Genomic DNA, 144179 nt, shown 5'->3' on the forward strand with positions numbered 1-144179 from the left:
TTCCAACCCTTAGTCGACATGACATGAGAGTGAGTAGAACACGAGTGGAGTTTTTTATTTTTTACTCAAATCTCTGCCCTTTTATTGAGTTTATTAGGCAAAAACAATAAGATTCTGTTAAAATACTGCCACGTGTGGAGGTTCTCGACCCCTCAGCCTTCACTGACACGTTTGTTTTGGGTCCAAAAGGTTCTGATGATATCAAAACAGGAGAAGAAAAGCTAAAGAATGCAGCTACTCTGGTCACATTAAAAAAAAAAAAAAAATCCCAGATAAAATAATGGCAGCTGCATCTTTCTTCTAAAGGCGTGGCTTCATCTCATTGGAAGGAGAAGCTCGTGTTCCTTCAGACCATCACTGCTGGACCTTGAGCCGCTTCAACCCCGTGACCACGAGCGAGCGCCAAAAGGATCAACTGTGCTCCCGAATAATAATCCACCACACAGTTCCCACAGACCGGATCCCATCGGACATGTTAGCCGAGGCACAGCAGGTTCAATCACCCACTTAACTCGGAAACACCCGAGTAGAAACAGTGCTCCCCCTACAGGCTGGAGACGGAGCGTCACGATTCAACTCAATCAAACGAGTGACGATCGTTAAATATTTATTAATCCAAACACAATAGAAGAGGCAGTGGCAAGAGCATCAAGTGTCAGTTTCTTAAATAGATATTAGAACAAATGTCAAGGAATGTCACGTCTGTCTGGAAGAAAAAGTGCTACTTATTTGTTTTTAAGTCCAACCTTCTTTAGTGACTCTTCAGTAAATCTTTCGCCAGCGACTGGATCACGTCGCGCTTCTGGTACAAATACATCTGCGTCTCCCACAGCATGTCCACCAGGACCGAGTCGCTCACCTCGTCCAGCAGCACTTCCTGGGACAGCTGAGGACTCAACCTGCAACGGAGTCAAGGGTTGAAGCAGCGCAGAGGAAGTGTCGAGATTATGGGCTTTCAGAAAACAAATCTCCCTTTTTCTGTGTGTAATATGTTTAATTTAAATTTGATGTATTCAAGCAGTAACATTCACTTTTGTTATCATGGTCTGAGGGATCATGAACTTTGGCTTTGAGGTATTTTTTCCCATTTTTAGAGACGTTAATTATTGGGCATTTTTTTCAACTTTTTCCAATGAATAAAGGTTGTTTTTTTTTTTCTCGTTTAGTTAATGACATTTCGAAATACATTTGTGTTCACAAGGGTCGTAGGATCTTGAACTTTGGTTTTGAGGCATATTTTTCTCCAGATCTAGTCAAGGGGGGGGGGGTGAACGGGGGGCGGAAGACCCCCGTCATAATTTGACCATTTTTTATTAGGAAAAAGTTGAAAAATGCCAAAGATGAATGTCTCAAAAAATGGAAAAAATGCCTCAAAATAATTGAATGATCCCGCAGCCATATTAACACAAATAAATGTTGCCCAAGTTTTGAAAAATTAATTTTCTGACGTGTCAAACTAGAAAAAAAACTGAAAAAGTTGAAAAAAATGCGCAAAAATCAACGTCTCAAGCAAAAGTAAAGTTTGTGATCCCGGAGACGATACGAAAGCAAATAAATCTTGTCCAAGTTTCAAAATGTGATTTACTGAAGTCTTAAAAAACTTAAAAATTGAAATTAATAAATAAATCAACCTTTTACATCAGAAAGAGTTTAAAATGCCAAAAATAAATGTCTCTAAAATGTCCAATAAGCATCGTAAAGAATAAGTAAGTAAGTAAGTAATTTTTATTTTTCTTTGTATAGCGCTTTTCCAGACCAGGTTCACAAAGCACTTAAACAATCAAAACAATACTCAATAAAGTATATATTTTAAAGATCAAGATAAAACTGATAACACAACAGGAGTTCCAGAAAATCAAGGAAAAGCCTGAACAAATAAAAACGTCTTAAGATGTTTCTTAAAGGAGTCAGTAGATCCATCAAGCGCAAAGCGAATGTCTTGAATGCCATGATCTCATTGGCCATGGGAACACAAATAAATGTTGCCCAAGTTTAAAAAATGTTATCTTTTGATGTGTCAAACTTAAAAAAAATGTTTTCCTCATTGGAAAAAGTTCAAAAAGCCCCCCATAAATCAACGTCTCTAAATGATAATTTTCACGTTAATTTGTCTTTGTCATAATTCGACTGATTTTTAAATTTCCAGGGGGGTCTCCCTTAATTAGTATGGAATGGAAATTAAATTGCATAGTAAAATGGAGATGTTGTATTTTCATGGGGGTCTTCTTGCCCTGATCAAGTTGCTCTTCCCTTGAAACTTCCATTGAGCTCAATAGTCAACGTGTGCATTTTCAAGACTTCCTAAAGAACCATCTTCCCCAGTGTTTCACATACAAAAAACTTTAGATCACGCTTTTGCTTCCTCAGGATTTAACTCTAGTCTCATCCTGGGCGGTCCCGGTCTCACCTGTGGTAGATGGTGTCGATCATCTCGCACCAGGCACTGGCTCTGTCCACCGCACAGCCGTCGGAATCCGTGCACTGCGGAGTCACAGTTCAAAACACGGAGGTCTTTCCTGAGGCGACGTGCGGCTCACTCACGCAGTCCACCAGCATCTTGCCCAGCTCTTTGGCTCCCAGGATGGACTTGGCGAGGTCCAGAGGGTTGGACGGTCGGAAGACGTCGACGGAACTCACCGACACCTGAGGAGGTTTACCTGGAGAAGGACATTCGACATGACTTTCCCGCCGTTAATACCGGCAGGACCTGATTGTATTACCTGTACCGAGGGACACCACGATCCCCAGCCTCTTTATCTCCGAGCCTTGACCCTGGAAAAGAGCAAAAATACCACATTCTGATGCGAGTTTGTCTTTCTTTAAGAAGCCGTGAGACGTCGAGCTTCAGACCTGCCTTGTTGTTCTTGTTCGTTCAGAGGATGTTTTGGATTTATTGACTGAACACGCTTCGGATTTATCTCTCAGATCGTTTCCGCTCTTTAGCTCGGTGCTCGTTTGCTACTGTCTGGTGGCGCTGTTGCATTTTATAATGAATATGAAATGTTAGAAATTAATTAGATTAATGAATCTAGAAAATGTATTTTTGAATCATTAGAATGAGAATAAAATAAAAAATATATATTATCTTAAATAGTTAAAAACTTTATGTGTAAAACAACCCCAAAAGAAAACACATTATTGAATTAAATTATTTAATAAAAAGGAATTAAAACTTTAAATATATAAATTATTATAATTAATTGTTCAATTAAAAACGAATTCAGCCTTATAATATATGAATTATTGAGTTCAGTTTTTCAATAAAAAACAAATTAAACCGTTAAATTATTTATTTGTATAAACAAATTAAACATTTAAAATTGGTAAAATAATAGAATTCAGTTATTCAATAAAACAAAATAAATTAAATATTAGAACGATTTAAATACATTTTTAAATTTTAAACAAATTAAACCTTTCAATATTAGAATTATTGAAATAAGTTGTTAAATTATTAACAAATTAAACCTTTCAATATTAAAATTCAATTATTTAAAAAAAACAACCATTCATTGGTTATAAAAAGGCGGAATGTTAAATTCAACTATTCCACCTTCTGACGGCACTGACCTTCATATTCAGGCACATGATTTAAAAATGAATCTCCACAGCTTTAAAATCTTAATCGTCTCTCTTACCTCAGACCTGAGAGCCTTGTTGTACTGGTGGATCTCTGACATGGCGTCTAGGGTTGGATTGTTGGCCAGCAGCCCTCCATCCAGGAAGCGGCCCATCGGTCTGAAGTAGGTTGGTGCCGCCCCACTGGACCTGGCAGCTCGCCACACCAGCTGCTCTGAAGAACAGCAGAGAAGGTTCTTCAAAGCAGCCATTAAACTGACCAATAATGAACAAATAACGTACCGTATTTTCCGCACTATAAGGCACACTTAAAAAGCCTTTAATTTTCTCAAAAAACGACGGTGCGCCTTTATAATCCGGAGCGCCTTATTTATGAACATTACCTGGTGGGTGACTTGTTTACAAACACTTTCATGACTCTGCACCGACTGAGCTGACACGCCGTGGGCCGGATTACGTCATTGCGTCATCACGGGGTGGGATTTACATCATGGCGGATGGCTGTAGAGTGATATTACTGCCACCGGTTTACGCGAGTGTGTCGTAGTTGTTGTACACTCAAAATCAATCTGCTGCGCGCTCAACCAGTCATACACGCGCGCTCTAGCCGTCATACACGTGCTCAACTTCACTGCTGCTCACTCAACATTTGTCTGCTCACAACACCAGTCTCACGCGCTGCTGCTTGAAGCCTTTTAAACATCATTTGAAAATCGTTACCATGGGAGTGAACGGGGTTGTCAGAACGCTTAATAAATTTTAACTTTATCTTAGCACAGCTTTATCTAGTGGATGAATAACGCAACCCCAGTCAAACGTTTGACTGTATCTTTTATTCTATGCGCTTTATAATCCAGTGCAAACTATTTATGAAAACACTTCTAAAATATGCCATTAATTGAAGGTGCGCCTTATAATCCGGTGCGCCTAATAGTACAGAAAATACGGTAAATAATCATTATGTTCAAAATGGAATAAAAAACAAGTTTCCTAATGAGCATCACTCAAATACTAAAACATGTTTTCCCTGCAGACACACACCTTCGTCTGTCACCTTTCTACGTTTTTTTGGCGGCTCCTCTGTGTATCCCACTACCAACAACTCCTCATCCTCCCATCCTGCAACAACACGGCTTGCAAACATCCAATTCACTCTTGTTCGACTAAACATCTGTGGTCTTCTTTGTAGCTTACCGCCTGATGATAATAAATAAATGTGTTTCTATATACAAGTGTATACCTTGTGGGACTGTGAGAGGCTTGAAGGTGGCCGTGGTGGCGTACGGAGGGTCTTTCTGGGTGGAAGGGGGGTCGTAGTTCCTGAAGATGTGCAGCTCCCCGGGGTGTCTGTCGGCCAGAACGCTGGTCACCATCACCCTGGGAATGGGAATCAAATCCAAAGGTTGAATTACAACAATGTTTTACACAAAAATATATCACTTATGTAGTACATAGTACTTTGTACTTATGTAGTGTTTCACTAATGTTTATTGTTGTTGATCGATGCATTATTTATTCATGTTTATAGGATAATAATTTTACTATAAGTTTTATTTCAGTCTTTTGTATTGTTGTTGTTATTAAATTATGATCTCCAATATGCGCACTCTTAGTCTTAATGTAATGCGTGTGTGCGTTTAATTTTTTTGTGAACTGCAGTAACTTTACAACGTGGGCAGAATAAAAGTACATTTGATCTTATCTTTATACACGATCTTATTGCTTCACTCTTCCTGCACTCTTATACTTACGACAACAGGTATAAAGAAAAAAAGCAGCAGGATTGATGACATGCAGTGACAAACCTCAATGCTTGACTAATCACAGCAGAGTGGGCGTGGTTATGGTAAACAAGATTTCATCTCCAAGCAGTGTTTTCAGTGGGCGGGGCTTAAGATGTTTTTTCTAATTTCACACACACACTGATGATACAATAGAGTACAACATCACGACAACACACACTAATATCAACACAGTAGTTTAACTTTAAAGTAGGCAGTAGAATAATTGTGCCACAAACAACCTTCAGTGGACTCGTATCTAAATTGTTGGCTCAAAAGAGAATAATCGACCTTTAAAAGTGTATTTTACTAGTGAGTATTTGAATCTAAGAGTTGTTGTGATAAGCAGAGTGATGTCATGACACCTGGGATGTTGGACGTCAGTCATCTTTGTGTTCTCTCCAAATTCCTTCTTCAGAAAGTCCTCCAGCGGCGCAGACTCGTACGGCCGCGAGCCTTTAAACACCTCTTCCTTCATCCGGAAGTACAGGCAGCGCAGATACTCCATGGACTTCCCTGCATTTTGATCAAGACCAGTGCTCAGAAGCTAATGGCTACAGTTAAAACTTGGAGAAGTCCTCTAACCATGGATGATGGCCAGAGCAAGTATCCCGCCTGTGCTGGTCCCCGCAACCCAATCGAAGAGCTCTTGGGTGGGTCGGCCGGCTTCCTTCTCCAGAGCGATCAACATCTGGATCAGCACCAGACCTTTGATTCCACCACCGTCCAGACACAGAAGCCTGTCGATCCTGCAACAACAAAAACATTAGATAAACTTTATTGATCTTCTGGAAATTGTTAATAACTTAATAACTTGTTTCGATTGTCGAAATGTGTGTCGGTGATAGTGTTTCAACAACTGGTTGCTATCAGCGTTAAAAAGTAGTAGAAGAAGAAGCTGTCGAGTCATTTCCTGTAAGTGTGTAGCAGCAGTGTTTGATTTGAGACAGTAATACTCGTCAATAATATGCGCACTGGGCAAGTATGTACACTGTCTTAAAGTGCACTTTAAAGCAATGCACCTGAAAAAGTGCACGATTTGAGACACAGCCCATAACTTTTATATCCATCACAGGTGATAGAAATGATACTTACGTCGCTGGAATCGTCTTTACAAGACCTTTTAGATGACAGGTTTCATATAAATCAATTAATACTTAACAGATTTTACACACATACCTATTGCGTGCACAGCTTCATTTCCTTCTCTGATGACCTGATCAATTTCCTTTTGCTTAAAAGCGGCGCCACATGCATCTATCCGTGTGTTTTCCATGATGATGGTGTGTGTAGTGTATGATTTGCAAAATTACCAGAACTAGTATCTTCTTCAGTCTTTTACATTGACTCCTACAGAGCGCCCCCCGGTGGCCGTTAGCCAGGAGAACTCTATCAATAAGCTACAGTTATAAAGGCCACAGGGGTCAAAGCTTGGGGTTTAGAGTCCGATAGTTACAGTATTTGAGACATTATTTGATGAAATAGTGTTGGTAGCAACAGGCTCTGTTCCTGAGCACACAAAGTAGGTGCGAGCAAGAAACCGAGCAGGTACTGCAGCTCCACAGAGTCGAGTTTTCTAATGAATCATTGGATCCAGATTAAAGCGATTCTATGCGATTTGATGACGAGCGCCACCAGTGGACTAAAGTGGTAGTGTTTAGCCTGACAGGGGGACCACATTTCCCATGAGCACTCGCTAAACGTCGCAAAAGTTGCCATGTCCCGGTTTCTAGCAGTTGATGAATGTTCCGTTTCCAGACTTCCATCGATGAATGAAGGATGATACCGATGAGGTAATGAAGTGGATAATGAAATACGATATGACAACTTTGTAAATAACATAACTTTAACTACGGTATCGTACCGTAATTTTTGCTAATTGAAACCACTTATTAGTTGTGTTTCATTGTGTCATTACTGTTGTTGTGTTGTTTTGTGGTAAAACTATGCTACTGTATGTCTCAAATCGCATTCTACTCTTAGTATACTAGTAGTTAGTATGCATCAGTTTAGTGTACGTACTAACTAGTACGCAAATTCTCCACAGATAGTATGTCTCAAATCAAACACTGCTGCTACACACTAACCGGAAATCACAGAACAGCTTCTTCTTCTATTTAACGATGTTTCAACCAGATGTTTGAACGCCATCGCCACCTGCTGGCAGCACGTTTTGCAAGTTTGGAAAAATAAATCGAAATATTTGCGAGATATTTAAGCTGGTACCAGCACCGAAGACGTGTCATCCTTCTACTGCTGCTGAAAATGCACTTTTAAGTATATATATATATGAATATATATGCATTTGTATATGACGTAACTTCCGTTTAAAACGTCACTAAGATGGAGCTGTTTAGTGTGGTTAGTGTCCATCGAACCATGCTCAGTTTTGTTGGCGTGTTAGTACGCCAATTTAGTGTGCATGGCGCACTTAATTTCGCTTTCCCTAAAAATACTAACTTTGAGTACGCTAGTATGCGATTTGAGACACAGCACTAGTGTTTTCTCGAGACATTTACGTCGTTATCTGCTCTGAAGACACGTCGTCAGTGACGTAACTTCCGTTTAGCGTCGCCTACGTCACTAAGATGGCGGCCGTTGAGGGTGGAAAGTGTCCATCGATCAACACTGGCCAATTGAGTGCTCATTGCGCACTACATTTTTGCACAATGTTCATCGGGACGCACTTGTGCACTCAGGAGTGTAAGTGCAGAAGTGCGTGCATCGGGAAACACCCCGACATTTTCATGCAACGATGAAACCGACGTCTTTCAGTCGAACCTTCTGCCTTTTGGGGTTCCGTCGACGGCACAGGCTCCCCCGCTCATAGCGGTGAGCGCTGCTCCCACGTACATCACTTCCTGAAACCCTGCGAGTCGATCAGAGCCGATCAGCAACAAAACAGAAACTTGAAAGATTCATCAGATTTACCTGATCCTCCATTTAAAAATGTTTTTTTTAGTACGTGTTAAAAACAAACGTGCAGGGAGGTTTACCTATGTTGGGTGGTTTGCTCTTGTCAATGAAGGGGGGAGGGCTACTCGTAGTCGGGGGGTGGCAGCGCTGGACTCCCACACTACACAGCATGTCCAGGAGGATCTTTCTATTAGATCCTTTCATTCCACGAGCAACACATGTCGTTAGGATGAGTAGCATGCACAAACGGTAGAAGAGAAAGGAGAGAGAGAGAGAGAGAACAGGATATGGTTAGCAACGAACATGCACTGATCTAAAACAAAAACATAACGTTGTTTAGCAACTTAACAGGTTATATCATCATCATATAATCACAATTTTTAAATCTTGACAATGGCAATGAGTGAGAAGACAAACACTGTATGAGTAAGTACACACCGTGCTTCAAACTCCAGTAAAAACTCTACAAAATACAAATCCATGTACATGAGTTTTCCCACTCGGTGCTACCTTTGCTGGTGCGAGCGGCGATCAGTCCTGGTGTTTCTCCTAAATCGTTGTGGACCTCCACGTCTGCCCCGAAAACGATGAGAGCTTTGATCAACTCCATGTGGTCCATCTGTGAACCAGAGAACGATTGAGGCGATCAAAGTTAGTCGGTAAACTAGCAAAGTGTTTAAAAGGTCTAATGTGATGATTTAAGTGTGTCTTAAATAGATCTTAGACTCATCTATTGTATCATCAATCTGTGTCTGTTTGTACAAAACTCTCTTTTCGTTGAAATACATACATTATAAAATGTGCTTAAGCTCCGCCCACTGAAACCACTATGTTTTTCTGAAGATTGAATCTTGTTTACCATAATCACACACACTCTCTATTAAGATTTGTCATCCAGCTCATTAATCCAGGAAGTCTCCACCTCCAAGAGACTCGTTGTATAAACAAAGCAGGACATGATTTCAGCTGGCTGGAGGAGGAGTGAAGCCATTATTACGTCATAATGGACTCCTCTCTCGTAACCTTTTGTTCGCCCAGATTTTGGGGAAACTTTATAAAGTAATAAGTTCAAAACATGGTCATGATGAGAAACTTACCGCATCTTGGAGGAAGATTCAACTTGTTAGTGAGTCAGGAGAGTTGGGAAGAAAACAGGTCTTTTTGTTGATTAAAAAGGGTATTAGAAAACTATTGAATGACTTCAACTAAGCATTATATGCATTAATAACACACTAGACCAGAATGTTGAAACATTATTCTTATACTACAAATTTAAACAAAATGAAAATGTACAGTATTTTTTACCATCATTTTCTTTAAAAGGACATACACATTTAACCCTTGTGAAAGTTAAAACCTTTTTAAATTCGTGTAAAGACTAGGTTTAAAAAAACCCCCAACTAAACATAAGAGCAGTTTTCAAGTTATGTTTACTATATAATTATTTTCCAAATTGATTCGATATTTCCTGGGATTTGATTTGTAGTTTAGGCTTTAAGTAGTAGTAATAGAAGTAACTTTTTTCCCTCATAAGCCCAACGTGATTCGACACCTTCATGGCGAGATGCAGCGCCGTGTTCCCGTCTTGGCCCTTCAGGTTAGCGTTGGCCCCGTGCGTCAGCAGCACCATGGCGGCCTCGAAGCGCCCCCTCTTGGTCAGGATGTGAAGCGCACTCTCGCCGGTTTTACTGAGGTAGTTGATGGCGCAGTCATGCTCCAGCAGGAGGCGACACATCTGGCACACACACAATCCATGGTCAGCTTTTACTTAACAATATAAATGACTTACTTACTTACTCCTGTTGTGTTATCAGTTTTATCTTGACCTTAAAAGTATATACTTTATTGAATATTGTTTTGATTGTTTAAGCGCTTTGTGACCCTGGTCTGGAAAAGCGCTATATAAATAAAAATGACTTGCTTACTAAAAAAAATGTAGACTTGAGCTTTTATAATGAAGATCTTTTGTTTTCTATCAAACAGGCGAATGGTCTAAAAAAATGCACAATATCATTGCAAAACAACAGCATGAATTAATCATGTGACCAAACGAGCCTCTTAAAGTGAGACGCACCTCGGCCGTTTTGGACCAGTGCAGCGGCGTCCCTCCGTAAATCGGGTCTTCAGCCTGGAGCTGGTTCGGACTCATCTTCAGGATCTCCTCGACACACCTGACAGCACAAGAGTAGACTTTAAATATATATACATTCACCTCCTCAAATAATGTAATAAACCCTTTGTTTCGCATTTAATTTTCAAGCGGAAATCCGACCCGGGCGGTCCCTCACCCCTTCTCATTGTATTTCATGGCCGTGTGGATCGGGTAGCCGTTGCCGCCGACGACGTCGCACCTGGCCCCGCCTCCCACCAGCGCCCGGACCGCCTCCACCCGTCCCAGGCGGCACGACACGTGCAGCGGCGTCTCGCCGTGGTTGTTGCGCTCGTTGACGCCCGTGCACGTGCGGGAGCAGAGGATCTTGAAGGGAAGAACCGAGATGGCGTCGGAAAAAAAAACAAGATGGCCGATGTTCGGGCTCACCTGGACGACCGCCGCCGTGTCCTGCTTGGCGGCCGAGTGTATGGGCGTCTCGCCGCCGTGGTCTTTGACGTCGGTACGAGCCTGGCTTTCCTCGAGCAGCTGCTGAACGCACGCCGTGTCGCCGCGCTCGCACGCCAGGTGGAGCGGCGTCTGACCCGCGGCGTCCTGAGTGTTGATGAGGCTGGAGAGAGAACATCAGTGACTTACTTGATGGACTTTACTGGGGGAAACTAGTCCAGTCCTAGTTAGTTACCGTTTCCTTCAACTGAGAACAATCTCTAAATTTAGGAAAATGTTGTCACAACATGATCTGGAGCTTGTAATCCACGCATTTGTTTCTTCTCGCCTGGATTATTGTAACAGTTTGTTTTCATGTCTTAACAAGAAGGATCTGTCTCGTCTGCAGTTGATATAAAACTCTGCAGCAAGAATTCTGAGCCGCTCCAGTAGAAGAACTCACATTCCTCCGATCCTTAAAACTCTTCACTGGATTCCAGTTTCTTTCAGGATCAACTTTAAAATTCTGGTTCTTACTTTCAGATCTATTCATGGTCAGACCTTCCATCAGTAGATTCTGATCCAGACTTACACCCCAGCTCGGGCTCTGAGGTCTGTGGATCAGAATCTACTGATGGTTCCTGAACACGCTTCCGGACCAGAGGAGAGAAATCCTTCCAGACTGTTGCTCCTAAGCTTTGGAACCATCTCTACGTTTGATGATCTACTGACTCCTTCAAGAAACATCTTAAGACACTTTTATTTGTTCAGGCTTTTCCTTGATTTTCTGGAACTCCTGTTGTGTTATCAGTTTTATCTTGATCTTTAAAGTATATACTTTATTGAATATTGTTTTGATTGTTTAAGCGCTTTGTGACCCTGGTCTAGAAAAGCACTATACAAATAAAAATTACTTATTTACTTACTTAAAAGTACTTTATCCAACTTTACATGTTCTTTAGTTCTTTTAAGGCACCAACCAAAATGGGTCGATAGTACAGTATCAAAGGATTCATTTTTATTTTAGTGACAAATTAAATTAAAAATGCCTCCTTTTTAAAAAAAATAAACATATACATGTATAAAACACACAGTATTTCTCACCTCTGTACATAGTTGTGCTTGAGACAGTCCCTCAGGCCCGTATCCACGGCGATGTGAGCGGCGGTCCAGTCCGGGTGGTTCCGGATGCAGTCCGTGACGAGCTGCACCGAGTCCGCTTTGAGAGGCAGCGTTTCGTAGAACGGTTGAAGGTTGACGGAATACTGTCGGAACCAGTTCAAAGCTTCTTCCTCCGAGCCCACTTGGAACAGCCTGTGGACGTCAGGACAGCAAAAGCACGTCATCACTACCGGGTTCTCGCCTCGGGGTTCACACATCCGAAGCGTACCTTAAAACCATGGCGGGGGTTTCGGGGATCATCAGAATACAATCCCATGATTGACCTTGACTACTTTTGTACAGGACGACACGGCCCTTCCTTTGCAGCTCCACCCGGACTTGACCCGAATAGTCGGACAGCGGCACATCTTTGACCTTGTACGGGTTGACGAAGAGGGTCGTCACAGAGGACACGGTGTCCAACAGCCGGCCAAAGAACTGCATCGTCACCTGAGACACAAATAATGACTGTCACCAGCAGTCTTTGTACACTTAAATACTGATCTTTTCATGATACTGTATCAATATTCAACAGCACTGTATCAATTGATATCGATGTACCATCACGTCCTCTGCAGCTAAATAAAAAATGTAATCCTGTTGGACGACTGAGGACGAGAGGATACAGCCGACTCCAGCAGCTTTTAAAAGTGATGTTTGGACATATTTTGGTTTCGAAACAAACTAAATCGGTTATGACTTAGTCAAGAGTCATGTTGTCTGTTAATTGTGCAACACCAGAGTCAAGTACTCAACAATACTATAACTATATTCTAGTTACTACAGTATCAATCTATCTACAAATAAGGAAATACATATATCAAATTGTTATTATGTTTATTATAGATTTAGCTTCACAATTAAAATTATATATATATATAAAATAATTTGTAATATATATTCAACATTGAGATGAAAATCAAACAATTTCATTTATGTTTAAGATTTTAGTTTCAAATGCAATAAATGATTTGCTTAATAATAAAAATATTGCAATAAAAAATATGAGTGTAAGAATCTCAAAAGCATTTTCACGTACTTTAAATTATAAATATACAACATAAATCGACGACAAACGTGACAGTTTGTACAGTAAGTCACGTGTATGAAGCAAACTGAAAGCATAAATTCCTTTTTTAAAGAAATAAATACAGGAAAAATATCAGTAATAACAACAATAACTACTAAAACGTAATATGACTTTGTCACAATAATATTTTAAAATCAACAATAAATGGTGTTTTTAAGAGGCTTGACTATATACAGTTTATTTACTATTGTAACTGTGGGAGCGACCGTTATACAAGTCTTTCCGACACACTGTCTACAGTTGAAAAATAAAATAATAATAATAAAAACGATTTCATTGAAAAATACATGTCAATAATAATACGGTTGAGTTTGGAAGATCATTGGAACATCTTCCTCCTGCCGTCGAGCTGCTCACGAGTTTAACGCGTAGAAGAAGCAACTACGTCACTAGCTCGTCTAACATCGATCATGACTTACATGTGAGAAGTTAAACATGCAGAGGAAAAGTAGCTTTAAAAATAAAATGATCTCCTAAGATGGTGTTAGCGGAGAATGTCGAGCTACTTTACCTGAGTCACTGCGACTTATGACTCCTGACGGCTACATCAACAAGCTAATGCTACAACCCTGACGGACGTATCGCGTGTGGTACGCTCGTCCAATCAGAGCTCAGGGAGGATTAAATGGGCGGGACAACACTTGGATTTCGATAAACATTATTACTTTAGTATATATGAATTTATTTATTTTTTAAAACACGATTGAATGCTAATTTTGAGTGTAGACTTTTTATTATTTTTTTATTAATGGAATTTCTACATTTTCAATTGTTCAATAACTCTTTTTATCCGTCTGCTGTTCTAATTATAAACGGTGTTTAATTCAATGTAATGCATTTGATTATTATTTTGTATTATTTATATGCCATGTTCTTGTAATGTCTCTTACTTTAATTTTTTGTATTATATTTTTATTTTCCTTATTTATTTGTATGCCTTTTTATGTAAGTAAGTAAGTAAGTAAGTCATTTATATTTATTAGAGTGCTTTTCTAGACCACGGTCACAAAGCGCTTAAACAATCAAAACAATACTGGAAAAATATATACTAAAAAAAGATCAAGATGACACCGAGAAAGACCCAGTAGTCCCAGAAAATAAGGTATCTCATTTTATCTTAACTGAGTGTTGTTGTTTTTTTTTTTAAATTAATCTCTTTTAATTTCAATCATATCATTTCCTTTTTATATTCTGTAATGCTACCACATTAAACCCTATGTGGTGTGTTTTCAACGCCGGAAATAAATACTTTCTGATTTTTATTATTTTTGTTTAATTTGAATATACTTAACAATGTATTTATTTATAGTATAAAAAAGGCGCACATTTAGATAACTCTTAATTTGTATTTCAATTGTTTTCTTATTTATTTATTTTTCCTGGGCAGGAATATTTACAATTATTATTTATTTTTTTAAAGATATTTGTTTATTGATTTTTTACATAAAACAACCAGTACAGCTCAACAGTGTAAATGGAATGATATACAGAGAAAATAAAAAAGATATGAAAGAAGAAAATGTCCATCAGAAGAAGGGAAATAACATTTTTGCCGCTGTAAAAATAAAAGTATATATATATATATATATATATATACAGGTATATATATATATATATATATATATATATATATATATATATATATATATATATATATATATACATCCACACACACCCAAACATATACAGTATATTCATATAAAAAAATGAAAAGATGTAAAGAGACATACTTGTATAATTAACAGAAAAGATAAAAAAGAACTAAAACACAAAAAAAACACAAAATAAAAACAAAACAGCAAAAGAAAGAAAAACACAAACAAAACATGCCTGGTCCGCACATACACACACCCCACACCCCACATAAGGTAAGGTTAGGTAAGCTAAGGTAAAACTTTATTGATCCCTCAGGAGGTCTCCTTCGGGAAATTGTTTTTTTCCAATAACTATACCTTCTTTCATTTTTTTTTTCTCTGTGTATCATTCCATTTACACTGTTGAGCTGTACTGGTTGTTTTGTGTAAAAAAAATCATAACAAATATCTTGAATTTTTTTTAATAATAATTGTAAAAAATAAATGAAGAAAACATCCTGTAGATAATAACATTGTCAATCTAAACAAGCATTTAAAAATAAACAAGAAATAAAAGGAAAGATGTTCATGAGGTGACAGTCAAGTGCATTGTCCCAGAAAAGGTCCCCACATCCTTTTGAACTTGGTGCTGGACCCTCTTAAAGTGTGACGTTTTTTTTTACAATTATTTTATTATTATTATAATTATTCTAATGGAATTAAGGTTCGAATTACATAAAAAACTGCTGTAAATAAATAATAAATAAATATATTTTTTTGCATTCAAGTAGTAGCGCCGACGATGACGTAGGCAAATAGTGTCGTTGCCGTTGCCACGGCGACCACGTGGGCCGACCTCGACCACGTGACACTTAGCAAAAAGCCGCGCTCTGGCCGCTGTCGTCGTGTCCGTGGCTCCGTGCGTGTGCGCAGTGAAGGCGGATAAAAAAAAAAGAAAAGAACCGAGTTCGTTCGCCATCGCACCGGCGGTCAGAGATGGAGCTCTCGGCGGTGGGGGATCGCGTGTTCGCCGCGGAAGCCATCCTGAAGCGCCGCGTCCGCAAGGTGAGCCCCGGGGAGGCGTGTTTTCTTGACACATGTTGGCCGCGGTTCAGTAGCTTCGTAGCGGGGGAAAAAACAGGGGGGAGGCCCCGGAGCTAGCGAGGAGCTAACTCCCTCACGGAGGCTCGTATATCAAGCGGTAAAAACAGCCTCACAAAGAAGGGGCTCCTGCACAACAACAAGGCCAGCAAGTCGAAAAAAACAAAAAAAAAATGGAGGATTTTTTCCTCTCTCTTAAGCTAATGTTGCTAAAGCTCGTCCACAGTTGACGCAAAAGTTTCCAATGCAATACGAAGCCACGGATAACTAGCAGCAGAATGTGAAAAAATAAACGTAACTATTTAACTTTAAATGTAACTTTTAAATGTATATCTATATCCTCCAGACTCCTCGTCCTGCCACATGTTTGTTAAACAGAACCATACTTTGAAATGAGCGCCAGATGTTGACGAGTAATATTTTAATATAATAATAATGTCATATAATAAAGTGTTGATAAAGTGAAGGGTATATATGCGAGGAAATGTTATTTTAAGTTTAACAATAGTTCATCTCTCTTGGGGAATAACATTCCAAGTTTTTTATTTTTTTTAAATAGGTTTTATTCGGCGATATACATACATTTTCTTCCACAAGGTTTAAAGTCAATAAAGTTAATTTATTTTATTTTAATTTACATTGTTTAAGTGTGGAAAATAAACTAAAGCTCCATAAATGTATATTTATATAGTGCTTTTCTAGACCAGGGTCACAAAGCGCTTAAACAATACATAAAAAAAACACTCAAAATGTATATTAAAAAGATCAAGATAACACTGAGAAAAACACAGGTGTCTAAGGGAAAAGCCTGCACGAATAAGAAAGTCTTAAGATGTTTCTTGAGTCAGTCAGTAGACTCCATCAATAAGGAAATCCTGTGAGATCTTAGCAATGACTGGGGACGAGAGGATACGGTAGCTTTTAACCCTCGTGTTATCAAGGGGTCAAGGTGACCCGAAGGCCCGATAACTAATGGGATTGTGGTATCCCTTGTGTTGCTAAAGCTCGTCCACAGTTGACACAAAAGTTTCTAACGCAATACGAAGCCACGGATAACTTAGTCAGGTGTAGCCACAGAATGTGAAAAATAAACATTTAACTTTTAAAATATATCTATATCCTCCAGACTCCTCGTCCTGCCACATGTTTGTTAAACAGAACCACACTTTGAAATGAGCGCCAGATGTTGACGAGTAATATTTTCTATACTTGTACATATATAAGTGTTAATATAACAGCTGAAGTGAAGGGTACAGTATATATGCGAGGAAATGTTATTTTAAGTTTAACAATAGTTCATCTCTCTTGGGAATAGCAAGTTTTTTTTAATAGATTTGATTCGGCGATACATACATTTTTTTCTTCCAAAAGGTTTAAAGTCAATAAAGTTCATTTATTTAATTTTAATTTACAGTTAACATGCAACATATTCATGGCGTTTGTTTTGTTTAAATGTGGCAAATAAACTTCGGCTATATGGCAACATGTATTTTGTATCACAGCACCAGAGTCAAGTATGCGACAGTACTACAAATATATACTTGTTACTACACTATCACAACACTAGAGTCAAGTACTCGACAATACTACAAATATATACTTGTAACTACACTATCACAACACTAGAGTCAAGTACTCGACAATACTACAAATATATACTTGTAACTACACTATCACAACACCGGAGTCAAGTACTCGACAATACTACACATATATACTTGTTACTACACTATCACAGCACCAGAGTCAAGTACGTGACAATGCTACAAATATATACTTGTTACTACACTATCACAACGCTAGAGTCAAGTACTCGACAATACTACAAATATATACTTGTAACTACACTATCACAACACCGGAGTCAAGTACTCGACAATACTACACATATATACTTGTAACTACACTATCACAACACCGGACTCAAGTACTCGACAATACTACACATATATACTTATTACTACACTATCACAACACCGGAGTCAAGTACTCGACAATACTACACATATATACTTGTTACTACACTATCACAACACCAGAGTTAAGTACTCGACAATACTACACATATATACTTGTTACTACACTATCACAACACCAGAGTCAAGTACTTGACAATACTACAACTATATCATTGTTACTACACTATCACTACACCAGAGTCAAGTACTTGACAATACTACAACTATATCTTTGTTACTACAGTATCACAACACCAGAGTCAAGTACTCGACAATACTACAAATTTATCCTTGTTACTACAGTATTACATGTATCGTATTGCCAGATTCTTCAAACAAACCCCTACCTTTTACTGATGTCTGAATACATTGTAACGACTATGGCTTAGGTTACAAATATTGGACATATGCAGTGATGAGTTTTATGTTTTTGAATTATATCAATACCAGAGTCAAGCATTGCTTACTGCGGTCTTTAACAGAGATGGATAGACGGACTATGATGGATCCGTGAATGCAGTATTGCTAATAAATGTTTTTAAATTTTCTAATGCTGCAGGGAAGACTTGAATATCTGGTGAAATGGAAAGGATGGGCCATGAAGTAAGTGTTGCTCACATTTAATCCTCTCGATTGTAACTCAATTCTTATAACAATGTTAAAACGTTCTCCAGGCACAGCACTTGGGAGCCGGAGGAGAATATTCTGGACGACCGGTTGATCCTCGGCTTTGAACAGAAGTGAGTGAACGATATGGAAGTGAAACATCGTCTATGGCTTCGTGCTTCATGAAATGTATGAGGAAATAAATGCTGAAAAATGTAGAAATATGTATATTTGTTCAGCATATTAATGAGGTTAAAATTTACATTAAAAATATCTCTTAAAACAAGTAAAACTGTGTCGACATTAAAAAAAAACAAAAAACTTTCATGTGTTTGCCCTGATTTCCAAAATGGCCTCTTAGAAGCTTATTGTCAGTCTGAAGGATGTTTGCTCTATTTTTAGAGAGCGAGAACGAGAACTGCACGGGCCAAAGAAGCGAGGACCGAAACCTAAAAGCTTGAAGGTAAAGTATTTTTTGTACTCAAGACAAGAAAATCAATTCCATACGGTCCATGGTCCAAATACATTTTTAACAAAGCGCGACGAAGAAACAAGAAAAACACTGTAGAATCTTTTCCTGTTCATTCGCACAAGTGAAGCCCCTTTTTTCTGTGGTTTCTGCTATAGAGCGGAAAAGGTCAAACCAGCCTAACCTTGTGCTTTGAGTTGTGGTGGGTTCTTGCACGGGACACCATCGTGAAAGGATCATAAAACTGAAAGTTTTTCGCTTTATTTTTAATGAAGAATGTTTCAAAGAACAGGAGTATTTGTAAATGTCCTTGAAAGTAAGAATGTTAACAGAATTTTCTATTCAGTTGCTGTCAACACAATATTCAATTGTTGTGGACCACAAACACTGCTTATTATCGCACCTTAACTTAGTCTTTCAACACCCAAAACCAGCATAATTACTCAAAATTATTGACTGTTGATAATTTTCTAAATTAATGCGCATAATTATCCCTAGCGCTTTATATATGGATTAATTCAGGTTGAAACGCCGGCCATTCTTCCAAGTAAGTAAAGTTATTTGTAAGATCAGGGTCACAAAACACTTGAACAATTAAAAGCATTTCACATTTAAACAAAAAAAAATACAAATGTAAAAACTCTAAAAGGGCAAGAAACTTAAGACAAACTCAGGAGTCCCAGGAAGTTAAGAAAAAGCACAAATAAAAATGTCTTAAGATGTTTCTTGAAGGAGTCAGTAGATCATCAAACACAGATGTTTCTTGAAGGAGTCAATAGATCATCAAACACAGATGTTTCTTGAAGGAGTCAGTAGATCATCAAACACAGATGTTTCTTGAAGGAGTCAGTAGATCATCAAACACAGATGTTTCTTGAAGGAGTCAGTAGATCATCAAACACAGATGTTTCTTGAAGGAGTCAGTAGATCATCAAACACAGATGTTTCTTGAAGGAGTCAGTAGATCATCAAACACAGATGTTTCTTGAAGGAGTCAGTAGATCATCAAACACAGATGTTTCTTGAAGGAGTCATTAGATCATCAAACACAGATGTTTCTTGAAGGAGTCAGTAGATCATCAAACACAGATGTTTCTTGAAGGAGTCAGTAGATCATCAAACACAGATGTTTCTTGAAGGAGTCAGTAGATCATCAAACACAGATGTTTCTTGAAGGAGTCATTAGATCATCAAACACAGATGTTTCTTGAAGGAGTCAGTAGATCATCAAACACAGATGTTTCTTGAAGGAGTCAGTAGATCATCAAACACAGATGTTTCTTGAAGGAGTCAGTAGATCATCAAACACAGATGTTTCTTGAAGGAGTCATTAGATCATCAAACACAGATGTTTCTTGAAGGAGTCAGTAGATCATCAAACACAGATGTTTCTTGAAGGAGTCAGTAGATCATCAAACACAGATGTTTCTTGAAGGAGTCAGTAGATCATCAAACACAGATGTTTCTTGAAGGAGTCAGTAGATCATCAAACACAGATGTTTCTTGAAGGAGTCAGTAGATCATCAAACACAGATGTTTCTTGAAGGAGTCAGTAGATCATCAAACACAGATGTTTCTTGAAGGAGTCAGTAGATCATCAAACACAGATGTTTCTTGAAGGAGTCATTAGATCATCAAACACAGATGTTTCTTGAAGGAGTCAGTAGATCATCAAACACAGATGTTTCTTGAAGGAGTCAGTAGATCATCAAACACAGATGTTTCTTGAAGGAGTCAGTAGATCATCAAACACAGATGTTTCTTGAAGGAGTCAGTAGATCATCAAACACAGATGTTTCTTGAAGGAGTCATTAGATCATCAAACACAGATGTTTCTTGAAGGAGTCAGTAGATCATCAAACACAGATGTTTCTTGAAGGAGTCAGTAGATCATCAAACACAGATGTTTCTAGAAGGAGTCAGTAGATCATCAAACACAGAGATGGTTCCAAAGCTTAGGAGCAACAGTCTGTAAGGATTTCTCTCCTATGGTCCTTCAGGGTTCAATAACGTTTAGTTATTCCTCAAAACAATGTCTCTAATATCCAATTATTTCATTATGCACATCAGAATAAGATTTTAAAAAATAATCTTGTAAAAATGACAATTCCTTGTCACTCGAGCGGAACCAGACTCATTGTTGACGGCCTCCCGCTTTGACCGGCTGGGAGGAAGGATGGGGGGGTAGACGGATGTAAAAGGAGTGGAGTGAGGGAGGATATAGTGAGGAAAAAAAAGAGGAGAGTGTAGGAGGGTCCATGGGGGTGCTGGAGAGAACTCGGGATCTGATGACGTGGTGAAGATCCTGGATCAGCAGCAGCTCTGGAGGTGGAGTCCTGGGGCTCCGGCAGAGAAATAAAAAGGCGTTTAAACTGCACAGGTGATGAATGTAATGCAGAAAAGAAGGATATACAGAGCTCGGTGTCTAAAACTCCTCCAGCATTCTCAGCCTATAGCAGCTAAAGATAAACCGCTTAGTTGGTTATAGCAGCTAACATAAACAGTTAAGTTAGTTATAGGCTTTATCGAAAAGTAAGGTTTGAAGATTGTTTTTAAACATAGACAGGGTGTCTGCCCTCCAGACTGAAGCCGGTAGTTGGTTCCACAGCAGAGGGGCTTGAAAACTGAAGGCCCTGGCTCCAAATCTACATTTAGAGATTTGTGGTATAACTAATAGATCAGAGTTTAAGGATCGTAAGGTCCTAGAGGGTTGGTAAGTTTGGATGAAATCTTTAATGTATGTTGGTGCTAGACCATGTAAGGCTTTATAGGTTAGGAGAAGGATTTTAAATTGTATTCCAAATTTACAGAACGCCAATGTAGGGAAGACAGCACAGGTGTGTTCGCACCTCTTAGTCTTAGTCAGGACACGAGCTGCAGAGTTCTGAATGAGCTGAAGAGTTCTGAGAGACTTTATGGAAAAATCCTGACAGAAGAGAGTTCCAATATTCCAGCCTGGAGGTAACAAAAGCATGGATGAGCTTCTCAGCAGCATCTAAAGGAAGGAAGTGCCTGATTTTTAAATGTTACGAAGGTGGAATTAAGCAGTCCGTGAGATTTATTTTCGGTGTGAACTAAAAGAAACTAAAACGCCTCTGAAATTGAAAAGTGAGAAAGAATGCAGGAGACGGACTTTGACCCATGTATTGTTCAAGGTAGAAATCTCCACGATCTTGTATACAATCATCAAAGACCATTAAAGTCAAATAAAGCTTTTAACATTTGTTTTATCTAGTTTCTATTCAATGTTTTTCTTTAATTTGTTATTGACTTGCGATGGTCTTGGGGTCCGTTGGGACGTCCACCAAACCATTTTTAAAAAAAAAACCCGAATTGTCATTCAAAAATATCCATTCCCAATTATTTCCAGACCTCGGAGACCAGCAGCCGAGCGTCCTCGTCGCGCCAGCCTTCGTCTCGCTCCTCCTCGTCGTCCACGGCCAACAGATCCGCTCCTTCCTCCTCCTCCTCCTCCTCCGCCTCCTCCTCCAACCCGACGCCGTCGTCGTCGTCCGCCGCCGCTCCTTCGCCGAAGCTCAACTCCCTCGCCGCCACTCACAAGCTGAAGAAGGACATCCACAGATGCCACCGGATGTCCCGACGGCCGCTGTCCCGGCCGGATCCGTCCGGGTCCGGCTTCCCCGGCGGGTTTCCTTTCCGCCCGCGGGTCTCCCCCTTTTCCGAGACCGTCCGCATTCTCAACCGCCGGGTCAAACCTCGCGAGGCCAAGAGAGGTCGGATAATCCTCAACTTGAAGGTCATCGACAAGCCGGGTCGCGGCGGATCTTCCGCGGGTCGAAGCGCTTCTGGAGGACGACAGAACATCCCGTCTCGCAATCGGATCATCGGAAAGAAGGGTGAGATTCCCTATAGACCTTTCCAGGCCGGACTGCCGATGTACGGGAAGCCATTTGGGCTGCAATGCGTCGGACCTCTGCCTTTTCAACCTCTGCCGTACTCCGGCCCGAGGAACGCCGCCGCCGCCGCCCCCCCGTCGTCCACAGCGGAACAGAAGCAGCCCACCACGGAAGCCTTGCTATCCGCCGACGGGGCCGCCAAGCCGTCTGCGAAGGCGGCACGCGGTCCTCCGGCCGCACCTTGCGATCCTCCACGGGCGCCCGCCGAGGGCGAGCCGGGCTGGCGTCCCGAGATGAGGTCGAGTTGCAAGGACGTGGTGGTGACCGACGTCACCACCAACCTGGTCACCGTCACCATCAAAGAGTTCCCGGCCACGTCCACCGCCAACCCCGACAACCCGGGCGCCGCTGGCCCCGACCCCCCCAAGTCCTAGACGCGTGTCCCCAGGTCGTCGTCGTGATGAAGGGGAGAAGATGCCACTGCAGCCCTTCCTGAAGCTCCATTTAGCCAAATGTAACCTGTGATGTTGCCATTTAATAGTTGAAGAAGCTATATTTTTTTAGGTGTTTAAAATTGGCTCTTTATTTATTTTTTGGCTTAGAATTTTTGATGTTTACTGATTAGATAACAGAAGATATGACGATAAAGTGCAAGTTAGGAACTATTGAAATGTAATTATTCCGCTTTTTTTTTCTCTCGGAAGGAACCCTGGTCCGTTTAAAACCCAGGGTCGCCTCAATCCACCCGATTTGGATCCGATTCTATTCGCAAAAAACAACTTTTTTTAACCTTTAACTCGACATGAATCGCACTTTAGCACCTATTGAGTGTCGATACTGGGTCACTCCACGCAAACGGTAATTAGGATTAAACTAATGTGATATTAATTTAGTCGTGCAAACCGGTTCTGTAGAAAGACCCTAGTATTCATGAGCTCGATCATTTCCCTCGTTCAAGCTTAATATCCGTAACGTTTATGAATATATTTCTCCTGAAATGCGCCCAGTTTTCTTCGAAAATATGAAATATTGTTTTTTGCCTTCACGTCCTCTACGACTCTAAACTGGCAGCTATTTAGCTCAACGGCAACTGTTGATGGATTCAAAAAGAGAGATGCTCGGAAGCCATTGTTCGCTGGATTCTTGTTTGATGGCTGATGGTTTTGTTTGACAGCAACATTTTGGTTTGACATCAAGGGGTTCATGAGAACTGGTCCATGAATCTATTGCCACGTCTACATTGAAGCTTTTTTTTATCTCCAGAAGCCAGAACTTTTTCTTTTTTTTCTTTTGGCGCTCGATCTGGAGCAGTGCTTCAAATGGCAGCTATTCCTCGTGGTGGGTTTTGGAATTTGAAGTATTCATGTTCATCTGGTGGTCTTGGTCTCATGCATTGACACCCCCCCCCCCCCCCCACCCCAGGGGTCCGGAATCACCATAAGCCGTTTTACTAGCGTTGGTCTGATGAAGCTTCATGAAACGGTGTCATGTTGTTCAGAGGTCAGTAGGTGGCGCCGTCAGTTTAAAAATGATGTTTCATTAGAAAAGTTGTTCAAAGGTAGGAAAATACTGCAACTACCGCCATCTAGTGGAAAATAAAGACACTGCTTCACGAAGCTTCATCAGACAATCACTACAGTTTACAAAGTCATCTTATTGGAAGATCTATTCGTGGAAGGAGCCACAACTATTACTATCACAGAATTTATGATAGAGATAACCTAATGATTATTGATCAGAAATATGGTGTTCATTGTCATAATCCAGTATAACCTAAAAAAATAATATTTTTTATAAATCAAAACTCGTTTTAAATGACAATGATTAGTATCTAATTGTTTGTGTCGTCGCTCCTCCATTGACTCGATTAAACGCCAGGAGTTCCTTAATTGGGAAATTAAAAATGTGATGCTAGACAGAATAAAAAAAGTAAAATATATTTTGTTTTTATTGGGTATAAATATATGGTGAATGTGGAAATGCATTCAGACGGACACAAACTTTAAGGAATGCATTAACTGTACCTTAAGTATTTTCAGAATGTTCTCATTGGTTGTTTTTTTTACACAAAAAGTAGGAAATGCAACCGGAGTTGTAAAGAAACTGTCTTGTGGCGGGGCGGGGCGTAGATGGCGAGGTGGTCCAACACTTTTTTTTGGAAATCCAAAAATAACTTGTGGACGAACTTTCTCATTTTTTTTCCGTGTATATTTATTTCCCAATAGCCATTTAAACAAGTGTATTTATATCCAATTAAACGTATCTCTTTTACTTTTTCTCCTGTTTATGTCGCTCCTTTTTTTAAATTTTTATTTTATTACCCATTTTTGGCACTTCCATATCTTGATCTATGGTTGATGAAATGATCAATTCTGTTTGATTTCGATGTCAACCAAATTACTATCGGTTTCTGTCGGACGTCTACCTCGCGTTTTGTTCTTGTCTGACATGATTTCTGACGTTGTGACGATGGTACAAAAACACGTTCTTCTCAGCAAAAACAAACATTCAGAGAGTTGCCTCGCGATACAACGTGCCTTCTCTCAGCCGATGCTTTCAAGTTGCTGCTTCTTTTTTCTGTTTTCTTACCCCTGCCAAGGAGGTCACGGTCCCTAAGAGTAGACCAGACAGACTTGGATTCAGGAAGGTTTAATCGTTTTACTAGTTTCTAATACTGACTCATGTTAATATCAGTTCATGTGATGTGAGCTCCTTGGCAGAGGTATGCCCTGTCCAAGTGCTTGGAAGAGCAATGAATAAGATAAGCCTGGATAGATTTAATACTTTCTGCTTTTATCTGGAAAATTTCAGCCCTTTACGCCATTTTGTGTCCTTCACTTTGTTGCCTTTAGCGTTTTTTTTAGTTGTTTTTTTTACGATGCCCAACTTTAACTTTGCTGCGTCGTTAAAGCAGATGATCATCACTATCCGTCCGTCCATCCATCCATCCATCCATCCTCCGCGGGTCATGGCGGCTAACAGGCGATTGAAGTTATTTTATGAACAAATCGCTGCTACTGACTTTTAAAATGCTGCGATTAAGTTCTTTTTTTAATTACAGTTTGCTATCAAGACGACCTGTTTTTGTAGGACAGTGGTTCTCAACTGGTCTGGTGAGCCTATGCCTGTGCGTTTATGAAAAACTAACTCGTTTTTTTGGTTAAGCTTTTAAAAACCGTGTCCCTCAGCAGAGTCGTGTTAACAATTTACGGACAAAATTACCATCATTTATTCTGTTCTCATTTGTCCCATTGGTTTAATCATTTGTATGTCGTATACAACATCTACACTTTTTAAGTGGAATTTTTGATGACGATCCAACATTTTCAACAGTAATCGATCAATATTCGACTTGAGTCGCATGTAATTGGAATTAAATCAAACAATTTTCAACTGAAATAGAAAAATATTCGATGGAAATCAAGCAATAGTCGACTTGAATCGCAATAATTTTCAATTATTTTTAACTGCAGTCAAACAATCTTCAAACTATAATCAATATTCAACTTTAATTAAACAATTTCCAACTATAATCAAAAATATATTTTTTCGAAAGAATCACAGATTTTCAAAATTAAATCAAACATTTTTAAACTGAAGTAGAAAAATATTCAACAGAAATCCAGCAATATTCCACTTAAATCACACAATTTTGAACTAATCAATTTATTTTTGAACGATAATCAATCAATATTCAACTTCAATCACCCATTATTTGGATGAAATCCAACAATTTTCAACTATAATCAAACACTGATCAACTGAAATGTTTTGCTATTTTTTTTTTTCTTCCTCATTTTCAGTGTTTTCTTAATAAAGTCCATCATGTCAAGGTCAAGATGACAATGTTACATTATGTCTGTTAAGAAAACACCAGTTGAGAACCTCTGCTGTAGGACATGCTTCCACGTCAACACATCTTTCTATGACATGCTTCTTGTCGTCTTGTCATGAGTGAAATGTTTCTACGATGAAGTTAACATAACCGACTCTCAACAACAACATGGCGGCTTCTTTTCCTCTTGGACAAAAGTTTTTATATGCAATTTGAGTCTCATAATTGATAAAAGTGATGTTTTGTTTTTTTCTTTCTACTGTTATGCAGAATATTGTGATGAGGTTTTGACTCCAGCACAGACCATAACTGTCACATTGTGTCGCAGCTGTAACCAGGAATATACCCATGTGTTGTGTGGAACCATCGGAAGCATGTGTTGCTATTATGTTGTGTATATAGAACATACATGTTCATGTTTCATTAAAAGCTCTTCCAGTAAATGAGCAACACGTGCATCACTCGTCTCTTTATTCCATCTGTCAGCAGGATAGTCTTGAATGTTTTATTCAATCAGAAGCAGGATTTATTATTAGTTATTATTCTCTAGAACATATGAAATCCATTAATCAATTTATAACTTCTCATTACGAGCATTTTTCTCCAGCGGTTTAAAGATTTCTGCTCCAGAATGTTCGAGCCGTTTCATTATTCACGCAGCTGCTGTTACACGAACGTCCGCTGGGGTGCGCTGTAGATCCTCTGCGGCAGCGTGTGTTTGTGTGTTTACCAGAGTGAAGGAAGCTTCCGCATTTTCATGTTTTGTTTGGTGTGACTCGGTCTCTACACGTGACTCTTATAGTGTCTGGTGATGTTTGTGTCTTTGTGGCTCACCCTGTGTGCTTGTTTGACATTGTGTTTTTTTTTTCATTTGTTGTTCCTTCTCTTTTTGTTTGTGTGTTCATGGGTGTTTCTTCTATTTTTGTGTATTTCTGTTTTGTGTGCTTTAGTTTTAACATTAGTGATCCATCTGTTTGTGTGTGTATTTCTCTTTTGTGTGATTTAGTGTGACCACGAGTGTTCCTTCTATTTTAGTACGTATTTCTCTTCTGTGTGCTTTAGTTTGTCTCTTTGTAGGTCACCTTGTGTGCTTGTTTGACATTGTGTTGTTTTTTCCTTTGTTGTTCCTTCTCTTTTTGTGTGCTTTAGTGTGTTTATGGGTGTTTCTTCTATTTTTGTGTATTTCTGTTTTGTGTGCTTTAGTTTTAACATTAGTGTTCCATCTGTTTTAGTGTGTATTTCTGTTTTTTGTGCATTAGTGTGTCCGTTATTGTTCGTTCTATTTTTGTTTTGTATGCTTTAGTGTGTTCATTAGGGATCCTTTTATTTTAGTGTGTATTTCTCTTTTGTGTGCTTTGGTGTTTCCACTAGTGTTCCATCTGTTTTAGTGTGTATTTCTCTTCTGTGAGCTTTAGTGTGTTCATGAGTACTCCTTCTGTTTTAGTGTCTGTTTCCCTTTTGTTTGCTTTAGTGTGTTTAATAGTGTTCCATCTGTTTTAATGTGTATTTCTCTTTTGTGTGATTTAGTGTGTTCATTATTGTTCCATCTGTTTTAATGTGTATTTCTCTTGTGTGTGATTTAGTGTGACCACAAGTGTTCCTTCTATTTTAGTACATATTTCCCTTATGTGTGCTTTAGTGTGTCTCTTTGTAGGTCACCTTGTGTGCTTGTTTGACAATGTGTTGTGTGTTTTTTTTCTTTTGTTGTTTGTTTCCAAGTGGTTTTGTGTGTTTTTGTATGTAAATGTGTATTTGTGTTTTTAATTTGTTACCCATGTAACGATGTAGGTTGTGAGACAGCAGCAGCTACAGGTCTTAATTTGCATCTTTGTATGTGTGTGTTATTGTGTCGGGTGATTTCATTTTTTGTGTATATGTTGTTTGTTTAAAATTTTGTGTGCCTTAATTTGCTTATGTGTGTCTTTTTTCATTAGTATGTGTTATTATTTGTGTGAGTGTTAAAGACAAAAGTGTGTGTTCTTTTGTTTAATGGTGCGAATTTGTGTGGTAAATAATTTGTTGCGTGTGTGTGTTACTATAGTTTTAGTGTTTCCTATTTGGTGTGTGTGCTTGGCTTTTCCATGTGTCGTTTTTGTCGAGTAGCATGTGTATGTTTAAAGTATAGTTTGTGTTTTGGTGTTTGATAGTGTGCGCATAAATGCATATTTTTGAGGTTTAAATGTTGATTTATTCTTGTGTTTAATTATATTCAGTAAATTTAATAAACACGTGTGTATTATGTGTGTTAATCTGGGAGGGGGGGGGGTAAGTGTGTGTATGTGTGTGTGTTCTCCTTGTGTGTGAAGCTCTCCATCAGCGCCATCATCCCAGGATCCTGGCTGGCAGGACACCAGTAAGCCCCGTGGCCAGATGGAGTCGGAATAACCGGCTTCAAGTGGGTGACGGCATCTGTGCGGATTATAATCCACAATCTGGGCTGAACTGGTTTGTTTACTGTGACTGGACTCGTGGCGCCGACACTCACCTGTAGGAAGTGAGTCAGTCTGAGGGACGAACACGCGTCTCTGAACCAGAGCCAGAGAGTCTTGAGACGGATTCGTTCCCAGTCTGGGTCTCTGTGGGCTCCTGAATCTTTCATGGATGTTCCTGATTCATCTGACGCTCTCCATGTAGATAAACCGAGTCCTTCATGATTCTGGATCAGACGTCGACTTATGAAGACATCTTTCTGAAAACTAACTTTTTATATTTGGTTCATTTTATCTAAATTATTACTTGTTTAACCCTTGTGTTATCTCAGGGTCAAGGTGACGCGAAGGCCTGGAACAAATGTGTGTGTGGTATCCCTTCTTGGTCAAAGTCAACAACCTCCACCACTGCATAGTAATACCACGAACACATTTGTTGTCGGGCCTTCGGGTCACCTTGACCCTGAGATAACACAAGGGATACCACGAACACATTTGTTTTCGGGCCTTCGGGTCACCTTGACCCTGAGATAACACAAGGGATTCCACGAACACATTTGCTTTCAGGCCTTCGGGTCACCTTGACCCTGAGATAACACAAGGGATACCACAAACACATTTGTTTTCTGGCCTTTGGTTCACCTTGACCCTGAGATAACACAAGGGATACCACAAACACATTTGTTTTCGGGCCTTTGGTTCACCTTGACCCTGAGATAACACGAGGGTTAACTCTGTGTCCGTTATTGTTCGTTCTATTTTTGTTTTGTATGCTTTAGTGTGTTCATTAGGGATCCTTTTATTTTAGTGTGTATTTCTATTTTGTGTGCTTTAGTGTTTCCACTAGTGTTCCTTCTGTTTTATTGTAAGTAAGTAATATTTATTTATTTATATAGGGCTTTTCCAGACCAGGGTCACAAAGCGCTTAGACAATCAAAACAATACTCAAAAAAGTACATACTTATATATATACTAGAAAATGAAGGAAAAGCCTGAACAAATAGAAACGTCTTAAGATGTTTCTTGAAGGAGTCAGTAGATCATCAAACACAGATGTTTCTTGAAGGAGTCAGTAGATCATCAAACACAGATGTTTCTTGAAGGAGTCAGTAGATCATCAAACACAGATGTTTCTTGAAGGAGTCAGTAGATCATCAAACACAGAGATGTTTCTAGAAGGAGTCAGTAGATCATCAAACACAGATGTTTCTTGAAGGAGTCAGTAGATCATCAAACACAGATGTTTCTTGAAGGAGTCAGTAGATCATCAAACACAGATGTTTCTTGAAGGAGTCAGTAGATCATCAAACACAGATGTTTCTTGAAGGAGTCAGTAGATCATCAAACACAGATGTTTCTTGAAGGAGTCAGTAGATCATCAAACACAGATGTTTCTTGAAGGAGTCAGTAGATCATCAAACACAGATGTTTCTTGAAGGAGTCAGTAGATCATCAAACACAGATGTTTCTTGAAGGAGTCAGTAGATCATCAAACACAGATGTTTCTTGAAGGAGTCAGTAGATCATCAAACACAGATGTTTCTTGAAGGAGTCAGTAGATCATCAAACACAGAGATGGTTCCAAAGCTTAGGAGCAACAGCCTGAAAAGATTTCTCTCCTCTGGTCCTGAAGCGTGTTCAGGAACCATCAGTAGATTCTGATCCACAGACCTCAGAGCCCGAGCTGGGGTGTAAGGCTGGATCAGAATCTACTGATGGAAGGTCTGACCATGAATAGCTCTGAAAGTAAGAACCAGAATTTTAAAGTTGATCCTGAAAGAAACTGGAAGCCAGTGAAGAGTTTTAAGGACCGGAGAAATGTGAGTTCTTCTACTAGAGCGGCTCAGAATTCTTGCTGCAGAGTTTTGTATCAACTGCAGACGAGACAGATCCTTCTTGTTTAGACATGAAAACAAGCTGTTACAATAGTCCAGACTTCTGTGTGCTTTAGTGTGTTGAACAGTGTGCCTTGTGTTTTAGTGTTTATTTATCTTTGTGTGGTTTATTTTGTTCAATAGTGTTCCTAATGTTTAAGTGTGTATTTCTCTTTTATGTGCTTTTTTTTGTGTCCATGGGTTTTCCTTCTGTGTTAGTGTGTATTTCTGTGTCGTGTTATTTAGTGTGTTCCCTTGAGTTTCTTCTGACTTGGTTCTTGTTCTGTGTTGTGTGCTTTAGTGTGTGTGTGTGTGTGTGCTGTGTTCCCCCTGTTTTAGTGTGTATTACGATGTTGTGTGTCTTTTTGAGTTCCCTCTATTTAAGTGTTTATGGTGTGTTTTGTTTGTTATGTTTAATCACTTGTCTTTTTGTTTGAGTGTGTATTTCTCTTTTGTGTGCTTTAGTGTGTCCATGGGTTTTTCTTCTGTGTTAGTGTGTATTTGTCTTTTGTGTGCTTTAGTGTGTCCATGGGGTTTCCTTCTGTGTTAGTGTGTATTTCTCTTTTGTGTGCTTTAGTGTGTCCATGGGTTTTCCTTCTGTGATAGTGTGTATTTCTGTGTCGTGTTCTTTAGTGTGTTTACTTGAGTTTCTTCTGTCTTGGTTATTTCTCTGGATTGTGTGCTTACTTGAAAGCGTTTCCTTACTTTGTAATGTGTATCCCTGTGTTGTGTGCTTTAGTGTGTGTGTGTGTGTGTGTGTGTGTGCTGTGTTCCCCCCGTTTCAGTGTGTATTACGATGTTGTGTGCCTTTTTGATTTCCCTCTGTTTAAGTGTTTATTGTGTATTTTGTTTGTTATGTTTAATCACTTGTCTTTTTGTTTGAGCGTATTTTCCGTGATTTAATAAAAACAACTCTGTGTACAAGTGTGTATTCCTTTTGTGTGTTTTTTGTTTCCTTGTCTTTTCTCCTTCAAGTGTGTATTATTCTCCCGTGACTCACTGTCAGTCTCTGTGCGTCTGCCGCACACATCTCTCCACTGACGCAGCATCGCTCCTCCTCCTCCCGCCGTCTCCATGGCAACGCTCGGAGGAGACCCGCTTAACAACGCGCAGCATCACCGTCTCCGCTCAGATCCACGCACGGAACCAAGTGTTCCTCTGACTCCCCAGACCTGTGATATACCTCTCAGACCAGCATGAAGTTCATGGTGGTCCTCGTCGGCGCGGGGTCTCTGGCCTTCCTCGGGGTGGTCATCTGCATCTTCGCCAGCGTGTACCCCCGCAGACGCGGGGACCCCGGCGCCGACAACAGCACTCTGCTGCCGGACTCGCTGCTCCAGCCGGTCTCGGTGGCTCACGCCGGGCCGCTCGGAGCCCTGCACGGCTCCGAGTCCTCCTACGACGGAGGAGACCGCCTGGGCCTGGAGCTCCCCGCGCTCAACGAGCTCGACCTCGGCCAGGAGACGGGCGCGGGTTCGGCCAAACAGTTCAGCTTCAGCCGCTTGATCTGCACCCCGGTACCGGCGGGGGAGTGTGGACCGAAGCGCCGGGAGCGGGAGCGGCAGCAGGCGGACGAGCCGCTCCACGGACCCGGGGACCAGGAGGAGGAGGAGGAGGAGCTCCGGCAGATGGTGGAGCAGCAGAACGACCAGATCCTCATGGACCAGAGGACCATCCGCGAGCTGACGGGGAAGCTGAGCGAGTGCGAGTCCGGCCTGGAGGACGAGAAGAACGGCCCCGAGAGGAGCATCGGCGTCTGGAGCGGGAACCGACGCGTGATGGCCGGAGACGACGTGAGCTCCTCGGCCGCCGCGCAGCTGCAGACCGCCCGCGCCGTGGAGGAGCTCGCCAAGGCCATCATGGACCTGAAGGACCGCATCGAGAAGCTGGAGGTAAAGCCTCGACCTGTGATGACAAAATAAAACACGTTTGACAATAGTTACACTATTTTATACTTACTTTACGATATTTTTAATTATTGTCTTCGTTAAATTGTCTGAGTTGTGTATTTATTAATATAGTAATTATTATTATTATTAATATATATAATATAATAATATAAATGACCAAAATTCGAAAATAAGAATAAAATAAACCATACGTTTTCTGCGTCATTTAACCAAACCAGTGCCAAAAATGTGATATAGTTTCTCATAGACAACTAAAATATAAATTGATCATTTCATTAAAATAAAATATTTATATTAAGTACAACAAAAGTACAAAGAGTTTCTTGAAACGAACTCAAAGGGTAAGTTTTATTTCGTAGACATACATCTTTATCTTACAAACCTTTAATATATATATATATATATATATATATATATATATATATTAGTAATTTAAGTTAATCTTAAACTGAACGAACTAAAGTCCATAACTATAAATAATAATAATAATACAATAATAATAATAATAATATAAACTTTGTCACTATCTAAAGGATTAATATTTAAAAAAATGATTTAATCAAAGTAGGGAAAGATGTTTTGTACATTTTACGTTAAATACTTCAATGTCCTTTTTTTTAATGGAGAAAAAAACTGGATCAGAAATCAATAATAAATCAATGATCTCCAGTATTTGTGAACATGTTCTTTTAAAATGCATTCGAAACCGAATTCGATCTGAATACATCCTTAACTTAACTTAACAAGATCATGTTATGAGGGAAAAAAAGGTCATATTTTTGTGTAGACGTGACCAAAAGTTAACGTTATCAAGTCGACACGACTGCGAAAGTTAAATAAACGACAGAATTGAAGGATTTAAAATCAAATATTGTTATGAAAGAAGGACTGAAAATTGTAATCTTGACATTTATTCTTCTAAAAGATTCCAAAAATTCATATGAGAAAATTCCAGGATTCAATATCCCAGCTGTTCGGGGTGCATGAGAGCGGTTTCGACGTCGGCTTCAGTGGGAAAAAAAAGAATACAAATATTTCATTGAATTACAGTTTGAACGTTGAATCCGATTCTTCATTGAATCCAAGGTCGAATCTTAAAGTTGTCGTGATGCGTTTCAGTGATTCATCCGTTCATCCATCCATCCATCTTCTCTTTCATTGTGGGTTTTTTGTCCAGATTACCGTTTGTTGACACACACACACACACACACACACACACACACACACACACACACACACACACACACACACACACACACACACACACACACACACACACCTCCGGGGAAATCTTTCCCTCGTCTGCTCTTACACTGTCACCCGCCCTCCGACCAACATCCGACAGCAGGATGGATGCATGAATAAAAGATGAAGCTGGCGAGGGAGGGGGGGGGGGGGTCGAGCTCTGAGTATGTGCTGAGGTTGAGGTTACACACACACACAATAACACACACGGACACACAAAAACACACCTTCATTGTGAGAATTTATATTCTGTCCTGCCTCAGCAATGTTGTGATATTAAATATCTCTCCGATCTTCTGCCGCTCACTCTTTTTATAGCCGAGTGTCTGACGGGAATATTGACGTCCGGCTCCTCGACTCACTCGCCTCCTCATCTCTTGTGTCTCTGATCCAATCCATTGACCATCACTTCATATCTTCACTTATTACTCTTTGATTCATCCTTCCTTTTATTGCACCATCGATCCGTCCGTCGGTTCTTCCATTCACTGTGTTATCTTTCCATTTATCCACCATGTTGATCCACCATCTATTTCTGTCTGTTTACACATCCATCCATCCATCCATCCATCCATCCATCCATCCATCCATCCATCCATCCATCCTATTCCATCTATTTTCATCTGTTTACTCATCCATCCATCCATCCATCCATCCATCCATCCATCCATCCATCCATCTATTTTCATCTGTTTACTCATCTATCCATCCATCCATCCATCCATCCATCCATCCATCTATTTCTGACTGTTTACTCATCCATCCATCCATCCATCCATCCATCCATCCATCCATCCATCCATCCATCCATCCATCCATCCATCCATCCATCAGTTCAACTGTGAATCCATCCATCCATCCATCCATCCATCCATCCATCCATCCATCCATCCATCCATCCATCCATCCATCCATCCATCCATCCATCCATCCATCCATCCATCCATCCATCCAACAATCAATCCTGTGTCACTCCATTTAGTCATCCATCCATCCAACTACCAACCCTGTGTCACTTCATTTAGTCATCCATCCATCCATCCATCCATCCATCCATCCATCCATCCATCCAACTACCAACCCTGTGTCAATCCATTTAATCATCCATCCATCCATCTAACCACCAACCCTGTGTCAGTATGTTTATCCATCCATCCATCTATCTATCCATCCATCCAACAATCAACTCTGTATCAGTCTGTTCATCCACTGATCCATCCATCCATCCATCCATTCATCCATCCATCCAACAACCAACTCTGTGTCATTTAATCGTTCGTCCGTTTTGTTCGTTTATGCATCCAACTAACAATTGGCGTCGGTCTATTTAACCATCCATCCATGTTACGGCTGCACACATAGTTCCAGCTCACAAATATAGTTTCTATCCATCCATAAAAACATTGTCTCATTATGACCATGAATCTGATGAATGAGATTTATTAAGGCTTGTTTAATCCTGAGAGAGCATTTATGGGGCGAAACTCAACCATGAGCAGAAGAAAAAGTAAATTGATCCGAACAATAAGACGGGATAACATTTGTGTCACAACATGTAGGTAATTGTGTTGTTGTGTGAATGGCTGCTCCATGATAACGCTCCAACTTTTATCAAAGGATATCAGTCCCACGGCTAATATCTCTGCCTGTATACAATTTCAGAGATAATCGAATGAACATAAATGATGAGAATTCGCAACAAAGTGAAGACCCTCAGGTTGTTCATTAGTTTCTGCACATAATGATTCTCATCATAATTGATCACAACAAGAAGACCACCGACCTGTGGGAGCGTCGAACCCGAGAGTCCTTCAAATTCTCTGCCGGATCTACATTATTTAAAGAGGTCGATAAAAACACGTTCGCCCTCGCGAGCCTCGGCCTCGTGGTTGTTTACCAGCCCGGCAGCTACGAAAACAGTTGGAAGTGAACAGTTTCTCCGCGGACATTCACGGAGAAATATTAAACGTTTGTCATCCATCCGATGCCTTTGTGATGCTGGGAGTAAAAGCTTTAGCTCGAGGACAGGATGAGGAGCTAATACAAAAAAAACAAATAACCTTAATAAAAGATTATTAAACAGCGTATTGCTGTTGTTAGAACGATGGTGAACAAAGATATTTCCCAGAGGAGAAACATTCACGAAGAGGATTGTCACTTCAAAAACAAACAATATATCTTTCAACAATTATAAATCAATTATATTATTAAGCAACTCCAAATACAGCAATGGTTATAACTATAGAAAAGTTAAATTATATTTATCTATCTATCTATCTATCCATCCATCCATCCATCCATCCATCCATCCATCCATCCATCCATCCATCCATCCATCCATCCATCCATCCATCCATCCATCCATCCATCCATCCATCCATCCATCCATCCATCCATCCATCCATCCATCCATCCATATGGTATATATAATTGTGTGTATATAAATCTATATATATGTGTGTGTGTCCATCCATCCATCCATCCATCCATCCATCCATCCATCCATCCATCCATCCATCCATCCATCCATCCATCCATCCATCCATCCATCCATCCATCCATCCATCCATCCATCCATCCATCCATCCATCCATCCATCCACATGGTATATGTAATTGTGTGTATATAAATCTATATATATGTGTGTGTGTCCATCCATCCATCCATCCATCCATCCATCCATCCATCCATCCATCCATCCATCCATCCATCCATCCATCCATCCATGCATCCATCCATCCATCCATCCATCCATCCATCCATCCATCCATCCATCCATCCATCCATCCATCCATCCATCCATCCATCCATCCATCCATCCATCCATCCATCCATCCATCCATCCATCCATCCATCCATCCATCCATCCATCCATCCATCCATCCATCCATATGGTATATATAATTGTGTGTATATAAATCTATATATATGTGTGTGTGTCCATCCATCCATCCATCCATCCATCCATCCATCCATCCATCCATCCATCCATCCATCCATCCATCCATCCATCCATCCATCCATCCATCCATCCATCCATCCATCCATCCATCCATCCATCCATCCATCCATCCATCCATCCATCCATCCATCCATCCATCCATCCATATGGTATATGTAATTGTGTGTATATAAATCTATATATATGTGTGTGTGTCCATCCATCCATCCATCCATCCATCCATCCATCCATCCATCCATCCATCCATCCATCCATCCATCCATCCATCCATCCATCCATCCATCCATCCATCCATCCATCCATCCATATGGTATATGTAATTGTGTGTATATAAATCTATATATATGTGTGTGTGTCTAGCATTAAAATGTTATAATGTATCTTAATGAAAATAATAATAAATAATAATAAAAGGAAAATAAAAATGTACGTAATCACTCTATAATAATAATATAGTATAATTAACAAGTGATATTGTACATTGTTTTGGGTGCTTTTTATGAATTTTCAGCAAACAATAATGGTGTTTTTCAGGCTTCACATGTTTGTCACGTTTAATAGAGAGAAAATTGATTAAACTTCACCTTAAAAAAATATATGTTTTTCAACAATTCATATCCTTCCTCAGGCGGAGATCGGGCCGGCGGCCTTGAACCTGACCGACACTTCCAGCACGACAACAACCACCAGCAGCAGCAGCAGCAGCAGCAGCGGGAGCACCAGCCACACAGCACGACCTCCCACCCCACCCGCCGCCAACCCCCCACCTCCACCTGCCGTGGGCAACCCCGGGGGTCGTCGTCCGGCCTCGCCCTCCGCGCCCAAGCCCCCGTCCAAGGGCGCCCCAGGACGTGGCAAGAGCACCTGGAGGGTGGAGGACTTGGAGGGCGAGCTGGAGAGGAAGATCAAGATGCTGGAGAAGGAGCGTCAGGCCATGAGGAAAGAGACGCAAGGTCAGCATCAGAAGATCAACCAGGGGCTGGACAACGCAGACCACCGCGTCGGCGAGCTGGAACAAAGTAAGATTTTCGTGAGAAACTTGTCGTGTGAGGTGGTGCAACTTTAATGTACTGCTGAACCAAAAGAGCCTTAAATGTGTTTTAAATAATTTATTTTCAGCTTTATTTAGAAAAATCTCTAAACCTAGGAAAATGTTGCCACAACACGAAGCTTGTAATCCATGTGTTTGTGTCTTCTCGTTTATATTATTGTAACAGTTTATTTTCGTGTCTTAACAAGAAGGAGCTGTCTAGCCTGCAGTTGATACAAAACTCAGCAACCATTCTGACCTGCTCTAGTAGAAGAACTCACATTTCTCCGATCCTTTAAACTCTTTATTGGCTGCCAGTTTCTTTCAGGATCAACTTTAAAATTCTGGTTCTTACTTTCAGATCTATTCAGGGTCAGACCTTCCATCAGTGATCTGATCCAGACTTACACCCCAGCTCGGGCTCTGAGGTCTGTGGATCAGAATCTACTGATGGTTCCTGAACAAGCTTCCTAAGCTTTGGAACGATCTCTGTGTTTGGTGATCTACTGACTCTACATTAACATGTGAAATATAAGGACCATATTGTATATTAAAAGACTTATTTTCATCATGATCATGAAGTCGTGAATCAGATTATAAGGCAACTGATGTCATTTTTCTGGAATATTTGGGATTGGGTGACCTTGGACAACTGTCGTTGGTTGTTCCAAAAACTGTCTCAAAATATCAGAAATCCTGTATTTCCAGTGTTGTTAACACAACACGAAAGTGTTTTTGTTGTGATGACAGTATCGATAAAAACGATTGACGAGATTAATAAAATAAAAGAGTACAATAAAAGTGTCATATCAAATTAAATAATGAATGAATAAAATGAATGAAAGACAAAAAATCAATTGACACCCATTTTTCTACCAATGCTAATTGAGTAACAGCTTTTCATGTCCGCTATGATTAGAAGCTCAAAGGAGCTTTAAAAAAACTTTTCTTTCTTTTCAAGATTTTACCTCATTATATCACAAAAGATAGCTGCAGTCTCTGCAAAACATTCTCCGATCATGTGATGTTCAAAGCTCTTTGGAAAACTTCTCTCAGAACATGTAAAATTCATACTTATGTAAATGGAAAACACTGGTGCGAACGGACTCGTGGAATTGTCACGTTGGAGACTAAAGAAATAAAGCATGAGTTGGCGAACGCGGGTGGTAAACAAATACGTCTGCAGACTGGGATGAGAGCAGACACAAAAAAGACTCAATTAAACTTTGATGAGGGCTGTGCTGGAAGTGGGTCGAGCTGCCCTCAGTGGCTTAGTTCAGAAATAAAATGATTTGGGATATTAACCATCAGCGGATGAGGAAAAATAGTTTCGTTAACAGTTTTAAAACTGAACCATTAATATTCAATGATTAGTTAGGGAGGGAGAGATGCCATTCTTAGTGAGACTTTTATTATGGTATTAAATATCTTCTATGTTTCTTTTTTTTTTAGATAATTACAGCAATCAACAACCATTTTATAGCCCCCCCATAACCCCTGTAAGGTTGCTTTTGATCGAGAGTAGGCGATACTTTGTTTCATCAGATTTTATTTAGTGTTATAAGTCAGTGGAAACTAAAATTTAACATGCAAAACATCCATCATGCAATTTCCCACCAGGATCTCCAGGATCAATGACATACCTACCTGCCTGCCTGCCGACCCACCTACCCACCTACCTACCTACCTACCTACCTACCTACCTACCTACCTACCTACCTACCTACCTACCTACCTACCTATCTACCTACATTCCTACCTACCTACCTACCTACCTTCCTACCTTCCTACCTTCCTACCTTCCTACCTTCCTACCTTCCTACCTTCCTATCAACCAACCTACCTACCTACCTACCTACCTACCTACCTACCTACCTACCTACCTACCTACCTACCTACCTACCTACCTACCTACCTACCTACCTACCTACCTACCTACCTACCTACCTACCTACCTACCTACCTACCCACCCCCCTACCTACCTACCTACCTACCTACCTACCTACCTACCTACCTACCTACCTACCTACCTACCTACCTACCTACCTACCTACCTACCTACCTACCCACCCACCTACCTACCTACCTACCTACCTACCATCTCACCCACCCACCCACCTACCTACCTACCTACCTACCTACCTACCTACCTACCTACCTACCTACCTACCTACCTACCTACCTACCTACCTACCTACCTACCTACCTACCTACCTACCTACCTACCTACCTACCCACCCTCTTACAAGCCTGGTCAAATTACAGCTTGGCGCTGCCTAGGTTGATAGGGTCTTCAGTTTGGTAGCCTTGTCATCATTGTTGGGAGCAGTGCATTGCTTTTGGCTCCATCAGTACGATACATCCAGGTTCTCGCGGGACACAAAATCAACACATTACTGCCAAGAATCACTGACTTTGTGAGATTTTAATGAATTTGTCGAGCTAACTTTACACCAACAGTTGGGTATCTTTGGGTTTCGAGTCTTGCCATTGATTACAGTTTGAGACTCAATGAGAAAGTCGTGAGTTTGAGTTGTAAAGATGTTTATCGAGATTTACTTTCAGCGAGAATATAGTTAACTAGGTTGGTATTGCACCAGTGCATCTGCACCATGTCGCTTCAGAATCAGCAGCCATTCCTGCTCCACTGCAACAGCCTTCATTAGCGCAATGACTGGATTCTTCTCACGCTGTGCAAGCCGGGGTGTTAGCGCACAGCAACTAATTGTCTTTCTGTCTCCAATAAAGCTCTGACAGAGCCATCCTTTCCCGATGGCTTCGTCCTTTCCTTCCCCATGAGGACCAACTACATGTACGGCCTGGTCCGGAAAGAGATCACCGAAATGTACGCATTCACCGCTTGCTTATGGCTGAAAGCAAAAGAAGGTGGGATAGGAACCCCTTTCTCCTATTCGGTGCCGGGCCAGCCCAACGAGCTTGTGCTGCTACAGGGAGTCCACAATCCTGTAGAACTGCTTATCAACGACAAGGTAGATATTTCAAGTTATAAGCTGCGTAAATGTGAGATAACTTTTTTTTTTTTCTAACTTCAGGTGGCACAGCTTCCATTACTGCTACCCCAAAACGAGTGGCAGCACATCTGTGTCAGCTGGACCCTGAGAGATGGGGTGTGGAAGGCCTATCAAGGAGGGAAGATGAAGGGGAGAGGCGAAGGACTGGCTGCCTGGCATCCCATCAAACCTGGAGGAGTCCTTATTCTGGGCCAGGAGCAGGTGAGATGGATGTTACCAGCAAGAGCTGCCAAGTCAGCACGGCAGAGATGAATAGATGAATAACACATAGTGAGGTGACAAATGAAGGGTCGTGAAGAGGCCATTTAACCCGATGGGGATTGATGATGTAGCGACTGAATGGATGCCACAAAATGATGACAAATGATCATTGTATTTTATGGAGATATCTGTGCACACAGATTTATTTATCTAAGGTAAAGAGGAGAATTCAGAATTTGCATTTGCAGTCCAATTGACAAACTATCTCCACCATATTTTAGTTGAATCCAGTCATCTCTGGAATTATTTCCATGCATCTTCTACCTCCTATCCATTGTTGGTGTCGGCGTGAGCCGGGCAAAGAGGTCCAGACCCTGGAACTTCTTCCGATTCTTAAGGGGTCTCAAACCCATCCTCAAAGGGCCCAGATGGTGCAGGTTTTTTCGCATTATGCAACCATCGCATAGCCTTCTTCTCCGCCTTCACTTTGGGTCGCAAATGACATCATACTTAATTTAAGATAAAATAAATGTTAATAATACGACAGATCAGATGTCTTGAGTGTTCTATGCTAATGGATACAGTTTGAAAGCAATTTCATAAATGAGAAAATCCCATTATCCCTGTCTCAAAAGTACTTTATATCGTAATTCAGCAATTTGTTTGTTAAAAAAACATGCAGAAGACTTGTGATACCGTCATAGCAACAGGTTTTCATCAAAAATCTATTTAGTAGTTGACGATGGGGATGAATAAGAGACAAAAAATGCTCTATTAGACGCACCCCTCAAACTTAGCTGAGGCTCATCCAAGCACTGCTTAACATTAAAATAAAAGGATGCTAAGTGTTTCTCCTCTCTTTATATGTACAGCAGTAGTTGTCATAGAAACAGAAAGCAGAGTTTGTTTCACCACGATGACCCCCTGAAATTTTCTAAACAACAAACGAGAATGTTCCATATACCATTCTCAATATCAATCTATCCTACCTGCCTACCTGCCTACCTGGCCGCCTACCTGCCTACCAACCTGCCTACCTACCTACCTACCTACCTACCTACCTACCTACCTACCTACCTACCTACCTACCTACCTACCTACCTACCTACCTACCTACCTACCTACCTACCTACCTACCTACCTACCTACCTACCTACCTACCTACCTACCTACCTGCCTACCTACATGCCTACCTGCCTGGCTACCTGCCTACCTACCTGCCTACCTGCCCGCCTGCCTACCTACCTACCGGCCCACCTACCTATCTGCCCACCTACCTACCTAACTACCTACCTACCTACCTGCCTACCTGCCTACCTGCCTTCATGCCTACCAACCTGGCTACCGACCTGGCTACCTACCTACCTACCTACCTACCCACCTACCTACCTACCTACCTACCTACCTACCTACCTACCTACCTACCTACCTACCTACCTACCTACCTACCTACCTACCTACCTACCTACCTACCTACCTACCTACCTACCTACCTACCTACCTACCTACCTGGCTACCTACCTACCTACCTACCTACCTACCTACCTACCTACCTACCTACCTACCTACCTACCTACCTACCTACCTACCTACCTACCTACCTACCTACCTACCTACCTACCTACCCACCTACCTGGCTACCTACCTACCTACCTACCTACCTACCTACCTACCTACCTACCTACCTACCTACCTACCTACCTACCTACCTACCTACCTACCTGCCTACCTGCCTACCTGCCTACCTGCCTTCATGCCTACCTACCTACCTACCTACCTACCTACCTTCATACCTATCTACCTACCCTTCCATCTATACATCCATCCATCCAACCATCCATCCGTCTATTTAAAATAAATATGCTATCCATCTGTCTGCCTTCCCAGGATACACTTGGTGGACGTTTTGATGCGTCTCAAGCACTGGTCGGCGAGCTCTCTCAGTTCAACCTGTGGGACCGGGTGCTGAAGCCTGCAGAGGTGGCCTCCCTCGCTGACTGCAGCTCTGCAGTCCTTGGCAACATTGCACCCTGGACCGACTTGGACGTTGACGTCTACGGCGGAGCCACCAAGGAGTCGTTGGATCCGTGTCATGCCGCTCAGAGAGCCAACCCCCCGAGCCCCAAACAGTGAGGGAGGACGGAGGTCGTGCAGGTTTAGTCGGAGAGTTGCAAAGCTCACTTTGATTCCAGATCAGAACCGGAGAGATTGCAGCGCTTTTTGTTTGTCGATAAGAAGCTCGGCAGCGAGAACACGATACCGGTATTGTAATCGAGGCCATTGAGGTTTTTCAGATTAACAGTGAATTTGTTTTGTTCATTTGTGTTGGTGTGTTTACTGCTGAAGTGCAATACAGTACGTTTGGTTGCAAAAGAGAGATTGCTGCTTAACAAGGGGAGAAATCATCGTGTGATGGATGGATTCTATTAAAGTTACTTGATTAGTTCCGGGAAGATGGTGTCGGTTTAAAGGCCAAGTGACCACATGTGGTATTTCTGAGCTTGCTGTCGGATTAACTTGTATAGTGAGCCATGATTTAAACCTACTGATGCCATTAATCATTCCAGTAATGTTCTGATATTTATCAATGTCGTGATCTCGGTAACACTTTAAGTCTCGGATCCAGTTTAAAAATAGTGTTCGACTCACTTTTAAACACCGCTGTCTTTATTTCTCACGTTTTTGTTTTCAAAAACTGAAGGAAGTCCATTAATATCACAGTTACAATAACATTTGTTTGGAAGTGTTACCAGATCTTAGTGACTCGTTGTAAAACAGCTGACAGGACTTATGTAAACGTTGAAAAAAATACCCCCCGCAAAATACGTTGTAGCCGTGCACTTGTTTTGTTACGATGTTACGATGTCACATGATTTGAACAGTGGTGTTATCAATGTGATGCTTGAAAATCTCTGTGCCGGTCGCTGTCTCACACCAACATATTACTTCACGTTAACACCACTGTACCAAGTTCATAGGTCAACTGTGAGGCTGAAGGATGATGGTTGTACCGTGACTGTTGTGCATGTATTAACTGGATCCCTCTCTGATCTGTGCAGTCGTGTAGGAATGTTCAAAATGTTCATGTTTGATGCCGTGTGTACGATAATGTGACGCAAATGAATTTATGTTTATGCCATAAAAAAAGAAAAAAAAGTTGGCACTTATATGTAGATTGTGGGGAAATCAACCGGGACCATCTTTGTGCCAATTGAGTGAAACGTAATGTTTGAGTCCTAACCTTTTACAAGGAAGGACAAGCATAGCTGACATTTTTTGGTTATAAATAATCGATGCCATAGCTGTGAATTAAACAAGAACTCACTGAACTTCAGAAAGCGTGTTTATCTTTGATGAAGGCAACGACAACCACGAGCACATTTACAGACAGAATAAAAAAACCTCATGAGCTCATTGATGTACAGAAGGGCTTCGAAATACGTTTTCTTAAAAGGAGGTTTGGGACTTAGATGAGTTTTGACCCAAAATATCTGTACGGATCTGAATGTCTGACATTTGGAAAGGAGGGTTTCGCTACAAGAAGCAGTGAGCGTCAAGATTTCAATGTCAAATTGAAAAAAGTCACAAGATATTATAAGTCGTGGTTTCTTCTCCTCGCACGACAGTTTCTCAAGTCTTTACTTTGTTCCAGTTCAAAAAAACATGTGGTTTGTCCAAATAAAATGCACCAAAGATTATGTCCTTTTTTCGCTTAACCTCGCAATGAATCCTTTAAAGTCATCCAAAATTAATTAATCTGTATCAACATTTGCTGAATCTTTATTATCAATATTCACATCTTGACAATAATGTTAATAATATACCTGAACATCAAATCCATAAACTGTCTATTATACAAACAAACACAAAATGCAGCACTAGCCATGCTGAGCAGTAAAGCTAATAAAAGCTCAAAATAATTGGAAAAACTGAATAAAGCTGAAGTCACAAGAATGTTTTGAAGAGTTTTTAGTGTTTTTAAGAATCAGCCCATTTCCAATGGTGACGTAAACTCGACTCAAGTGGCAACAGCTGGTAAATAATGATGTATTTACTCGATCATTCTGGTCTAGGACGTTAAAAGGAGGTTTTAATTACCTATATAATCTACGTTTTGTAAATATATACATATACTAAATAGTGCCACTTTTATGAACACAGAATGTATTTATCGGAGTGATCTCTCCGACATATATGACACTTCAGCCTGAGAAGATTCTAAAGATCAGATACATAGTTTACGACACATGGATTTATGCGCCATACACTGTTTTTAATGGCAAAATATAGTTTAACATGTTCATGGAATTGTAAAATAAGACGTTTTGATCGATTTATTAACGTGACAGGACTTCACGAAAGCAGGATATGTTTTTTATATAAATATATATATATATACAGTATATATATAAATATAAATGTGAATTTTATTCAAATATTCTTCATATTCATGAGAGCATTGTACATGAATACTTTCCATCGGAACAACAAAGCAAATGAAGATGGATCACTTATGTGTAACCAGCACCAACACTGTGCATTTCAAGGCATGAGCCCAACACTACTGTAAGTAAGTTAGTAATACTGTGCAGCTGAAAGTTTGCTGTATTACTTTAAAATATGTCGGTAAAGTGCCTGTCTAGACTGAAACGCCTCCGAGTCGCATTCAAAAGTGTTTTTTTTTTTTAATATCGGCTTCTCACTTTTGTCCTTCTTTCCACGCTTTGGGTTTTCAAAAGCTTTGGCAGTGTGATGCTTGTTGTTAAATAAATGGAGAAATGAATATAATAAAAAACAGATCTGAAAAATCAACACTGTGTTTGTTACGTGTTCATTCAGCCAATGAGGTTAAACTGGTTAAACTCGAAATGATCATGGTATTCATGTTAATATGATCATGTTATTCATGTTAAAATGATCATGTTATTCATGTTAAAATGATCATGTTATTCATGTTAATATGATCATGTTATTCATGTAAAAATGATCATGTTATTCATGTTAAAATGATCATGTTATTCATGTTAAAATTATCATCTTATTCATGTAAAAATGATCATCTTATTCATGTAAAAATGATCATGTTATTCATGTTAAAATGATCATGTTATTCATGTTAAAATGATCATGCTATTCATGTTAATATGATCATGTTATTCATGTTAAAATGATCATGTTATTCATGTTAAAATGATCATGTTATTCATGTTAAAATGATCATATTATTCATGTAAAAATGATCATGTTATTCATGTTAAAATGATCATCTTATTCATGTTAAAATGATCATGTTATTCATGTTAATATGATCATGTTATTCATGTAAAAATGATCATGTTATTCATGTTAAAATGATCATGTTATATTAGTTATACTTATACTTATATTTATACTTATAGTTTTACTTATACTTATACTTCTCTTGTACTTATACTCCTCCACTTTTTGACTCTTCACTCCTCCACTCCTTCACTCTTTCACTCTTTCACTCTTCCAGTCTTCCACTACTCAATAGTTAATCTTATAGTTATACTTATAATTATAGTAAAACTTATACTTATAGTTATAATTATAGTCAAACTTATACTTATAGTTATAGTTGTAGTTAAACTTATAGTTATACTTATAATTATAGTCAAACTTATATTAATAGTTATAATTATAGTTAAACTTATACTTTTTGTTCAACTTATACTTATAGTTATACTAATAATTATACTCTCCTTCACTCCTCCACTCCTTCACTCCTCCAATACTTTACTCATTAAATCCTCTACTCCTTCACTCCTCCAATACTTTACTCATTAAATCCTCTACTCCTTCACTCCTCCAATACTTTACTCATTAAATCCTCTACTCCTTCACTCCTCCAATACTCTACTCATTAAATCCTGTACTCCTTCACTCCTCCAATACTTTACTCATTAAATCCTCTACTCCTTCACTCCTCCAATACTCTACTCATTAAATCCTGTACTCCTTCACTCCTCCAATACTCTACTCATTAAATCCTCTACTCCTTCACTCCTCCAAAACTCTACTCATTAAATCCTGTACTCCTTCACTCCTCCAATACTTTACTCATTAAATCCTCTACTCCTTCACTCCTCCAATACTTTACTCATTAAATCCTCTACTCCTTCACTCCTCCAATACTTTACTCATTAAATCCTCTACTCCTTCACTCCTCCAAAACTCTACTCATTAAATCCTGTACTCCTTCACTCCTCCAAAACTCTACTCATTAAATCCTGTACTCCTTCACTCCTCCAATACTCTACTCATTAAATCCTGTACTCCTTCACTCCTCCAATACTCTACTCATTAAATCCTCTACTCCTTCACTCCTCCAAAACTCTACTCATTAAATCCTGTACTCCTTCACTCCTCCAATACTCTACTCATTAAATCCTCTACTCCTTCACTCCTCCAATACTTTACTCATTAAATCCTCTACTCCTTCACTCCTCCAATACTCTACTCATTAAATCCTCTACTCCTTCACTCCTCCAATACTTTACTCATTAAATCCTCTACTCCTTCACTCCTCCAAAACTCTACTCATTAAATCCTGTACTCCTTCACTCCTCCAAAACTCTACTCATTAAATCCTGTACTCCTTCACTCCTCCAATACTCTACTCATTAAATCCTGTACTCCTTCACTCCTCCAATACTCTACTCATTAAATCCTCTACTCCTTCACTCCTCCAATACTCTACTCATTAAATCCTGTACTCCTTCACTCCTCCAATACTCTACTCATTAAATCCTCTACTCCTTCACTCCTCCAAAACTCTACTCATTAAATCCTGTACTCCTTCACTCCTCCAAAACTCTACTCATTAAATCCTCTACTCCTTCACTCCTCCAATACTTTACTCATTAAATCCTCTACTCCTTCACTCCTCCAATACTCTACTCATTAAATCATCTACTCCTTCACTCCTCCAATACTCTACTCATTAAATCCTCTACTCCATCACTCCTCTACTACTCTACTCATTAAATACTCTACTCCTTCACTCCTCTACTACTCTACTCCTTCACTCCTCCACTACTCTACTCTTTCACTACTCTACTTATTAATACTCTACCCTTTCACTCCTCCACTTCTTCAATCCTCTACTCCTTCACTCGTAGTAGAACTACACGTACGAGTACTACTACAAATACTAGAACTACTACGAATACTACAAATACTAATACTACTACGAGTACCACCAATACAATTACTACTACGATTAATACTAGTACTACTATGAGTACTAGTACTACGAGTACTAGTACTACTACGAGTACTTATACACGTACTAGTACTACTACGAGTACTACACGTACTAGTGCTACTATGAGTACTACATGTACTAGTACTACTATGAGAAGTACAAATACTAGTACTACTACGAGTACTACGATTACTAGTACTACTACGACGGGTACTAGTACTACTATGAGTACTAGTACTATGAGTACTCGTACTACGAGTACTACTACGAGTACTATTACGAGTACTAGTACTGCGAGTACTCATACTACTACGAGTACTTATAGTACTACAAGTACTAGTACCAAGAGTAATTCATAATAATAATAATCATTTAATTGTGTAAATTGTAAAAGTGTGTTATCATAACAAAGTTATCTGAAGACACTTTACAGTCGAAGTAATACTATAGTGGAGTAGAAACGGATCAATAATAAAGTACAGTGTGGCTGGAGCAGGAAAAAGTTCCTTTTAGAAGAACCTGGAGCAGAAGTAAACAGTTGATGAATGAAAACAAGAGCGTCCAGGTTTACTTGTTGAACAAAGACCAAGATGACACCATTGATCAGGTGAAAGCAATCGTGGATAAACGAACTCATGACTTCCTCAACCAGACCCTGCGATGGATCACAGATTCACTGATGCACTGAGACAACAGTGTTTTTAGAACCTATGAAGAATTCAAAGACAAAATCAAAAATACAGGAACCATTGCTCAATACTGTTAAGTTGAATCTCAGTGTGTGAAAGAACTGCATTTCCCAGAGTGCACCAGCAGCAGCTGCTTCAGTCATTGTCACTAATGAGCAGCACCTGTGAACTGTGAGGTAATGGAGGCTCTCAGTCAGTCAGTCAGAGAGAGAAGACGCTCCAAGTTCACAACAATGGCTTCAGTCCAAAGACGCCAATGGTCGGTGAAATGTTTTCTTTACTTTGATTTAGTGCTTGTTAATTCATTTAAAATATTTGATGAAGTTGTTTAAATGAATTTAAATGAATTTAAAATATTTGAATGTTTAATTATTTGAATGAATTCAAAATGTTTCAATGTTTAAGTTAATTTAAAATGAATTTAGAATGTTTAAATTAAATGGATAATTAAAATGTTGTGTTTATCCGCCTTTAAAGGTTTACAACCTAATTACTAACAATCCGAAAGAAAATAAAAGTGATTGAGTGAAACGTTTGAGTTGTCATTTGGAACCTGAACAAGAGTTGGACTTGACAAGCTATAGGAAAAAATAAAACCTCGCTCTTGGTGACTGAGGTCTTGGGTTCAAAACCCAGAGGTGATATGAAACTTTAGTTTCTCTCATTGTGTAGATATAGTTTATGTTTAGTCTGTGGAAAACTTCTCTTTTATCTCTTCCATTCTTTCTTTTATTCCTCTTCTTCTACCCCATTCATTTCAATGGGGAAACTCTTCAACTCATGTCCAACTCCTTCCAGTTTGACCTACCACTTATACTTTTACGACGAATTCTACTACTTCTTCCAATATTAATTCTACTACTAATACTACTTATACTTTTACTACTAATTCTACTACTACTTTTACTTTACTTCTCCCTTTTACTACTAATTCTACTTCTTCTACTTTAACTATAAATTCCTCTTACACTTCCACGACTAATACTACTACTACTTCTACTACTAATAATACTACTACTACTTCTACTACTAATACTACTACTGCACAGCTACAGCTACGGCCAGCATTCACACTGCATTTTCTTCTGGAAATGGTTCATGTTAAAATGCCATTTTCTTACTTTTTATGAATTTGATATTTTTTCCTTTTTTGTGAATTTGTTTACCAGAGACTTCTACCAAAAGCTAAGCGGACGAGAACAAAGACATAGCTTTACATCGACTTAAAACTAATGCAGTTTTCTCATGATGAATCAAAATTTCCAAAGTTAATTTCAAATCTCCTTTTTTCATATTTCTTTCCTCTTCTACATCACAGTGATGAAGATAGATCGAATAAATATCTAAATCTTTAGTCACAAACTCTTATATTTATTTCTGCCATTTGTTCAGGATATATCAGGGAAAGCTAGGAATGTCCAGATTGAAAACACACTCTTGTGCACGACTAATCTTCAGAGAACTCGCCTCGATGACTGTCAAGATCCATGAAATTGTTTCTTTCTGGAACGATACGTTTCGCCTTCCTGTGCCTCTGCATGCTCATGAGTCACGGATCGATTCGAGAAAACAAGTCCGTCTGTCGACGTGAGTCAAACCGTCAGACTGTTGGTTCCGTGAATCATCTGCTCCTTCCTTCCGTCAGTGTGTGTTGTGTCGAGTCTGCAGCACCTTGTTATGGGGGTCACGCGGGGTGTTCCGCCCTCCTGTGGTGTTTCCTTATCGATCCGTCCTAATTGGAGGCCCCCCGCCGCGCCCCCCAGGAACTCTCTCACAGTGGGTAAACACTAAACATAAACACAGATGTAAATATTTGATTTATTGTATAATTGCAGAAACAATTAGACTAAGGAAAGCCTTCATTATTTTTATATTTCGATTCTATTGTATATAAACTCTCAGTCTTTAGTGGCAAAACTAAAATGTAGCCGTGGTTTAAGAGACAACGGGATTAACTTCTGACAGTTTAAATTGCCATGAAAAAAAAAAAAAAAAAACATGTTTGTGTTACTATATTGTCGAGTACTTGACTCGGGTGTCGCAGAATTTCCAGACCAGACATGACTCTTGACGAAGTCGTCACTGCTTTCATTTGTTATTTCGAAACCAAAATATGCCCAAACGTCGGCTTTAAAAGCTGCTGGAGTCGACTGTATCCTCTCGTCCTCAGTCATCGCCTCCCTTTAGCTGCGGAGAACATAATGACTGCTGCCATCTAGCGGCTATAAGTTTAATTGCGACACAAAATTAAACAAACTACGTGAACATGTGCATGTTACTGTAATAAAAAAAATGTACCGTATTTTCCGGACTATAAGTCGCAGTTTTTTTCATAGTTTGTCCGGGGGTGCGACTTATACTCTGGAGCGACTTATGTGTGAAATTATGAACACATTACCGGTATATCATTTCACATGTTATTTTCACACTAAACCGCAAGAGGGCGCTCTAGGCCTGTGTTGATCATTTCGGCGTAGAAGAGGAAGCGCCGCATCTTCTACCTCAGGAGTTAGTTAGTTGTTTAAAAGTGACACGAGGATGAAGTTTTCAGTTGAGTTATTTTGAGTTACACGGATGGTTTGGTAAACTTCTTAGTTATTTATGCTATAGTTCTCTGAATAACTCTTAATATGTTATGTTAACATACCAGGTTCTCAGTCGTGTCATGTAACGTAACCTACAACTATTCAGCCTGTTGTTGCCTCTATTCTATTTTTTATTTTAAAATGCCTTTCAAGATCACATGTCTGTTCTTGGTGTTGGATTTTATCAAATAAATTTTAAATTCTTATACTCCAGTGCGACTTATATATGTTTTTTCCTTCTTTATTATGCATTTTATGGCTGGTGCGACTTGTACTCCGGAGCCACTTGTAGTCCGGAAATACTCTATTTTAATTATACTTTATTGAAGTGTAAACCTTAAAAAAACTGCGGTTAAAAAAACGAGTTCATGTCATGATCAATCTAATGGTGTGTTCTTGGAACTCTTCCTCTAGAACTCTGTGAGTTCGGAGTGAGATACAATAAAAGATGGATTTATTAATTGTCCCTATTTTTAGCCAACTGCTTTCATTACATCGACACATACTACTGCACTGATCAAGTACATTTATATCCAACTATCTTTCCAACCCAACTAAACCCAGAAAGAATAATTTACCTCGTGTGTCGTGATTCCTTCTCTTCTCTCGCATGTGTATCTCCATTTATGAACAATTTATTCTGCCGCTAGAACAGCATCCGTAGACTCGGACAACCTGAACCCTCGGAACTCACTTGACATATCGTTATGGAAATATATGAATAAATACATAAATGTTTATCTTCTCTTCTCAGTTCTAGATGAAGCGTTCGTCCACATGGCAACATCGTTGTTTCTCTCGCTGTATTAAGACAATCGGTTTTCCAGCAGAGAGAAATAATGACGACGCTGGTTCACATTTATCGGTTTTCACTCCGTAGAAGGATGAAACAAACAAAATTCTTTGACAACAAGACTATTTTCACTCCCATCACCTGCTACCATTCATTCCCTGATTAAAAGGTTTCTTTCTATCCCCGAAAAGGTCTGATAATCCCTCCTAATCCCGTGTTGACCTGTTGTTCTAAATTTACCCTGATATTCTGCAGACATGTGAAACAATTATTGGAAAAATATATATATAAGCACAGGATAAGAATCTTTAGGAGAATGAGGATCCACTTTGCAATTTGTCGACATTTGTGGGTCTAACCCAGACCTGGGCAAAGTGCGGCCCTTTGACTGTATTTATGCGGCCCCTCGTAATGTCAAAGTATGATCATGTATAAATGGTTCTAATGCATTAACAAATGTATTTTGTATTTATTATTCATTTACATTTTCACATAACTCTTCCCTCTTTTTTGTGTGTAATTGTTTGTGTATATATTAATCCTCCTCATTTTTTTTTAAAGTTAATTGAAGAAATGTTTTGAAAAAAACTGATCTATACAAGAATAAAATTGCATCTTATTTATCTTAATAAATGATTGCTTAATGACGCGTGTCCTTTTTTTTTTTTTTTAAGGTTTTTTTTCGTCTTTCTTTTTGCTTGACGGCCCCTAACAACATTCACAGAATTGAATGTGGCCCTTGAAGAATTTAAATTGCCCACCCCTGGTCTAAACCCTTCCTCTTGGGGGTCCCGACAAAACGCTTCCAGCTTCATGTCGGTCAAATTCACTAAGAAAAGGCGATTTAAAAAAAAAAAGATGTTGAATGATTCGACAAAGCCAGGTCAGAATGATGTTTTTTTCTAGCCTAGATAGAAGCCTGAGCCTGTAAAGTCAGTCCAGGCATGAATCATGAATCACAAGTGCGAATCTCCCAAAGCTGTGATGTCTATCATACAGGTTTGCAAAGTTTAAAATGGATCAAAGCTGTCAGAGTAAAAGCCATAAAAAACATTAAAGCTCGTCACTGCATTAAAGAGCGTCCAGCAGTCCTTGATCACAACAGACGGGGGCGATATGCACCTCCACCAGTGAATGCTGCTCCCGTGCAAACCGTAGAAGAAGAACCACAAGCAGAGGAAACATCCTTCCACATCTCAAGTTTTCGCTGGACGAACGCGACGTAAGTCACTCCATTAAATGTAATAATGTGTCGCAGGTGAGCCAAGAGGTTCAAGCATCGCGGTCTCTTCGTCATTCGTCATTTGAGTCGATCAATCCGGGCGGAGAATGTTAGCTGGATGCTACCAAACAAGCTAGGCTAATTAGCTTTCTAGTTGAAACGGCTTCGTTTTATTGACAGCACAGCCTTGGCTCGGTTCGCTATAGAATCTCTGGACATGAACCAGTGACGGTTTTAGTTGTATTTCAATCTCAGAGACGTCTGTGCGAGTGTTTCTCTGCAAATGGACGATGCTGTCCGGCTAGACTTGTGTTTGAGTTGTTGGTTACAGATGTTGCTTAGCGACACTGGAGCGTCGGGTGTTAAACAGAAAAGAGGAAAACAGTATTTTTTACATCGATCAGAACCTCTATCTTACATCTCGTTGACAGTTTACATTATCGTAGGATACAGTTTAGGAACTTGTTGTTTTCCCCCAAAACAAGTCAACACTGTTTGATGAAGAAGGTAAGTATTTGAAATAATGTATTTTGGTACAAAAGTCTTTGGCACTGTAAGTCATTTACCTCAGTCCATTTTTTTCTGATCCTCACTTATCACATGTTTTGACTAACTTGCTTAGATTTTTCATTATAATTATTATTATTAATCTTCTTTTCCCAGTCATCTATCAATACCTTCAAACCATCTGGCCGTCCTAACTTTTTCTCTAAAAATTGTCCGCATTAGCCGTCAGTCTTTTCTACGCTCTCCTTCACCTCCCGTCATATCTATCCATTTGCACTGGATGATTGACCCAAATACTTTCAAAATTCTACTCACCTTGTCCTCAATTTTTCGCTCTACATCCCAATTTTCTTCTTCTTTCCAGTGCATGTCACTTTTTTACACCCACCTACTACACCCTCTCGGTACGATCACTTGTCTTACAATTCCCCACACATCCAGATTGAAATGTATAATCCCTTAGATTTCAGGCTTATTTGAGTCTCTTTGTTGTAGAATCTAACTGAAAACTTTTCAATGTCGACTTTGCAGACGTTGGGATGGCTGGAACTGGCGAGGGAAAGAAAGATGATGCCGAATACAAGCGACTCAACAACTTTCCTCTAATCAGGGTAAGAAAAAATGAGTTGCGTTTAATATTATGAAAATACAAAATTTAAGACCTAATTAAATCTTCAGCGTGTAATTTGACAGTTTTAAATGTGCTTGCATTTGTTGGGTTGAAAGGGTTGATCTCTTTGTTCCACTTGAGTTGGTTTTTCGAAAATATATATATATATATATATATATATATATATATATTCATATATTCTTTTTTTTCCAAGATGTTATTAATATTCACACACAATGAAAGGTAAATAGAACTTTCAGTTATCGTTTAAAATAAATAAACAATAAAGTCTTCTACTTTCTCTGCAGCGCTTCCTTTAAGCAAATGATGCATTCAATGACAGTGGAATTGCTATGGTGTGTTTAAAAGCAAAAATGTTCTTTAATTGAATTGTCAATTTGCTTAATTTTGTAAAGAAAAATGTGGTGTATTTTAGTGATAAGTGAAGTTTACTTTGTGGGTCATCTCCCCATAGTTGCATTATTTATTTTAACGCTTGATTTTTTTTTTTTTACTTGAAACGCTTTTATACAATGTTTTTCAGTTCAATTTGTTATTTAATAAAATGCAAAATAAATGTTTAAAAAATAAAATGGGATAGGGCAACTAACATGAAAAACCAACTCTACTGACTAATTTTTCAAATGTTGAAGTCTTCCTCTCCAAACTTATTATTTTATAAAGTCCTCCCCCAACTAAAATCTCGATGATTGATCAATTGCAGCAGACTGGGTAAGGTTATGGTAAACAAGATTTAATCTCCAGAAAAACGATGTTTTCAGTGGGCGGGGTTTAAGATTATTTTCCAATGTAAATTTTTCAATGAAAAGAGAGTTTTGTACAGAAACATACTGATGAGTACAATGGAGTCCAACATCCATTTAAGACGGACTTAAATCAAAACATTACGTTCCCTTAGAAAAAAAAATATCCGATACAGTATCATGAAAAAAATTGCCATGTCGCCGTATTAATATTTTCAACATCTTGAATATATGCACAAAGTTTTATCGTTCTCTCAAGTCCCCTATAAATGTTGATACTATTTTATTTAATAGACGCATCCATAGTCTCTTAATAATTGAACGTCAACCCGCCGTGTTGAAGTCGTCCTCTTCAACATGCAGTAGTTCATTCATCATGACGTTGTTCCGTTTTGAAGTTATTACTTAATAAAGTTCTCGTCTGAAATCTCGCCAAACGATACTACAGTTTAAAGGAAACATTCTGACATCACTCTGGTGCAGGTGTCCTCCCCTAGAAGTCGTAAATCAGTTAAGAACCTACATGTTAATAAACAAAATAAATATTTATGTAAACATGGTGAGAGTTACTTCTGCCTTTAGGTGTTTTTATAATGTGTACATTAAGCAGTGAATCTTATTTTTACTATTCGTTTTTAATGTACAAAACGGGAGTTTCAGGGGTGAGTTTGAAATTTACGCGAGTCCTTGAATGCAACTCGTGTTTTTATGACCAATCATAGCAGAGTGGGCGTGGTTACTTGGTCGAGACTTCTGCTGTGTCTCAAATCGCATACTAGCGTACCCAAAGTTAGTATTTTTAGTCCGTTAGTGCGTCTCAATTCTTGTTATGCGAAATTTAGTGCGCCATGCCCTTCTTAGTGACGTTTTAAACGGAAGTTACGTCATTTATAAATGCATATATATGTATATACTTTCAGGTGCATTTTCCGCAGCAGTAGGAGGATAAACACGTCTTCGCTGCTGATACCAGCTTAAATATCTCGCGAATATTTCGATTCTCATATTTTTTCTTTATTTCTTTTTCCAAACTTGCAAAACGTGCTGCCAGCAGGTGGCGATAGCGTTCAAACAGCTGCTTGAAACATCGTTAAATAGTAGTAGAAGAAGAAGCGGTCATGTGATTTCCGGTTAGTGTGTAGCAGCAGAGTTTGATTTGAGACATACTATCTGTGGAGAATTTGCGTACTAGTTAGTACGTACACTAAACTGATGCATACTAACTTCTAGTATACTAAGAGTAGTATGCGATTTGAGACATACTATCTGTGGAGAATTTGCGTACTAGTTAGTACGTACACTAAACTGATGCATACTAACTTCTAGTATACTAAGAGTAGTATGCGATTTGAGACATACTATCTGTGGAGAATTTGCGTACTAGTTAGTACGTACACTAAACTGATGCATACTAACTTCTAGTATACTAAGAGTAGTATGCGATTTGAGACATACTATCTGTGGAGAATTTGCGTACTAGTTAGTACGTACACTAAACTGATGCATACTAACTTCTAGTATACTAAGAGTAGTATGCGATTTGAGACACAGCATTCTTCTCAGCCAAAATGGCTTGTTTTAAGTGGGCGGGGCTTAAGCGTATTTTCTAATGTAAATATCTTTATTAAATGAGAGTTTTATGCAGAAAGAAACATACTGATGAGTATAATAGAGTATAACAAAGGTCCTAGAACAATTTAAGACACACTTAAATCAGCACATTAGGTGCCCTTGACTGCTGGAACTAATGGATTGAAATTGGTGTTACTCGTCCATGTTCTTGACATGTGAATAAGCTGGTGCTTTATTTAAAAGTTGCTCGTTGTGTCCTCAGCACACAGACATGCCAGAGGAGATGAGGGTGGAGACGATGGAGCTGTGTGTCACAGCCTGTGAGAAATTTGCCTCCAACAACGAGGTGTGTGTTGCCCATTGATCCGGAGACCCGCAGTCAGAGTAAACTCAACATCTAAACCATGTGTTTCCTCAGAGCGCAGCGAAGATGATCAAAGAGTCCATGGACAAGAAGTTCGGCAGCTCGTGGCACGTCGTGATCGGCGAGGCTTTCGGCTTCGAGGTCACGCACGAGGTGAAGAACCTGCTCTACATGTTCTTCGGCGGGACGCTGGCCGTGTGCGTGTGGAAGTGCTCATAGCGCCGGCCCTCCTCGCTCCTGCTCCCAACGCCTCCTCCTCCAGTCCGACGAGGTCACTGGTCTGAGGGGATCGACACCAGCCAGGCGCTGCTCGCTCCAGTTTTGTTGCAACAGGTTTCGACGTGGACCCTTGGCCGCTCACTGTCGCAGTTAACGAACCATCATTTGAGGATTTTTGTCCAGTTTGAGAAGAAAAGGACTTTCTGAGGGGACCCTAGTTACTGGTCACAACAGCCTCTTGCCTTATCTGTCACTTCTTTTATCCCCTTGTGGTGAAATCCGGGTGCGTGTGATCACGGGCTTCACACCTGAGCAGGGTCAGCAAAAAACCCTTCTGGGTTCTCCTCAGGGTGTATGTCAACGGTTTGAATGTGCTGGACACATTTTTTTTTTTTATAAGGTGCCATAGGGTTTTACACCCAAAAAAATCACAGTCTTGGCCAAATGGACCGACTTAAAAATGGAAGTTGTAGGATTTAAGATTACTTTTTAGAATCGCCTTCCTTAAAAAAAAAACGCACCACCAAGAGCTTTTATCTGTAGTCTTCAGACATTCCTGTTGTATATCGTGCACTCTTTTACCGACGCTCGCCGTCGACCGCTTGAGATCAGGACGGTCTTCTAACCAACACCCATTTAGATGTACTCTCTAATGTCATCTGGTAACGTTTATACTATTATTGAGGCATTATAACCGTAAACGGAGATGTGGGAAAACGTCAAAGACGCACTAAAGATTTTACTTGAAGTTGATAAATGTGCTAGAATGAAAAATGTATTTGCATAGTTTCCTGATTGGTTTTTAACACTTGAAATGTTTACTCCAGTTTTCTTTCAGTTTCCCTTCACTTCTCCTTACGAGCCACACTCCTGGGAGATTTTTTTTTAAGGTTTGCAAATGTCATCACCGTCGTTCATTCGATCCGAAGGAAAACGCCAAACGACTACTTCAGGATGATCCGGAATCTTTTGGCCAAGACTGTACTTTGCCGTCGTTGGGCATCAGTACATCATGACGACGAACCTAGAACCTCGAATCCCATCTGCTTCAAAATTAATTTGTTATGGCGATGACACTTGTATACGTTGACGCTCAGACGCAAGTCACTTGAGTTTCATGTTTCGAATATTGTGCAGATTTAAGAAAGAACAGCGAGACGATGGATCACAAAAGGACTTATTCAACCTTGAATACAAAAAAGATGCAAAAGTGAAACATCAACCAACGCCACGTTTCTCCTTTCTCCCCCCCGCTTTCATTTTCTGGAGAATTATTTGAATAATTCAAGGACTGAACTTCCTTTTCAGGTCTTCTCTTCTGCCAACAGAATCCTCTCCGATCCGAGCAACACTGAACTGAATCTACCTTAACTCTGTGTAGAGATGTTTGTACTAATCCCAAATGATCACATGGGATATTTGATTGTCTTGCTGTGGACGATGTCCACAGATCTGGATCTTCGTGTGACCTGATTGTACAATAAATTATGATTTAAGAGCCAAGGTGTTTTAGAAAATGTCTTGAGCCCTCGTTCAGCTTAGTGATCCTATGAAGCAAGATTATAATTGGACACATTAAGTCTTAATTCCTTCCTCTGGTCGACGAACTGGTCTGAAATTAAAAATATATTCAGTTGTTATTAACCTCCTGATGATATTAAACGTGGTCTAGTTCTGTTGTTGAATACAGCAAGAGGCTCCTAGAAGTCCCACATGAGACCGACATCCTTCTTAATGGATCGTCACAAGCTGGTTTAACGGTCCTTTGAGATCAATACTCGCTATTTACCTTCTGTTCTCTTGCATTGGAACTGATGGTCTTCCTTAATTCTGACTGACCTCCTCAATTCGGCTTCTTTTTATTCTCTACATGCCAGGCCTATCACTTCCGGTTGGTTTTAAAGACCACACGCGTACTTCCGGTTCCCTTAATAATTAAATGTTAAGTTCATTTTTGTCCTGATGCTGCCGTAGGTCATTTTGGTTAAAGACCTTTATTTTGAAGACGGAGAATGTTCGATCTGACAAATGAGAGGCTTTTCCATGAGACCTGACTATGTCCTAGAATGTACACTGTACCTGCCACATTTAACCAAAATCTACTGTTGCAACTTTTATAGTTTGAAGACCAGTATCTAAAGTCTTTAAAGCATGTTTTCAAGATAAAGAAAAAAGTTCATCTCACCCTCACCCCTGTTTGCTCTGAAGACACGGTGACCTTATTGGAGTTCACAATCAAACAACAATGAAGGTTCTTTGTCAACCGACTGATCCGATCTCGGTCGCATCGACCTCGCGGTGCGAGAGACGATCGATGATGTTTGTCTTTTTCTGCCCGACGTGTGCGTTTATTCAAGCAAGACCTGAACCTGTTTCCTGTCGAGGCTTAAATTGTTGTGGTCAGTTTGGAACATAAAAAGAAGTAAGAAGTCCTCAGGAAACAATTAAAAGAAACACTATTTGTGAAATAAATAATGATCTATTAATACTATTTAATAAAAAAGTCAGTATATTAATTGGATATATGCCCCAGTATTTTGTTACCTTTCAAGCCAGACCTTCTGGGAGAGCATAACATGTAGGTATGTGTAAAATATAATAACAAAACAACATAAAGTCTTGAGTTTTATTCAGCTACTCTAACAAATAAAGGGTGGTCCTATATTTTTGTTATGCACTGTATATTGAAAAAAATGTGGCATTGGTCATAGGGCCACATTTGGAGCCGTATCAGGCTGTTGTAAAATTATATGTTGTTATGGGAGGAAGTTTGTTTACCAAAAGGAATAGATGGCAAAGTTCAGAGATGAATTTAAACACGGCGGCTTGAGAAGGAAATGGAATATTTTCACAACGTTCTTCGTCTCATATTGAAGGCGAGTCGAAAGAAAATGATATCAGTTCACATCCTTGAGCACGTCTTATCTGGGTCTCAAAAAAATCACTTCAGATTAAATCCTATAAAATGAATCATTTACCGGTCGATGCGTTCTGACTTTTCATATCACACTCTCCCGTGAACTCACACAGGACAAACCCCCCCCCCCCCCTGTGGTCCGGAAAGCCTTTCAGTGTTGCAACTGTGCAAAGGAACAGAGCTTCTCGTGCGCCTCGCTAGCTCTTAGCATGAATATTTAACACGGCGGAGACGCACACGGAGGGAAGACGGACGGACGGGGGTGAATAATGAATGAGCCGCATCACACGCATGCACCGTGTTTACCCACATAAGAGCCTTTCGAGACCCCTCGGCCGTTTAAGACTCGCTGCAGAATGTTTAAAGGGCGGCGGTAGTGAGGCGGTGGGACGGAGACCGACTCGGGGGGGGGTCGTTCTCTGCTGCTGATACCCACCTTCGACACGCGCTGACCTTTGACCTTTTGCCTGGGATCCAAGCGGATTCTCGCTTCGTGCCGAAAGCGTGTCTTTGAACGTTCTATTCTCTCCTAACAGGGGCAGATATTATGACGCACACTGGAATGCTTCGAGCATTATTCAACTACAGCATCTTCTACTTTGCGTGTCGACTCGGCGTCTCTCTTAAAGTGCCACGTTGTGAACTATTGCCTTTGACGTACTAATGAGTCTATATTTTTAAGCTTAAGTTTGTAGAGGGAGCTATTAGACCATCGGTGTGAATCTTCCGCACCGACACTTGCGATGTGTTTCAATGAGGAAAGACTTCAGGCAGCGGCTGAGACGACTGGAGCTTCTGCTAAAAAAGAAATTTTAAATATAAACTTGTTTTTCTGAACGATTCCTCTTGGCGAGGTTTCAATCCAAGAGGGACGTAACCGATAAAACGGTCAAAACTGGAGTCCGTTTCCGGCGCTCCAACACGACGTCACCTTCTTGGTCTTAATACTTTGCTTTATGGGGACAAATGGTCAATGCAGAGTGTCACGGGTTGTTTATTCGCCGCTTCCCAAACAAACAATTTCCCAAAGGAGACCTCCTGAGGGATCAATAAAGTTTTTACCTTTCAAGTCAAACAAAATACAAGCTTTTACGATCGATCGGACACGCTCTCCGCCGGCAGCTCTTCAGGTCGAAAGCTCCGGGAAAGACGGTCTCGTACTGTAGAAACATCGCTATATTTAAGGCAAATTTCCGGGCCGAGAGGTCGTCCCCCTACTGCCCTATTGGTTCCTTCAAACTGTGTCACGATCTCCTGTGGAGAGTTCTTCCTACTTTGTTTCCTTTTCTAATCATTCAAATGTTCTTGGGTGGAAGTTCCTGTCTCTAAGCCCCCCCCCCCCCCGCACAGATTTGTCCCTGCTTCGTTCTTTTGATCCACGACCCCAGGTGTGAATAGGGCAGACAAACAGACATTTAAATAACCGTTGTCATGACTCTACGTCTGTTCCAAGCTTGCCTTGAGACAGTTTAAATCAGTCTGAGTGAAATGTTGATGTGAATGTGTATTCAAACGTTTAAGCTCTTAGTTGAAGCTAGTAATTTATACTTTATATTTTGATTATCTTTTAGCATTAATTTAAGTATGCCGTATATGTATAGTGTATAATAATTTTTAATCTAACACAGGTATTTGGATAGTAGATGGTTTTTAGGTGTATTTTTGGACGAAGACAACTGAGCTCCAGATGAACAAACATTTGTGTCTATAACTCTAAAAAAGTACCAGATTACTCTGAGAATAATCTCTTCGTTGACATGAGGGGGAGTAGAAAGTTGAAGTTTAAAAAATTGGAGTTTGAAATCTGACATTTTTTTTGTCCAAGACCGATTCATAATTCATGGATTAGGTTAGTGGTGCAGGATGAGTGGGACTCGGCAGCAGATGTTTCCAATCCACTCGCCGTCGGATAAGCTGAGGAGAATCGGAAGATATATTCTTCCCACGCACGACAGAAAGGAATCACGCCTCTCTCTGTGATGGTGACCTTTGACCCCACGCATCCATTTTATTTATTTATTTATTTGTCTGCCCTCCAACTCCCGCCTCGGAGCAGCTGACATCAATCTCTGCTCTCCCTCCTGGGTTCGTCTCCGCCTGAATGACAATCTCTAAACTCAGCGGCTGATGAACCGCGGGTCACGCGGCCACATATTTCATTTCAGAATTGGATTCGGGACATTTGGGAACATTCTGCCGCGGACAAGGTGGTTTGTGAACCCAGGCGGAGGTCGACATTAGGAGGTCGCACAATTTGTTCTTCCTCCGGCTCGGCCACCATCCGTCAGTGAGTTACCTGGACAGAGTTTTGGAAGAAGAACCGAAAAAAAGTAACCACGTTGTTGATTAAGATGCTGCAAAGAATCAAAGTCAGAGATTAAATCAGACAAAAGCAATTGAAGAATAGCGATAAAGTGCTTTTTGAATTATAACATATCATTTCTTTGTATCGAAGCCATTCATTTAGAAAAGCAAGTAAGTAACTAATAGTTATTTGTAAAGTGCCTTTCTAGACCAGGGTCACAAAGCGCTTGAACAATCAAAACCAATACACAGTTAAAATACGTACAAATTTGAAAGCTTTTAATGGCCAAGACATATAGAGACAAACACAGAAAATTAGGAAAAAAAAAATGTCTTAAGATTTTTCTTGAATTAGTCAGTAGATCATCAAACACAGAGGAAGATCGTTCCAAAGCATAGGAGCCACGTTGTTCATGGAACCATCAGTAGATTCTGATCCACAGACCTCAGAGCCCGAGCTGGGGTGTAAGGCTGGATCAAGTCTGATCATGAATAGATCTGAAAGTAAGAACCAGAATTTTAAAGTTGATCCTGAAAGAAACTGGCAGCCAGTGAAGAGTTTTAAGGATCGGAGAAATGTGAGTTCTTCTACTAGAGCAGCTCAGAATTCTCGCTGCAGAGTTTTGTATCAACTGCTAGCGAGACAACTCCTTGTTCATGAAAATAAATGTTAAAATAGTCTAAACGAGAAGACACAAATGCATAGATTATAAGATCCAGATCATGTTGTGACAACATTTTGTTTAGAGATTTTTCTCAGTTGAAGGAAACAGTTTCTGGTCAGTTTTCTGCAGTGTTGAACTAGAGACTTTGTCGAAGTCTTTGTCAAATATAACACCCAGGTTTCTCAGGCTCAGTTTGACAGACTGACCTAAGTCACCCAAGTACTGACTCAACCCTGGAACCTTATCATCAGGATTTCTAGCAAGCAATAGACTAATATCTCCTCTCTTGGATCACTCAAGTGGAAACACGATTAATGACCTTGTGAAGAGTTAATATAAATCTTTTTCTACGACTAAAAAAATACGGCAATTTTCTTTAGCTTGTACAAATGTTGGACCTGCACCTCTAAGCGTTGGCTAACAAGATAAAAAACGTATTCTTCTAGACTCATGTCCCGGCAGGTTTGGAAACGATGTTTACCAAGCCTGACGTTGGCATCACAGACTTAATTAAAACAGGCTTCAAAAGGTCGACTACTTTGTGGACTTTTCGGCGGCTGAAAAATGAGGCGACCTTCACATATTAAACTTGAACATGGAATTAATTATAAATGCGGCCATTTGTACTTCAAAACCTGGACTAAGGGTCGACCGGAGACCTTAGATTTGTCTGTAAATAGGGAACCCCTCTAAATGCACCACTTCTTTTGTGAAGAAAAACATTGAAAAACTAAGGAAGAGCACGACCAGCATGATGTGATTTTAACGTAATTTCGTTCCCATCCACACTTCCTTGAAGCAGGCAGGTGTGGAGGATGTGATGTAATCATTATGTAAGATTTTTCTCTTTGAAAAAAAAATCTATATATAACGTAGAAAAATCCAGAAAACAAGTGCAGAGAAGCATGAGTTTCATCTCTCCACCTTGACACAAGAGCAACACAAAGTATGAAACAATTACATTTGTTTAAGGGCCTTCGGGTCACCTTGACCCTTGACTTTTTTTTTAATTATTTGATTAAAAAAATGATAATGTTTATCTTGAGTTAATGATTTTATATTGAATATTGCAATTACTCAACTTCAAAGGACTTGTGACACATCCCTGATCGATATGTTGGAGCTGAATTCTGTGCGTTTAGTGAGAAAACTCTACTAACAAGCAACAACACATCACTGTACTTTTCTTCCAGCGCTAACCTTCTCCTTCTGTTTCCTAGCAACCTTGTTACATCCTGTCTGGAGGAGCAGAGCGGGGAGGAGGACCCGGTGATTGACAACGTGGTCGTGCTATTAGTCAATGCTCCGTGAAAAGTGGGGGAGAAAATATATTTAGAGAAAGTGGTGGGTTTAACTATTTTGAAGCTCCAGGAGTGCACAAGTACAGCTGCGACGGGACCGCGGTTTTTTTTTTTCAAGTTTCAACAACTTTTGTGTCGTTCAGAGATGAAAACAGTCAAGGACGATGTCGTTCACTATTCATCTCTGAAATTGTCCCTCGCTCCAGTATTCCTCAAACCGACGACATATTTCTTAAAAAACAGTAGCTTTAGCACCTCGGTTCTAAATTACGATTAAACTCATATTTGTGTTCTGGATTTTTTCTCATCAGGGGTTTCCTGCACATGCAAGCGCTCAGCATGTTTTTTATAAAACTCATCGAAATGTCCAAGATTCATTTAAGATTCTGCTTCACTTTCCTGCTTCTTTGTCAAAGATGTCAGAAGGCGTGACATGTGGATAATAAATCACATTTGTCCTCCTGAATCAAGCACATGCTGCACATCTAAATGAAACAGGAGATGAAGAAAAACCTTGGTATCCCGATGTGAATCGAGTCAGCAACCCTCAGCAGGCGCTCACAAGGACTCAAATCAATGTGGACTCTCTCATTAAGTCGTGGTTACACCTCCCACCTGACTCTGAGGAAGGAAACCCAAGTGTTACAACTCCATAATAACGAAGGCGTTCTTCTATATCAGGCTTAAACATCTCCAACCAGCCAGGCTTTCTCATGATGTACGACCAGCAAAATCACATTTGCCATCTCAGGCACTGAGCACACCTTGACCACCCCATGACTGAAAAGATGCACTCCAGCTGATACATATATTTAAATATTTATTTCCCTAAACACTAAGAAGGTTTCCCGTACAAAAAAAACACATTTGGTTGTAAATATTACTTCAGAATGTTGCAGCTAGAAGTTATCTATAGCTATGCTAGTAAGTACATTTTAACTTTGTGTCAATTTCATTTGACATTGCAAAAAAAAACAACGTAACTTTAAACCTTTACATGGTAATTTCAAGTTTTTGCGTTTATTTTGTTGTATTGTTGTAACAATCAAAACCAATACACAGTTAAAATACGTACAAATTTGAAAACTTTTAATGGCCAAGACACATAGAGACAAACACAGAAAATTAGGAAAAAAAAAATGTCTTAAGATTTTTCTTGAATTAGTCAGTAGATCATCAAACACAGAGGAAGATCGTTCCAAAGCATAGGAGCCACGTTGTTCATGGAACCATCAGTAGATTCTGATCCACAGACCTCAGAGCCCGAGCTGGGGTGTAAGGCTGGATCAAGTCTGATCATGAATAGATCTGAAAGTAAGAACCGTAATTATAAAATGGATCATGAAAGAAACTGGCAGCCAGTGAAGAGTTTTTGAGGATCGGAGAAATGTGAGTTCTTCTACTAGAGTTGCTCAGAATTCTCGCTGCAGAGTTTTTGTATCAATATTATTTATATTTCCTTTTCCTGTCTTTCAGATCTGAGTCTCCCCCTGACAGGTTAATGACATCGGCCTGATCCAATCCACAATCAACGCCCCTGCAGCTGCTACTGAAGCTCCCTGGTTCCAGTCCGTGGTGTCAGATCTCCTTTATTGTAACTTCTTCTCTATTTTTCTCCCTGGTGGTCTTGAGATTTCCCACTTTTTATTAAATGTGTGCGATTCTGATCCTCGGGCATGTTTTCGTGTTTCTCTTCCATAGTTTTTCTTATCATAATCTTTTGTTCTATATTTGTTGTACTCTGTTTTTTGTCCTTTTCATATTTCTCCCTCTATAATGCCTTTAGTTCTTCCCTCTGTTCCGTGTTCTGTGTTGTGTCCAAGTATTAATACATTATTTTCAAGTTGCGTCGTATAGAACAAATGTACAGTCTCTGAAACAAATTTACAAAATCTCCTGAAACAAATTGAAAATGATTTCTTGTCAGGAAGTTGTTATTTTGTTTAAAAGTTTGTTGGTTTGTTTTGCACATCTGAGCCTCCAGGTTTCTGATCTGGTTACCTGCTTGATTTATACCTGCACTGCTGTTTAAATGGTGTTATGGGCTCTAAGCCACAACAACAAAAAAAGAAACAATGTCTTTGCAACAGCCTCACAATGTTGAACTGTGAACAGAAGAACAGAAAAACGTATTTTTAATACATGCCTTATGGCATAGTTTTAATCAAGGAAAAATTGGTATAAGAACATATTATAGTTCATTTTTGGACTTTTCAGACATCGACACATCTTCGAGGTTCTTGGTAATTGTTTTGAAGCTGATATACTTAATAATATTTTCCGAGAAGTAAAGACATTATTTAAAACATAGCTGTTAATGGTGACGTCTAATGAAGAAGCTCGAAATAATGATGAACTGATAAAGCTTCGTGAAACAGTGTCATGTTGTTTAGAGGTCAGTAGGTGGCGCCATCAGTTTGAAAATGATGTTTCATTAGAACAGTTGTTCAAGACAAAGTAAAATAGTGCAGAGACCGCCATCTAGTGGACTCCGACAATAATGACACTGCTTCATGAAGCTTCATAAACACATCACTACCATCTAGTGGACTCTGAAGATAATGACACTGTTTCATGAAGCTTCATCAACACATCACTACCATCTAGTGGCCTCTGACAATAATGACACTGTTTCATGAAGCTTCATCAACACATCACTACCATCTAGTGGACTCTGAAGATAGTGACACTGTTTCATGAAGCTTCATAAACACATCACTACCATCTAGTGCACTCCGACAATAATGACACTGTTTCATGAAGCTTCATCAACACATCACTACCATCTAGTGGACTCTGAAGATAATGACACTGTTTCATGAAGCTTCATCAACACATCACTACCATCTAGTGGCCTCTGACAATAATGACACTGTTTCATGAAGCTTCATCAACACATCACTACCATCTAGTGGCCTCTGACAATAATGACACTGTTTCATGAAGCTTCATCAACACATCACTACCATCTAGTGGCCTCTGACAATAATGACACTGTTTCATGAAGCTTCATCAACACATCTCTACCATCTAGTGGCCTCTGACAATAATGACACTGTTTCATGAAGCTTCATCAACACATCACTACCATCTAGTGGCCCTTTGACAATAATGACACTGTTTCATGAAGCTTCATCAACACATCACTACCATCTAGTGGCCTCTGACAATAATGACACTGTTTCATGAAGCTTCATCAACACATCACTACCATCTAGTGGACTCTGAAGATAATGACACTGTTTCATGAAGCTTCATCAACACATCACTACCATCTAGTGGCCTCTGACAATAATGACACCGTTTCATGAAGCTTCATCAACACATCACTACCATCTAGTGGCCTCTGACAATAATGACACTGTTTCATGAAGCTTCATCAACACATCACTACCATCTAGTGGCCTCTGACAATAATGACACTGTTTCATGAAGCTTCATCAACACACCACTACCATCTAGTGGCCTCTGACAATAATGACACTGCTTCATGAAGCTTCATCAACACATCACTACCATCTAGTGGCCTCTGACAATAATGACACTGTTTCATGAAGCTTCATCAACACATCACTACCATCTAGTGGCCTCTGACAATAATGACACTGTTTCATGAAGCTTCATCAACACATCACTACCATCTAGTGGACTCTGAAGATAATGACACTGTTTCATGAAGCTTCATCAACACATCACTACCATCTAGTGGCCTCTGACAATAATGACACTGTTTCATGAAGCTTCATCAACACATCACTACCATCTAGTGGCCTCTGACAATAATGACACTGTTTCATGAAGCTTCATCAACACATCACTACCATCTAGTGGCCCTTTGACAATAATGACACTGTTTCATGAAGCTTCATCAACACATCACTACCATCTAGTGGCCTCTGACAATAATGACACTGTTTCATGAAGCTTCATCAACACATCACTACCATCTAGTGGCCTCTGACAATAATGACACTGTTTCATGAAGCTTCATCAACACATCACTACCATCTAGTGGCCTCTGACAATAATGACACTGCTTCATGAAGCTTCATAAACACATCAGTATCTTAAAAAAAGGCTATTATTAAGCTCGTCCACATCAGACTCGTTTGAGGTTCTCTGAATGTGTTGCCGTGACATTCTGCTGAGGGTTAATCAGTAACAAATCAAATGGAAGCCTCGCCAACATTAAAAACAAGAGTGACACATTGATTGGTTACACAATGTTTTTGGAGCAGAATCTATAACCAGGACCAGAGTTGAGTCACGTTTCTCATTCAGTGTCGGATTAAGCCGCAGTTGTTTTTGTGTTTTGCTTTCTTGGATTCTTCCCCGGATTGGTTTTTGCAGAAACTGCTTCTGTGTCCTTGACAATTTTCTCACCCGCGTCTTGTTGACAATGCGGGGAAACTGCAGGAAAATCTTTCTTGTGTCGGCCTTGACCACCGTTCTCCTGCACCTCCTGCTGGTCCTGCTGGCCTTCCATCCCGACTTCCTACCATGCGATCCGCACCCACAGCCTCACAACCCCGACCCGGCGACTCCCAGATCCGCTGAGCCTCCGCCGCAGGAAGGCGTCGCGCAAGAAGGCGTCGCGCAGGAAGGCGTCGCGCAAGAAGGCGTCGCGCAGGAAGGCGTCGCGCAAGAAGGCGTCGCGCAGGAAGGCGTCGCGCAAGAAGGCGTCGCGCAGGAAGGCGTCGCGCAGCAGGCGTGTCGGGGTAAAAACCTGTCGGCCTGTGCGACGCCGGAGCTCCTGCGGTCCGGCCTGTCGAAGCTCCAAGCCCTTTTCCACCATCGGCTCTACAACCTGCCGGGGTCGCCCGTCTCCGAAGACTACTGGCTGCTGAGGGTCAAACCGAAGCCCAAAGCAAGCGATTGGAGCTCACAGATGTGGTTGGTGGTCTTTAACTTCTGTAGCTCTTTTATTGTCAAATAAACTACCCCCCCCCCAAAAAAAAACGTTCTGCGATGTCTGCAGGGTCAGCGCGAGTCAAGAGCGGTACGACGGCGAGCACTGGAACAGCAGCAGCAGCTCTCACCCTCCCTGGTTACGCTTCCACCTCAGCATCTCACGATGGCAACTCTACTCTCACCTTGACCCGAACATGGAGCTCCTGATGCAGCAGCTCGCCACTCATCCGATCCTAAGTGCAGGTCTGACACTTTGGAACAAACAACATAACAAAAAAACAACAATATATATATACATATACACAGTATATATACATACAGTATATTTGTAATACTTTAGAATCAGGCTTTTCCTCGATTTTCTTGAACTCCTGTTGTGTTATCAGTTTTATTTTGATCTTTAAAGTATATACTTTATTGAATATTGTTTTGATTGTTTAAGCGCCTTGTGGCCCTGGTCTAGAAAAACGCTATATAAATAAATATTACTTACTTACTTACTTACTTACATATTGACAATAATAAGCTCCTTGTTTTTATGTGTATCAACAGCAAATAGGCTACTTTATTAACCATTATAAAGTACTTTTACTCACACCTTGTTAATTGTGTTTACATTATACTACTACTTAATAGTATCAAGGTGTCCTTCTGAACGACACCCCAATTACTGATCGTCAACAGGAAATAAAGTAAAGTAAGTAAATCATTTTTATTTGTATAGCGCTTTTCCAGACCAGGGTCACAAAGCGCTTAAACAATCAAAACAATATTCAATTAAGTATATATTTTAAAGATCAAGATAAAACTGATAACACAACAGGAGTTCCAGAAAATCAAGGAAAAGCCTGAACAAATAAAAACTACACAATAAAATAATAAAAGAGGTGATAAAGATGATCTTTGGTGAAATAAAACTCTCTATTGTAAGAAAAAAAGAAAAAAGTAAAAAATATACTAGTGTTAATATTATACTAGATACTCAAAAAGAATTATTGGTAAATGAGAATATGTTCCCTATTTTCAAGTAACATCCTGTTAATGCGTTTGAAACTTTTTTATTTACAATTTTGTGACTGTTATAATGTCAAAAATCTACTGGGGAAAAACATTATTATTAATAGTGAATTACTTCTTTCATTGTACTTCGCTACTAAGGGTAGAAAATAGTCACAAGAAGAACAAAGTGTGAGTTTATACTTTATAATGGTTAATATGTGGTGAATTTGTTGTTAATACATATAGCAATGACTGGCTTATTAATAGTTAATATGTGTTCCCCGTTGTCACCGTTATATTATAGTAGTAGTTATTAGATCTGCAGTGATAATGGTTAAGAATGGGGAACACATGTTAACCATCAATAACCTACTTCTTTATACCTGTATTAACAGATAATTAACCATTAGAAAGTACTAACTCACCCATATTATCGTGATATTAGCGAGTCTACGCTGAACACCAACCTAATTACTAACGAGTAACAGGTAATAAAGAGGTAATTAAAGATTCATTTTGATCATTTTTTAAACTGATGGCGCCACCTACTGACCTCTGAACAACATGACACTGTTTCATGAAGCTTCATCAGACCATCACTAGTAAATACCATAAGAGAAGAAATTCACTATTAATAATACTGTCTCTTATAAAGTAAATATATATATATATATATATAAATATTCCCTATTCTCTACTGGGAGAGAAAAAATGTATCTAAAAGTATTAACAGCATCCTCGTCGTTATCGTACAGATTCACAATTTTAAAAAAAACGGATGCTATTCATTTTGCTATACTTACTTTTGGTACTTACAGCAAACAATCGGTAAATAGAGAGAAGCTAGTTTTATTTTAATTAGGAATCAAACAGACTTTTCAAGGTTATTTGTGAATACACTCATTGAACGAAACATCATATAATGGCTTTCTTTCTTTCAATTTCTTGGCGATGTTAATGTCTGGTAAACTAAAGGTACATTTGTTTTGATAAATGTAATAATAATAAGAAAAACATATAATAATAGTTTCAATAAGAGCTGATATCATGATGTTTTCTTGATAATAACATTAAAAGCCATGACATTATACTGACAAAAACTGTGCTATTAGGCATTCCATGTGTTCTTTTCTGTCTGTTGGATACACACAGCAGTGTTCAGTGTATAAATGTTGATATAAATAATCTCTATCATAAATCTTAAATTGAATCAACATATTTTAAATGTCATTCTCATTTTCCCTCTTATACCGGCACTGAGGTGAGTAGACACTTATAATAATAGTGAGAAAACTGAACAAATATAAGCGATACTAGTTTGTTTGAGCATCCATGGAAACAAGGGAATGTTCAGAAGTTCACAGGATTTTTAGTTCGACCTTTGATTCCGTTCCAGAGCTCCGAGGTCTCTGAGCTTCCCCTCATGGTGGGCAGGAGAACATCATGATCGTTTTAACAAGGCACATATCTGTGGATGTTCACACGTAGTTAAAGGGAAACATCAAGAGAATAAAAGATGAGTTTTATCAACCCTTCATCTGCCTAGTTGGTTCGGACTCAGACCTGAATTTGCGGATCTGCTCGTCCTTATGCAAGAGGTCGCGTGAGATCAATCAAAGTTCTTTAGAAAAGCGTCTTAATAATGGTCTAATAAGGCACTTTGATCATGGATAAAATCAAATTCTCATCTAATTCTTCTTCAACAGCAACGATTTCCACGACATAAACCAAAAGAATTGAAGGTATAGATCATTAGCCAGTATTTGAAGTCATATGAAAGTGGTTGGATGAAAAAACCTTGCTGTGAAAACGGTCCTCAAAGGCAGTGAAGTCTCAACAAGCTTCACCTGCTTTGATCGCAGCGGTCGGTTTTTGTGACGCGATCTCTGTCGCCATGGTAACACGTTTGCACCCTGTGTTTCAGTGCAGAAGTCGGGCGGGACTCAACTGAAGCTGGTGATGTCGTTTCCCAACTATGGACAAGCCCTGTTCAAACCTATGAAGTGAGTCCTGGGGGGGAGAGAACGCCAACTCAATCTACCCCATGAGAATCACATTTAAAAATAAGTCAGCGCTATAAATAAACTATAAATTCCATATAAATGTTTAAAGACTGAAATATCAAACCAGCTTGTCTTTGATTATATATTCACCTGCTTGAATTTTACAACACACACACTTCTGGGCTTAAGTTCATTAGGAAAATCATAACTTCTATCATTCATTCGGGGCTCGAGCCACTTTTTTTCAGGATGCCTTCTGGGAGGAGACCTCGGGCGGACCCGGGACTTCTTGACCTGATAACCCGAGCGTAGATAAGCGGTAGAAGATGAAGATGAACTCCTGTTTAAAAAATATTGATATAAGATGATAGTGGCTGTCATCACGCACTTCTGCACTTATACTTAATATTTTGAGTGCACCCAATGAGCAAAGTGTGTTAAAAATGTATCTCGCAATGAGCACTCGATTGGTGCACTCAAATGACCGGAAATTTGAGCGTGGATCGATGGAGCTTTTTCCACCCTTAACGGCCACCATTATGGTGGCGTAGATGATGCTAAAGAAGCTGATACCGGCGTAAATGTCTCGAGGAAACACTAATTTGAACACAAAACAACACAACAACAGTAATAACAAAATGAAACACAAGTTAGTAACTTATTTCGATTGGCAAAAAGATAAGTGTCAGGGATAGTGTTTCAACAACTGGTTACAATCAGTGTTAAAAAGTAGTAAAAGAAGAAGCTGTCGAGTCATTTCCTGTTAGTGTATAGCGACAGTTTTGGACCTGAGACAGTACTACCTGAGCAGTACATGTACACTGTCTTAAAGTGCACTTTAAACCAGTGCACTTGGAGAAGTGCGCGATTTGAGACACAGCCAGTGTGGGTTTTTTTTTTACGGAGGAGGAAATGTACTGAGATTTATCGCGGTTTCTCTATCCATCCAGTCAACAACGCCATTTGTCGTGGCACAGCTAGCATAGCACACGTTTTCCAAGTCATTTATCCAGGCGATGAAAACATCCTTAAACAACAGTAATAACAAAATGAAACACAAGTTAGTAACTTATTTCGATTGGCAAAAATTTAAGTGTGGGTGATGGTGTTTCAACAAACTGGTTACAATCAGTGTTAAAAAGTAGTAAAAGAAGAAGCTGTCGAGTCATTTCCTGTTAGTGTATAGCGACAGTTTTGGACCTGAGACAGTACTACCTGAGCAGTACATGTACACTGTCTTAAAGTGCACTTTAAACCAGTGCACTTGGAGAAGTGCGCGATTTGAGACACAGCCAGTGTGGGTTTTTTTTTTTTTACGGAGGAGGAAATGTACTGAGATTTATCGCGGTTTCTCTATCCATCCAGTCAACAACGCCATTTGTCGTGGCACAGCTAGCATAGCACACGTTTTCCAAATGATTTATCCAGGCGATGAAAACATCCTTAAACAACCACCCAAGCCGAACCTAGCTGGTGTTAACACGTCGTAATTGGTTTGTTTTTAATTCTAAATTCGGCCTTTGGAAGTGGTATGTCTCGCCTCCGTGCTTTTCTATTTTCACTACGTTCTCGTAGTTAATTTCCTTTGTCATGTCCGCATCAAACTGATTTCCTTTTTTTCTACGTCTTCCTCCCTCAGACAGGAGCGAGACGACGAGACAAACTACAACCTCTATTACTTCTCCGATTTCGAGAGACACAATGCGGAAATTGCAGCTTTCCACTTGGACAGGTATTATTATTTATTTCTTTATCCGCCGGCGTCGCCCCCTCTCTCGCTCTCTCTCTCCCACCTGAAAAAGAAAAACCATTGCGTAAAAAAAACAAAACACCGGTTACATAACATCCTGGACTCTCTCATCAGGGTGCTGGGTTTCCGGAGGGTCCCGCCCGTGGTGGGGCGGCAGGTGGACGTGCTCAAAGAGATCAAAGATGTCACCACTGACCAGAAGTTGGTGTCGACCTTCTTCAAATCCCCCGGTACACGTGCATCTCGGCCGACAAGTGTCGCTCAAACATGCTGATCTTCCTCTCGCCTGCAGTGGGGAACGTTTGTTTCTACGGCCGCTGCTCCTACTACTGCTCCACGGAGCACGCCGTGTGCGGTCGGCCCAGAGCCCTGGAAGCCTCTCTGGCCGTCATGCTGCCGGATCTGTCCCTGGCTGTGCGGAGGAGCTGGAGATCCCCCTGGAGACGCTCGTACAGCAGAAGCAAGCTGGCAGTGTGAGTCTCCACCGCCTGCCGTGTTGCAGTCAACAGATCCCGAGAAAAAACTCTGTGTTCGGTGTTTCCTTTTTCTCTGTGCTGCTGATATTCTGCTGCATATTCAAATGCGTTTGTGTGTATTGCTAGGTGTCTATCTTTGGGTTTCCAATTTCCTGTGTATTCACATGTCAATAATTGGGTTTTTCTTATAGGGCAACTAATGCGAATACCAGACTCTCCTAAATTAAAACCAAGATATTTCCAAATATTAGTTTTAAAAGCTGCTGGAGTCAACTGTATCCTCTCGTCCTCGGTCATCGCCGGGATGTCGCAGGATTTAATCAGAGAATATTATTAAATTATCTTATTTTAAACACACTTTATGTAACTGTAAACCCTTAAATTACTATGCTTAAAAGTAAAATAGGATTGGCCAACATACTTGAAAACCTGACTCACATGTTGTAAATGTAGAAGTCTTCCTCATCCAAGTCCCTCATCATGACCATGTTTGAATTTATTACTTTATAAAGTAAGTAAGTAAGTAATTTTTATTTGTATAGCGCTTTTCCAGACCAGGGTCACAAAGCGCTTAAACAATCAAAACAATATTAAATAAAATATATATTTTAAAAGTCAAGATAAAACTGATAACATAACAGGAGTTCCAGAAAATCAAGGAAAAGCCTGAACAAATAGAAACGTCTTAAGATGTTTCTTAAAGGAGTCAGTAGACTCCATCTGAAATCTGGGCAAACAAGAGGTTACGAGAGCACAGTCCATTATGACTTAATAATGGCTTCACTCCTCCTCCAGCCTGCTGTAATCACGCCTCACTTTGTTTATACAACGGGTCCCTTGGAGGCGGAGACTTCCGGGATTGATGACACACGGTGACAAACCTTGATGCAGAGTGGGTGTGGTTATGGTAAACAAGATTTCATCTCCAGAAAAAGACAGTGTTTACAGTGGGCGGGGCTTAAGATCATTTTCTAATGTCAATATTTCAATGAAAAGAGAGACACTGATGATACAATAGAGTCACACATCTTTTTTAAGACACACTTAAATCAAAACATTTTCTTTTTCCTTCTTCTTGATATTTAATGAACAGAATAACACTTTTTTTTTTAAAAAAGCGACTCGACGCTGGAATCTGTTTTGCCGCAAAGCCTTGAGACACATTTTTCCATCCAAATTGAAAATCTCTTCAATTATAAAACACCTTCCAACTGCTTTCCTTGAGAATGTTTACACAACTTTATGACAAAGGATTCATCCAACATGTATGAAGATGTGCTCTTTTCCATTTCGCTCTATCACGAGCGTTCCTGTTGCTTGTTCTTAAACTCAAACAAAAACGACTCCTTTAAAATGCAACAAAGCGACGACTCTCCAGAGTTTCTTTGGAAGGCAGAGGAAGCCCACACACTCAGCGACTGCCCACTGGCAGAGATCCACTGGTATTCAGCTGTGTTTCTCAAACTTATGTTGAGTTTATTCCGGCCATTTCCGCTGCATAATTGCAAGTTCATTTGTTTTCTCTCACCATGTTGCGTCGCAGATGGGAGAAGGAAGACGACTATTGCTCCAAGGTTCGGCAGACGGCGCCGTACAATAAAGGCACGAGGCTGGTGGACTTCATAGACCTGGTCGTCCTCGACTTCCTGATGAGTATGTTTTATTGTTTACTTCAGGAGACACGATCAGGTGTACTCTGTGTATACTGCAATGATACTATAAATACTCAGACAGCTTGCAAACCAGGGCCGGGTCTAGACAGGCATGTAATGGGGGGGCAGCCACAAATCTTGAGGGGGCATTGTGCTGTTACTTACTTACTTACATGTAAGTTTGAGGGGGCACAACATTTATTTGAGGGGGCCAGGCCCCCTCTTGCCCCTGCCTAGACCCGGCCCTGTTGCAAACACATTCAATCTAAATGTAAACACTTCCAAGTTCAAAACAAATAAACATTACTCACTCAAAACCACTTCATCAAAAAATTAAAGTAAATTGTATCTACATTTTAAACTTAACTACACAAGAGATCACAAGCTTGAATACTTCCATAAATATATCAAATATATAAATATTTCTCGTATCAGATTTATAATATCCATAAATTGATTTTTATGTATTTATTTAACTGTTAACCTAAATATTCAGATAAATATTTTCTGTAGCGTGGGAAAAAAATGTTCCTTTTAAAAACGTGTTATTATCTTATAATATGTATTCACATGTCATATTCATATTCACAATAATTGGGTTTCTTATAGGGCAACTAATGCGAAAACCAGACTCTCCTAAATTAAAACTAAGATATTTCCAAATATTAGTTTTAAAAACTACTGGAGTCGACTGTATCCTCTCGTCCTCGGTCGTCGCCGGGATGTCGCAGGATTTAATCGGAGAATATTATTAAATTATCTTATTTTAAACACACTTTATCTAACTGTAAACCCTAAAATAACTATGCTTAAAAATAAAATAGGATTTGCCAACAAACTTGAAAACCTGACTCACATGTTGTAAATGTAGAAATCTTCCTCATCCAAGTCCCTCATCATGACCATGTTTTGAATTTATTTATCTACATTTTAAACGTAACTACACAAGAGATCACAAGCTTGAATACTGCCATAAATATATAAAATATATAAATATTTCTCGTATCAGATTTATAATATCCATAAATTGTTGTGATTTTTATGTATTTATTTAACTGTTAACTTAAATATTCAGATAAAAAAAAGTATTCGTTTTAAAAACGTGTTATTATCGTCATTAATATTCATGCTTTAACTTCTTCTCGACATCATTTATAATCGATCAATATTCTATTGGTGACCTTCACCTCTGCGTGATTTCTTGTTGCCGTGGCAACAAGCCTTCCCGTCGGCTACATGGACAACTTCCAGGTAAAACAAACTCTGGTAAGTTCACTTTTTTAACTCCAGTTACTGCTTTATGGATTATTTACAAACGAAAACGATTTTTATAAAGCTGTACTTAGTTGTCCAGGTCGTCAAATCTTTTGAATCTGTTCTCAAAAGTGTTTACTTTGAGTAAAACACTCTGATTTAGCGAGTTAGCAAGTGGAGCTAAACGTTAGCTTAGCTGTTTGTAACTTTTTCTTAAAAAATAACAACGTTTATGTGAAGCTTTAATACAAAAAGACTGTGATGTTGTCAATGTTATGTTACATTCTGCTATGACACGTTTGTGTTGGGATATATACTTGTCATCGTGTTATAAATCAAATAAATAATACATTTAATATGTTGTGCTAATAACATAATATACGAGTATATTTACTTATTATTAAGCTTGTATAATCTCATCAGATGTGCCTGAAATAAAGCTGAAGACCAATCCAGGTTCCTGAGACGAGAAAGAAACTATCTTTCTTTGGTGAGTAAACAAAACGAAAAAGAACAAAAAGAAATGTAAAAAAAATGGTGTTATTTAAGTGCAGCGAAATATTGTAGTATTTTAAATAAGAACTATTTCTTTAATCATATTTGGACAAACTCCAATATTTAAATGATTATTATGGACAAACTTCCACCACTGTTTTTGTTTTGCTTTATTTGAGACTGTCTAATAATAGTAAGTAAGTAAGTAAGTAAGTAATATTTATTTATATAGCGCTTTTCGAGACCAGGGTCACAAAGCAATAATAATAATAACTGTATATAATTTCATCTGCTTTATTAGTATTATTGTCGCTCTAATTTGAGGATATTGAGACTGATGTACCATAAATCAGAAGTAAATGTGGTGAAAAAGAGAACATTTTACCTTAAATAAATGTATAAGTATAAAAAATAGTTATTCATTTCTGCCTTTTTACCCATTGATGTTTTCTGATTCATTTAAGATAAGATCGTGCAGCTCACTTTCATCCATAAAGTGATTTAAAACCATTCAAATAGGTAGTTGACATTAAATATCAATCACAAAAAAGTTTATGACACTTGCATATAGAAATACAACTGCAAGAGATAAAATGGTTATACAGTAAAAACAAACTAATAAAACATGTCAAACATTTAATGTCTGTACTGAACTTGAGAAGTGAAAGGTGCTTCTTTTTTTATTTTCTATTAACAGTTTCAAAAACAGATTAAGTATATCTATTTATATAAAAATACAAGTAAGTAAGTAAGTAAGTAAGTAATATTTATTTATATAGCGCTTTTCGAGACCAGGGTCACAAAGCGCTTTAACAATCAAAACAATACTCAAAACAGTACATACTTCAAAGATCAAGATAATACTGAGAACAACACAGGAGTTCGAGAAATTCAAGGAAAAGCCTGAACAAATAACAACAATAACAAATAACAAGGAAATCAATTGTCCATAAAGACACAAACAGTTTTTGATAATCTGGTAGAAAACTCTGTTGGTGTAAACTGAAGATTAGCTAAGTGTCTCCCCCAAGAGGGAAGAAACAGTCATTGCTTATAAACGTTGTCCACCATTTACTCAATTTACTCTGATTGACTTTTCAAATTGATTTAATAAGCTTCATTTTTCTGATCCATCAAAGGGATCCGTGTCTTATAAAAGCCTTAAAAGACAGTGCAAGCTTTAATCTTTTTAAAGCTCTTATATTTTCCATCAATTAATGGACATGATTGAATGTATTGAGGTGAACTCATGCTATACTGTTATTAACCCTTCGTTCAGTCATTAAACTCTTTTCATACACATAGATACTGAAACTACATGAAATGACGATTCAATAGATATTAAACAACAAGAAGCCACTTTCTTCTCAAAACAAAAATATCTGATGTTATTATTCTCTGCTTATTATTTGTTTTACAGAGGATGGATGTTAAGAGTTAAGAGATCAGCAACATGTTTGGGAAAAATCCAAAAGCTCACACTAGATCATCTCAGTCTAGTGTAAAAGCCAATTCAAAGGCGAGTCATCCAGAGAGGAAGAAGAAACCGCCCGACTCCTCCCGGGGTCAAGACAAGTTTCCTCCAATAGTCACGGAAAAGGCTTTCACCGTGTCACCGAAGTCCCTGTTCAGTCCGGCCGGCATCCTTCAAGGCACCGTGAGTGACGACGCCGGATCGGCCGAGAGGCTTCCCCGGCTTACGGATGGGGCTGGAAATGACACGCCTGCTACGGAAACCAAGTTGAGAAAACTGAGAAAGATTAGCCTCGACATTCCTCCCCGTCCTCCTGATGGCATAACGTCGCAGAGGTGAGCCTGTAGATGCTTATTCAGCGGTTAAATCTCTGATCCAAGAGACTGTCTCGGTCAATGATCTGCTCAGAAAAAAGAAGGTTGTGAGGCGGGTTGTTTGTTCGACTACATTGTGATGAGCTCAAAGCAATAGATCTCTCCTGGGAAGTACTAATTCCCATATTAGTTTCCTATAATATACTTGTGTTATTGCAGCCTGGACAGGGACGTTTCGAGTAGGACCAAAAGACCAGCAGCGTTGAAGGACGACTGGACAAACGTAGCAAATAAATATCCTTTCAATGGCAGAGATGTGGTTGAGATGTATGCAAAGAAGAACAAAGAGGCGCTGAATCTTTATTACCTGAAACAAATGGAAGGAGACTACTACAGGTATTTGTTTTTTAACCATTTACTCTACGTGTTATCTCTGTGAAAAGAAACGCGAGCAGTTTAAGTTATATGTAAATGTATTGCAAGACATACAATGGCAAAAGTATACTTGTCGTGGTTTAGTGTTTTATTCTGAGCATCACACGTTCAAATCCTCATCCAGTGGTTTGCTTTTTTGTTGTGAGCCACATCACAATTCCTGGTTTTTTTACCCCACTATATATTATTTGTTTCAATCTCGTCTCGTCCTTCACAACAGTTTCGTTAAAAGTATTTACACCACGACTTTTTACGGCACGGCATTTTTTTTCAAGATTTCTTCACTCCTGTGTGTTTTTCAGGCCTTATGAGCTAAGAGTGGTTAACTCCTGCGAGGCCGGCTCGGAGCATTTTCTCTTCTCCCCTAAAACTGTCATCCGTGTGTCGGGGAGAAGTTACGGCGACGTCATGACTTTAGAGCAATGGCACAGAGAGTCGTCCATATGGAACTCTTTGCAGGATCTCAAGTTATTTCGACAGTTTAGGGTCCAGAAAGCTTTTAATAGGTACGTAGAGATTCGTTGTTTCAATTGGTCAAAATTCTCTTATAAACCCTGTGGTTACAGATGGCGTAGAAATGTGCGCAAGATCGTTTTTGAGCGCAAGTGTGAACTTCTGGATGGGATGCTGCTCGTAGCGATTCCCCAGTACAGGATAGGGCTTCAGCTCTTGTCCGGGTAAGTCAAATGACCCACTTTAATATCTATCTATATATACAGCCAATGTTTCTAAGTCTAAAATATATATAGGTTAGGTTAGGTAGAACTTTATTGATCCCTCAGGAGGTCTCCTTCCAATTAGCCACAGCAATACAGCACTTTTTCATAAAAAATAAATACAAATAAATAAGAACAAGAACAAAGAGAAATACAGAGAAAGAACAAGATGATAAAATCTAAGTCTAAAGTCTAAAATCAATTTAAGTCTAAGATCCTCCTGAGGGATCAATAAAGTTCTACCTATCTACCTAACACTCTAAGTCTAAAGATAAAGAACATAGATCAAAGAAAAATAACAAAGACAAAGGATACAAAGATTAACATAGAACAGAACATCATGATACTTTTGATACTTTTACTCCACTCCTGTCCCCGAACTCAGAATTCTACAATTTAATAGCCAGAGGAAGAAATGATTCCCTGAGTCTATTAGTGTTGCATCATGGGAGGAGCATTCGTGCTGCATCTGTTTCTCTGTTCACTGATGACAGTGTTCAGAGGATGATGACATCATCCATGATGGACAGTAGTTTGTTGAGTGATCTCCTCTCTGCTCTCTCTTTAGATGATAGAAAAACACGTCTATCTTTAGCCCTTCTGTGACCAATCATTGAATATGTCTCTGTATTGACCTGGGATGCCATGGTATTCTCTTCGAGGTGCTTAAGGAGATTTCTGGAGAGGGAGGGGGCTAGGAACAATATTAATGGGTTAAGAAATAGTTTATTTTGCTTAGTAATCAATCACATGCTAGCTTAGTTGGGTCAAGCACCACCCATGTGGTTTTCGGTTCAAAGAAAAAACAAGATGTATGGCATCCATGCAAAGAGGCTCTGAGGTCTGTGGATCAAAATCTACTGATGGTTCCACGCACACGGCTCAGGACCAGAAAATCTTTTCAGGCTGTTGCTCCTAAGCTTTGGAACCATCTTCTCTCTCTTTGCGCTTGATGGATCTACTGACTCCTTTAAGAAACATCTTAAGACGTTTCTATTTGTTCAGGCTTTTCCTTGAATTTCTCGAACTCCTGTGTTGTTCTCAGTATTATCTTGATCTTTAAAGTATGTACTTTTTTGAGTATTGTTTTGATTGTTTAAGCGCTTTGTGACCCTGGTCTCGAAAAGCGCTATATAAATAAATATTACTTACTTACTTACTTACTTACACTCGGGCAGATGAAGCACTGTTAAAAAGTACCACATACACCAAATGCACCGCACAAAACAAGACTTGCAGCAGAGAGCAAAGATTGAAGTTCACAGAGACAGCTGGGTTCCTTCTACTGCAAAATACCCTGTCCAGAAGTGGGTAGTCCCATGAGTGTACCAGATGAATGTTGAAAAATAAGAAATAAGAGTATCATGTAAGAAAATAAGATCAAATTGATACAATGATAAAATAGTTAACCTCAAAGTGATAGTTTGTTTTTAAATTGAAATCCCACTCGTTTTCTACTCCCCCGTATGTCGACTTAAGGGTTGGGATTATTTTCATTTGTTTCTTTTTAGAGTTATAAACATATATGTTCGTTCATTTTAATGAAGGACTGGAGCTCAGTTGTGTTTGTCGTCATCTTCGTCCAAAAAGACACTCAAAAACATACAAATACCTCAGGAGGGTAACAATTTCTGGTGTTGAGGCTTTAATACAAGTAGCACCACGTAGGTATTTGGATGTTTTTTTTAACCCGTAACACAAGAGTTAAATGTGTATTTTTGGACGAAGATAAATTACTTACATTTTTGTCTATAACTCTAAAAGGGAACTGATTAAAAAAATCCAAACCCTTAGTCGACACGAGGGCGAGTAGAAAACGAGTGACATTTGGGTTTTAGGTGAAGTAGCCCTTTTAAAAAACTCTTCATCAAAACAACTCTCAGGTGTTTATTTGCTGCTTTGTATCTTTTGTGTGGCTCCGCATAGAATATGTTTTAACCTTTGTCGTTATATCTTCCACAGAGTCCTTGTGGAACTCAGTGAAACACACTGGCTGCCTCTGCACGAGTCAACACCATACACACTGCAATGTTTCCAACACGTCTTGCTAGCCAAAGATCAAGAGTGTTTTCAGATGTTGATAAAAGTATCACAGAAGCGCACTATCATCCTCAACAGGGTATTGATTAAAAAAAAACCCAGGATGAAAAACAGGTTTTATTCTGTTGCTACTTTCTCCTCAGGTCAGGGAGGATATTTACAAGATCCACAAAGAGCTGTTGCTACATATTGAATACTCTAAAAGGCCACAAAGGTGCTTCATCCCCATCCACCTGTATCTGGGTCACCAGCAGGATCTGCAGAAGCAGCTCACAAGGATTAAGAGAATTTTACAGAAAATGGGCAATTTCGGAGCACTCATCAATCACATGATCGTGGAGGGTCTGGTCACTTTGTTCAAAAAAGACATGACCAACTTCCTCAATTATGATTTTAAGGTAAAATATGTATTTTATTATATTTGCAGTTCATTTAAAATGTACATTAAATTATGTGGGGGGGGTCCTTCTTCTTTGCAGTCCAAGCAAAGAAGCTAATACTTCCCTCTTTCCAGATACATTTAGTAGTACAGCTACTCTGTGGTAATACTCTGATATCAACTGAGACAAAGATATGCCCTGAGTTCCAAACAAGGATGCATCTTGGAGGCATCATAATATACTAGCTTCTCCTGATTTAGAAGTACTACTTTTAGTAGTATCTAGTAATAACTGAAATACTTACTTCATCTTTAAGTGTAATACTTCTTTTTCAGAGGTCGCAGAGTCCATTTCAAACTGATTTGTGTTTCGACACCAGTGGTCAACTAGCAGTAGACCCGCCAGTACTTCTGTTCCAGGAAGTACTGACCAAAGCTCTCTTGAGTATCGGGGACTCAGTATTACAGGTGAACTTGTGACTTGTGTGAATTTAACTCTTGTTTTTGTTTCGGTGACCAACTCTCAACGTGATTTTTTTTTTTTCTTTTTTTTCAAGATGTGTGAAAACTGTGGACTGTTTCTAAACAAAATTGTTGGAAACCTTAACTTTGACTTCGAAAAGGACCCCGATAATGACTTCCTTGCCACGCCAAGTCCAGCACACCCAGGTTTGTTTACTTACTTCACCTCCGCCATCTCATTTATTTCACGAATACAAGTCTGGTTTATCAGCAATCTAATATTTTTCTCCAATCCTGTTCCCTTTTCTCTAAAAGGACATGCAATTTGTTTTGCATGAAATAATGATTATGCATCTGCTGCCTCATGTTCTTTTGGCCTGTTCTCCCAAGCGTTGTAATCTATTTCTTGGCTTATGTAAACCCCACCCTTTTACTCTGATGAACTCAAAGTTGATTCTCTTATGCTTTTGTTTTTTTCCACTGTACATCAAAGATTACATCCATCTCAATGAGCATTTAATCATTTTTGTGACGATGACTTTCTAGAGGAAGATGAGGACAGTGACGAATCCAAAGACCTCAAAAAGATTTGCTGCTGGATGTGGATGAAAGATGAGCCAAATGTCCGGCTCATCCTCTCCAACCAGATTGTGGATCGTGTGGAGGGCAGCAGAGTGCACAGCTGCTACTACCCTATAACCACAGAGCAGCTCAAGTGGCACATCAGGGCCAACGACCTGTCAGAACAAGTTGAGCTCAGGCAGGTCGGGCTCATGCAGGTATTGTTTGGTTGTCAAGTTCAACAAAAAATACTGTGTCATCAATTGTCCCCTTGTTCTCTTTTGGACAGAAAGCTCAATCGGACATCCAGCAGCTGTGTAAGAGCTACGGTTGGTTGAGTGAGATCAACGTGTTGCTTCTTAAATGGAGTGAAGTATCTCAAAGTATTCAGCCTGCCTCAGTATATGAAGAACACATCAAGACGGTTTTGGAGTGGGTGGAAAGAATCAACTCTGTGCCCTTGTATATCATCATCAGTGAGCTTTTTACTGTCAACTGCAGGCACTTAAAAGAAAATATAAGTAAGTACTTGCTGCCTAATTTCTCGACATACTAGTATTTTAGAACAATTGTTTGTGTTTAATTAGGAGACCACAACGCTAGCAATGTAGGTTATAATTATTGGTATTTTTTACAGTTGTTTGTTAGAATCGCTAAATTGCAGTTTTGATCTATTTTTTGACATTGTCAAATGTTGAAGTCTTCTTCTCCAAGATGCAGTAAGACCCTCATAATGACCATGTTTTGAACTTATTACTTTAAAAAGTTGCTCTTAAATCTGGGCGAACGAGAGGTTACGAGAGCGGAGTCCATTATGACGTAATAATGTCTTCACTCCTCCTCCAGCCAGCTGTAAAGACGCCAAGCTTTGTTTATACTACAATTCCCTTGTAGGTGGAGATTGAAGACGTGCGTTTGACAAACCTTAAAGTTTGAGCAATCACAGCACAGTGGGTGTGGTTATGATAAACAAGATTTTATCGCCAGAAAAACAAAGTATCTAGGGGGTTAAGATCATTTTCTAATGTAAATGTTTCAATGAAAAGGGGGTTAGGGTTAGGTTTTGTACAAATAGAAACATACTGATGAGTACAATAGAGTCCAACATCTATTTAAGAGACACTTAAATCAACACACTAGACACTTAAATCAACACACTAGACACTTAAATCAACACACTAGTTTCCCTTTAATGTCATATTCATTTGAATTTCATGCTCTTGGTGGACATTGTTATTCTTTTTGCAGTTCAGCAGTTAAATGCCAATATACAGGATGTTCAGCAGCACATCTGTAAAGAGATAAAACAGCACTCAAATTGTCTTAAATCTGACCTGGAGAAAAAGGTAGCTGACCTCAAAGCTGAGCCTCAAACCATGGAAGAATTTTCAACGTACGCTAAAATGGTAAGACTACTTTATAATAACCATCTATTAAGTATTTTACAGTGTAATCTTGTTATTTTACTAAAATATTACCAAAATGTAGTGTATTATCTCAATAACTGTATAATCATCATTTTTAACTACAGTTCCAAGTCACAGAACTTGCTGTTATTAGGCGTTTGGCTATGTCGGGCACAAACCTAATCATTTCTCTCTTTAGGTGAAGCAGTCTGTAAGAACAATGTGCGACTTGGAAAATCGTTTAGCGTACATTCAAACCCTCCGGGACAATCTCTGCAAAAAGAGGCAAATGACAGAAGACGAAATAGTTTTGGAACAGGAGGTCTGCATATACAAGATGCTGTCGGTCAAGTTGGTTTTGACAATTGCTTACAGTTCGTTTCCTGCGCTTTCCAGACTCTGGGCGCTTGGTCCCACGTCGTCGTGCTTTTAAAACAAGCTGATAATGATGTCTCTCAGCGTCTTCCGTCCACGTTGGGCAAGCTGAAGATGATGTTCAGATTCTTAGTCAGCGATGTCAAACATGTGGTTTCTAAAGCCACATCCGGGTCATACCTTGTCCCGGGCAACAACCCGCAGGAGATGATTTCCGAGCTGGACCACTTTTGGTCCCAGGTTGAGACGATGAAAGCAGAGCTGGAGCAGCTTAGTGAGAACAATGAGAAACTACAAGGTAAGAAGACATGTTTTGTTAAAGACAACACAAAGATGCTACAATTCACAAAAAAAAAAAACAGAATTAGAGATAATTAGTTTATCTCACATGTAGATAAATCATCCTGCCATTTCACCCATGTCTACTGTCAGGAGTTCCACTGGACCTGTCTTTGCTGAAAATGGATTTTCTGAAAGTGCAGTCTCGAAAGCACCTGTGGGAGCTCATAGGCGCTCACAAGTCATGGCTCCATGGCTGGAAAAAGAAAATGTTTCAAGAGGTGCCAACTCGAGTTTATCAAAGCATTCTCTAAAGATCATCAACCATGCATTTTTAATAACACTAAAGATCAATCCTCCCTATTCTTTCATGTCTATTAGGTGACGGTAACAGAAGCTCAAGAAAAGGTTACCGCATGGCAGCAGCAAGCCACCGAGCTATCGAACATCGTGTCCACAGATGATGCCGTGCTGCTGAGGATTATGGAAATATTGCTCAACTTGGCCTGTCAGCTTACAATCTTGGCTAAACTACAGGAGCCTGTGCTTAAGCACAAACACTTGAGAGCAATATTTAATGGTCAGGTGAAATATTCACTACAAACACTGATAGTTGCTACTTTAATGAACTGGCATCTTATTTCACAGGGATGGGTTTGACAAGTGCCCCAGAGAAGGTTACTGTTGGGGAACTGCTGCGACAGAGGCCAGAGGTTTATCACAATTTAATTACCAAGGTGGGAGCAACCCCAACATAGAGAGAAATGGGAAACTAACCACAGTCAGTAATATACTTTTTTTCCGCACACAGATATACATGGAGGCAAAATCTGAATCTAACATTGAGCTGACGGTGCAAAGGCTTGTGAAAAAATGGAAAGCCAAACTGTACCAGCTGGATAACTACGCTGTTCCTGTCTGGCATCTCGCTGAAGAAAATGAAACAAGAGAGCATGAACTTGGAAAGTTTACAAACACCCATTCGTCAGTACATGCTTCTTTGGATGATGAGCGACACGTCATTCTAGGTAAGAGAAAATAAGTATGTTAGGAAGGAATATCTTTTGACTTGTTCTCCTTAAGTTGCTTTTGTCTGGGCATTGTCAGAAGGTTAATGTACATGTATGTCTGTGTGTACAATGTTATGTACCGGTCCTGGCTGTTTCTTGTGCCCCCCCCCCACTATGAGTACTGAGACAAATGGTTAAATTCCTTGAAGATTATTGTCATGTAGACAATTCCAACACATTCTTAAAGCAGAGAACTGCTGCTTTGTACTCGCACAGGCAAAAACCCACAGTAGATGAATAGTTGAGATATTACAAACTGCAACTTTTTGAGCAATTTTCTCATAAATGAACTTGATTGAACTTGTCTATGCAGGTCTAGATGTACTCATTGTGGAGGTAGATCATGACCTGATGACACTGTCAACATTCTTGAAATCCCCACACTGTGCAGACGTTAGATCTCAAGTGGAAGAGTGGATACACTTACTTCAGCAGCTTGGTAAGCTTTTTAAAGTCCTTATAAATGGATACATCTGCTGAGCATTCATCCATTCTCTTATTTTTCTCCCTCTTTAGATACGTTGTTCGACCTACTTGAACAGTTCCAGCAGAAATGGACACTCCTTAAAAAGTTGTTCAGTGAAAGTACTTTTCATGTTGAAAAAAGTGCACTGGTAATATAACTTTTGTCGTAAAAATGTAAATCTGTTAAAGCTCTTAAAGGGATGTTGCTAACTGGTTTTTATTCTACTTTTACAGCTTCAAGAATTTAAACCGGTCGATGAGGACTTTAAGAACTTGACCCTTTGTTTAATAGGTCACCCTCGTGTGTTGCACCTTGTTGACGTAAAGATAGAAAATGAACAAAACATGGAGCTGAGCGAGATCCTTCTCAATGGCATTTCTACAATGGAGTCCATTGCAAATCACATTTCAGATGTGGAGAGTTCCCTCTGTGAACATTACCCACGACTCTGGTTCTTAAGCGAAAGAGAATTATTACAACTACTCTCCTTTCACCCGACACCGGCAACTCTCTTGCCTTTTGTCCACAGACTGTTCCAAGGCGTGCAGTGGCTTGATGTCGACTGCAAAACGTGCAACGACGATGCAAGAATATGTAGCGGCATATGTGATAGCTTCCGACCTATGACCGTGCTGGGAGTATACGGTGGCCTTCAGGAACACATTACGTTTATTACTTCACTGGAGCCACATCCTAATCCGCTGGAGTGGTTCTCCATCTTTGAGGACACGTTGAAGATGTCCTTGAAAAAACTTATTAAACAGTGTTATATTGCAAACGAACAACTGGCTCAGTCCATCTCAAGCCTTAAAGAGGCGCTTCTCCCAACTGGAGAAAGGAAGAGGGATGCCCTGCCCATGCTGGATCTGCTCTCCAAATATCCTCTTCAGTGCGTTTTGATTGCGGAGGAAGCAAAGTGGCACAATGTTGTCCGACAAACTTTTCAAGACGCCAATTCAGGCAATTTGAAAAACTTCAAGGAAGTCCTGCTGGCAAAACTGAAGTTTCTTGGGGCTTCAATTAGAGATCGAATTGCCGAAAAAGAATCGACAATTTCCGAGTACACGGTGACATGTTTACGTGCTCTTGTGAATCTGTCGATGAAACACGTGGAACAACTTTCTCAACTTTTGGAGTTGAAGTCTGCCCCTGAGTCTTCTTTCAAATGGCTAAGTTTAATGAAGTATTCTGTGAATTCAGAAGAACACACTGCAGAAGGGAAAGATGACCGAACCTGTTATGTAGAAGTTCTGGGTCACCGGTTGCATCACAATTATGAATACTTTGGCCCCAAAGATTGGATAATGTTCCATACGCCATCCACGGATCGAACAATCATCGGGATTCTCCTCGCTCTCACTGTCTATAGAGGTGGGTTGGTTAATGGGTCTCCCATGTCTGGGAAAACCAAAACCGTGGTCCACTTGGGCCAGATGCTTGGTCGACAAGTTGTTGTGATGCAGTGTTGCCCGAGCCAAAAGCCCAATCTCATCCATCAAATGCTTTACGGAGCTCTTTCCACCGGAGCATTGCTTGTGTTGGATTGCATCGATCTGTTAACTTTAGAAATCCAGTCGTCATTGGCGCAGCATCTGCATGACATTAACAAGACTTTGAAGGATTTCACCGGTATGGAAACCAAAGATTTTAAATGTCCTATTGACCTCGCAGGAAGACATCTCTCTGCTAGCCTAAGCTATGGGTGTGTCCTTATCTCATCAAAGATATGTACTTTGGAAGCTTCACAAAGTCTAAGATTTTCAACCAGACCCGTTGCATTATCTCACCCAGATGTTAGGATTATAGCAGAGGTACTGCTAACATCTTATGGATTCACAGAGTCCAGGTTACTCAGTCATTACCTTGTCTCTCTCTTCAGCCTGGCCAAAGATACCCGCTGCCTACCTGCATTTATTCTGGGTGACAATAGTGGCCGAATTGTTGTCCTGAGAAAGATCATTTGTGCTTCACAAAAACACTTAAGAGAGAGCTTTTTGGAACAGGTTGTTCCTGATATGTCGCAGGATCGGATGTCGCCGCCCCAAAAAATGGATACCGTTGATATGGAGGAGACAAAGGAGTTATTTCAGTGGTGCGACTCACATTTCTCAGTTCGACAAGGAGTCATAGAAGAGATGGCGATCGTTAAAGCGGTGGTTTCTGTTCTATCCCCGCTTTTTCAATCCACCATGGAAGCCTCAGAGTTCAATGCCATCTTCATGGATGTGTTTCCAGTGGCGTGCCATCTTCCCCTGATTAAAAAATGCATTGAAGAAGAAGAACATGAACAGCTTAAGGGTGTGATAAAAGAGGAATTTCTGCAAATGCGCTTGCACTGCGATGACGACATCATGTATAATGTTGTCAAACTGTATCAGTGCTTGAAGTCCACTCACCCTGTCATACTAGTGGGACTGACAGGAAGTGGGAAGACAACTTGCTATTGTGCTCTAGCTCGAGCACTCAATACTCTCTCTTCAAAAGAAGGGGAATACGCCAACGAGGTCACGATTGAAGCAAATGAAAAGATCCCTGCGTCAACATGGAACTTCGCTGACGTCAGCGTCTTATTCCCCAATGCATTATCCATGGAGGAGATGTTTGGCTGCTTCAGTGAAAAACAAGGCTGGCAAGAAGGTGCGATTGCAAAAATCTTAAGGGATTCAGAAAGACACGAAAGGGCGAACTTGATCATGTCTTGCAAAAAGATGAGTGGCCAAAGACCGGTTGTGAAGTGGCTTGTGATGGACGGAGACCCTGTGGGACATCCCAGCTGGTTTGACTGCCTAAGTACACTGAACAATATAGAAAATCCCTTTTTCTTCATTTCCTCAGGAGAAATACTTGAACCATCTCAGTTAAACTTCAAACTGATTATGGAAATGACTGATCTAAGCGATGCCAGTCCCTCTTCAGTGACTAAAGCTAGTGTGCTTTATTTCATGCAAAACGATTTCTGGAAAGCTGTGTGGAAAAGTGCGATTCGCAATATCTCAGCTGTGCACAAAATTGACAAAGGGATATTAAAAATGTGGAATATACTGGCAGATGACCTTTTCTCATCCACCCTGCAACTGCTGAACAGACATTCAATTTCCAAAAAAGGGGGATCCTGCAAAAGGTCCTTGAATGGAATTACAGAGGTCATGTCATGTATCCGCATTCTCTCTGCCTTTGTAGAACATTTTGCAAATGAATTCAAACAAAATGATGGAACCAAAAAATGCAAGATAGGTATAGTACTTCACTTGCAAAGTTTTTCCATTTGGTTGACCTTAAAGAAAGATTTTGATCTTTTTTTCTTCTCAACAGTGACAGAAAAATACAAAGCGGGAACATGTTCTACAGGTGTAAAAATGAAAGAGCTTTTTGTCATGGCCTACATCTGGGGATTTGGTGGCAACCTTCATCCACGGTGAGTAAAGATTTAAAAACGTTTTTTTCAGTTTGTTAAATGCTAACAGGATTTTTTTTGCCTATATCTCTTTAGCTACTGGCCACAGTTTGACATAATCGCTCGGCAAGTTTTAATTGAAAGCCGATACAAGTTTGTGGTCCCAAATAATGGCACTGTGTTTGAGCACTTTTTTAGCTTTGATAGCGACGTCAACCCAAAGAACACCTTGATGACCAACTCCATTACACCCAAGGTTCGTATTACTTAAAGCAAATATGTGTAGGGAGTTTTCATTGAACAACGATCTTAACACGTTTTTATGTAGTACCGCAAGTACTCTTTCATCCTGGACCTGATGTTGGAGGCAAACCAGCCCATAATGCTTGTAGGAGAGCCTGGTTCAGGGAAGACATCCCTGTGCAATGGTCTGCTTTCCTTTGAAAAACCCCATATTAGGCTTCATGCTAATCAAAATTTGGGCTATAGAGACTTGCGCACTATATTAAATGCCATTAGTTGTCGGCCGCCATTGGAGGACAGCGTGGATAGTACCAAGAAAGATCCAGGAATGATCCTCTTCGTGGATGACTTGCATGAAGTCAAATGTGGTGAGTTATTGCAGGAGTGGTTGTAACAACATTACCATGAATAACAAGCGAAACCACTCGCAAGAAAGGCTAAACTTTAATTATTTACATGTAACATACATTTTTAATTTGCACAACATATAACACAACATGAGGTTTACTTAACTCTTGTACATACAAGACTTTCAGTTCCATGAATATGTGTTTGCATTGATCTATTCTAGTTCAAATTAAACCAACTCAATTATTTCATATTACTGCGTTTTCTATAGGGCAATATATATATATATATATAATTTAAAGAAAATAAACTTTATTTATGTTTCATTTTTTAGATTTGTTCGGGAAGATGTCCATGACTCTTGAGACTCTTCGTCAGAGTATTTCGAAAGGAGAGATTGTGACATTTAATGCCTATCAGTTTCAGTTTCTAAGGCCGGGGAACATCCAGTACATGTCGACCTGTCGTGTTTTTGAACTGGACAGTGAACAGAGCACCGTGCTCTCCCCTCGGCTCTCACAGCTCTTCTCTATCTTCATGCTCCCTGACATCACCATCGACGTCATCTTCTCCATTCACTCTCCTCGGCTCGAACAGTGGCTCAAAGACATGCCGGAAATATACAACCTCACGGAAATGGCGAGTTGCATTGTAAACGCTACTTTTACTGTGTATGACACGGTTCGCAACATTTTCCAGCCTACACCCCGAACACCCTTTTGCATATTCTCCCTCCATGACCTTCAGAAGGTGTTCCAGGGAATGTGCCTGTGGCATCCAAACACTGTTGAGACCAACCACACAAAAACCTGTAATGAGGAGTATCTCCTTCCTCCCTTTAATGAGCCAGGTGTGGTGGAGCTTAATATCGTTCACCTCTGGGCGCACGAATGTATGCGCACCTTCGGGGATCGGTTATGCTCCGAGGATCAGACCAAAATTCTCGAGTCCCTGATAGCTGATACCGCAGAAAAACAGTACAGCAATCGCTTCGTGGACGACTTGCAGTCTGTGAGCTTGAATTTTTCTACAAAGGCCTGGTCCTCGGTGGATACGCTACCAACGATCACCATTATTAATCCTGGCAGTGATCCTGATGGATCAGATGTTGGGCAAATGACTCCTCTGCCGGACCAATCATTCAAAAGTAGAGACTCTACGCTCAAAAGTTTTGCGATGTCAACCCCTATAGATGCCCTCCTTGAACCCCAGATCTATCAACAGATAGACAGCATTATAGCTAAGCTGGTATTTGGACCGAAGCTGTCCGGGTTCCTGAATGCACTGCAACACACTTTCGAACAGGGATGTCAATATCAGCAGCTGTACCTGGATGATCTCGTGCAACAGTTTTCTGCTTTCATGGACCGGAGTCCACAGGACACGTCCGAACACATTACTTCCAAATACATCGTCCACAGACAGAGGATTCTGCAGCTGATACACATTCTCAAGGCTATGGTCGTACCCGGAGGACACGGTATCCTGATTGGATCGGAACACGGCACCGGCCGCAAAACCACATTACGTTTAGCTGCGCACATCACTGACTGCACGCTGATAGAGATCAACTCGAAAAACGAGGGCGACTTACTGGAGGCCCTAAAAGAAGCAGGGAATCAGGCCAGACTGGATGACAGGCATGTTTTCATCATGGTCCACGAGGACATAAGCTCCTCGGTCCGGGACGAGCTCATGGTGGCCATCGCCGACCGATCGTACGCAGCACCGAACACAGAGGAGGTGTTGAGCAGCATCAACAGAATGACGGCTGCTCAAACCTCGAAAAGATCGCTTTTAAAAAACTGGATATTTGAAAGGTGAGAGGAGTACTATTGATTGTTCAACAATTTACTTGTAGCTTTTTAAATAAATGTACATTTCTTTAAAAACAAGGTACGCGACCCAAATGCATGGCCATGTGCATGTGTTTATCTTGATGCCTTTTGTGATGCCGAACAGCAAAAGCGTAAGTTGAAAATAATTGCTTTTTAAACAAATTGTTGAGTGTATTTCTTTCTTTGAAATAACAAAACCAATCAGTCTTAACATAAACTTATGAACAGTAACTTGACAAAAATGAATTACATTTATTTTCATTCAGCTTTTTGATGATTAATTTTAATGAGCGTTATAATTAGTAGCCGATGATCTCTTCCAGATGCTCACCCAGATAAGCAGAGCTTTGAGGCTGAGCTCCTGTGTCGAGGTGTTTCCTCCATGGTCTCACGAGTCATTAGTTGAAGTCGCAACACAACATTTGAAAGCAACTCTTCAGAAGCGTAAGTCCTCTGCACAATACGGAAGATATAACGGTTTCAAGCAGGATAATCCTCAGGCTTCTCAATATATTTTCTCTTTTTTTTCAGTCAATATTGGAAGTTTGCTCCCAAGCTTAGCTGTGGCTATGGCAGAAATCCATCAGTCTGCAACCCGGTATTCTGCAGTGTTTCTCAGTGGTCAACCCTTTTGCCCTCGGACTTATTTGGAATTCATTTCACACTTCAATTTTCTTTGTCATCGTCTGAATCTGCAGCAGCAAGGCCAAATTAACAGGTATCTACTTTTTTTTTAAAAGTACTTCAATGCACACGATTCAACTTATCCCTAACACAAATCCAACCTTTTTTTACCAACATTTATCAAACTTATTATTAGTGAATAAAAGGGCTGCCCCATCACATTGAGATGGATTGTTATTGGAGCTTTAATAAAATTTTAAATTAACATTTTAAGTGGTCAGTGCAAACATATTTGAGTTAATTCAGATTATTTTAATTTTAAAATTGCAAAATAGAATATTTATTTTTATTTTGTGATGTAAATTTTTCCCTTTTGTGGTCTAATTATATATATTTTGACCATTTGTTAAAATGGAAATCCGTTTGTATTTCAGAGTTACTACTGTCATGTGTCGCCTAAATGCTTTGAGCAACATGGCAGTGAGTTACAAGCAGGATCTGTTCAAACTGAAGGAGAAGGTTGCTGAGATGCAGGAGGTAGGATATAATAAAGACATTTGCAACTTTATGTCTAAGACGACTCTTCCAAAGGCCCCCCTTTTAAGTGCAAATGTGTTTTATTAATAAACAATTTAATTCTTTCCCTCACTGTCACGATCAATCCTGCTCACAAATGACCCTTTATCCCCATCATGCAGCTTGATAAGGAGCTGTCTAGAATTGTGGCGTGTAAGACGGTCGTGTACATGGAGACAAAGAAAATATGTGAAAACAAACAGGTCAAGTTGCTCGAGCTGGAGAATAAAATCAGTTTCCGTCAAGTTGAGGTGCGTGCTTGATGTTTGACCGTAAAGGAACCGTATAATCATCTTTCATCTCTATTTAAAACACGGCAAACTCTTTTTTTTCTAGGTGAAAAATATTTTCTACTCCAACCAAAAGCTTCTCAAGTGTCTAAAACCAGCTGACCTTGAGGAGGTGCGTCACTACAGAGATCCGCCCGAGGGTGTTGTCAAGATCATGGATGCCATTTGTTTGCTCTTTAATCGTCCTTCAGGTTGGGAAAGTGCTAAACAGCTTCTTGGACATCCAGATATTTTCCAGGTCTATATGAAAGCCTAATAATGTTTTTCTTTTTCTCAACGTGTCGGTATTTTACTCTTTTATTCCTTTATTTAGGAGCTAGAATATTTTGACCGGTATTCTCTGACGAGTGAACAACTGCACGCCCTTAAGCATATTGTTCGAAGCCCGACATTTGTCCCGGAGTCGGTGCGAGAAGTAAGCAAGGCTTGCGAGTCCTTGTGTCGCTGGGTCAGGGCGGTGTACGAATGCTGCTGTATGCAGCACTTGATGTTCCTCAAGCAGCAGCTGGAGCTGCTTGCTGAAGAGGCGCAGGATCAGTTGGACATGGCAAAGAGGGATGAGGAGAATGCTTACCGGTATCTCCAGGAGGTCAAGCGTCAGTCAGACTGTGTCCAAAACAAGCTTAAGAAGCATCTTCTGGAGCTTTATAGAGCTGAAGGCTTGGAACGAGAGGCTGCAGAGATCATTGCTCAGCTAGAGAAGCACTACAGCCACTGGAAAGATCTATCCGAGGTAAATGAGAACAGAGAGTCACGTGTGTGATGATTGATATCTGTAAGGTGTTTTGTGTTCTGTGCAGGAAGTCGAGTTGGATAAAAAATGCTTACCTGGAGATGCTCTCATCCTGGCCGCAATCATCTCGTATTTAGGTCCTTTTGGACCCGATATACATCGAGAACTCCTGCTGAAGTGGAAGCGACTTTGCCAGACAGGAGAGATCGAACCTAACCCAGAAGACCCAAGGAGCTCTTTGTTTACAAATCACGAAGCTCATCAGCGACCCCTTGGCTTTCCCATCGGTGTGTCGGAGAAACTGACGAAGCCTCTGGGCCTGGTGCTGGGCATGAATGAGCTGCAGCTGCACGACACGACGTACGACAGATTAGTCGTGAAGCTTTTGTTCTGGAGTTGTGGTTGCGAGTGGGTCCAGCGCTGGTATCTGCTGGCAAACACCCAGCATCACCACAAGATAAGCTCTCAGAAATGCATACTTACAGGTACGTTTGATACATAATTTACTCGGCTGTACAGTCAACTTTTCAATTAATTCCCAGTTCAGATGCTCCAGTTGCCTTGATTATTATTCAGCTTATTTGCTTAAAGAGCAACTAATGTGTTGATGTAAGTGTGTCTTCAATTGATCTTGGACCTCTATTGTATCATCAGTGTCTGTTTGTACAAAACTCTCTTTTCATTGAAATATTTACATTAGAAAATGAACTTAAGCCCCGCCCACTGAAAACAATTTGTTTTTATCAAGCTGAAATCTCGCTGTGATTGGTCAAGTTTTGAGGTTTGTCACCGCGCATCATCAATTCCAGAAGTCTCCACTTCCAAGGGACTCATTGTATAAATACAGTGGGGCGTGATTACAGCTGATTCTAGGAGGAAAAGGGGTGTGAGAAAATACAAAGTATATCATGATATCTTTTGAGCAACATTGTTTTAATATTGGACAGCACTATATAAATTATTTTTAAATCATATTTTCTTTTTCATTTTTTACCATAGTTTTTTATGGTGCTTTTTTTTTTAGTTACAATGAACCTCAAAAATTCGCTGTTTGTTATTTCAGCATAATAATAATAATAATAATAATCCTAAGGATAATGCAGGATGATACAGTCACTCCAGTAGTTTTTAAATGTAATGTTGGACATATTTTGGTTTAAAACCAATGAAAGCAGTTACGAGTTGTGAAAAACTAAATTCTTTTTTTGCAGAAGTTTTTTTTATAGGGTCAGGATAAATGAGCTACTTTGGAATAAGTATTCAGTGTGGCCGTGCGTAATATTTCAATGGCATATCACTCTCTAGTTATATGCAAATCGTTAGCTAGTAAAGTCTAGGTCAGGAGTAGAAAATCTAAATTCTCTTCAAGTCATTAAACAGCATAACACAAGGGAACATTTGGCTTCCTTCTCACTCTACAAAACATAAATGTCATAAATGTTCTTATTGGTTGGCTGGCCACACTTCCTCTCACCCTCAGTACCAAAGATTGGCTGTAGCCATTACGACCCTATTTGGCAGAGAGGGTTCATATCTGTTTTTTGGTAAATGTGTTCCCCAGAGTACAACGCAAACCTTGAAGAAGAGTTGGAGTGCGATTCAGTGGTGTGTGCAGATGACCCACAGCTGCTGGACAAGCTCGATCAGGCCGCTCTCACAGGTCAGATTATTCTTGATGTGTAGTACCAGACGCAAGGTTTAATAAACTAACTCTTCCGTTGACAGGCTTGAGAGTGTTGGTCACTGATGTGGAACGGGCGGAGCTAAGCCAAAGGTTTCTGGACAAACTGGTGCGCCCTGTAGGCAGTCGCCTGCCAGGGCTTAAGCAAAACCTGGAGCTGAGCCATCCCGAGTTCTGCCTCTTCCTTAGCACCAACCTCCCTGCCACGATGTTAAATAGCGGTATGTCAAAAAGAGCCACTGTTAAAATGCAAAAGGCACTTTTTTGTTTACCCGTCTTTTCCCTCCTCAGCAATCCATCCGTCCATCTTGGCACAGGTTTATGTTGTTGACCTCTCTTTGGGCTCAGAAGAGATTCAGGAAGTGATGTTGTCAAAGCTGATGCACTCGCAGTGTAAAAATCTGCTGATTCAACATCTTCACCAGCAAAGTGAGAAGCTTTTGCTACAGAAGAAAATCAACAAGGAGGAGGTAATTCAGATTCGGTTGTCACTGATTTTTAAGTAAATCCAAGAGGAATATATTAGAAGTTGAGAAAACACTTCTCATTATAGTTATAAAGCAAAGGAAGGACTTTTTTAAAAATACATATATATCGAATTTCTGGCCAATTGTCTAGTTTTAAATGTTTTAAACATGAATCCTGGAATTAGAATGGAATTGGTTTGTGAAATGGTTGTTGTATGATTCCAATTCCAGCACAAAAGATTCAGAACTAATTCAGTCTGTTCAAAGGTTTACTGAAACCTTGGCATACAGTTAAAAAAAAAAAATAATTATATAACCAATGGCAAAAACTAATCTAGCAAAGGCCACAGGATGTGATGAAAGAGACAAAAACGACAGTTGCTTCTTTTGCATGACAGAGTGATGAATGATTATATGAACTCTTTAAACTCGGATGGTAAATTGTAAAAACTAACAAAATGTCATCATCCCTTCAGGACTCTTACATTTCTAAACAGACACAAACGAACTGTGGTTATAAAGGTGACTAAAGGGTACATACAAAGCCAAATAATCAAATAAGTCAAGTGATAGTAAACAAACTCTGATAAGCACGTAACTTCAAGTGCATCTATAAAATATGGGTAATGGTATTACAAGGGTACTTGTAAGTGTACGTACATGGGTTAGCTAACTTAGCTGTATCAGTAAATGAGAAGATTCATTATTTGGTCTACACTATTCTGAACTATGTACTCTCTGGATTTTTCCCCAATCTAAACTATCTATCTGTGCTTTATTTATCTTGAATCAGTTTGTTTTAGTCAACTTTTAAAAATATTTCCGACAGATATTTCTTTCTCTGCTCTCAGGATTCACTTATAGATTACATTCTACAGTCCAACACCAGGCAACTCCTCAAGAAAAGTTTCCTCCCTCGTTTGACTTTGAGTAAGAATGTTCTGAAGAAACTGGAAGCCGAGATCGAGCTGAACACAAACGTGCTCGAGTACCACAAGTTCCTGCTGCACGCTCCTCAACAGTTGACGCAGCTGTCGGCCGCCCTCTACAACGCACTGCAGGATTTGACCCACCTGTCTTCGGACTATTACTTTTCTTTGGCCACTTTCATCAAAACCATGCACGAAGCTTACCTGGAGGAAGAAAGACCCTTTGTGTCGTTTGCATTAGGAACAGTTCCGGACGACCTCATCCCAGAGGTCACTAACTACATGCTGGTCAAGATGCTGGAGCAGTACAGGCCATGTGTCTTCCAAAACCACACCCCTGTTCTGAAGCTGCTCATGTCGTTAGCTCTGCTCCAGCAGAATCAAGTCTGCTCCCCCGCCGAGAAGGCGGTGTTCCTCATGGGTCTTAAAGAGATTTCAACAACGACATTCGGTGCCTCCACAGCGTCAACTCCCGAGACTATCAACAACCTACCGAGCTGGATCCCCCCTCAGATCCACGGGGAACTTTTTTGCCTCGAAGGAATTCCATCGTTCAGGGGGTTGACCGACTCAATCGGTGTCTCACCCTGGCAGTGGGAGAGGTATCTGAACCGTCCAGCTTCCACACTGTCCGAGGCTTGTCCCTGTCCCTCTCATGCACACCTGTCCTTGATCCAGAGGGCACTTCTGTGGAAAACCGTTCACCCCGACCGCCTAGAGGAGCTGGGCGACTCTCTGATCGCACACCAGCTCTGCACGCCGGGACAAAGAGTGGGGTCTGATGTTCCTTTTTGTGGAAATCCACTTGCTCTGCAAAGACTTCTCACGCAACACGACGGACCCATCATTCTTACGTCCCCTGTTCACAGAGAGGATGAGTGGACAAGCATTCCACCCATCAGGTTGATCCAAGAACTGGCCTGCTGCACTGGAGAAACAGATAAGGCACAAAAAGAATTCTATTTTCATCACAGTTTTTATTATTTTACGGGTTGTTAATTGAAGTGTTCTGATGCAGGTCGCAGCTATATCGTTCGATGGGCTGTGCAACAAAGACTTCACCCTTTCCTCTCTTGACAAAGCCGCCAAGAATCGACACTGGTTGGTTGTTAATAATTGCAACTTCCTCGATCAATGGAATAAACAAGTCCTTGCACATATAAATCAGTTGGTGTCATGTGCACAAGGTAAGCGTCCAAACAAACACACATATCTTTTCATTTTGAGCAGATGGACGAAACCCTCAGAATCCTTCATAAGACAAAGAATTTGTTTTTTACCATTTCTTAAATCACTTTATTTCTCCTTGTACTTGTTCTTATTTTATTTTGATTTATTTTTTATGAAAAATTGCTGTATTTTCTGTGGCTATTGGAAAAAAACAATTTCATCAATAAAGTTTTACCTTACCTTACCTTAATTTTGAAGTTGCTACAATCTACCCGTATTTGATCAATCTGGACAAACTATCAAAAGTTTAACATAAAATGTTGTTGCATTGAGATAGTTGGGATTACAATGTCTACTTTTTATTTCGAAGCTATCCTTCTTAGACCATAATCAAATCAAAATATTCTCCGTGTTTGTAACTAACTTATTATGTAGTTTCACATTTTCATCTTTTTTTGTTTCCTTCATTTTGCCCCCAATAAAGGGACCGTCAATGGAATAAAACTGAAGCGAAAGTTCCGTCTTTGGTTTGTATCCGAAGAAAATGCCTCGTCTTCCCTACCTGGTGAGTTTAAATAAACCACAGTGACTTGTCAAACTGATATTTTTACATTTTTGTTTCAGTGGAAGTCAGGTTGAGTGCTCTGCCTCTGGTTTGCGACTCAGCCGGAAATGTGAAGGAGGAGCTGATGTGTTCTTTACAACAGATGTCCATCATACAGAAAACAACTTTATCTGCCGTCACCCCTGGTGTCATGGAGCTTGTTCTTCGGTCTCTCATTTTCCACTCGGTCCTGATACAGAGGCAGAAATACATGTGTCCAAAGAAGATGTACCAATGGTAAGATTTTGTTAATACTTTTATTTTTTGAAACCAAAATATAAACAATCAGAAGAACAAAAACATCTGATGTTTGTGTTGGAAAATCTACTTATTCTATTTAAACATTGATATATTTTTCATTCATATATTTTCATTTGTATAATTCAATGAAAAGTGTCTTTATTATTTGTTTAAATCTTTTACACCAAGACAGAAAAACCTTTTTTCCCAGCCATTAGAATATTGAGACATTTGTTCTGCATAATAAGGAAGAACAAGTAAATAATATCATGAAGTACAGATTACTTTACTTTTATTTTCATGTCTTTGGTGCGGTTCCCCAAATGCACAATATTTTACTAACATTTATTTACAGTAACCATATTTATTATTATATTATAAATTATTAATTTGTGCACTTATTCCTATGAAAAATAAAAAGTGTTTATTCAGTAAAAAAAAAACAGATTTTGATTAAGTTGTATTCACTGTCTTACGTCTACCGCAGGAGTCTTGACGACCTCCTGACCTTAGTGAATGCAATTCCAAATATTGTATGTCTCTGCCGCGACAAAACCAAGGCTTTGCAATATTTAGCAGGTAAAGTGAAACCCTTGAAAATACATTTGTTCGGTTAAATGATTGCACTTTTCCCCCTGTTTCAGTCAACCTGGTGCACGGTGGTCATGTGTTGGAATCTGCAGATTTGGAGGTGATGGAGAATGTCTCCAAAGCTTGCTTCTTAACTCTACCGCTCTTGGACACCGGACCACACCTTCTCACCAAAGTCTTCTCTCGATCTGATCGCTTCGGTAAAAAAATAAATAAACACGCTTTATGTTTTTAGATATTTCATCTTGAACTATCACATCACTTGAAAAGCACAGAGATAATGCATACCTCAACCAAGGATGTCAAATCAGCGTTATATTTTGAATTATTTTAACAAATTCCATGTCTCAGGAAATGTCTTTACGGCTTAAAACATTTCCTAGTGACATTGGGTAGTTGGTAGAGGATTTTAGAGCTCCATCGACTGTACCTTTTTAACTCTTTAACATGTTGACGAACTCTAAAGTGATAGTTCACCCAATTTTCAAATTAACTCATTTTCTGCTTCCCCTCATGTCGACTAAGGGTTTGGTATTTTCAGTTATATTTGTCTTTTTTGGCATTGTAAGCAGAAATGTATGTCCATATGAAGGTTGCAAACTGAGATTTGTGCAAAGACGGTAGACACTGGTAGCTCGCGCAAGTGTGTTTCCTGTCAGTGTAGCATGTTAGCCTTTAGCTTCTGCTATAAACATTCTTAAAATATAGAATTGTTTGCATTTCCTCATAACAATTTCTCATGTCGTAGCTTTTTTTACTGAGAAAAGTGAGCTTCCGTAAAGTCAAAAAGACAAAATTCTACCAAGTCAACATGAGGGTCAGTAGAAAATTAGTGAAGTTTGAATTTTGATTAAACTAATCCTTTAACCACTTCAGGCACATTTACGTTTCTTTTCTTCTTTTATGCTGTTTTTGAGACTTTTCTTTTTTGTTGCTAGATCTAAACAGACAAGCTGCATGTACAGCAGCAGTTAGTAACCATACAAGTGAATGACGAAATCAAAAACTTCCTGAACCATTATTATAAACTTTCATAACCCATTTCAAAACTGTCCTGAAACTCTTGAAAATAATCAATTTCCAACTGTTTTAAGCTACTCTGTTTTCGAACAAACAGGTCTTCATATCTGAAGAAGCATAATGTTTGCAGCATTGTCTGTGGTGGAGAAATCTATAGATATCCTGATGTTCTGGTTATCTGTAAAAGTTTGAACAAAGTCTAAAATGTGAAAAACTAGTTCAATTACATTGTTGTGTTCTATCGATTCCCAGATTTCCCAGAACTCCTTCAAGTTTTGGACAAGTCTTTTTCATCGTCAAGCGTCAGCGATTGCAACATGTTGGGCATAGGTGCTGACGCAGTGCTGGAAATAACCAAGATCAAATGCCAAAAAATGAACAAGCTACTCCACGACACACAAACTTTTGGAGGGATAACGCAGACCTCTGGCCCGGTACTGTGCACCGTCCTGCCCGACTACATCAATGCCACTGAGAGATTGCACGCTCTGCACAACTCCCTGCAGCAGAAGAACCAGAGGATCATTGCGAATTCAGGGGCAGTTTTCCACAGTCCCCTTCAAGACTTCATCCAGGCTGAGTGGAATGATCTCATCGATCTGGTGTCTTTACACCTCACTGAGCTCCAGCAGCTCTTTCAATACAAAACGCTGACCTCAGCTTCCCTTGTCAAGTACGCGGACCTGTCTCGTTTGGAGAGGAAGGCCCAGCTGCTCGGAGGTTATCTGTGTCATGAAAACACTTCAGATCCCCGCGGTGCTTATCGACTGTCCGCCTTTAAGAACGCCAGAGGCTTCCTGGTGGCGATGAAGAGACAGACCGCCAGGATAAACCGCACAAATGTCAGCGATGTTTGTCTGCACTTTGAGGTAAAGCCGTGACATTTGCTTTTTTGTAGATGTCATTTGCCACATTTTTTTCTTCAGAAACTTTTAATTCACATCTGCATGTTGACATTATATTGCTTTATTATATTAAAAAGATCTAACTGCACATAATCCTTTTAAATAAACTAAACATGAACTGGACTCACTGGTGACAGTTGCTGAGAGGAGATCATTGAACAAACTACTGTCCATCATGGATGATGACAGTCATCCTCTGAACACTGTCATCAGTGAGCAGAGAAGCAGATGCAGCACGAATGCTCCTACCCAGGTGCAACACTAATAGACTCAGGGACTCATTCATCCCTCGGGCTATTAAATTGTAGAATTCTGAGTTCGGGGGCAGGAGTGGAGTGAGAGTATCTGGATGTTCTGTTCCATGTTAGTCTCTGTATCCTTTGTCTTTGTTGTTTTTCTTTGACCTATGTTCTTTGTCTTTATCTTTATACTTAGATTGTGTCATCTTGTTCTTCCTCTTTTTGTTCTTCTTCTTATTTTATTTTTGTATGTATTATTTTTTATTTTTTATTTTATTGTTTATGAAAAATTGCTGGCTATTGGTAAAAAACAATTTCCCGAAGGAGACCTCCTGAGGGATCAATAAAGTTTTACCTTACCTTACCTTACCTTACCTTAAACTAAACTTGGGAGAACTCTTTAGCTGTTATTGTATTGTTCTTCTCTATGCACCTGCTTTAAAGAAGTGGATCAAAGGCAATGTTCTTAATCCAAACACCCATCAGGAGAGAAATCCTTCCAGACTGTTGTTCCTAAGCTTTGGAACGATCTCTGTGTTTGATGATCTACTGACTCCTTCAAGAAACATCTTAAGACGTTTTTATTTGTTCAGGCTTTTCCTTGATTTTCTGGAACTCCTATTGTGTTATCAGTTTCATCTTGACCTTTAAAGTATATACTTTATTGAGTATTGTTTTGATTGTTTAAGCGCTTTGTGACCCTGGTCTGGAAAAGCGCTATATAAATAAAAATTACTTACTTACTTACTTACTTACATGCGTAATGTGGCAACAGCGCTACAGTATTCCACATTGCTGCTAAAACTCCATCAGATCTTGGTATTTTTTTGCAAGAAAGAGTTGAAGTTCCTCAGTTGATTTTGTAATTGAAGTACTTTCACTGTCTTCATGATCAAACTCTAACATCAATATTTCTAAATGCAGGTGCTGCCTGAACCATATCCTTCCACATTCCTCCCTGATAGTGTCTTACTGTGTGGCCTGGAGCTGAGAGGGGCATCATGGGATAAACAGGCAGCAGGACTGGAGGCTAGCATCCATTCCGAGCCCACCCCCATGCCTCTTGTGTGCGTCAAAGCTCGAGTCAAGGAGACAAATGTGACGCAGGAAACGGTCGCCAGCGGACGTAACCCCTCGCCTCAGTCGTCTGTTTACCAGTGTCCGCTCTACCTGGAAGAGTTTGACTGCGGCATCCAGGGACTCTCTCATGTCAACATTGTTACAAGCATCCCTGTTCAGTCCAAGTTAAACCCTGTAATGTGCAGTTTAAGAAGGGTGAGGCTTGTAAGCAAACTCTGAACGAGATCAAAAGATATATAGTTGGGTAAATTACTGAGACACAGCCCGTTCTTTTGAAGTAATACACCTTTAATTCAGCCATTTTTAAGGGCAGATAATGTTAAAACCCAACTCCCCTGTTTCAAACGTTAAAGACTTCCTCTCCAAGAAGTAAGTCACTCATCATGACAATGTTTTAAACGTATTACTCTATAAAGTTCTCCCCTGTCTGAAATCTGGGCGAATGAGAGGTTACAAGAGCGGAGCCCATTATGACGTAATAATGGCTCCATAATGGCTAATAATAATTCACTCCTCCTCCAGCCAGCTGTAATCACGCCCCGCTTTGTTTATACAAAGAGTCCCTTTGGAGGTATTGACTTCTGGGATTTATGACGCGCGGTAACAAACCTCAGTCTTTGACCAATCACAGCAGAGTGGGTGTAGTTAGGTTAAACAAGATTTCATCTCCAGAAAAACAAAGTATTTTCAGTGGGCAGGGCTTAAGCTCATTTTCTAATGTCAATATTTGAATAAAATTAGAGTTTTGTACAAACAGACACTGATGATTCCAACATCTATTAAAGACGCACTTAAATCAACACGAGTTGCCCTTTAAACAATGTTTAACGTGGTCTGTGTCATGTGACAGAAAAGAAAACATGTAACGCCTAAAAGCAGTGTCAGTGCAATGGGATAGTTTTTAATGTATGAACTTAAGAAAACCATGTCTAGATATCAGCTATTAATGAAACTCAAACAAATGTAAGTAAGTAAGTCATTTTTATTTATATACCTTCGTTTGAATTTCAAAATGACACAATGAGAATATGGTCAAAAAGTAGACTCGAGTTTTTAGAAATAACTCGCCCCATCTCGAGACATAAACGGAGAGAAAGACTGGAATGTGTGTTTTTCACACGCCAAGAGAGTTTGCTTGCAGCTTTTCACCCTTTCTATGCACACCAGAGATGTCAAAAATGCTGCTTCAAGAAATGTATGCTTTGTGCTGTACTGCCTTTTATATGGTACAAATGATGAACGTAGAGTGGTGATTATAAAATCGAACTTGAACACGATTGTGTCGTCTTGTTTTTTCTTTTTGTCCTCAATATGTGATGTGACGTGAAAATGTGGAAGTCGTGATCTGATCTTAATATTTTTTTTTCAGGCAACATGGACAGACACCATTATGAAACCTTTGAGAAGTTCGGCAATGATACGTTTCTCCTGCACCTTGACAACGGAAGAGCGTGAGTACATGTGGACCATGTTTTTTAACACGATTTCTTCACCTGCTTTTAATTCTGTCTCGCAGGTTTGGACGTCATTCCAAAGATGAACCGTCTATTTTGGCTCCATTACAACAGTGTTGCAGGTTCAAAAGATCATTTTTTAAATCTTATACCGATGTTAGATTTATCGACGTCCAATGGATTGTCTTTCCGCCCTCCAGGATACGACGCTCCACCTGGAGACGCCTGCAGCTTCTATCACTGCAGAAGTATCGTCTCAGTGACATCATGAGGGCGTCGCTGTCACATGACCCCCTGCACAGAATCGCCCCTCTTTTGTCCGAGCCTCATCTGGCTGCTCTGGATCGACGTTTGAAAACAGTGCTGGGAACCATAGAGGCGTGTCTGGAGCAGTGGGGCGAGAAGGTCGTGTATGATGACCTCTAATGACATTTAACACTTGGTTATTAAATATATTTTCTTAATTAACTTATACTTGGATTTAGGAAAAATCATGGAAAAGTTTGTATAAGTAAATCATGTCAGGAGGACAGTAGTTTTGACAGCTAGTGTATCATTCACTTTTATTTAATCATAATTTTATATTCCCATGTATAATGTCTTGTGTGGTTAATGTAAAATATCTGAATACTATGAGTTATAGCAGGCTCAGGGGCCATTTGTGGCCCTTGAGAAGATTTTATGCAGCCTGAGAGGGTCTTTACAAAATCTATTATTTAACCACAGGTGTTTTTAATTTGTACAAATTAAACATTTGGCCTCTGCCATCTTCAACGGTGTGGTCTGCTGGGGGAGCAGCATGACAGCAAAGGATAGGGCTAAACTGGACAGCCTTATTAAGAAGGCCGGTTACGTCCTAGGGCGCCCCCTGGATCCTGTGGAGGAAGTGACTGGGAGGAGGATACGGAGCAAGCTGGGCTCCATGAGGAGGAACTTGTCTCACCCTCTCCAGCACACACTGAAGGCATTGAGGAGCTCCATCAGTGATAGGATGCTCCATCCCAGGTGTGTGAGGGAGAGGTACCGCAGGTCCTTCCTCCCTACTGCCATCAGACTCCACAATAACAACACAGCCAGATAATTATCTAACTGCACCTTTCTTGCTATTTTTGTAAATATGTGTATATAATATAGTGCAGATTTATTTTCTATTCTATTTAGATTCTTTCTTTTCTTTTTAATATTTTATTTCTCGGTGTTTTTATTTTTCTTCTGGTATATTGCTTTTGCTGTTTGTTAAAAAGAATTTCCCCTCGCGGGATAATAAAGGGATTCTGATTCTGATTCTGATTTAAAGTCAAATGGAGAGAATACAAAGTGTTAATGCTAATGTATAACTTATTTTTTCTTTCCATAAAGACGTTTTGTGTTGAATTGGTTTAATACAGGAGCTTTTCTCTTCAGATGTCTTGGTTCATTATTTGGCCCTCGCTTGTTTTCACTTCAGCAAATGTGGCCCTCTTTGAAAAAAGTTTTCGACCCCCCCTGGGTTTTAGTATAAGGGCGTATTTTTCAGAAAAAAAATGAATAAAAATGTGGATGCAAAGTGAAAGTTTTCTTTAATTATTTTATTAATTCAAAGTGTTACTTTGCGGATAAAAATATGCGTGTAAATGTACAATATAAAGACAATGTAATGTGTAACAGTTTTGATCTTTTTAAATCATTCTTATTTACTTTAAAATGATATGTTTGTAATGAATGCATCTTCATTTGCAAGACTTCAAACGTACAGGTTGATTATTTAAGTAAAAGTATATATTTTTAAGTTAAATCTCTTTTAACACTAATGCAGAATTTAGAGAAATGCAATTTTATTTCACCCGAACTATACATTCACACAACTTTTGAACCATTGTTAAGTCGGTACAAACATTTTCTGTTGTTGAAGATTTCTCCCTCAGGTGTTGGTCGATGTCACAGCCGGCCGTTGAGCTCCCTCTCCTCTCCTCTCTTTGTCTTCTTTTCTTTCAGGGCTCTCATCAATAATTGAAAACTACTGGTATCGATGGCAGCAGCTCCGCTCTCTCCCCTCTCTTCGTGCTCAAAAAACTTCTCATGACTAAAAAGAAAAGTTGGCTCAGTTTTTTACTTCAGCAAAACGGCAACTCGGAACAAAACGGTTTCTTGAAGAGTCGCTCCGGAGGCATTTGACCGTGAATACATTCCTCTCCTTATTTTTTTCCAGGATTTTTTGGGGTGTTTTATTCCTTCCTATCAATTTGGTCACTATGTCTGGACAAAGCAGTGACCAGTTGCATCGGGGAACTTTAAGTGTCTATTCAGTGAGTAGAACATTGTTGTTTTTTACCTGTGTATCGACTAACAAATTGTTTATTTTCATATAGAATTTAATGGAACATTTTAATCCGGGTCTGCAGACACTTGTTACCCTGGGAAACAGTTACGTCAAAGCTTTCCAAGGTGAGATTTGCTATTGCTTTTTGCTCTCTCTCTCTCTCTCTATATATATATATATATATATATATATATATATACATACGCATAATTATTCAAGATCTCCAGAAACAAAATGACAGGAAATACTCTTTAAAGCATATCCAATCTGGTGGCCATTAATTTAGGAGCTTTTATGTACACCAGGTTTTCTTGATAATAACCATATTAGTTCTTACATCTAGGATTGTTTGATCATTTTTACATGACTAAATGTCAACTTAAAACCCATATTATCTTCATAACTACTTTCTGAACTTTTAAAAAATACTTTATTCTACATATGTAGACTGGTTTTATTATTTTTAATAAAGATAGAACACGTGGGCCGTCGTGTTTTATCTCTGTTCTGATGCTTATAACAGTGTGTTTTTTTGTAGCGTTAGCTTCATCCAGCGAGGCCTACTTCAATTTTGTGTCGAAAATGGGCGACCAAGCTCTTCACACGCTCTCGTCTCGCTCCCTCGGTGAGTGTCCATTCTTATGATGCAGGTATTGTCATTCAAGGTTGTGCTGGTCCTACATAGACAGATGAATGGATGGATTCTTTATAGATGCTCCTGAGGAGAGATTCTTTTGTCCAGCAGCAAAAACACATCCATCCAAACAAAACATCCATAAATACATCAATACAATAAATACAAACCTAAATACATTCATTTATTCATTCATTGTCTACCGCTTTATCCCTTACCGGGGTCGCGGGGAGACTGGAGCCTATCCCAGTATCATAGGGCGAGATGCAGGGGACACCCTGGACAGGACACCAGACTGTCTCAGGACACACAAAGACAGACAACCATTCACACACACACTCATACCTATGGAAAATTTCCCAAAGTTATCAGTCAACCTCTGTATGTTTTTGGACTGTGGGAGGAAACCGGAGTGCCCGGAGTAAACCCACGCAACACGGGGAGAACATACAAACCTATTAAAAATAAATAATAGGTAATTCAAAAGTTGCCAGCAAATAGTAAAAATTGAATGAGGTAGAGTAACTTCTAATGGCAGAAGGAACAAAGAATGTCTTAAAGCGTTCCATTTTGCAGTGCATGGAGAGGAGCCTGTTGCTGTGGTTACTGTTCTGAGCTGTTAAGTGTCTTGCAGAGGGTGTCGAGGGTTACTCCGGGGTCCCTGCATCAGATACTTTCCCCCCATCACAGACACACATTTCAGCCTGTCCAGCCGTTCCTACTGCACAATCCATCCATGGATCTATTATTTTTCATCCTGTCCTCTCAGGCTCAAGTGCGTCGGTGCATTAGTGGATATTTCCAGCTGAGTTATAGCTGAACGGATGACGCTAAGCAAGCTTGTTTGTGGTTTACCTCCTTCATCTGGGCCCCGACACGTGGCTCTGCGAACATTGGAAACCGAGAAGGTCACAGAGCTATAATGAGTATGATTAAGTTTCACCGCTTGAAAGATAGATGAGCGGGCAGTGCTTCGGTTCCTGGCTTTGACTAGAATACGCACAATCAGGGAATGAAAGACTTAGAAGAGCATCTTTTTAAAGAATCAAACGCCATCAAAGCTTGGTCGTCTAAATCATTTAAGATCTAGAGTGTACATAGGATACCTGTGATAATGAAGTGCACTCAAGGTTAGTGGTGTACTGCACATGATTCGGACTTTATTTGTTCAAGAAGCTACAATGGTCTTAGATTAGATCAAACTCAACGAGTCAAAGGGCCATAAAAATGTTAGCACTTTTCTTTACCAAACTGTCTTTAACAGGGAGAATATAATTGTTGTTATTTGAAGTCTCTTTATAATTCTTGAAAAGCATAATGTCTGATCCTTATTGTTTGAAACACGTGGATGAAAAAGTTCACAAATTTAACCAGAGATTAACCTGATTTAAGGTTAAGGTTAAGGTAAAACTTTATTGATCCCTCAGGAGGTCTCCTTCGGGAAATTGTTTTTTTTTTTTTCCAGTAGATTTTTTCATAAACAATAAAAAAAAAAAATACATAAAAAAAATAAAATAAGAAAAGAACATAAGAGGAAGAACAAGATGACACAATCTAAGTCTAAAGATAAAGAACATAGGTCAAAGAAAAACAACAAAGACAAAGATACAAAGACTAACATGGAACAGAACATCCAGATACTTTCACTCCACTCCTGCCCCCGAACTCAGAATTGTACAACTTAATAGCCCGAGGGATGAATGAGTCCCTGAGTCTATTTGTTTTGCACCTGGGTAGGAGCATTCGTGCACTCATTCTGCTTCTCTGCTCACTGATCTCTGCTCCAATCCAATTTAGTGTAGGTTTCTGTGGCTTCCTCGGGGGGCAGTTGACATGTTTACTTATAGTCTAAACATCAACAACTTGAAGTGGGATTCACTCAAATTTTGCCTCGTAATTTTTGTGTGAATGAGGTACAAAGTGTATTTGGTCGTAACAAATCCAAATAAAGCAGCACCACATGGTTGGTCTATTTTGTATCCCTGTATTGCGTCACTGAAAGGGATAATAAAGTTAAATAATACACATTTGAACAGATGAAAAACAATGAATCTGATGTTTAAATAACTATAGGGTCAGAGTACAAAAGGATTTTTTGTTACACAAAGAGCTTCATTTGAATCTTAATTTAATGGATTATGTTAATAACAATAAATAAATACAATTAAGAAATATAATGTATTACTATATGTTCATTTAACATTGATTCACTGCACAGTATTCTTATTTAGGTATCTTATGTTGTCTGAAAATTTTCTTGCACAAAAAGTGAATTTATTTCCAAGCTGGGCTCATTTCCAACTAATATACTGTTTGCCTCTGCTTTCGTTTACTGTCCTTCCAAAGCCAGACCGTCTGACACCACGCACATCTTCTGGTTCTGCTCAAGGCCAGGTTTTATTAAACGTATGCGAGGCTTTGGAAAGTATTGAAATATCTTATATCCAATAACTTGAATTCAAGTCTTAAAATGTCTGAAATCATCTCGAGGTCTGCAAGAAAAAGTCTTCAAAAGGAACAGTATAGAAACTACTTTAAACCAAGTGAACCAGTAACACATAATTACATTTGTTTTCACGGTGTTTGCAATGTTTTTTTTCTTTTTCGAACCCTCCTTCAACAGGTGACGTTCTAATCCAGATATCAGAGACCCAGAGAAGACTTGTTGCAGAGATGGAAGGAGTGGCAAGTATTTGTTTGAATGTATAGTGTCATCTTATACTGTAACTTAGGTACATCATGACATAATATAACTTATAATATCGACAATCGTTTGCAGCACGATTTTTAACTGTTTAAACTCGACCACAAAGGAAATAGTCGTCACTCCCCAACACCCAGTGAATCACTGCAGTCAAATTGAAATGATATTTCACAACAAATGTTATGGTAAAGTAAAGTAAAGTTTATTTAGTAAAGCGCCTTTCTAGACCAGGGTCACAAAGCGCTTTAACAAAAACAATACACAGTTAAAATATATACTTTAAAAGATCAAGACAACATAAGACAAACACAGGAGTCCCAGAAAATCAGGGTAAAGCACAAATAAAAATGTCTTAAGATGTTTCTTGAAGGAGTCAGTAGATCATCAAACACAGAGGGAGAGGAAGATTGAAGCAAATAAAAAGTCCTGAACCGTGTTCAGGAACCATCAGTAGATTCTGATCCACAGACCTCAGAGCCCGAGCTGGGGTGTAAGTCTGGATCAGATCACTGATGGAAGGTCTGACCATGAATAGATCTGAAAGTAAGAACCAGAAATTTAAGGTTGATCCTCAAAGATATGGCAGCCAGTGAAGAGTTTTAAGGATCGGAGAAATGTGAGTTCTTCTACTAGAGCGGCTCAGAATTCTCGCTGCGGAATGTTATCACCAATTCATCTTTTTTTTTAATATTGAATAAAACAACTTATATAATGCGACACATTTCTAAAGACCTGCTCAGATCGACCTCTGCAGGTAAAACATCCGATCTAAAAATAAATCGATTGCAAATTCTCTCTTGTTTTTCCTGTTTTTTTGCAGTTTCGTTGGTTCCAGGTCGAGGTGTTGCAGGCCATGGAGAAGAATGTCAAGCTCGACGAGGAGTACATTGATGTAGGTTTAACATCTTGTCTTTAACGTGATTAGAGCGATAAGATTATCATCGTCATATTTGCCAGACTTTGTGTTTAATATAAGAAAAGCGTCGTTCACTTGAAGAAGGTTTCCCCGGTGTCCTGCAGGGGAGCCGGAGAGTGTACGAGCTGGAGGTGCGGAACCAGGCCGGGGCTCTGGAGAAGCAGCTGCGACGAGGGGCGTTCAGGGACTCTCTGGTACTTCAACGTCAATGTCTCACCTGCACAAACCTCTCGGTCATTGTGAGTGCGTTTGCAGGAGAACAGTGACTACATGATGTACCTGAGGCAGAGCCAGCAGGACATCTTGAAAGAAGAGGAGAGGAGGTATCGCTTCCTCGTGGAGAAACACTGCGGGCTCACTCAGTCCATGCTCTTTCTAATAAATAAGGTATTTACACACAAATAAACAATGATCTAACACGGTCCACAGACCTCAGCTCGGGCTTCCTTGATTTTCTGGAACTCCTGTTCTGAACAGCTTAGTCAATTGTTTGCTAGAAATCAAACAATGGCTGAGTGAAAACACTTTACAGCTAAATGTGGACAAAACTGAAACTCTGGTGATTGCTCCTGATGATAAGATTCCAGGGTTGAGTCAGTACTTGGGTGACTTAGGTCAGTCTGTCAAACTGAGCCTGAGAAACCTGGGTGTTGTATTTGATAAAGACATGTCTCTAGTTCAACACTGCAGAAAACTGACCAGAAACTGTTTCCTTCAACTGAGAAAAATCTCTAAACTTAGGAAAATGTTGTCACAATATGATCTGGAGCTTGTAATCCATGGGTTTGTTTCTTCTCGTCTGGACTATTGTAACAGTTTCTTTTCATGTCTTAACAAGAAGGATCTGTCTCGCCTGCAGTTGATACAAAACTCTGCAGCCAGAATTCTGACCTGCTCTAGTAGAAGAACTCACATTTCTCCGGTCCTTAAAACTCTTCACTGGCTTCCAGTTTCTTTCAGGATCAACTTTAAAATTCTGGTTCTTACTTTCAGATCTATTCATGGTCAGGCTCCTCCTTACATCACTGATCTGATCCAGCCTTACACCCCAGCTCGGGCTCTGAGGTCTGTGGATCAGAATCTACTTATGGTTCCACGCACACGGCTCAGGACCAGAGGAGAGAAATCTTTTCAGACTGTTGCTCCTAAGCTTTGGAACGATCTTCCTCTCTCTTTGTGCTTGATGGATCTACTGACATCTTAAGACGTTTCTATTTGTTCAGGCTTTTCCTTGAATTTTTCGAACTCGTGTGTTGTTCTCAGTATTATCTTGATCTTTAAAGTATGTACTTTTTTGAGTATTGTTTTGATTGTCTAAGCGCTTTGTGACCCTGGTCTCGAAAAGCGCTATATAAATAAATATTACTTACTTACTTACTTACTTGTGTTATCAGTTTTATCTTGACCTTTAAAGTATATACTTTATTGAATATTGTTCTGATTGTTTAAGCGCTTTGTGACCCTGGTCTGGAAAAGCGTTATAGAAATAAAAATTACTTACTTACTTACTTTGTCACCTGCTTCGACTGAAGGGTTTAAATAACTCTTTATTTTACACCATCTTTACAACACATTTTTACAGAAACAACAAAATAATAAACTTGTTATTGTAACCTTATATGTTGTCAGAATGTTGTGTTTCCATTGCCTTCTATGCAGGGACATCTTAAGACAAACGAAAAAAAAAGTGTCAAATCCCGTTTGAGTCAATTTAAATAATTAAAGCAAAGTTTAAATTTTTAAAGCGGGTTTTGTCACGTTTTGACAGCCGGTGCTGGAGGTGAACTTCAGCGCTGCTGTCTCAACGTGTGTGTGTTTCCTATCACACACAAAAAGCATCTTGAATATAATTTTGAAACATCTATTTATGCAGATTACTTTTCAAAACAAGTCATTTTTAGACTAATTATGAAGGAGGTGATGTTGTTCAGCAGGTCTTAACCCCTGTGTGGCCTCTGGGTCAAGGTGACCCGATGGTCGTTCACCTTGACCCAGAGGCCGCACAAGGGTTACATTTTGTTTATTGTGGTGTTTCTTAACCCTTGACTTATCTCTGGGTCAAGGTGACCTGAAGGCCCGGAAAACAAATGTGTTTGTGGTATCCCTTGTGTTGTCTCTGGGTCAATATCAACTACCTCCACCACTGCATATGAATCTATGGAAGCCAGGGACCCAGAGACAACAAGGGTTAGCTATTTAGTGTTAAGTCGTTAAAAACGACCCAAATTATATTCAGTTTTCCATACTTTACTGTGTCTACATGAAAAAAAATTCTTATATATTTTTCAACATTTGGTTATTTCTGGAAGTCATTTACCATTACTGAGCGTTTGAGCACAGTTTACAAACCTGAATTATTATGATTACAATCACATGTCCAAGCAAAATTATATCGTAAACTTAATGTAATGATGAAAACGAATGTCAAACTTCATTGTTCACTTCTTTTCGGTTTCCAAGTTAATGTCCATTTGTTAGCTTCTGTTGTAGAAATTGAAAGAGTTCCAGAACTAAAACTAGAATTGTCAGTGCATGATATTAAACAATACTTCCAGACTATTTTCCTTTTTAAATCGTTGCATGTCTACTCCCATTTCAGACCGGCGTGTCTCTCCAACAGAAGGCAGACGGGTGGAAAGAGAAAGTGAATGAAACCAGGGGGTCCAGACCTCGTACGCCCACACATTTGGATCAAGAAGCACAAGTACACTTCATTTACGATGAAAATAAAAAGCTTGATTTGTTTTTATTTATCAACAGATAATTCAGACTAATAATTGTGTTCGTAAAATGTGCTCACACACACAGTGACGTCGTCATGTATTGAAGGTATGAATAAAAGATCATCTATTTTTGCAGCTGCGAGGTTCAGTGACTTCCTTACTGCAGACGGTCGCCATAGATGAAGACATGTCCTGGGCTCGGCGAGAGCAGCAAGCACTGGGAAGAGTGCCATCTAGAGGTGATTTGTGCAAACAACAATGTGAGTTCTTGCTCGACTCATCTTCGACATCCTACCTCCTAGCGCCGTCTCCCCTGCCCAGCCGCTCTCGGTCCAGTTCTGTCGGAGAGTCACTGGGCTTGGGTTCTGGTAGAGCCATGAGAGCCCTGGTCTCTCATCCGTCCTCGTCCAACCCCAAACTCCTACCGTTCAACAGGGGAGAGATGATCACGGTTCTGGTTCTGGAGCCACGCAACGGATGGCTGTACGGACGCACGGACGGCAACATGCGGTGAGATGCTGAACTTTTCATGATCCTATGATGATCATCTCTTAATCCTTGTGTCGCTATTTGTCTTCATGCGTAACGAAAAAAACACTTACAATTATAACACTTCCTAATGTTTGTTTTGCTCGTTAATCAAAATTCCCATAGTAAGTCTTGATAAGTATTTGCAGTTAAAAAACGGTTGTATTTTATAAATGTATCACGGGATGCTCTTGCTGAAGTCATGTTTCAATTAAGAAAAGTAGATTAAAAAGAAAGACCATATCATTTCAAATAAAAGTGAATAATCTTTTAACCCTTGTGTTATCTCAGGGTGAAGGTGGCCCGACACCCTGAAAACAAATGTGTTTGTGGTATCCCCTTTATTGTCTCCTGGTCAAGGTGAATGACCTCCCTGGCTTCCATGAATACATATGCAGTGGTGGAGGTTGTTCAACTTGACCCAGAGACAAGACAAGGGATACCATAAACGCATTTGTTTTCGGGCTGTCGGGCCACCTTGACCCGGAGACAACACAAGGGATACCACAAACACATTTGTTTTCAGGGTGTCGGGCCACCTTGACCCTGAGACAACACAAGGGCCTGCGACCTACTTTTGAGTCAGTGTACTAGTCATAGACTTGAGGGATCAAGTCACACAAACATTCCTGTCACACAAGCATGTACCGTATTTTCCGCACTATAAGGTGCACTTAAAAGCCTTTCATTTTCTCCAAAAAACGACGACTGGGCGGGATTACGTCATTGTGTCATCACGGGGTGGGATTTAAGACGCACGTCACATCATGCCCGACGTCTATGGAGTAAGATTACTGCCACCAATTTGAGCGAGTGTGTCTTGGTTGTTGTACACTCAAAATCACCTTGCTGCGCGCTCAACCAGTCATACACGTGCGTTCAACATGTCATACACGCGTGCTCTAGCTGTCATACATGCGCTCAACTTCACTGCTGCTCACTCAACATTTGTCTGCTCACAACACCACTTTTAAACATCATTTGAACATCGTTACCATGGGAGTGAACGGAGTTGTCAGAACGCTTAATAAAGTGTGACTTTATCTGACTGTTTTGTTTACATTTTAGCCCAGCTTTATCTAGTGCAGGGGTAGGGAACCTGGTCCAGAAAGAGCCGCAGTGGGTGCAGGTTTTCGTTCCAACCATTCAAGAGGACACATTTTATCCAATCAGGTGTCTTAGGAGGGTAATCAGTTGATTGTCAGTCTGGTGTTGCTTGTTCAGCTGAAACCTCATTGGTTAAACTGTACATGCTTGATCGGTTGGAACAAAAACCTGCACCCACTGCGGCTCTTTCTGGACCAGGTTCCCTACCCCTGATCTAGTGGATGCATAACGCAACCCCAGTCAAATGACTGTATCTTTTATTCTATGCGCCTTATAATCCGGTGCAAACTATTTATTAAAACAGTTCTAAAATAGGCCATTCATTGAAGGTGCGCCTTATAATCCGGTGCCCAATAGTGCGGAAAATACGGTACTTATTGTTCTTCTCTGCTTGTATAAATGTGTAAAAATAATGGCCTTGAACACATTTTCTGTCATTGTTTCCAGGCAAGGTTGGTTCCCAGCTGCGTACGTGGCTTCCACCGACGACATCCCCAACACTCTATCAATCGGGTAGCACGTCACGCATCTCAGTTAAAGTTGACATCCAGGCCGCTGTCTTCAGATGAAGCTGACGGAGAGTTTCCTTGTGTTTCTTCAGCGGAGGCACGATCCGCAGCCACAGCATGAACAACCTGCTGGACCCCAGCGACTCCGGCAACGAACCGCAGGAAGGGAGGAACTACGGAGACGTCCCGCCGCCGGCCACGCCCGACCGACGTGCCTCCGTGGACGTCCGAGCAATCTCGCCTCTGCCGGAGAAGAAGACGGAACTCTCCGTGGAGACTAAAACGATTCAAACAAAGCCGCCTCCTCCACCGCCGCCACCACCTCCGACCAGCTTGAGTCTTGGAAGAGGATCTCCAGACAGGAAGAACGAGCTGGCCTTTGATTCACAGGTAAAAAGTCTTGTTTCCTCCTTGTACGACTTCATATTTGAGTTTCCTCATTTGATACAATCGATGAGACATTGTGAACATGAGAAAACGTCTTTATTGACAGGCACTATCACCCAGTGGAGCCCCGGAACACCCGCTGTTTCCAAGGTGATTATTTCTTTTATCCTCCACTCGTATTGGATATACGTTTCAGATCAACTTTTTAAAACTACAAACACTTAATTTTACTGACTTCCTGTGATTGTTCCCTTTTATTTTGGTTGAATAAATAGAACCGAACGCCAAAATATAAACAAACAGCTTTTTTTTAAGCAGCTGGAGCTGGCTGTATCCTCTCGTCCTCAGTCATCGACCGGATCTAGCAGCATTTATTATTGTTCCTCCATCTGCGGTGGACAAACTGACTGCTGCCATCTAGCGGCCGGAAGTTTAATCACAACACCAAAATGAATGCTTTGAATAATTGCATTTGTATTAAAATGTTGAGAAAAAAAGTTATTATTTACTTTTAATTATTATCGTTATTTTTATTTTTATTTATTTTTATTTAACACAAACTATATTTAAAATAAACTATAAAGGAAAAGGCTAAAAATTAAATGTGATTTGCAAGTCAGAGGGAAAAAAAGGAATAATTACAGTTGTTTTTTTAAAGAAATAAAAAAAGTCAACACAATGCTTTTGAATATTAATTCAGTGACGTCAAGTGAATATTGATATACATTTTTCTTTTACACATCTCTACTCGTCACCCGGGTTTTTTATATGCTATGAATAACAGATTTTTACCAGGATTTTCTTTCATTATTTTATAACAGGAGAAAAAGACAAATAAAAGCAACAGATTATTATCCTTCTGGACAATATCTAGGAGATACAGTCCTAGGAAGTCATAGTAACTCTGGCCACATGCTGGTGAATCTGCATCTGTGTTCTCGTGGTCATAATACAGAAATACTGTAAACATTTTTACTACAATATAACATTACGTTGTATCATAACACAGGAGCAAACATTTAATGAGTAAAAACAGATTTATTAGTGAAGCAGATTATAGATAATTGTCATCTTAAGAACCATTTTCTTACTCTTTGATTCGCCATTCTTTAAATTTTAAGGCTTTTTAAAACAAATTAAAATAAACCGTGAGTGCATTGTTTTGGAACTTTTGTTCACGGCCAATATAAATATTCAACCGGCGACGTTATCTATTGCTATTCTATAGCCGGCAGGGTGAGTTCTGGTGCTGGCGAGGTGTACAGTAACATTTTCCATGGTCCTCTTATTTCAGAGGCACAAACCCGTTCGCTACTGTAAAGCTTCGACCCACGACGACCGACGACAGATCGTCCCCGAGGATCGACCACTGATCCGTCGGCGCTCATGCAGGTCGTGTTTGTAAACCGAGGCGCCGGATCGGGTGCTGGTGGAGGACGGATACACGCACGGGCCGGACTGTTGACCCGGATTTGCCTCAGTGCTGGGGATTGTTTGCGCAGTATTACTAGACTGTAGAGAGTAGTTTTTAGAGCTAGATAGAGTCTTACCTGGAACCTCTTTCTTCACCTGTGTTTTCCACACATGAAGCCTCTTTTTTTCAGAGACCAGTAGGTGGCGCTCCCAGTCCAGAATTGATGTGGGGATTAATTAAAGTGGATCAAAGCCAAAAGATTGCAGAGGAGAGAGTGGCAGGGAACTAAAAATGAGGCTTCACGAAGCCTCACTGGGCCCATTATAAATTAAGTAAAACATTATGACAATGTCTGAAATAGCTTTTAGCTTTAAGGAGTTAAAAAGAAACATCGGAAACAATTTGTTTTTAGTGTTTCAGTTTTAAGAACAACTTGAAGTTCAGATCTGTAAAAGCATGAGAACATCACAAAGTTTCAAAATGACAGGAGATTTAAGTGTTGGCGATAATAAAATTGTCTTTTTTAATGTCGATTATTACGATTTTTAAAGACCAACTATAGCATCATGCTAATGCCATATATGAGTCACGGCTAAAATATCATATTCTCTAAAATTCGACATACAAATATAATGATGTTTTCTGGCATAGAAGTGGTTCCCGACCCCCGTCCACCAGTTAACGGCCATTTGTTCTATTTCTTATTACTGCCTAAAAGTCGTTGCATTTGGAAAAAGAAAATGTATTTTCTCTGATGTAACATTAGGAGACACACACATACAGAACACCATCGTCGGCATACAGTTAAACATACGTAGATGCAAACACATCCTGTTCTAACCAGTCTCGAGCTCTAGTGTTATGGTGGGATGTTTTTTTTTCCAGGTCATGTTATTGTTTTTTTTACTTCTATCTTAACGTCGGTCCGTCAATATAATCCTGACATTTTAAACCGCGCTCTAGTGGAGATCTATGTTGATTGTAACGATTGTAAAAGTATTCATTATTGCAAACTTTAACTTGAATGATACAAGACTTTGTTAACTTGGTGAAAATCTAAGTTTGTTTTCAAGGATCAACAAACAAGTAAAATGGTGAATAATGATGAAGAATAAATGACTACATACTTCATAATTACAAGGCAGGTGGATCGTTGCTCTAAATTTACAAGCAACTCAAACGGGCACAGCAGGAGTCTGGTTCTGCTCGAGGTTTCTGCCTTCTAAAAGGATTTGATGGGATCCTTTTTTTCTGTTTATTCTGAAGTGTCTTGAGGTAACTTTTTATGATAAGACACTTTAAAGTGCACCTAATGTGCTGATTTAAGTGTGTCTTAAATTGTTCTAGGACCTCTATTATACTCTATTATACTCATCAGTTTCTTTTTGCACAAAACTCTCATGTAATATTTACATTAGAAAGTACACTTAAGACCACTTTAAATGCGCTGTTTCAGCTGAGGAGGAGTCTCGTCCAAGTAACCACGCCCACTCCGCTCTGATTGGTCACAAAAACACGAGTTGCATTCAAGGACTCTCGTAAATTTCAAACTCACCCCTGAAACTCCCGTTTTGTACATTAAAAACGAATAATAAAAATAAGGTTTGCTGCTTAATGTACACATTACAAAAACACCTAAAGGCAGAAGTAACTCTCACCATGTTTACATAAATATTTATTTTGTTTATTAACATGTAGGTTCTTAACTGATTTAGATCTTCTAGGGGAGGACACCTGCACCAGAGTGATGTCAGAATGTTTAATTTAAACCGTAATCTCGTTTGGTGAGATTTCAGACGAGAACTTTATTAAGTAATAACTTCAAAACTGAGCAACGTCACGATGAATGAACTACTGCATTTTGAAGAGGACGACTTCAAAATATAAGTCAGGAGAGTTGGCTTTTCACATTAAGTACCCTTTAAATAAAATTGAATCAAAAGCCAGAAGTTAAATTCCTGCTTTTAAATTACAGAATTTACGGATTAATCTAACGACCGATAGCTTTGCCGCGACCACACACCGTTGCCCTTATGTTGTTTCCTATTGGTTAGTATTGCATGTTGACTTTTCGTGATTTGGCAAGAACCTACGCCAAGAACCGATGTTTATTATCCATGAAATAATAAAAATATTGATTAAGTGAATAAAAGCTTGAGAAATGTGTGACTTGGCAGCTTCTGTGACAGTACAAGCTAATGTTAGCCAGTTAGCTTTGTAGGCAAATCCATTGAGATCACATAAAGAATCCGATCGGGAGTTTTTGGCGGATCGTGGACGAGTTTTACCTTCGGTTCAAACCTGCACGAGTTCATTTAAGAGCAAATATTCGCTGCTTTCATTCTTCACCCCTGTGTCGGATTTGTCAGCCACGCATCACAAGAAGTAAAGACACGTCAGTAACTCGAGTGTTTTATTTGTTTCTTCGCATCTCTCACTTTTTTGTATCTTTTTTATTCTCTTCCGAAACAGAGGCAGCGAGAAGTAACGAGGAGGAGAGAGGAGTGGAGGTGGTGAGGTCAGGAAGGCGGTCATGAGGAAGGGGGAGTGGGAGGAAGGTGCACCGAGTACACAAAAAAAAACAGTCTCACACACACACACACACACACACACACACACACACACACACAGATTCAACTACGCCAACCACAGCACAAGCAGCATCTCCACGTACGCTCATCAGGAGAGAACATGTGGGATGGTGTATTTATAAAGGGGGTCGCGCTGGTCGCGGGCGTTCCTCCTCTGGTCGCCCCCATCGCTCCTGTCCCGGGCGAGCAGCGACTCCGTGTGGCGCCTCGTGGGAGATGACAGGAGTTGAGAGGTGGCGGTTACAAGGTATGAGTGCAGGGGAGGAACGAGGAGGAGGAGGAGGAGGAAGAGGAGGAGGAGGAGGAGGAGGAGGACGGTGCAGAGTTTGCTTCTACTCGTGAACCATCACCTCAAACTCTGCAAGAACACACAGAATCGTTTTGTTTTTTTATAGTCCACAACCAGACGGTCGCCACGCAAACTCTTTGATGCTGTGGAGAACCAGCACCCGACAAGTGGTTTCAATAGTGGGATGGTAAGTTGATGAAAGTGACCCACAAATAGTTTAACCCGCGTGTCGTCTCTGGGTCAAGGTGACGGGAAGGCCAGGAAACTTACGTGTTTGTGGTTTGACAACACAAGGGATACCACAAACACATTCATTTTTGGGCCTCCGGGTCACCTTGACCCAATGAAAACACAAGGGATACCACAAACACATTCATTTTAGGGCCACCATGTCACATTGCCCCAATGACAACACAAGGGATACCACAAACACATTCATTTCCCGGGTCACCTCGTCCCAATGACAACACAAGGGATACCAAAAACACATTCGTTTTGGGGCCTCAGGGTCACCTTGACCCAGTGACAACACAAGGGATACCACAAACACATTTGTTTGGGGCTTCCGGGTCACCTTGACCCAACGACAACACAAGGAATACCACAAACACATTTGTTTTGGGGCCACCAGGTCACCTTGACCCAATAACAACACAAGGGATACCACAAACACATTCATTGTGGGGCCTCTGGGTCACCTTGAACCAACGACAACACAATTGATACCACAAACACATTCATTTTTTGGGCCTCCGGGTCACCTTGACCCGATGACAACACAAGGGATACCACAAACACATTCATTTTTTGGCCTCCGGGTCACCTTGACCCGATGACAACACAAGGGATACCACAAACACATTTGTTATCTCCACCCCACAACGTTTGGCTGCAAAGCCTTGAAGATAATTCTTAAATACATTAAAAATGTTTCTCCTTTTTGTCAGCATCAGATATAGAATTTTTTTTACTATATTTATGAGATCAATTCTTTGTGTTGCCACGGTAACATCCGGCTCTGTTCATATTTATTTTCTTCTCACCGTCCATTCCGATCTTGCCGTCTCCGTCCTTGTCCGCTGCTTTGAGGAACGCCGATGTTTCGGCGTCGGTCAGATCCCTGCCCTCCTCGGAGAAGCCCTTGAGCACAAACCTGCGGCCAAAAACTCAACATGTAAATGAACCGTAACGTCACCCTCGTCTTTTTTGTTGTTTTTTTTTTCACTTTAGTTCTTCTTCTTCTATGAATCCACTTCCGTCCACGTCCAGAACCTGGAAGACCTTCTTGACGTCGTCGGCCGACATGGCTCGCATCCCGATCAACTCGAAGAACCTTTTAGGATCGAAAGTCTCCGCTGTTTTTCAAACACGCAGAGATAAAGAAAAGTTTTTTAACTCTTTTCAAACTGTCAAAGAAAATGGTGACGATGACTCACCGGCGAAGGCATCAAGAGCTTTCTTGATCTCCTCGGCTTTCAGCAGATCCGTCATCGTCATTCTTTCAGCTGGGAAACGACAGATGTTTGCTTGTCATTCTATGTCTTAGAACATGAGTCAGGTGTGGTTTCAGCTCAGGTGAGCTTTACAGTGTTTGGCCTGTAGGCGGCAGTAAGGAGTCGAGCTTGAAGCCTCCAGAGATCTTGTTGACCTTCTGCTCAGGAAGAGTAGAAGGTCAAGAGCAAAACAACTTTTCAAATTCGTCCTCGGAAGAAAAAACGTGTCATTTTCCTTTTTGTTTGAAATTGACTTTTTTTTTTTTAATTAAGGGCTCGGATGATTTATTTTCAGTTTATTTTCTAGTCAAAGAAATTAAAAGAAAAAGTCTCACATGTTCAACTCATTGAATCACGATGTTTGTGTTGGATTTTCCGCGAGGGCGTTTGAAAAGAGCTTTTATTCTGAAAGGAATTGTAATCAATGGAGACAAGTGTTGGGGCGACTTTTGTCGAGATGAAAAAACTCATATTACATATATATATATATATATAAATTATATATACATAATATCATTTGTAATATATATTCAACAATAAGATACAAATCAAACAATTTCATTTAGGTTTAAGATTTTAGTTTCAAATAAATAATTTGCTTAATCATGAAAATATTGCAATATATACATTATATATATATGAAAATATTGCTTTAATATATATTATATATACATATGGAAATATTGCAATATATATATTATATATATGAAGATATTGCAATAATATATATTATATATATATGGAAATATTGCAATATATATATATATTATATATACAGTATATGAAAATATTGCAATAATATATATTATATATATATATGGAAATGTTGCAATAACATATATATATTATATATATATGAAAATATTTCAATATATATATGAAAATATTTTCTTATATATAATATATATATTGCAATATCTTCATGATTAAGCAAATTATTTATTTGAAACTAAAATCTTAAACCTAAATGAAATTGTTTGATTTGTATCTTATTGTTGAATATATATTACAAATTATAATACATATATATATTTATTTTCCATAGCTGTTCATATATATATATATATATATATATATATATATATATATATATATATATATATATATATATATAATTTTAATTGTGAAGCTGAATCTAAAATATATTATAATTGGATATATTTATTTCCTTATTTGGAGATAGAAAGATAGATGAATAGATAGATGGCTAGATGGATGGATGGATAGATGGATAGATGGATAGATAGATGGATAGATAGATGGATGGATGGATAGATGGATGGATAAAGGGATGCAGATGCAGTCTCACACAGCACCACTAGATGTCACTCAAAGATGGAGCACGACGTAACAAAAAAAAGGCATTTTTAGGATTCTTTTTAAATCCTCTCTGTTGCTGCTCAAGCCTCGTCGCGAACTAAACCCCACGACGCTCAGAATGGAGCAGATAATGGAATATTCCAGCCCGCGTGGGTGTGAGTGGGAGGTGGTGAGATGTTAAAGAGGAGGATTTTTTTGGTTGAAAATCTTCATTTCTTGAGTCACTTTACTCACTTGTTCGTTCAAACTCTGACAGTTACTGACCAATAAAAAAAAGAAGAATGACTTCTTGTTGTTCCTCTATCTATCTCCATGACAACATTCCAGCCCCTCCCTCATTAAAAATAGACAACAATTACGTAACAACGTCATTGTTTCGTTATCACGTGTTTCTTATTCTCTCGAACGAGTATCTCCAGTTGAAGTTTGTTTACATTTCTTCACCTTTTCATACAAATACAACTTTCTTTTTCTATTCCAATACATTTCTATTTAAACGTCATTTTACATTATGGCCTAACAAATATATAATAATAATAATATAATACAATAATATATATATACATTTCTTCTTTAAGTACTTTTAAAAGTTTTATACTTTTAATCTCGTTTCCTTTTGTTTTAAATTGATTCTTTAGTGTTATTTTTTAACGTATTACTACAACTTTACTTTGATTTTTATCTGGTGTTAGTCCTAAATAGATCGGATTAAAATGGTATAAATATAGAATATGATTTTAAAAACTTGCTAAAAAAAAGACATGTATAGGAATCAACCTAGATGTCGGAAGTTTTAAAAAAAAAGACTTAAAAAAAGGAAATATACACAGATATACACAGGGATTTTCCTACCGTAAATATCTTAATAAAGTGAAATACTTTTCACACCAAATACTGTGTGTCAACATCAAGTGTAGAATCACATGAAACTCGTTCCAGCTGCGCTGTGAGGCAAACGCTTCCTGTTGAGGTTCCGCAGATTCACTGAAACACTTTTTTGTCTCTTGTCTTCCTCAGTTTTCACAGCGACTCTACTCTCTCTTTTTTTTAAAAAAAAACATCGATTCTTTTTTCCCTTCTTTCTCCTCCAGATAAACCTCATGTCTCTGCCGCCGCAACTTCGAGAGGGAAGGTGAGTTTTTAAAAACACAAACAACTTGTTTTCTTTCTTTTATTCTTCTCGTTTTTAAATCTCCCACCGTTTAAGTTCCGTTATTGATGGAGATTATTGATCCGTTCAATTTAAATAAAAAAAACCGCTCAAATAAGTATCTATTTCTTTCTTTCTCACTCTTCCACTGCTGCACGTACACAAAGTTTGACCTACATTTGTGACGCTATAAATAAAAACTTAAGTTTCTAGATAAAAAAAACTTCTCTCAAGTCCGATAAATCACTTTGTGTAAATAAATAAGTTTAAATAAAAGCACTGTTCGCTATTTTTTTTGGGCCACCGATCATCTTATTCTTCCTAACATTAAAATAAGAAAAAACACGCAGTAAATGTAACATTTTATTGAATTGATTTTATTGCATTATTGTGATAGTCATTGCAAAGCTACTCTGGATAAAACTAATTGGTGTGAAATGTATCGTTTAGACTTTCCACTCACTTTAGACCCCCCCCCCCCCACCTCGAAATACTCTCAAACTTGCAGAAACCTGTGCCTGCTCGAGTGAAGGTCTGGATTGAACTGCGACGAAGATTGTAGAAAGAAAAACAATGGATAGAAACGAGTGTTTTTTTCTTTTCCACGACGTGTCTAAACACCTGTGACGCTCTTGTCATAGTGACTTCGACCAACTTCCCGACGACGTCCCCGTCAGCGCCTTCATCGCCGACACCGAGGAGAAGAAGGGCTTCATTGACTACTTTGTAAGTCTTGACTTAAAGGATGAAAAGGGAAAAAGAAATGCTGAACGAAATGAAAAAATAAATTCTCCAGAAGTTCGTGATCGAGGTGAAGACCAAGCGCAGCAGTAAGTATCTGATCTACAGACGGTACCGGGAGTTCTTCAACCTCCACCAGATCCTGGACGCCAGGTACTCGGCGGCGACCCAAGACCGGAGCAACCGTGCGAACACCTGCTCGCTGCCGACGCTCCCAGGTGAGCGAGAGTCCGCAGGGTTTCCCCCGCCGGCTCGGATTTCACATTGTTCAAATATTTGTTTTTTTCGCTGGATCTCTCCGCTCGTTTTCGGCAGCTAATACCCTCGAGGCCTCTCGTAAAAACTTGGATAACTTTTTCAGGGCGTTTTGGGAAACTTGCCAATGACTTGAATATGTAAAGCATTTGATCAAAGTACATGCTGTACTTCTTGATTGGCTCACGTTTGCTGTGGAAGTTTCTACATCTCGTTTTCTACTCGCTCTCATGTCAACTCAGGGTTGGGATCTGTGACGGGCAGAATTGTGAGTCCATATGACGGGGACGGGTCACTTTTCTCCGTCCTATTGGTCCCCCCAAAAAAACCTCCTAAATACCTCCAAACTGCTGTGGTGTCTGTATTTAAGAAATATGTTAGTATATGTTTTGAAGTAGCTCGACAAACAAACTATATACTAAAAATGTGGTCATTCACTCCTTCTTTCCGTTGTCAACCTGGTATCTCTGCTGTTCTTCCCCACTAGGGGCCGCCGAACAAGGGACACGATCTAGGGCCGACAAATTCTTTTACTCTGGCCCCAGATCTAGAAATGACAAATGGAGTAAAACGACCATCCGTGCATATATTTAAACCCCAGAAATAACAAGGGGGGGGGGGGGGGTGAATGCAATTCCCAGATAAAGGACATGGGTTTAAGGCCTTGGTCTTGGTTCTGCTCTCATGTAATGCGTGTTTTCAGGAAAAGTCTACATCGGAAACAAACAGGAGATCGCTGAGGGCCGGATCCCTGAGCTCAACACTTACATGAAGGTACTTTTTCCTCATCCGGACTTGGGGGGGGGGGGGGGGGTTTGACACTTTTTTTTGTTTGTGTTCGGTTTCAACTAGTGATGGTCTGATGAAGCTTGAACGAAACGGTGTCATGTTGTTTAGAGGTCAGTAGGTGGCGCCATCAGTTTAAAAATGATGTTTAATTAGAACAGTTGTTCAAAACAAAGGAAAATCGTGCAGAGACGCCATCTAGTGGACTCTGAAGATAATGACACTGTTTCATGAAGCTTCATCAACACATCACTACCATCTAGTGGACTCTGAAGATAATGACACTGTTTCATGAAGCTTCATCAACACATCACTACCATCTAGAGGACTCTGAAGATAATGAAACTGTTTCATGAAGCTTCATTAACACATCACTACCATCTAGTGGACTCTGAAGATAATGACACTGTTTCATGAAGCTTCATCAACACATCAATACCATCTAGTGGATTCTGAAAATAATGACACTGTTTCATGAAGCTTCATCAACACATCACTACCATCTAGTGGACTCTGAAGATAATGACACTGTTTCATGAAGCTTCATCAACACATCACTACCATCTAGTGGACTCTGAAGATAGTGACACTGTTTCATGAAGCTTCATCAACACATCAATACCATCTAGTGGACTCTGAAGATAATGACACTGCTTCATGAAGCTTCATCAACACATCACTTCCATCTAGTGGACTCTGAAGATAATGACACTGCTTCATGAAGCTTCATCAACACATCACTTCCATCTAGTGGACTCTGAAGATAATGACACCGTTTCATGAAGCTTCATCAACACATCACTACCATCTAGTGGACTCTGAAGATAATGACACTGCTTCATGAAGCTTCATCAACACATCACTACCATCTAGTGGACTCTGAAGATAATGACACTGCTTCATGAAGCTTCATCAACACATCACTACCATCTAGTGGACTCTGAAGATAATGACACTGTTTCATGAAGCTTCATCAACACATCACTACCATCTAGTGGACTCTAAAGATAATGACACTGTTTCATTAAGCTTCATCAACACATCAATACCATCTAGTGGATTCTGAAAATAATGACACTGTTTCATGAAGCTTCATCAACACATCAGTACCATCTAGTGGACTCTGAAGATAATGACACTGCTTCATGAAGCTTCATCAACACATCACTACCATCTAGTGGACTCTGAAGATAATGACACTGTTTCATGAAGCTTCATCAACACATAACTACCATCTAGTGGACTCTGAAGATAATGACACTGTTTCATGAAGCTTCGTCAACACATCAATACCATCTAGTGGACTCTGAAAATAATGACACTGCTTCATGAAGCTTCATCAACACATAACTACCATCTAGTGGACTCTGAAAATAATGACACTGTTTCATGAAGCTTTGTCAACACATCACTAGTTTCTAGAAGTCGCTCCCATATCCAATTTTTCTTCCTGGAACGATATTTGCAAAATCCTCATTTGACTGGAGATGCAAGTGTGTTATGAAAGCCATGGTTTATTATTATTCCTCGAAGGGAAGTTTGCATCACATCAGCACGTTCGCTTTACAAGTGGGCAGAGTGATGCTGTAGGTGTGGAGAGGGAGGAAAAAAAACAGAATTTTCGCAGCAGTAGTTTAGTGTGCATGTAGGCGTCGCTGTGCCCCTCTCTCCGCTCGGCCTCGTGCCCACCTCATGTCTGACTGACTGCTGGTGGGACTTTTGACATGCGTTCGTGTTGCAGTCAAAAAACACGAGGATCCCACTCGCTCTTTCCAATTTTTTTTATCTGTTTTTTTCCACCGCTCTCTCAGCCTACCTTCTCTTTTGTAACATCCCTTCCTCTCTCCATCCGCTGCTAGAGGTTGCTGGGTTTGCCAACATGGCTGCTGCTGGACGAGGAGGTTCGGATGTTCTTCTACCAGACGGAGCAGGACAGCCAGCACAAACCCAAGGCTCTGAGAAGACTCCGCCCACCCACACGAAAACTGTACGTTTCTATTCCTTCGGGGGGTTTTATTGTCAAACTCTCTGTAGTCGTAAAGTTTCAGTGCAGCAAACGTTACATTTTAAATTTAATATCATCACTTTATTTACCTTAAAACTATAACTTTTTTAGCACTTGAAATCTTCTTCCTCCCTTCATCCATTTCCTACGGCTTGTTTGAGTTGGGGTCGCGGCTACAGAAACACACAGAGCCAGTTGGACACAACAACTCAATAAGTTCCTCAGTCGCCTCCACTGGCTTCTGTTCAGGTCTACCTTGAGTCTCTCCTGAACGTCTGAGCTCCTCACTTTATCTCGAAGACGGCGAAGTCCTTTGGACCACAACAATTATGTTCTTTTGGTTACGAAGTTGGTGACCGTAGATGAGACTAGGAAAGTAGTAAATCAAGCTTTATCTTTTGGCTCAGCTCTTTCTCCACCACCATAGATGATGGTGATGGTCTGATGAAGCTTCATGAAGCAGTGTCATTATTTTCCGAGTCCTAGATGGCGGTCTCTGCAGTATTTTTACTTTATTTTGAACAACTGTTCTAATGAAACATCATTTTTAACCTGATGGCGCCACCTACTGACCTCTGAACAACATGACACGGTTTCATGAAGCTTCATCAGACCATCAGTAATGACCTTTTAATCTCCCCCTCAATCTTTCCCTCACTCGTAAGCAAAACCCTTAGATAATTGGAAAATCTGGGGAAAGATGTTGACCTTTTCTGACCTGACACCATGGTCTCAGATTTAGAGGAGCTGATTTTCATCTGGTTTTCTCAATGGAAAGGATTGCGACTCATGACCGGACCTCGACACCACTGTCGCTGGGATGGAGTCGACACTTTTGTGTCACTTTCAAACTAACTCCTAATAAAAGGCAGCACAATAAAGTGCTTAAAGAAGAAGTGAGTCTGATTGAATTCATGTCTGACGGATGCGTCACCATTTTGGAGAACAGAAACCTAAAGAGATCTAAAGAAGCATCAGGACACCAGTCCAGCAGATGAATATGACACTGAACGGACGCCAGAAAAAGGATGTTACAAATGTTATCTTTTTTTATTGTATTTAGTTTTTTACCCTGCTTTGGTGAATCAAAGTTTTGAAAAATCTTCACCAAAAAACAATCAATTATCCCTTGTGACCTTGCAAAAGTTTAAAATGTTGTAAAGTCTGTGAAAGGGGAAATGATGACAAGTTTAAATCGAACCATTTCCTCTTTTTGACGAGCAGACTTTTCACGTTGGTGTTCGAGTTAATATTTTGCCTTCATCAACCAAGCAGTTTATTTCAAGATTTTCTCCCTTTTATTAGTATTGGGCCCTTTTTCATGACGTGAAAACGTGCAGTTTGACCGGACTTGCACTGCTATTATTTTAAATATATATATATATATATATATATATTTTGAATGAATGGAGGAGGTCAAAAAAGTCGCAACTCTTCTACGTTTTTCAAACATCTCCTGCTCTGGCACACGTTCACGTAGAAACACCATTCAAACTTTAAAATGTAGGTAAAAGTCTAAATTATCAACGTGGGATTTGACTCTTTTGTAGCTTTCATGGTTCTTCCATCACGAAGCAAAGCGCACAGGCTTGCGTTTTCCCAGATGGTTGGCGCCAAAATCCTGGTTGATTAACGTTCACATTGATATATCGACTTATGAAGATGCCAGAGTTTAAGATGAGATGAAGGACGGAGATTCAACAATAAACATTAATCGATGTTGAAGGAAAGGAACTTGTTGAGAAAAATCGAGCCCAAAAGAATGAACGGTAATCTACCTCCTGTCAAGTAAATGTACATTTAAACTGCCTGAGTTTGACACTTGGTATAGATTTGTAAACAATCAATCACTTTGACAAGGTTTTCTGTTGAGTTGATTTGTATTTATCTGTTCCTAGGAAGACTGTCAAGCCCAAGATGGACATCTTCTCCTCACCCAGAGCTGAGGTTTGTGTCTGTGTGTTGTAACCTCTGTTCTTGTTGCCTTGGTTACCATCTTCGTAACTTGAATAGTTGCAACAAACGCCAAGAAATGTGTTGAAATGTGCACAGACACACCAGTCGTACATGGATCTGTTTTATTCCGTCGACTTGTTACTTCGACGTTGACCAAGGTCGCGTGTTGTGTTGGATGTTGTGCGTGTGCCGTTAAAAAAATGTACGAGTGCCTTGAAGATGGAATGAGTCACTGTTTGCTCCGGTGTAATATCACAGAAGTGTGACTGCTTTGGTTTTATTTTGAAAGGGTTGCTTAAAGTTTCTCTCCGTGCTTGACTTGTTTCCTACTCTAAACTTTGAGTTTGCTCGATGTATTTTAAAGCAGCACTAGGTAACATTTAGATTTTTGGAGATTTTGTGTAGATCTCTGTAGGTATTACTTTTGCAACAGTATTCAATGTGAGTGTTTTTAAAAAGGTAAAACTAGACACGACGAGAGCCTTATTTTGTAAACTCAGCAGTGGTTCCATGGCAATGGTTTCACATTTATAGAGGAGCCAGAAACTATGTTCATAAATTTGCCTATTGATGTTTTACATGAAATAACTTAACTAACAACTGCTAGTATTACTTTTACAACTATACACTTATGACCTATATCTCAGAAACGAGCTGAAGGTAGCACTCCCTGGATCCAGGTCCTTCATCTGGAACATCTCGCTGGACAATTTAGGGGGACAGACGGTGCTGATCTCTGACTATTGTAAAAGTCAACGAACAATTCTCAGGCTCCTCGCACTGAGACCACATTCAGCTTTTCCCAGCCCACTTGCACGAGCTCCACCACGTTGATCAGCGGACTTAAGAGCCACATTTCGCTGCTCTCTCCTCCTGCCTCCCCTCCCTCCCACACAGAAGCGAAGCGCAGCTGTACTCCACTCACGATGCTGCCAGCCTACTCAAAATTTATTTTAGCTCACGTTCCCTCTCTGGTTAAATAAGTTACTCCTCTGTATATATTTATGAACTCTGCTGCTGCTGGAATTGAATCTGCGCTCAAGTATTCTAAATGAGTGTCGCGCGATGCTGCGACTCAGGTTTGCGACTCTTGGTTTGCGACTCTTGGTTTTCCAGTTATTTTTGCTGTTTATACAGGTTTTTTTTATACTGGAAACCAATTCCTCAGATCCTTGTTTTTTTTTTTCCCTTCCGAAATAGGACAGGTTTCTTTCTCTTCTTCTTGCATAACGTTGCGTCGCAAATGACGAAGGGAACATTCAGGCACGAAATGATTGATAAAAGTAAAGTGGGTTAATAAGGAAAGAAAACCAAAAACATTGTTAAACAGATTAAATCTTAATTCATAACATTAAGCCGGACTTGACAACATGGATGGACTTGTAATGAAAGTTCACTCCTATAGGGTGGAGCGAGGAGGGCTAGAACTTTTGAGGGTTTGCAATATAACCGATTTGTGACCCTTCAGAATTGGTTTGGAAATCAAATAAAGACGGCAGTAGGAGGGCAAGGCTTTTCGTATGCGTCTGTTCTGCTTTGACTTTGTCATTCATCACATTATTTGTGTACTTTGACAACCTTTTTAGATACTTCCCAGTACAGGGAGAAATGTTTGTGAAAGTGCAGCAGCCCAGGCCTTAACCACTGGGCCACTATCTATTGTCTGGAGGTCCTTCCATTGAGTCGGAGTAGCAAAGTTAATTGAAATATTGAATCTGCTGATCTGGTCTTTCACACCTCTGGATTAAAATGTTCTGGTTCTGTCGACCTTGAATGTGTGACGGCTCACTGGGCCTTAACCAGTGCCTCCCATGACAAGTCCATCCCTAAATGAAGCTCTTCATGGAGGGATGTGTTTCAGTTTCAGTTTATTTAAAAGGACAGTGTGCAGTTACATTAAAAAGATGGCTGCACCAGATTTAGCACAACGCTGTTGGTGCACGTGTGTCGTCTTTAAAGTAATGCTACGAGTGCCTTAACGCAGGACAATCGGCGCGAGTGATACTGGCCCTCACTCTCCCGGGTAGAACCTAAAAACAAGTCTGGACGACAATTGTTTGTGGAAAAAGCCTTTTCGATGATTGGTTTCAACAATTACCTCTAATTCGAGACGGTGGTAATTATGTTCCGCGCCTACTCGGCTGGTAACCCTCGCTTTTTTCCAGCGGCGTTCAAACTTCGCACGTCCATGGTATGCAGAACAAACTCAACACAATGATCCAGTAATTGTTTGCAAACATACTTGCTATTGCTGACTGTGCAACCATCCGCCCACACACTCCCACTCAGTCAAGAAGTTTGTTTGAAGATGGTGAAATAAGCTCTCCATTAAATTTAGACGCAAACCTGCGGAGTGCACCCACTTCGGCTATCATTAGGAGACGAACACAAACTAACCTTTTAGCTGCTCCGCGTGTCACACTATCGATTTATCTCGAAAACTTTCACAAGAACGCCAACATCCATATTTGCCCTCGTAACCATGGTTACCCCACTCTTGGTTTTAAGTTGGCTCGTGGGAAGGAATACAAGTTTGTTTTTTCTTCTTAAACTTAAACTGGCATTAAACCAATTTAATCGCCATCTCTTCACGATGCTTTACAGAAAACTACTTTTCCAGGTCAGCCCGTTATTGGTCTAAAGTCAGTGGAAAATCAAAATGGCAGATCAGCGAGCCCCTTTTCTATTGGGTATAGAAAGTAGTTTAATTTCCTCATGAATTCCTCTGGTTTAGCCAGTTCTGGTTCTGTATTCTCCCGAATGTTTTTGGATTATTAATTTGGAAACTGATGTTGAAGGACTTGCGCAGGTATTTGGGGGGAAAAGACGTTGAGCCTAAGAGGGTGTAAAGACTCCTACTTCCCATTAATAAAGGTCTAGTTTGAGCCGCAGCAGTGATTGATTTTGACACCCGTGGTGTAAATTATCCATCCGTGCTTCTCCTACATCTTCACCTACATTCTTCCTGCCGTTTCTTTTCTCCCTCCTGTCGCGCCCCAATCCCACCCGTCTCCCACATAACCACAGGGCAAACGGTTATAATTATAACTATTTTGTTCTTAAAGAATTGAAAGCCATCGTCAGGTCAACGCTCTTATCCTCCTCTGGGTCGACGAGTTAGGATTTAGTCCATCTAACTGTTTTAACTCATCTCTTGTACTTCCTGCCTTCATCACGCCCAGACCAGCACTTCAAATAATGGTTTTCATCAAACTCTCCTGTCAGTATCCGCATAAGCAATCACATTATTGACCTATAATTTTTTTTTTTTTTTAATAACCGTGTCGTCTCTTAGCAATGTTGAAACTGATTAGCGCAGCTTCATTACATCCAACTCAGAAACGATCTTGTAAGGTCAATATCTTCCAGTTATCCAGGGCGTTAATAAAAGCTGAACGCTCCGTGATCAGTTGTCGTGGGGATGACATGCATCGTTGGATCGTGATTATACAAGAGTGAGCAAGAGAAATTATTCAGGGACGCGCGAGAACGACGGCTTAAACGATAAACTGTTCAAAGATAAATGAATCCTTTTTATTCCTCATTTTAAAAAATGCATCACGTGAAGCACGTTTTATCCGTCTGGACTCATTCAGCAGAGCTGGGACTTGCTCACATTTGGACCTCTGCTCCACTTATCACGCTCATCGAGGACCAAACTCGGAGTAGAACCGTTGCTCCTCCACAAGGAAAGAAGCCAGTGCAGGTGGCTTGTGTACTTTTTTTTTTAAGAAGGACTAGTAGGCGAGCCGGGACTGTTCATCTGAGGCGAGACCTCGGGACGGACTAAGGACACGTTAGGGAAACCATTGCAATGCTTCACAGGACAGACAGTGCACTTACTTGCACAGTGCACTTATTTCAACAGTTAGTACTGTCTTAAAACAAACTCTGCTGCTACACACTTGCAGGAAATGACTCGACAGCTTCTTCTTCGTCTACTTGTTAACGCTGACCGCAACCAGCCGTTGAACTCTATCGCCGACACTTGACAACACTTTTCTCCAATAGAAACAAGTTACGTTTTTTCATTGTGTTTTTATTGTTGTCGTGGTGTTTAAGGGACGTATCTCTAGACGTAGCGTCATCTACGTCACTAAGATGGCGGGCGTTGAGGTCCATCGATCAACACTCGATTTTTCAACTACATTTTTGCACACTGCTCAGTGTGTACGCACTCGAGTACTCAAAATAATAAGGGCAAATGCAAAAGTGAAAAGTTTGGGCTTCTTCCTAAGCATCATGAATTAATGTTGGAAATGGGTTAAGTTTCATTTAGATTAGGGAAAAGCAAACCGGAAAATCTAAATTCATTCATTTTCTACCGCTTTATTCCTTATTGGGGTCACGGGGAGACTATCCCAGTATCATAGGGCGAGAGGCAGGGGACACTCTGGACAGGACTCCAGTCTGTCGCAGGGCGAACAAAGACAGACAACCATTCACACACACACACTCATAGACAATTCCCACACAAGTTCTCAATCAACCTCTGTATGGTTTTGGACTGTGGGAGGAAACCGGAGTGCCCGGAGTAAAGTAGAGCACATACAAACTCCACACAGAGAGGTCACAAGTTGGCTTGGCCTGGAAGTGAACCAGCAACCTTCTTCCTGCGAATAAATCTAAATAATTTAAGAAATGATTTGATACTTCCTGAACTGTGGCGCTGAAATTCCAACTAGTATTTGTGCTAAATATTCAGCTGTTCCTCAGCAGTTGCACATTGTACAAAGTTGCTGTTTGATTTGGAAAAAACGATATTTTTTCTGAATAAACTCTTGATAATCCTAGTGTCAGTCGCCCCTCGTACTCACCACACATCGTCCCGTGAAGATAATCCCAGCGCTCGGCTCCTCACTCGCAGCAGCGGAAAAAAAAAACACAACCCACCGGACAGCAGGAGACAGCAATGATCTCTCAGTCTTCTCCTGCGCTGCACCTCTGTTTAACTTTCACATTTCTTCTCGCCTCCTCCTCTTCCTCCTCCTCCTCCTCTTCTTCACCTTCCTCCTACTGCTCTAACCGCTCTGTTCTTTTTTTGGTTTCTCCCCCCCCGATCCGCTCTCCCGTGTCATGCAAATGCAGTAGCATCGGATATTGCTTTACCAGCGACTTTCTCAGTGAGTGTGAATCTGAAGCACTTGTCGCCTTCAAACAGGTTGCCATGGTGAGAGGGGTGTGTGTCGGTGGGAGATGCTCTGCTGGGAATTTTGTATTTTATCGTCCGTACAAAGCGGTGTATCTGAATCCATGAATGTGTTTGTTTTTATTTACACTAAAATGCTGTTACTATAAAGTTGTGAGTAACTCGCTTTTTGAGAGTTTATCTCGTCCATCATCTTTTAACGTAAGGTGGGGTTGCTCGGGCAACAGAGACCCAGAAGTCGCTCTCCTGAGAAACCTCTGTCAGCGGGTTGACTTTGCTCGATTTGTTTCCCCGCGTCACATCTCCCGCTCTTGTCGTCTCAGGTGATGTTCGACTTCAACGGCAGCGGCAAGTTGGAGTTAAACCTGAAGAAAGGGGAGCTGGTCTTCCTGCTGCGGCGCATCAACGCCGACTGGCTCGAGGTGAGGACTGATGGAGGGTTCTAGATGGAAGATATGCTGTTGGGTTGTGTTCTCAAATCATCAGAATGGGTCATGGACGAACACGTCAAGCCCCGGTTCTGTCTCAAGGTCTCCTTCCAATTGGACAAGCCTCGAACACCACTCAAGGCAGGCGTCCTACAAGGTTGAGCTCCCTCAACCGCAGACTCCATGTGGAGGGGCAGGGGTTCAACTTTGAGTCTCTCCTAAATGACTGAGCTCCTCACCTAATGTGCAAACCCAACTATCAAGACTTATTCACATGTTGTAAATGTTGAATTCTTCAAAATGCAGTAGTTCATTCATCATGAAGTTGCTCCGTTTAGAAGTTATTACTTAATAAAGTTCTCGTCTGAAATCTCGGCAAACGAGATTACGGTTTAAATTAAACATTCTGACATCACTCTGGTGCAGGTGTCCTCCCCTAGAAGCCCTAAATCAGTTAAGTACCTACATGTTAATAAACAAAATAAATATTTATGTAAACATGGTGAGAGTTACTTCTGCCTTTAGGTGTTTTTATAATGTGTACATTAAGCAGCGAATCTTATTTTTATTATTCGTTTTTAATGTACAAAACGGGAGTTTCAGGGGTGAGATGGAAATTTACGTGAGTCCTTGAATGCAACTCGTGTTTTTGTTACCAATCAGAGCAGAGTGGGCGTGGTTGCTTGGAGGAGATCTATGCTGTGTCTCAAATCGCATACTTCTCTTAGTATACTAGAAGTTAGTATGCATCAGGATAGTTTGCATACTAACTAGTAACTAATTCTCCACAGATAGTATGTCTCAAATCAAACTCTGCTGCTACGCACTAACAGGAAATCCCGCGACAGCTTCTTCTTCTACTACTATTTAACGATGACTTCAACCAGCACACCAACACTATCGCCACCTGCTGGCAGCACGTTTTGCAAGTTTGGAAGAAGAAGTAAAGAAAAAATATGAGAAACAAAATATTCGCGAGATATTTACGCTGGTATCAGCAGCGAAGACGTGTTTATCCTCCTACTGCTGCTGAAAATGCACCTTTAAGTATATATATATATATATATATATATATATGTAAGTATATATGACGTTACTTCCATTTACAAACGTCACCGTTTAGGGTACATAGTGTCCGTCGAACCATACTCAGTTTTGTGGGCGTTTTAGTGAATATTGACTGTGCTTGGACTAAATTTTGCATACTAAGAATTGAGACGCACTTGCGCACTAAAAATACTAACTTTGAGTACGCTAGCATGCGATTTGAGACACAGCAGTAGTCCCAGCTGATACGGCGCATTTTAAGCGTAATTTCTAATGTAAATACAGTATCTTTATTAAATGAGAGTTCTTGTGCAAAAAGATACTGATGAGTATAATAGAGTATAATAGAGGTCCTAGAACAATTTAAGACACACTTAAATCAGCACATTAAGTGCCCTTTAAGTGGTGTCACAGAAAAGTCATTGTCCCGCTCGTCTCTACGGTCTCGTTCCTCGGGTCACGTAGTTGGCGACCATAGATGAGTGTAAGAAAATACAAGGACCCATGATCTAGAGCTTTGTCTTTTGGCTCAGCTCTTTCTTCTCCATGACCGACGACCTCACGACTGCCGGCGCTCGTGAACAAGACCCCTCGACACTTGAACTCCGCCGCCTGTAGAGGAAGCTACGCTCCGCGCTCGTCCGACCGAGCACCACGGTCTTAGATTTGGGAGTAGCTGATTCTCTTTCTGGCTGCTTTAAATTCTGCTGTGAACCCACCAAGGACTGAATGAAACAAACGGCAGTTTTTTTTTTTCCCCACACCGTCATTGTCTGGCTTTAATCATTGAAATAACAAAGCTTTCAAGCTTTCGTTTGGAGATATTCACCAGGGTCGACTGCAAAACTCTCCATGTAAAGATGCGTCATTGAACGGAGAGACGTGAAAGCGTTGAGGCCGAGGCTGACTAAGTATGTCAGAAGAACCTTGAGGAGGAAAGTCTTCTTTATCTCGCTCTAATTGAGTCCTGTGCTCACAAATAAATGTTTGAGTTACCACAGGATGAGTCACTCGCGTTGACAAACGCATCAAGGTTTTTATAATTCCACTTAAATATTCCCCCGATCTCTAATCAACTCTCCTTAACTGCCATCGCATGCATCTGATGAATTGAACCTTCCAGCCGAGATCGACAGTAACTTAAACTCGATTCAGAGCTGGTGTAGCTTCAAGTTGTGATCGGAGGTTTGAGTTTCTCTCCATCCTCCAGGGAACGGTGAACAAAAAAACAGGGATTTTCCCCGAATCCTTCGTGAAGATCATCAAAGCCCTCCCGGAGACCGCCGTGGAGAGCGACAGCGAGGTCCACACCTACAGCTGCCTGCGCTGCTACATGTACTCGGCGTCCGGCGTGGACACCAGGTGAGCCAAAAGGCCGAGTTGAAATCACGTGCCACTCGAACGCACGATACAAAATGAGCCGATCACTGATCTTTCTTCCAGAGACGTGTGCGTCCAAGAGGACCTCTTCACCGAGCCGATGTACCAGGACCTGCTGGAACACATGAGGTGAGCCAGAAGCTTCCAAAGCTTCACTTTCCTTCTCGGCGTCTCTCGCTCGCCGTGAGGTTGAAGTCATTTGTTTTGCCAAAACGGTAACGACGCCACAAGACTCGTAACAACCCCAGAGCACCCGGTTAATGACTTGGTGTTCCCACACGGAACGTGTTAATGAAGGCGAGACGTCTTTTCGGTACGAAGTGAAAATGATCTTTTCATTTTCGAAGAGGCGACAAGAGCAGAAAACTCCATTAAAATCAACACTTCCATATTTCCGCTTTCATTTCTGGAAATTATTCTCATTGAAATTAGTGAAATACAACATCGGTGACGACTGTCTATTGTGGTGATGAAAGAGCTGAGCCAAAAGGTGAATATCTTGACCATTTATATCATCTACACTCTCAACATCTGGGTGGTTAAAGAACATTCTTTTTCCAGCCATGGGGAAAAGTCTTAAAGGGCAACCAATGTGAACCCAGCAGATCCACCACAAACATTTAATATAATTATAATTTATCTAATTAAGTAACTTTGTTCATTTTCATTCATTTTAATGTTTTTTGTTTTTTTTTTCCTATGTTCTATTCTACGTGCCTCACTCTCCCCTGTCAATCTGAAGGAAACTGAGGAGCCAAGACCGTTTTTTATCATCATTCTCGTTTCTAATGAACATGCACAACTCTTAAGTACCTCCTGCCTCGTTTACTGGTCTCTCAATCGATCGCTCGGTCATCAATTAAAATGATGAACAAATAAACGATGTATTATCGCACCCGCGTGTGTGGAGAACACAAATGAGCAAACAAAGTGTTCATATCTGTTCTTTCTGGGCTTTTTTATTTATTATTTATTCACTTAATAACCGTACGGATGCCAAAGTAAAGACTTGATCAAGTCACGGATCTTGTCCTCGCTGGTGTTTCGCATTTTGGTGAAACTAAAGTCACTTAAAGTAACTTCTCTGCCATCACTACTGGAGAATATCACTCGTTCTTTTTAACTTAAAGTGCAAATAAAGTGTTTAAGTGTTTCTTCAAGTCATGTTGGACCTCGTTTGTACTCGTCAGTATGTGTACGAAAGGCTCGGTCAAGCGTCGAGGTTTGTCATCGCATGTCATCAATCCCAGACGTCTCCCCCTCTGAGGGACTCGTTGTATAAACAAAGCAGGGCGTGATTACAGCTGGCTGGAGGAGGGGTGAAGCCATTATTATGTCATAATGGACTCTGCTCTCGTAACCTCTCGTTCGCCCAGATTTCAGATGGGGGGGGGGGGGGGGGGACTTTATAAGTTCAAAACATAAGTCGCTCATCGCGAGGGTGTTTTAAAGTATTCCTCGCAATAACCCAGTTAGTCGGGGAAGTTGGACTTTCACTTGAAGTGTCTTGAACTGACTCATCGAAATAACGTGAGACTAATGAGATACTAATGTGTCTCTAAATATGAAATCCCAATTACCGGCGGATCAAAAATGGATCAAATGAAATTGTTTTTAAAAACAAAATTTGTTTTTTAAATTTGTTTTTTACTTTATTTTTTTTTAAATACTATTGAATTCAAATTTTAAGTCATATTTTCACTCCAACTTTACAATCTCTCGTCAAAGTACCTGCAAAACGGGATCATCTTCGACTCCCTGCGTCTCCAGAGGCCTAAACTAATTACACCTTCACATCCAGCGTCTCCTCCAGCTCTCATTACATGTTAATTTAGTGCTGGCATGATTCCCTCCTCAATCAGCTCACATCCTGTTATTGTTTGTTCACGTCTTCCGTGGCCCGGAGCTAACGGTTTTTAATATGATCCGATGACGGCGGCGGCGGAGGAGAAGGAAGGAATGAATGAAGAGAATAATCCAACATTTTTTTTTCTCCGCCGTTCTTTGCAGACGAGTCTTCAACGAGCGCCACGTCGCTCTGAACTACAGGGACGGCGAGGGGGATCTGATCAGGATGCTCGACGACCAGGACGTCCGGCTGATGATCCAAGAGAGCCGGCGGCACGAGGAGAACGTCCAGAGGCCGGTCAACCAGTTCCTGTGGGAGCTCCACGTGTCCATGGCCGCCGACCTCTCCGTGTACAACACTGAGCCCTGAGAGCTCCTCCAGCTCAGGCGGATGTTTACCTGAGAAGCATCTACTTTACATTATGACCAGTGGTTACAAACATGTCAATGTTCTTACTCTTTTTCTACTGTGTTTTATATGCAAGTCATGGTACGCTACTGCCACCTGCTGTCCCGTTGAGATAGTTATTAATATATATATTTCAAATGCTAGAAAGGGAGTCAAACTATTCAAATAAAATGTTTTAACTTGATTTTTTTTTTTGGTAGAGTTTTGACTTTGACTCCAATAATCGCCTCCATCATAAGGTTTTTTTTTTTGGTGTTCATAGTTATGTTCTTTTTAGAGTCGTAGACAAAAATGTTTGTTCATTTTAATGTCGCATCTGGAGCCCCGGTGTCTTTTGCTGCGTCTCAAATCGCATACTTGCGTACTCAAAGTTAGTATTTTTAGTGCGTAAGTGCGTCTCAATTCTTAGTATGCGAAATTTAGTGCGCCATACACACTAAATTGTCACTAAAACGCCCACAAAACTGAGTATGGTTCGATGGACACTATCTACCCTAACCGGCTCCATCTTAGTGACGTAAACGGAAGTTACGTCATATATATGCGTGTGTATATATACAGTATATATATATATATATATATGCATACTGATGCATACTAACTTCTAGTATACTAAGAGAAGTATGCGATTTGAGACACAGCACAGGTCATCTTCGTCCAAAAAGACACTTAAAAACATGCAAATACCTTCTATGCTAGAAGTAAGTATGCATCAGTTTAGTGTACGTACTAACTAGTAGGCAAATTATTCACAGATAGTATGTCTCAAATCAAACACTGACGCTACACACTAACCGGAAATCACATGACAGCTTCTTCTTCTACTTCTATTTAACGATGATTTCAACCAGCTGTTTGAACGCTATCGCCACCTGCTGGCAGCACGTTTTACAAGTTGGGAAAAATAAATAAAGAAAAAATATGAGAATCTAAATAATCGCGAGATATTTAAGCTGGTATCAGCAGCGAAGACGTGTTTATCCTCCTACTGCTGCTGAAAATGCACCTGTAAGTATATGAATATATATGCATTTATATATGACGTAACTTCCGTTTAAAACGTCACTAAGATGGGAGCTGTTTAGTGTGGTTAGTGTCCATTGCGCACTAAATTTCGCATACTAAGAATTGAGACCCACTTGTTCACTAAAAATACTAACTTTTAGTACGCTAGTATGCGATTTGAGACACAGCATTGGTCTGTAAGGTCCATCTTGTTTTGAAGCCTCGACGTGAGAAAATTTGTTCCAGAAAAAACGTAAACGAGTCTTTATTTTACGC

General features: G+C 40.0%; 9 protein-coding genes across 12 annotated transcripts; 7 read left to right on the forward strand and 2 right to left on the reverse strand.

Annotated features, from left to right (window-relative positions):
* Positions 1-594: 594 nt before the first annotated feature.
* Positions 595-13642, reverse strand: pla2g6 (phospholipase A2, group VI (cytosolic, calcium-independent)). Of its 4 annotated transcripts, XM_087809732.1 has the most exons (19): positions 13575-13642; positions 12203-12423; positions 11917-12126; positions 10816-10996; positions 10565-10752; positions 10351-10447; positions 9829-10011; positions 8787-8895; positions 8357-8473; positions 8142-8229; positions 5946-6109; positions 5726-5876; positions 4820-4956; positions 4621-4698; positions 3639-3793; positions 2721-2772; positions 2542-2657; positions 2408-2481; positions 595-899 (listed from the first exon to the last, which is right to left on the reverse strand). In XM_087809732.1, exons 2-19 carry the CDS (start codon positions 12415-12417, stop codon positions 752-754), a joined length of 2463 nt encoding a protein of 820 aa, XP_087665858.1. In that variant the 5' UTR covers positions 12418-12423; positions 13575-13642; the 3' UTR covers positions 595-751. The 4 variants fall into 4 exon arrangements, with proteins under 4 accessions (XP_087665858.1, XP_087665873.1, XP_087665865.1 ...); XM_087809747.1 differs by lacking the exon at positions 8357-8473; XM_087809739.1 differs by lacking the exon at positions 4621-4698.
* Positions 13643-15520: 1878 nt separating this feature from the next.
* Positions 15521-26913, forward strand: cbx6a (chromobox homolog 6a). The gene is made up of 5 exons (XM_087809781.1): positions 15521-15702; positions 18256-18299; positions 18371-18436; positions 18705-18765; positions 22142-26913. Exons 1-5 carry the CDS (start codon positions 15634-15636, stop codon positions 23060-23062), a joined length of 1161 nt encoding a protein of 386 aa, XP_087665907.1. The 5' UTR covers positions 15521-15633; the 3' UTR covers positions 23063-26913.
* Positions 26914-31903: 4990 nt separating this feature from the next.
* On the forward strand, positions 31904-45959 carry nptxrb (neuronal pentraxin receptor b). The gene is made up of 5 exons (XM_087809767.1): positions 31904-32658; positions 37512-37902; positions 40663-40904; positions 40968-41147; positions 43035-45959. The coding sequence occupies exons 1-5, from the start codon at positions 31963-31965 to the stop codon at positions 43278-43280; spliced, it is 1755 nt and encodes a 584-aa protein (XP_087665893.1). The 5' UTR covers positions 31904-31962; the 3' UTR covers positions 43281-45959.
* Positions 45960-53602: 7643 nt separating this feature from the next.
* Positions 53603-59203, forward strand: LOC148089739 (dynein axonemal light chain 4). Its single transcript, XM_087785218.1, has 4 exons — positions 53603-53664; positions 54703-54782; positions 57380-57463; positions 57536-59203. Exons 2-4 carry the CDS (start codon positions 54711-54713, stop codon positions 57698-57700), a joined length of 321 nt encoding a protein of 106 aa, XP_087641344.1. The 5' UTR covers positions 53603-53664; positions 54703-54710; the 3' UTR covers positions 57701-59203.
* A 10083-nt stretch (positions 59204-69286) lies between these two features.
* On the forward strand, positions 69287-108442 carry LOC148089740 (extracellular serine/threonine protein kinase FAM20C-like). The gene is made up of 10 exons (XM_087788121.1): positions 69287-69780; positions 69866-70041; positions 72722-72800; positions 74440-74532; positions 74665-74780; positions 74843-75023; positions 76570-76679; positions 106746-106827; positions 106893-106952; positions 107031-108442. Exons 1-10 carry the CDS (start codon positions 69287-69289, stop codon positions 107254-107256), a joined length of 1617 nt encoding a protein of 538 aa, XP_087644247.1. The 3' UTR covers positions 107257-108442.
* On the forward strand, positions 79881-106704 carry dnhd1 (dynein heavy chain domain 1). Its single transcript, XM_087809796.1, has 43 exons — positions 79881-80236; positions 80435-80611; positions 80953-81156; positions 81217-81327; positions 83329-83485; positions 83550-83804; positions 84122-84253; positions 84343-84454; positions 84794-85026; positions 85098-85329; positions 86057-86214; positions 86414-86536; positions 86611-86887; positions 87022-87149; positions 87250-87448; positions 87517-87605; positions 87680-87896; positions 88252-88377; positions 88455-88552; positions 88638-91638; positions 91717-91819; positions 91895-92054; positions 92127-92409; positions 92724-94209; positions 94286-94362; positions 94534-94671; positions 94759-94945; positions 95286-95388; positions 95550-95678; positions 95764-95955; positions 96031-96450; positions 96518-96935; positions 98012-98110; positions 98176-98352; positions 98423-98601; positions 99450-100472; positions 100546-100714; positions 101182-101262; positions 101322-101538; positions 102029-102120; positions 102186-102332; positions 103405-104021; positions 105221-106704. The coding sequence occupies exons 1-43, from the start codon at positions 79881-79883 to the stop codon at positions 105593-105595; spliced, it is 13257 nt and encodes a 4418-aa protein (XP_087665922.1). The 3' UTR covers positions 105596-106704.
* Positions 108443-109043: 601 nt separating the features above from the next.
* baiap2l2b (BAR/IMD domain containing adaptor protein 2 like 2b) lies at positions 109044-121011 on the forward strand. The gene is made up of 14 exons (XM_087810044.1): positions 109044-109115; positions 109179-109254; positions 109668-109754; positions 112387-112448; positions 113288-113359; positions 113488-113577; positions 113639-113770; positions 115983-116087; positions 116243-116345; positions 116409-116616; positions 118189-118254; positions 118343-118640; positions 118744-118787; positions 119932-121011. The coding sequence occupies exons 1-14, from the start codon at positions 109062-109064 to the stop codon at positions 120008-120010; spliced, it is 1476 nt and encodes a 491-aa protein (XP_087666170.1). The 5' UTR covers positions 109044-109061; the 3' UTR covers positions 120011-121011.
* Positions 121012-122450: 1439 nt separating this feature from the next.
* Positions 122451-137723, reverse strand: LOC148089743 (parvalbumin alpha-like). The gene is made up of 5 exons (XM_087810020.1): positions 137455-137723; positions 124368-124436; positions 124157-124286; positions 123975-124084; positions 122451-123000 (listed from the first exon to the last, which is right to left on the reverse strand). Exons 1-5 carry the CDS (start codon positions 137459-137461, stop codon positions 122975-122977), a joined length of 342 nt encoding a protein of 113 aa, XP_087666146.1. The 5' UTR covers positions 137462-137723; the 3' UTR covers positions 122451-122974.
* On the forward strand, positions 126646-143082 carry ncf4 (neutrophil cytosolic factor 4). Its single transcript, XM_087809994.1, has 10 exons — positions 126646-126876; positions 127536-127620; positions 127691-127853; positions 128594-128664; positions 130536-130663; positions 132580-132628; positions 138110-138208; positions 140472-140623; positions 140705-140770; positions 142652-143082. The coding sequence occupies exons 1-10, from the start codon at positions 126845-126847 to the stop codon at positions 142857-142859; spliced, it is 1053 nt and encodes a 350-aa protein (XP_087666120.1). The 5' UTR covers positions 126646-126844; the 3' UTR covers positions 142860-143082.
* The last annotated feature ends 1097 nt before the right edge of the window (positions 143083-144179 follow it).

This window comes from Callionymus lyra, chromosome 1 (assembly GCF_982586985.1).
Source record: "Callionymus lyra chromosome 1, fCalLyr1.hap1.1, whole genome shotgun sequence".
Lineage (NCBI taxonomy): Eukaryota > Metazoa > Chordata > Actinopteri > Syngnathiformes > Callionymidae > Callionymus > Callionymus lyra.

Excerpts from the sequence above, each read along its gene's own strand:
- pla2g6 (XM_087809732.1), bottom strand. The coding sequence starts at position 12,417 with ATGCAGTTCTTTGGCCGGCTGTTGGACACCGTGTCCTCTGTGACGACC. Across the intron at positions 10,448-10,564 it reads ATGAAATACAATGAGAAGGG|GTGTGTCGAGGAGATCCTGA; the intron begins GTGAGGGACCGC and ends TTGTGCTGTCAG. Across the intron at positions 8,230-8,356 it reads GAGCAAACCACCCAACATAG|GGTTTCAGGAAGTGATGTAC; the intron begins GTAAACCTCCCT and ends ATCGACTCGCAG.
- cbx6a (XM_087809781.1), top strand. The coding sequence starts at position 15,634 with ATGGAGCTCTCGGCGGTGGGGGATCGCGTGTTCGCCGCGGAAGCCATC. Across the intron at positions 18,437-18,704 it reads ATCCTCGGCTTTGAACAGAA|AGAGCGAGAACGAGAACTGC; the intron begins GTGAGTGAACGA and ends CTCTATTTTTAG. Across the intron at positions 18,766-22,141 it reads CGAAACCTAAAAGCTTGAAG|ACCTCGGAGACCAGCAGCCG; the intron begins GTAAAGTATTTT and ends AATTATTTCCAG.
- nptxrb (XM_087809767.1), top strand. The coding sequence starts at position 31,963 with ATGAAGTTCATGGTGGTCCTCGTCGGCGCGGGGTCTCTGGCCTTCCTC. Across the intron at positions 32,659-37,511 it reads ACCGCATCGAGAAGCTGGAG|GCGGAGATCGGGCCGGCGGC; the intron begins GTAAAGCCTCGA and ends ATCCTTCCTCAG. Across the intron at positions 37,903-40,662 it reads CGTCGGCGAGCTGGAACAAA|CTCTGACAGAGCCATCCTTT; the intron begins GTAAGATTTTCG and ends TCTCCAATAAAG.
- LOC148089739 (XM_087785218.1), top strand. The coding sequence starts at position 54,711 with ATGGCTGGAACTGGCGAGGGAAAGAAAGATGATGCCGAATACAAGCGA. Across the intron at positions 54,783-57,379 it reads ACAACTTTCCTCTAATCAGG|CACACAGACATGCCAGAGGA; the intron begins GTAAGAAAAAAT and ends TTGTGTCCTCAG. Across the intron at positions 57,464-57,535 it reads AATTTGCCTCCAACAACGAG|AGCGCAGCGAAGATGATCAA; the intron begins GTGTGTGTTGCC and ends GTGTTTCCTCAG.
- LOC148089740 (XM_087788121.1), top strand. The coding sequence starts at position 69,287 with ATGCGGGGAAACTGCAGGAAAATCTTTCTTGTGTCGGCCTTGACCACC. Across the intron at positions 70,042-72,721 it reads TCATCCGATCCTAAGTGCAG|TGCAGAAGTCGGGCGGGACT; the intron begins GTCTGACACTTT and ends CCTGTGTTTCAG. Across the intron at positions 76,680-106,745 it reads CGTCCTCGACTTCCTGATGA|GCAACATGGACAGACACCAT; the intron begins GTATGTTTTATT and ends TTTTTTTTTCAG.
- dnhd1 (XM_087809796.1), top strand. The coding sequence starts at position 79,881 with ATGTTTGGGAAAAATCCAAAAGCTCACACTAGATCATCTCAGTCTAGT. Across the intron at positions 91,820-91,894 it reads GGTGGCAACCTTCATCCACG|CTACTGGCCACAGTTTGACA; the intron begins GTGAGTAAAGAT and ends ATATCTCTTTAG. Across the intron at positions 96,936-98,011 it reads TCAGAAATGCATACTTACAG|AGTACAACGCAAACCTTGAA; the intron begins GTACGTTTGATA and ends TGTGTTCCCCAG.
- baiap2l2b (XM_087810044.1), top strand. The coding sequence starts at position 109,062 with ATGTCTGGACAAAGCAGTGACCAGTTGCATCGGGGAACTTTAAGTGTC. Across the intron at positions 113,771-115,982 it reads TGCTCTTTCTAATAAATAAG|ACCGGCGTGTCTCTCCAACA; the intron begins GTATTTACACAC and ends CTCCCATTTCAG. Across the intron at positions 116,088-116,242 it reads ATTTGGATCAAGAAGCACAA|CTGCGAGGTTCAGTGACTTC; the intron begins GTACACTTCATT and ends CTATTTTTGCAG.
- ncf4 (XM_087809994.1), top strand. The coding sequence starts at position 126,845 with ATGTCTCTGCCGCCGCAACTTCGAGAGGGAAG. Across the intron at positions 126,877-127,535 it reads CCGCAACTTCGAGAGGGAAG|TGACTTCGACCAACTTCCCG; the intron begins GTGAGTTTTTAA and ends CTCTTGTCATAG. Across the intron at positions 140,771-142,651 it reads GACCTGCTGGAACACATGAG|ACGAGTCTTCAACGAGCGCC; the intron begins GTGAGCCAGAAG and ends CGTTCTTTGCAG.
- LOC148089743 (XM_087810020.1), bottom strand. Across the intron at positions 124,085-124,156 it reads ATAGAAGAAGAAGAACTAAA|GTTTGTGCTCAAGGGCTTCT; the intron begins GTGAAAAAAAAA and ends TTTTGGCCGCAG. Across the intron at positions 123,001-123,974 it reads CGGCAAGATCGGAATGGACG|AGTTTGAGGTGATGGTTCAC; the intron begins GTGAGAAGAAAA and ends GTGTTCTTGCAG.